Here is a 144,179-nt window from a genome sequence, read left to right as displayed (position 1 = left end):
CTTCTACTTCCCTTCAGCTTCCTACCGCACTCCTGAAGGGGTTTTCCCTTTAGGTGTGCAATTTATAGCTCCAGACAAGGTGCATGCAAAAGCGAGGAAGAAGGCAGAAGCGGTCGGTGTGAAGAGGCAATGCCACAGCCAGAGGTGGCTGGGCGCTGGAGCGAGCTGCCCGCAGAGCCCTGCCAGGCGGCAGGGTGCAGTTGAGCCACCCAGTGCCCCCCCAGTACAGCGCTGGGCTTCTCTAGGTCATGTGACCAATTAGGACTGCTCCTGTGATGGGGAGGTGACCTGCCTGAAACCAGAAAATAGGACCAGTCTTGGTTTTCTGAGGCTTTCAGCTGTATAAAAGGTTTAGATCAGCTTTGGACAAGTTTCTGAGCGTAAGCTTTTGTGAGGCATGAATCTTTTTTCTACTCACGTCAATGTGTTTTGGATCAGGCCCCTTGTTGGGATTGGCTGACTCCTTTGATATATTAGCCTGTTGCTGATTAAAAGTATACTTCACTTTTTAATTTTCACTTTTTGGGGTAGCCATTGCTCTAATGGAGACCCATTTAGCCCCATTGCTATAGATCAAAAAAGCCAAGCTTCCTCTGCACCGCTATGGATTTTCCATGGAGCTGCCCATAAGAGCCTTGAAGTTATTAAATCCTTTTGTTTTGCTGTCAATTAAAGACGAGTAAACATCAGTCAAGGAAGGGTGGGTTGGTTTTTTTTGGCTTGGTAATTAATCAGTGAGCCCCTTCTCTCTTTCCTCTCTGCTTTCCCTCTCCTTTCTGTGCTTTATTTTATGTCTGTCCTGGTTTCTTTCTAATAGTAGCAGGCAGCTGTACAGCGTGGACTTCAGTGCTTTAGTAGCAGAACTCTGTGCCTGGATCAGTCACAGCCTTACAAATTAGAACAATCCCTGGTACGCATGTTGAAATATGAAAGAGAATGGTCCCTATTTCATTTCATTTTATTTTATTTTACAGTGCTGGTTTGCACACAGCACACACAATGTCCTTTTACATTAAGAAATAAGTTACATTTCCTTGATGGCTCACTTTCTTATTAGGTCACATTTGGCATAACTGTTCGGGGCTACTTCTAATTATTCATATAATATCATCTTACGTATGAGGATGGCCCATTTTCCACTAATTTCTCAACCCTGTTTTTCTTTCTCTAATGGCATATGACCAGCTCCTAACGTAAAAGAAAAGAAAGGAGGGTGAATAAAAGGATAGGAAAAGAAAAAGAACTCTGCTGTACAACTGAAACGGGTAATTATGCTCCTCTAAGCACATCGCTAGAGCCCAGCTGGCACAATTAAAGAAATAGCTGATCAGTTCCAGTTATTGATTCTGCTAACATGTTTGTTCACGGTTGCTTCTTGTCTAATTAGTTTTTTCTGCTTTCTTAGTCTGAAAGCATAGCTTTTCAGTCAAATCTGTTTTCAGGCATCAGATAGCAATGCTTTATTTAGACCACTTGCTAGCCATTTATTTTAATGCAACAGTACTTCTGTTCACTTTTTTTTTAACCCAATGTGGGGCTGATTCTTTGGAATGCTGTTGAATTTCCTAGAGCTTTTTGACATAGTCTGAAATTTAAGATGATGCTTCGTAACAGTGAAATGAACAGGTCTGAAAGTCGAGGTTAGGCGGTCTCTTGGGAGCACCTAAAAACATGGAGATAACTCTTGCAGGTTGTAAGAAGTTACTGGCCGTACTTGGCAATTAGGGAAGAGTGAACGTTAAGGCCCTGTGCTTGCATTTTAATTGTGCGGATAGACGATTTTAACTGTTCAGAGACTCTTCTGTTTACCTGAATCTCGTCTCTTTTTTTCTCTTTTGAAAAAACAGCTCCTATGTAGAAAATATTAGTTTGACAAAATGGCCCTTCTTCACAAAATGGGAACTGGACAAAGAAAAAGGGAGTGGGAACTTAGTGGGAATCCAAGTGTACTGGGTTTTGTCATTTCTGAAGTGCAAATGTATAGCTATAAAATGCTTTTGGTTTCAAATGTGCATTTTACATAAAAATGAAGAGGATTGATATATCAAACTAAAAATAATTTCCCTCCTGTAGAATTGCACCACATGAAAACATTTAGAAATGTAGCTTTTTGCCCTGATTCAGAACAGCAACAACAAAGAAGAAGAAATCTTGGACTGTTTTGCAGGACAGAAAATCTGTTTTCTAACCAGCTCTAGTTCTGGTGTTCCTTTGTGCTGCTGAGCAGCTCTCTCACTGCACCTCAAACACAAATGCATTTCAGTGCTGGATAAAGCTTTATATATTTCAATAAAGAACAAATAGATCATTGCAGTCCGAATAACTTTTATATTTAAAAACACCAAACAGGAAAGAACGTGCTGCAGTCTCCATGACACAATGTGTGTCTGCACACATGAATGAACACAGTAAGTCTAAAATGGATAGTAGTAGTCTGACAGATTTAAAGGTGCAGAACATATAAAAGACATCATCATTCTCTAACTTAAAAATGTTGTTCAGGCAATGATTTCTTCAGAAAAGAGAATTGCTTATTGCTTTGTGCAAAGAGATTTGAAGGAGTGCATTATCTGGACTGAGAGAATAAAAATGACTTTTATGTCTGTTCGAATCATGCTGTTCTTAAGATTTCTTTTTGGATTATTAGAGCTGTATAAATACAAGTTGCTATCAACTGTTTTCAGCACCCAAAGATGTATACATATTTTAGATATTGCAGTAGTCCTTGTCTTCGTGATTGACATCACTCTTTCCTGATTTCCCATTTTCCACTGAGGGGAGGAAGCCAAGAAGTATTTCAGCTGTTAGCAGATGAAACCTGTACCCTACAACCTGGTTATCATTCCAGGAGCATCCAGCACAAACATCCAAATGTTTTTGACACATCTGGACTCCATCACTTCTTCCCTGGCCAGAATATTCAGTGCAGCTTAATCCCAGGTCTTGTCCCAGACTCCCTCCCTCTGCTCCCTGGGACACTGTGTCCCTTCTGCTACCCAAAGCTACCTTCTGCAGGTACACCCCTGCAGCTACACTGCTCTCCAAATGTGGAGGAGGTGTGGGGAAGGAAGGAAGAGGTGTTAAATGTACCTGGGATAGGTGCTGGAAAAGTCTAGGGAGCTGCTGCTGCATACCGGGGATGTGCTGGTAAGGGACCCTGGGGGATGTGGGGACCTGCAGAAGGTGGCTGAGCTGGGTACAGCATGTAGGACAGCATTACCCACTGCTGGGGCATTTCCGATGTTTGGCCTGCCCGGGGGCGCAGGTGAGATGCTGGGGCAGGCTGGCAGAGAGGCCAGGAATGCCCCCCCCCAGTTAAACAAGGGATTTGGGAAGCTGAGGTTCCGCTCCCAGCCCTGTTATAGACTGCCTGGGGGATTTTGAACCGGTAATCTCATTTCACTCTGCCTCAGGTTGCTGCCTGTAAAGTACAGAAAGTAGAGCAAACGTGCTTCCCTCTGCCCGAGGGCGTTTGTGAGGATAAAAGCGGTAGGGGTGCGGTGGTGTGCTGGGCAGCGCAGCTCGAGGAGGCGAGGAAGAAGAGGCTGCCTTTGGTAGAGGGCTCTGGCGCTGCCGTGGCTGCGACTGTGTGGCAGCGCACAGCCAGACGTGGGGGCTGTCTGATCTGTCTTTATTGAAGCTACAGCTCATTGTGGTGAAGCTTTCTCCTCTTCCTACCATAAAAAAAGATGTAAATTGGAAGGGTACAGCACTTCTCATAAAAACTCTGTGCATTTATATTTAAACAGTGAAGTCACACCACTCCCTATTGAAAAGCCCTCAGCTCTATTGTTGCACAAGACTAGCACAGAAAGAGACCATTATACTCGGCAAAAATGTATTTTCCTTGCTCGTTTTCCTGGAAACAAAACCTTCTGAGCCCTGGTGGCACAAACGTCACCAAATGGTTTTGATAAAGAGGGAGAAATTGCACATGGCACCAAATCACCCGCTCCATCCGAGAGGGAAGGAATAAAGCTCCAAAATATGGCAACAGATGCCTGTGTGAAATGGCGAGATTGCCTTTGTGGCAACGCAGAACAGTTTACCAATAAAGCTCTCTCTGGCTGTTATAGCTGTGTTCAATAGCAATGACAGCTGTCAAGGAGCTCGGGGACTTGCTGTGATGCCTTCAACATTTTAATCACTCCAGCAAAGGCACGGAAAAACTGTTTGTGTTTGGAGCACTGCTATTGCCGTATAATATTTAAAAGGAATCGGTAGTTGTTATTTACCTAAAAATTAGAAGGAACTTTTGATTGTTGTGATACAGCTCTCATTTCTGTAAACGGAAAGGACAGGTCCTCTCACATTTTAATTTTGAGCAGTTAATTGGTGATTTACATAGCACCTTTTACCATCACGCTCTCAATCCTCAGACGATGAACTATTTTTCCCTGAGAAGCTCAACTGACAGATTTTAATATTCCATTAACTTTACAGTTTTACTATAACATTGCATCTTGAGACGCTGGGGCACTTTGATTCAAACTACAGGAAATTAATTTTCTCTCTTTTATTATACCACCAGTAACTACCTTAAAAAAAGAAACTTTAAAACTCCTGGTGACATGAGTATAATATGTAAAAATGACAGGAAGAATTATGAATTTTATTTCCATAAGAGAAGGAAAGGGGGGGTAATTATAGTGCTGAACCTTTGTATTCAATCTGAAATTAAGATACTTTTCTAAGAAATTCGCACAGTGAAGAAATGATCGTGATGTAAATCTTTGCAGTTGAAAGGCATTAACAGTTGTTAACCCCTTTTGTTGCAGCCAAAATGTTTTGACTGAATATTTCTGCAAAAGAGAAAAAATCACAGAATTTGGTAGTGAGAAGACTAAACTTTTTAATCTTGTCTAAAATGACCACAACTCTTCCTGGGGAGAAAAAAAAAAAATAGCTGCTTCACTTAAATTTTCTCTCTCATTTGAATGAGTTTAGTTTCTTGGTAATATTCTATTATGGCAAAGGTCTAAGTTTATGTTGATATACTTGCAAGTTATGGCAGTGTATTAACCTAAATTTTATAGGTGAATGTAGAATATATAGATGAATATAGAATATAGATTCATCTATATTATGCAAACATATTTCAATATATAGAAGTATCTATATATTCCCTGAGCACAGGCAGACAATGATTAAAAGTTAAAATACGTTCAACTGGAAGAGCATGTTGCTCTTCACATACAAAAAAAAAGCAAAAGTAAAAATAAAAATTGTGTTTTATGTGATTTCCCCAAACGGCAGAAATGCTATGAAGTCAAGAGAGTTCCTGGCAGTTTTCCACACTCCCAGCCACTCTTATCTCTGTTGCCACACTCCGACCCCCGTACCCTCCCGAAGCCGCCCACCATTCCCTGCCTCTGGCGCCGGGAATTCCCGTTGGCATCGCTTCTCCCTCGGTGTGACCCAGGCACGGATGCAGTGGTGCGTTATTTCCACTACTAGACACAAACCGCCTCATTTTTCACATCGAATGCTACTGACTGCAGGAAATGTTATAGCTGGGAGTTTTATGGCCTGATTGTATTGTCTAAGCCCTCTCTCTAACTGTAATTATTGAAACTGCCAAAGGCAGATTAAAAGAGGGGTTTAGGCTCAGCACCCCCGGCTAAAGGGGGTTGCTGGTGCTGGCAGCCCCCTGCCCCACTCAGCCTACAGGGAGCCAGGGGCACCCCGCACAGCTGTACCCCGGGGACCGGGCACCCTGAGTGGGGATGCTGCTGCTCAGGTTATCTCTGGTTACCATCAAAGCCCCAGTAAATGAGCGGGGTCTGCAGAAACGCACGGAAAGCTTGTGTGGAGCTGGGAGGTGTTTTGCCCCAGCTGCTCAGGAGAGGAGATGTGGGACAGAGGCCAGGTGGAGAACAGGAACCCACACGCGATGGGCAGGTGTCAGTACTGAGGGGAGAGGAAATGGCACTGGTATTAAAACAGCACTTCACCGGGCTGCTGCAGATCTTCTTGAGGAAAGGTTAGCAGATGCCTGTCTGGAATAGTATCCTGCTTTGGGACAGGGGTCTCCATTTAGACCTCTTGAGATCCCATTTGTCCTATTTATTTTTAACGATTCACTGATTAAAATGGGGCAAGAGGGATGGATTTAGGGAAACCTCTGTGAACAACCAATGACTGAGAATATGGAATAGTTTTGGAAATGCGGTAGTGTAACCCATATTACTGGGATCGTGGAAGAACATGTATGGGAGGATTTAAAACATCTTTGTTCTACTTGTTTTTTAATTTCAAATCAAACCAAGATTTACAGGCTCCCATGCCATAGAATTGTTTTTTAAATGGGATTACACACATGGAGGTTTCTTTCCATTTATCTTAAATTTAAACAGAAAGGATTTTCCCATGGAGTATTGTGTTGGGTTGCAAAAGACCTGGGATGTCTGCACATCATCAAAGACAGCAAATGATATAGTTGCTGCACAATTTGCAGCTCAGGTTGAGAAGGCACATCAATTGCAGGGGGAGGGATCCTGCCAGCAGAAAGGTGTTGGTTGCAAAGTATTCACTGGTTCTGCTTTAAAAAAAGATGAGAGTAGCCTGGGAAATGCTCATTCACAATAAGAAAGTGAGATTTCTGGTACACTTTTGGAAGGCAGGAGAAAATATGAGCACTGATTCCGAGGAGGTCAGGAAGAATTCCAGTGCAAAGCAAACAAGCACTTGCTCTGTTGTCCTGGTTTCAGCTGGGATACAGTTAATTTTCTTCCTAGTAGCTGGTACAGGGCTGGGTTTTGGATTTAGTGTGAGAATAATGTTGATAACACTCTGATGTTTTAGTTGTTGCTAAATAGCGTTTATCCGAAGTTAAGGATTTTCAGGTTCCCATGCTCTGCCAGCAAGCAGGTGTGCAAGAAGCTGGGAGGGAGCAGAGCCGGGGCTGCTGACCCGAACTAGCCAAAGCGATATTCCATACCATAGGACAGCGTGCCCAGTATATAAACAGGGGGGAGTTGGCCGGGAGGCACGGATCGCCGCTTGGGCATCGGTCAGCGGGTGGTGAGCAATTGCATTGTGCATCACTTGTCTTGGGTTTTATTTCTCTCTTTTTTCTGTTATATTCCTTTTCATTACTATTATTATTTTTATTATTATTAGTTAGTATTACATTTTATTTTACTTCAGTTATTAAACTGCTCTTACCTCAACCCATGAGTTTTACTTTTTTTTCCTGATCCTCCTCCCCATCCCACTGGGAGCGGGGAGGAGTGAGCGAGCAGCTGCATGGTGCTTAGTTGCTGGCTGGGGTTAAACCACAACATGTGTGTCGCTGGAATTAAGGCAATCAAATAAAGACTGAAATTACTCGAAGATTCTGTCTTCTCTTTTTCAAAATAGTAATATTCTAATAACATTGTATCTTCTTAGCTCTCTCCTTATGAAATTTTTGTCCACTGTCTTAATCTTTTAATGAATTCCTGTTTATGCATAATTAAAAAAGCTGAAGAACGGGTTTTACTCATACTTTTTGTGACACCTCTAATGGATTAGGGATGACCTGGGAGTTACAGTTTCTGCCTGCTGTTTTCACAGGGCTTTTAGCAATCAAAACCTGCACCTTTATATCCATGGGTGAAGGATTAGTCACATGGAGAGGAACCTGTGCAAAGTAAGCAATGTGACACTATATTCCCTGCTGAGATAATAACTCCGCTTTCACGACAGGATGAGTAGAGAAGTAATTGAGATCTCAGAGAAATTAATTACATGTACATTGCAAGCAGAGACTATGGCACTAGTAGCTTTATGTTACCATAACATAGTAGCTTTACTATAACTTTCGTGTGCTTCAGAGGAAGCCAAACAGGGATTTTTGAGCTTTTCAGTGCTAGAACATAGTATGAACATATGTGGCTGCTTGAGAATTGCACTGAGATTTGGTAAATAAACGTTGGCATTTAGAAACAACTTTCCCGATGAACTCTTCTGCCCCTCATCCACGTTTCCCATAGCTTGAGAAATCTTAGTGCTAAAGTGTTGATTAATCTATATAAATTCTCAGATGGAAACTGTCATTCATCCTTAACCAACCCTGTAGCCTCCTGTGACGACTCTGTATTTATTATCAATATAAGATTTTGTCTGTGAGGCAATAAAGAAGAGCAGAGGATACTCGCCATGGTTGTGTTGCGTAGATCTGCTGTCAGCCCTCTGCAGTTTTAGCCAAGCCAGCACAGTGGAGGGGAATGATAAATGCCAGTTGTTTCACAGTAAAGAAGTGTTTGTGAGTTTTAACTGAATTTGGGGTTTGAGACAGTTGTTTTATGTAGCTCTTACCTATCCATGCTTTTTCTCTCATAATTGGAGATCCATCTAGTCTTTCAGCTTAACTCCCGTGAAACACTGTAGTAAATTTAGGTCATCTTACTATAGTGATTCTGAGCCCTGGAAATTTTACTCCTCTGTTCTGCTTTGATACCTCGTGAAGAACCAGCTTTAGCAAAACAGTATTGCATTTTTACTCTCAACCATAAATCCAAATCCCGTTGATTTCAAGTGCTAGAGCTGGCACATGCTTATGGACCCACAGAGATGCTCCTTGCTAAGCACCAGAGCTAGCACAGCGTGGGATGCTGGCAGGGCAACTGTGATGCATTTAGTATTTTAATATTAATAATACAAGCACCAGAGAAGTCACAAATATTTATTGCTTCCTTTGATTTATTTGTAAATGCCTGTTGTGGGGCAAGTCTACTGTAAAGGTGCTTTGGAGGCTGAAGCTTTCCACCTCCGACACAGCTGCGAAGCCTGGCTGGGGCAGTGGGGAGAGCTGCGGGACGGCGTGCCCCCGCTCGGCACAGGGCTCCTGCCGCGCTCCCCCCCTGCCACTTGCCTGTTGCCATGGAGAGCAGATTTTGTCATGCACACTAGTGGGTCCCGTGCGTCTCCTCTCTGCCAAGGTAATCTGCTGTCACTGCGGTCATCACAATAACCGGGCTTTTTTTTTTTTTTTTAATATACTCTTCTCTACCACATATCGTTTTCAGCTGCCTAGGTGCATTCTTGGCATCAGCAGCATGATCTGCTACTGCTCGTTTAAACTGGGAGACAAAACCCAGATGCACTCTGCTCAAAAAATTGCTTGATACTACTGTATATTCTGCAAGGTTACTCAGGATACATGCACCAGTGTTTCACCTTTTGTCTTTAAAGTGATGTAGGATTAATGTCTTTCAAATTAAAAGACAGGCGACTGGAAAAAAAAGGGGGAAAAACAAGTAACAAGATCAAAGACATAAATAGAACAAAATATGCACAAGAGATCTCATCTGAGATCAAAGATGTGAGTGTAATTACCATGAATAAGACGTGCAGAGCTCACCAGAACAGAATGGTTTGTGTGCCTGAAGAATTCTGCAGAAATAAACCATTCTGTGGGAAATCGAGCGCTCCACAGAGTGAGGAAAGGACATTTGTTCTGCATTGGAGGGGGAACAGCGGAAAGCCCACCATTACGGTAGGGTTGCTTACTGCTGGCTGACCCCGTGCAGGGCTGCAGCCATCGAAGTAGCTCAAAGAAAATCTCCGAACCTTTTATGTTAAAAAGATTCTGACCTGGGGGAAAAAAACCCCAAACCCAGCTCTTTAACCCTGGGAGATGTGTAGTTTTCAGGCAGACGTTTTCAAGGGTAAATGTAGTGATTGTTACAGGTGCACTTGGAAGAAAAACAATTGCTTCTGTTAAAGTAGCTTAACACATAGAGGAATTGTACAGAACATGAAGAATTTCTTTTTGCTAACTCTGTTCAGTCAGGGATTGAGAATGTATTTGTGATTTTTATGGCTGTTATGTACATGTGTCCGCAGGCCCTAACAGAACATCCTTGTAAATGGAATAAATAAGTTGTCTAGAAGAGTATGTAAGGAAAGTTACAGTGACTGAGCTGAAATTGCAAAATGCTGATTCTTCCCAGGGAAAGATTTTATAAACTATATGCCAGTCATATATACCAGAATATTGTTTGATTTTTAGTGGAGTTACTCCAGATTTATTCTTCTTTTCCTGAGAACACGCTCTGGACACTAATCAATCCTTGCTGTGCTTCCAGATAAGATGTGCCTTCTCCATGAACATCTCAAACATGGTGGGAGCATGGAAACCCAGGAAGTTTTAGGAGTGATTTTTATTTTAATACCTCTCTCTCTCTCTCTGTCGGCATGAACCAGAAATTCAGGCACAGGTCCACATGTCAGGCTTATTTCCACTTGGGAGGGGGGACAAAAAGGAAAGCATGTATGTTGAGCCTACTGTCAAGGCTTATTTTCACAGAAACATTAATGGAACTGTGTTTAGTATGTAGATGATTTTTTTTTTTTTTAAACAGTAGCTTACTCCATCTTGGTATAGAAACACCTACTGTAGGGAACTTGGAAAGCATGTGCAGTCTAGAAATGAACATTTCTACTCCCTTCGTTCTTCTGACTGCTTCATTTTTGGGAAGAGCCCACCCCTGCCCATAGGTTCTGCTGACCTTGACTGAGTCAAACACTGAAAGTACAGGCGCTGTCTGTGTCAGAACTCATATTGATCTGCGAACTGTTCAACCTGTGGTGGCAATCCTGCTTTCCATGACAATAGACTGTCTCCATTGCAAAATCCGTATCAACAGTCATAGTGCAGTACTATGCTGGATAATACCTTCAAAGGGTCATTTCTGGATAAAGCACATTTCCTCTTTCCATGATAAAGATGTGGACTGATTCTGCTGCATACAAGCATTTTGCAGGTACTGTAGAATTTTTATGGTATAATAATAAATTTAAAAATGTATAATTTTCAGCAGGCAAAAAATTAGTTTACTTAGAAAAAAATGTTGCACAGCTTCTTCTATTCTCTTCAGAAGAGTAGACCCAATTCTATCTTCCATCACGTCTCCATGATCTTTCTGAAACAGAGGTATACAGATTAAATTGAGAGAAGATTTTGTCCTTTTGCGGGAGATATTACTTCACAAAAAGAGCTCTGTCAAGTCTTTAGGCCAAGGTGATTTATGATTTATCATCTTAAGATCATCAGATGCTGTCAGATTAGAGACTGGGGAGAGTTTATTCTGTGATGTCCACTACTATTTCTGTTCTCCTGCAAGCCTTTGCTTTGACTTCAGTGCTATCAGGAATCTGTAAACTCACTCATAAAATGAATAATATCTTTTTTTTTTTTTAGCTTGAAGGTGTTGCTAGTATTCACAGATGCTTTCAAAATAACAAGTATGCCCATGGTCCTGGGCAGCCTGCTGTAGGTGGCTCTGCTTGAATAGGGTGGTTGGATAAGATGACCTCCAGAGGTTCCTGCCAACCTCAGCCAGTCTGTGACTCTGTATTTGTAACTCCTCAGTCTCTTCATTTTGATTCAGATGATATAACAATAGAAACTTCTGTCCTGTTTTATTCTATAAATGGGATCCATTCTACAAAACGGGCTCCACAGGAATGGTGATCACAAATTTTGTGTGTGTCTAATACATCTAGTTGTTTTCATTAGATAATGCTATGGGCTTTGGTTCAACTAAGTGCTTAAACGCCAAAAGCAGGCACAGGAATAATCCTGAGGAAGTCAAGAGAGGTGCTTTTCTAGTGAATACTTCAGCTTAAGTGCTTGGCTGAATAAGAGCCATACTCATGATTTTCATTAAAACAGTACTGAGAAGAGCATGTAGTTTGTGCAGTAGAGAGAAGGGCACACATTGCATACGAGTCTCTACCTTTTACGTAGTCTTTGAAATTTTAGCTTAGCCGTAAGCATTGGTGAAAGGTACAGAGTTGTCTCTGAAAACACAATTCATTGCTTAGCAATGAAGTAAACTGGATTTTGGGCAAACATCGTCTTGCCCAATAACCAAATGGTTATTTGGTTTTTTTGCTGGTAAGAGTGAGCTGTCAAACCTATTTTCTGGGCCAATAGCAACTGAAGAGAGGCTCTCTTCCCCATTGCCTCATCTCACTATGCAAGTATTCAGTCAGTTCAAATAATTTATTATTACCTGAGAGTTGCTGTAGCTCATGGCAACTGTGAACAGCCGCAAGGGAATCAGAAGGCAGCTAAAAGGCAGTATGGCAAAAGAAAGCCATAGATATATTCTCTAAATGTATCTCCTTTTTTTCTTGTATTATTTAACCCAGGTTATATTGAATTTATCTAAATTGTAAGATTAAGATTATTGTGCCCAAGAGCTGGGTCACTACAGCATGTCATGGGACACTGCGGACACCCTGCAAAAGGGTGGCCAGAACTGTGACTACTCACCATGGCAGGGTGCATGGGCTCATCTGCTTTCTTTCGGAAACACTTTCTCTGTCTTTACTTGCATCTAAGAAGTTCTACACATCCGTAGCATTTAAGTAAAGTAAACCAATCAGAGCTGGGTTTTGGTACAGTAGGGTCAATACAGGGCTTCGATACAAGTTAGGGTCAAGCTTTTCATTTTGTGGGTGGCAGTGCTCTCTCTGCAGCGTGGTACCTCCCGTTTGAATTGGCAATGTCAAATATGTTCCTCCCCTCTCAAAATATTTTGGTCTGCCTTCTCCCTTTGACTAAAGCCTTCCTTGCGATTCCAGCAGTGAAAACAGCTTTACAGTGGGTGTAAAGATAATGCAAACCTTAGTTTAAGTGGGAATCAGGCCCACAGTGTGTGTATCAAAGACTATTTGAATTACATTGAGCACTGTTTACAGTTTCTGAGGAGTTATAGAGCCTGTTAAAAATGAAATACTGCTTACGGAAAGGGGCTTATGTTTTCTATTCAGCTGAAAAAAGAAATAAGGAGGAAAACATATTTGTGCCTGTTCAAAGGCTGCCCAAGGACAGCTTTCATTCTTTGTGACCCACTTACATTAAATGCTTTTACAGGAACTCCTCAGATACTTATTAAAAAAAAAGGGGGAGGAGGAAGAAAAACACAGATCAGTGCTTCTAATCTTCACACTGAGGACACATCCAGGCTTGGAGCCATTGATAGATATCTTGCATCCCTGGTTACCTGTACAAAAATTAAACAAAGCAAGAGATGAGCAGCACTGGAACTGAGAAATTAACTCTGTCCATGTAAATATTAAATAGCATAGTTTAAGATAATTTTGTTTTTAAGAAATACGACAATCAATTGTAACTTCAGCCAGCACAAGCTGACCTATCGCTCTTGTCCTCTTTCTCCAGTTAATTTTTTTTTTTGTTGTTCTTTTGGTACAATGTGAATACTTTGGGTATTTTGTCTGGTATTACCAGACCTCCTTGAGTCTAGCTGGAAGTTTTAACTGGCTTTTGACAGTAGGTAGACACCACCACAGTGCACATACAGTGAAAGTGGTGCTTACTGGACTCAGACAGGAACCCAATAGCTTTGAAACCTCTTTGTGTGGCAGGTGAACAGCACTGATGGGCCTCAGCATGTCCTACATCTTGAATCCTTACTAGATTTACACAGGAGCTGATCCCTCTACCTATTTGACTCAGAACAGATATTGTTGATAAATGAAACATGTTATAGACTTTGTTACATCCTACCTAAAAAACCAAATCAGTATGTGCTTTGAGGGAAGATAAACAAAGCTTTTTCTGATATCTCTTAATATTGTGTCTGAGTAATGGTGTTTGACACTACTTGAGGAATGTGCAACTGGAAGGATTTCTTGGGGGTTGTGGTATATCCCTTTGCACCTCCCAGAGCTTCCAGAAAGGAAAGAGAGAGTGCACAGAGCTCCAGAGAGCACTAGGCAGCAGTACTGCATGTACGCTGTGACAGGAAAAGCCTTTTGTGGAAACTTAGAGAATCAAAGGGATAGGTGTAGTAGAATGCATCCACTTGGAGTCCTTTTGGATATCTTGTTGTCAGTGACTAAAGTAGTAGCAAATACGTTCTTCTTGGTGTTGTTGCTTCCTAATGAAGAAGAAAATAGCAACTAATGAAGTCTGTTGTAGTTGCATGTTGTGATTTGAAGAAGTTAAGATATTCGTTATCCACTATACTAAATCCCCTGATACCGTGCCATGTTAGGTCCGCCAAAATAAAAAAGATACTAAAAAATTCAGGGTTTTCTTGATATGAGCCCTGAATTTTTGTTTTTCCCATCACACGAATATTGAGTCATTGATATTTTGTGTGTCACACAGAATGGTTGAGATATCAGAGAAAACTGATGATTTGCATAAGCATCCCGGAGGCATTTTTGGCTTCCCAGCATGCAGAAGCTTTAGCCTGTTGCCTTTACACGGAGTCTGCTGTAATTGCTGCATGCCAGAGATGACAATTCATTTTGTGAAACATGATCAGAAGAATCTTTATGGAGGTGCAACAGATGCAGCTGTAGCCATCACTTGAAGCTCTTTCCCATAACATGAAAAACGTATCTCCTTCTGATTTTCTTTCTTGATGACTTTTTTAAGCATTGTTGAGTTGCAACTGTTGCATGCAATGAAATTCCTAAAAGAGCAAGGGGATAAAAAGGTTAAAGTGCCTGCAGCCACAGTTTCAGGACTTAATTGGGCGCTAGCTACTCAACTATGAGCATTCCCCCAAAGAATGGTGGAGTTCTTGTAGGCTTCAAACAATGGAGATGCGTGGGTTGATGCCATCTGCAGCCTAGGGCTTGTGGAACAAAAAGATGTTTGAAGGAGAGGGAAATTCTCAGAGATATGGTAGAATGGGAATGATCTGAAAGTAATCAATCATTACGGTGACATAAATCACAACACACAACAGCCCACAGCCAGAAGATGTCAAATACCGCCCACAGCGCGTCAGTCTCTCTGGCATCATCACTTTTGTGTGTTGTGCCACTGCTCTTTTGTGGGCCATCAATTTTGTTGGGCGATGAAACTCAAGAATGCCGCTATTCCTCCTTCCTCACTAATGCAAGCTTTATGATTGCGCACCCTAACGTGCACTTGAGGCGCATTCATCCTTTGACCCGAACTGACAATTGATTGTGAGCTGGGTGCCAAATCCGCCAGATGTTGCTTGATCTCATAATTACGTTAGTGCTATTGCTCCAGCGCAACAGCATCAAAACAATACCAGCCAATCTGGGGCACAAAGAGAGTCTGCAGCTCTCATGTGGTCATCTGGTCCACGCCTGACATTTTTGCCTAAAGCTCTCAGATGTTAAACTTAATTTCCCTTCCTTGATTATAAGCAAAATGATCTGTGCACAATATTAAAAAAACATTTATCAGCTGGAAAACAGTAAAAGGCATGGCATAAACTCATATAAATGTTAATGAAAGGCAGACAAAATTAAGCAATAGTATTGTGTTCCTCAGGCTCTTACACACTTTTACTTGAAAGAGGATCTAGTAGAGGAGGTCAGAACAAGGTTGGAGGATAAGCACAAAAAACATTGTTTTGAAATTTACTCCAGTTCTTCTTGTGGTTCAAAACACTGGTCTGGAAGTCCTGTTAAATGGAGCAAGCATAGTCCTCCTTTAACTTATTCCAATATTGATCATCAGATCAATACAAATCATAAATCCCTTCGTTTCAATACAAAGGCTCCATCTTTCTGCTGTTGCCTATAAAATGAAGCATGAACTACTGGCTGCATAGCTGCTACCAAGAAACTGTACAAAGTAGTAAAGCAATGACTGTGGCCGTTGTCTAATGGGGTCTATTCCTCTGAGTCAGAGCAATGCCATAGGGATGGTCTATAGGGCAGTCTGAGCACAAAGCTCCAAATCCCAGTACAAAAATACCTGCATGCAAATGACTCAAGCTATGTTATCCTTCATCTTGTCATATTGAGCTGCAATTTGCTAACCTAGAGCTGAAATATAGCAAGGACATTTTCATCCCATTTTTTTCAGCCCTCACACCCCCCAGATTGCCAATGGGCATAGTGCCCCTCTCTCCTTCACCTGCCTTCCAGTCTACAGAGCTCCGAGACATGCGCTCGAGTTCCTCAGCACTGGTGGTGTACGTGGGAGCAGAGGTTCAGGGTGCACTAAGGCACTGCATAACCCGCTGTAATATTTGGCTTTTTAAAAAAAATGTGGGTGAGTTCTCATCAGCAACAACTGTGAAATTACATCATTTTCTTCCCTCTTGATTGTGAGCTACAACACATATCTCAAACTAGGCACATGGAAAATTGTAGCACAGGACAGTAACTATCAGCTAAAAAGAATTTCTAAACAATACACGTTGGCTTCAGTGTGCCCTACTAATATTCTCCATCTTACAGTATTTTCATTTCAAATAAGAATATAAAGTCATACCACATATAAGAGAAATTTTATTTCCTGTACTACTACAGTTTTTAAGCATAATGGCCCATGTAGACCAGTGGGCAAATACTATATCTGAAAGTTTCAAATAATTGCCATCTTTATGCTTCATATCTGATCTTTAATAAATGTTATTTTATACAGTGCAATTAGACTTCAGGATGTAAAACTCTGAGAGTAGTCGTGAACCTTTCAGCAGAGCTGGATATTTTCAGGGTGCACTGACATCTAGATTCGGATCTAACTAATGGCACAAATCTGAAGCAATTTCCTTGAAATCAGTACAATTACATCAGCACAAACCCCATAAAAGTGGGATGAGAGTCAGACCTTTATTTCTTTTCCAGTCAGCTCTAGAGATATAGTATTTTCCATTTAGTCAACTGAAAAGAACTGTAAAGGGATAGAAAGAAATGATAGAAACAAAATTTTATTATTTAACATATGGGAAACTTGGTTATTATTTTACCATAAGCATACGCAGGAAAAAGAGCCTGCTGAAGTAAAATGGAAAAAATTCACCTCAGGTGTTGTATCATGAAATCCAAGGAAGTGACATCAAAGATTAAACCTGGTCCATTTATTTTTAAGCTATTTTGTTTAAGTATCAGATTTTATGTCTGGAGTTTTTCTCTACTCTGTGAATTTTAAAATCTTTTTTTTTTTTTGTAAGCATAAAACTGAATAAGGATCAAAAAACATTTGTTGCCTCAGTACTGACATAAGACCCTCATATTGGGCACTCAAATTCTTGTGACAGTTTTGGGTGTTGTGCATGGAAAAGCTGCAAACTGGGGTCAACGTACACACCAGATGTGATGCACTGGTGGTTTTAGCCAAGCAGAAGGCAGTCATTTGCCCATGGAGAAGCCATGGCTAGTCTACTGCCAGAGAAGCCTTTTTATTCAAAGGACAATCTTCTGGACTACTCGGTCACACTGAGACAATCTTAATTTTGTGTTAGATAACACTACCTCTTGGTCATTCCTCTTTCTTGAAAGGGGAAGTGGGAGTGCCAGCATTGGCTGGGCAGTCGGAGTTGCTGTCGTGTCTCCTCTTACCCCATGAAGCCTCAGCCTGTTGCACCGGCTGGGGAAGAGGCGTGATGGCCAGGGCTGCTGTGTTCTCCAGGCTGCTAGTCGTTTCATCTGATTCATTTCACTAGTTCAGAAACGTGAGAGAAGACGACTTGGGAAACCACAGGAAAACTTCCAAACTCTTATGGAAAAAAGAATTAAATGGACACAAAAGGCCTTGTTTTGGTTAATGGGACTCAACAGGGAAAACATATGAGGGAGAGGCGAAGCGGGGACAGTGGGAGAGACGGCTTCAGGCTGACCCATTCCCTGCAGGCAGCAAGGTGCCCTGGAAGTCCTCGGCACATGGAGGTCTCCTTTGGGGCTCTCCGGCATGGGCCAGCCCTCACCCCTGGGCTGGTGTGCTCTGGAGTATTTACCTGGACTTTCCGGAGCTGGGGAAGTTCAGAGAAGTATGGAAAGCTCGGTATGGATAAGATGTGTATCCCTCATGGTAAATTTTGTTCCAAGTCCAAAACTGAAAACCTTTTCGTGGGAAGAAGTTAACTGGAACTGCTGAAGTTTCTTTTCAAGGATTATTTAAGCAGTACAAGATGTTATTAATTCTGAGTTTCTTCCACGTTATTCAGGAAAGTATGTCTGATTATGTAAATTAAAAGTTGCTGCTTAAAAATATTTTGCTTGAGAGATTGCAAAGGCAACACAGTAAATGAATTAAGATCAGAGAGTCTTGCTCAAGTGAGAAGATTGCATAAGTAACCGCATGCGTTATTGAAAAATACATATTGTTTACAACGTATTCTTGCAGGATCTTTAAATATTTCACTTTGAGGTTTGCTTGATATAAAATATTGCATTTGTTCAAGCTGTCACACAGGCTGGGCTCTAAGCTGATTTGCAGCTATGTGCAGATTAAAACCACTATGCTGTCCCACTGCAATTTTGGATTTAATTTGGTTACTTTCCGTCTTTTTAAGAGAAACAAGAGAGTTTTCAACCCAAAAGGCATTGACTGCTTACCTAATTAAAAATGTATCCATCTGCTGGTTTGGTGGCTGACTTGTTATTCAAAGCATGCAGATCTAAGTAGGTTGATTTATTTATGAAGACCTTATGACACTGAGAGATATGCACTCAAAAACATGTAAAAATAAATGTGGCTGCAGATGGGTAGACACACACAGATCTTTATGGGGTTCTGAATAGCAGATAGAATTTGGAAAATGCGCTTTACAGGGAAGATCCTTTTATGTTGCTTCCACGTGTTTAACGTTTAGAGCTCAAATAACAAAGCAGCCAGCTAACATGTTGTGCAATAACTCTAGTCTAAATATCCTATAGTGCCTTTTAAGTTGCAACGATTGTTTCTGAAAGGTTTGTGTGAGTGATAGACTGTTAAGGAGATGCTACATTTTAAGCAATGTTTTATTTAGAGAACACTTTAAAGTTAATTTTAATTAAAGGAGAAAAAAATCATTACCACTCACAAACATCATGCGTCGAAATCAGGGTAAATGTTGTCTTCTTATATCTAATTTCATTGATGTATTGGTAAATTTCTCCCAAATTAAGTTTCATAGTTAGTAACTATGCTCAGGCTTTGGAAACATCAAGTTCTAATGGATTTGTTCTCAATGCTATAAATATTATTGCAATCCTCAGGTAAAGCTTATTCATCAGTTTATGGGCTCTAGGAAATTCCCAGTGTAATGAAACCATCATGGTATTTCCACGTGGGGTGGGGAGCTGCTGGTGTTAAACCTCACATCATTACTGGTGCAATTCCACTGGTGTGAGCTGGCTTCTTAAACTAATACAAATGCAATAATACCCGTGTCTTGTATATAATGTTCTCCGTGAGGCTGAGTTTGTAGGTGGTCTGCATAGGCCACCTGAGAGGTATGAGGAAAATGGAGAATGGCGTAGCTGGGGACAACTTTGGAGTAGCTTTATGGCCTCTGTTTCTGTTTACAGCATGGTTTCTAGTGGGTCCTTCTTGGTTTTTCTTCCATCCATGTGCCTGGCAGCATGTTTATTCAGGTTTTGTACATGTTTGCATGTGTGTTCGCGTTCATAGGTAAAACAAGCCATTTTATCCAAAACAGACAGAAATTATTCCTTTATAGACCACCTGATCATGCTGGTATCCTCTTAAATGGAAACTGTCTTGCACCAAATGATAAAGTTGCTTTCATTAGAAACGTATTTTTTACTGAACCATGCATTGACAATTGTGCTCAGCTTCACAAAAAGATATTTCTCTAATCCCAAGGTCAGTTTAAACTGGTTTCCGAGTATATACATTTTCAGATTCCCTCTAAGTCTCTTTTTATTTCCACGTCAAGACAAGCGTGTGGGATTCTTAGTGCCAACAAAATATAGAAACACGGTTTGTATCTAGATTTAGCCAAGGAGGATATTAGACTGAGCTGCCTTTTGGTAGGAAGCCATCCTGGCATTTCTTTGGAAAACTCTAGAGATGTTTGAATAATCTTTATACTAACAGATGTCACCACTGGGAATCTGTTTTACTTTTACAGCTCTTTATTTGAGTATATATTTGATATTTTGGAATGGTGGGGAAAACTCAAACAAATCTACATTGTCTTTTACTTTGATCTCTCCCAAAGATATATTTTGATGAAAGTTTCAGATAGTAATCAAGGGAAGAAAAACCATAAGTTTTACTACACATGTTCCTTTTGTGCAGAAGGGAGTGGACAAAAAAAATGACCAGTAATCCTTTCCTTTTGTTTCCAACACACTGCAAATGGCTGTTTTCTGTTTTCCTGGTGCTGTGCAAGCCCTTGAAATGGGGGACAAGGGATCGCAATGGGTCGAGGCAAATAGTCACGCTCTTCCTTAGAATTGAACCCATTGTTCAAGTAGGGTAAGCAAGTTTTACACTACTAATTTTAGTCTGTGTTAGAAACTGTGGCCAGTGTGGTAATGTGAATAAGGATTAGTAATGGTGAATGGGCAGGGGAGATAGCTGAGGGGAAGGGTGGCATTTTTGTGCCCGTAAAAGCTGTAGCGGTTGCACATTTCTCCCCGAACACAATATTTTTGCTGTTTACCTCAGGATACTGCAAGAAGAAATGTTTGGGTGAAAAATATTGTTGGAAATATCAGCTGTGTACATGTTAGGAAAGTCTTACAATTGACTGTCTCAGTAAAGCAATACCAATGAGTCATTTCTAATGGAAACCTTACCTTAAGGTAGAATTCAGAGAGATGTGTTCCTGCTCTTTACTGTCGTTATGGACCTGTGTAGAAGAAAATACACTCAGGGTTTGGGGCTGACTTCCAGTAAAGAAATGAGATGGTTACTGCTGAAGGAAAACTCAGAGGGGAATGGGACTTGATAAAGACTGGTTGCAACCAAAGAAAAATTGTTTGGTGGTACCATCAGTGTATGAAATAAGAGGAACTAATGTGTATGTCATAAATTAAAAAAATCCTTAAAATGAGGTTCACGCCCGTGTAACGCAGGATGCAGGTACAGACCTGTGCACATCTTTTGTTCTAATGCTACAGTGATGCTCAGATCCGTGAGAGTGGATTTGAGATCTGGTTGTGCTAGAAGCTATACAAGAATATCTCAGTATATGACAAGACCCAGCAGATTGGTATAAATAAAAAGAGAACAAGGAAATACAGTGGCAGTGTTGCCCAGCACAACAAACTACCTTATTCTCTGAACTCTTCCAAGATCAGTGATGGTACTGAGGAAAATAACGGCTGCCGCTTTTCTAACATAAAAGCAAGGGGTGGTTTTTTTCCATTGTCCTTCTTGCAGGTTTTCATTTCTGTGCCTACTGTTTTGCTTATATGAAGTTAATCCAGAATTTGCAATATTCTGCTATAAAATCAGTGCAAATACTGAGCTAGAACACACACATATGCATATACTTACTTTACCCAGTTAGTGGTTCCCCTAAAATAGGACAAATAATTTTTTAGGTAATAAACAACCATTCTTTGGTATCTATAGCTTCTCTGAAATCAGGACAGAGAAACACAGGCAATGCTTCAGATTCTGAGGTAAGCTCATCATTATTGCTTTAAGGCTGGCCAACCTATAGACCACAAGTCCCACGCTGCCTTATAGATGTTACCAAATGAAACTGTACATCTCCGTATTCTTTGCAAGAACGGAGCAATAGGCACTGGATGCCTTCAGATCTCTCTGACTTGATATTTATTTAGTGTCACTGTTTTAAGGTGGGCATTTGAGGTAATCACCTACATCCAACTTCAAAAGTTTTGCCGCAGTGGCTGTTTAAGGTCCCTAAGGAAGTCTGTGCAGAACTCAGAGCAGATCCCTTCTCCCAGATGTAAATTCCCAATCTCAAGCTTTCTCCTGTCCTGTGAATGTATCCGTCATGCGTGCATGCACAGAAAAAAATGCACAAATGCTTTCCACTTTTTAGAACAAAAAGCAAGGACTTTATGTTTAATTCTAAAGAAAGACAAAGAGTCTGCCTCTGCCCTACTATTAAAAAAAAGGCACACATTAAAAAAGGAGGGGTTGGTTTTGTTTCTTTCTTTAAACACAAACAGTTTCCTTCTATATGGTTGCAAACATTTTGTTCATAGTAATGGGTGGACTATCTCAGATAGGATGGTTTAATCTGAGTTAATTAGGATTTACACTCTATTAGAAGTGCCAGAAATCTTCAGTGCTCTGTAGGGAACCTGTCTCTGGTGCAGTTTGATTGGTACCATCATTGCATAAATAATCTCTGAAAAGATCACTGTCGCTGAAAACACAGAATAAAAATGAATTAGAGCTCTGACACTCTGTTCTTTCGATTATTTTACCAAAAAGACAATTCAGAGACTTTGCACAAAAATTATCTTTATTTATACAGAACATTTAGTGGTGCAATAAAAGTAATCCTGTATTCTTTTTTTTTTTTTTAAATAATACCTGCAGTAAATTATGGCAGAAAACCTAAAATTCTATTATGAAAACAAATCTGGGAAACATTTTTTTTTTCATTTATATTAATTTTAGATTTATTCTGTTTCACATGAAGGGCCCAATTCTGCCTACCTATTAAAGTTTAGTAGCTAAGCGGCTACTAAAATTCAACTTTACCTTAGTACAGGCCAGAATCTAGTTCAGAAATCTTAAAGTGTGACCCTGTTCTTGAAAGAGAAAAACTAAGTCTGTCTGACTAAATGTTTTTTCCCACTGCAGAAAAATGGGTGTGTGCTTTTAAAGACGTCTGGATGTAGTTTGCAATCCTCTGCGCTTAGACTTTAGCTTTACCCTTCACTTCAACGAAGGCTCCTCTGAAATTGCTACAAACAGATTCCCCACAATTTTTGGCAGGGGCTATTTCGCTTCCATTTGTTTCGTTATTAACGGAGCACGCTCTCTCGCAGCCGCTCCAAGGAGTAGTTAGGAGGAGCCTGCCTGTGCAGCCTCCCCTCTGGCTGGTGGCCCTGGCCTCTGCCAGCAGCTCTCCTCCCACGAAGGAACGCCGCTTGCCAGCGCGCAAGGCCAGCGCGCGCCAGTCCTACATCTTCATCCCAAGAACTTTTATTTTCTGGAAGCTGACGCTACTCCCAAATGATCATGAATGAGTAAGAAGCACAGCTGCTAAGGACTGGCAGTACAAAGCCAGCGATATTCGAAAGCAGTTTGTAATAATTAAGGTGTCTGTTAACCTCCACAGCTTTAAATAACCTTTCAATGAAACGTAGGCAAGCACATTCCTCCCTGGGTTGCCAAGCAGCTGTGCTAGCACTGCAAACAACCTGCAGCCTTATACAGTTATTTGCACAGGTTTATTGGTCACACTTTCACAGGAAAAAACCTGCAGGTTGCTGCTTGCCCCCTGGTCTTAATGAGGGTGAGAGCTGCAATGAGCTAAGCTGACACCTACATTGCAGAGGTGGGCACTTGTATTTATTACATTTGATCTCTTTGTTAGGTGAAAAGCAGTAGGTAATACCTGGTTTGACATCCTGGTGCGTTTATTTCTCTTTTCTTTGCTCCGTCTGTACTGCTTTTCAGATTTTACCTTTTGCCAGTGCCCTTTAATGTTTATTTTAGGAAGCATAAACTGCATCGTAAACACTCCTGGCTTTGTAAATAGTTTTGGTGATAGGATTTCCTTTCAGGGACCTGATAATGGCATATTGTAAATTTTAGGCTAACTATGAGATTTGAGTTGTGTTGTCAGAGGCAATGTAGTAAGAGCTACTACTTCAATTGTCATTAAAATCCTGTTACATTTCACTTGCGATTATCTAGTTTTCCTTAGCACTGTTGGTTAGAAAAGGCAAAAAATCTATGCATCTGTCTGTCTGTATATTGTCAAGTTGCCACATGTGCCTAGTCCAAATAAATACACTGTCACAGGTTCTGTAATCAACATCAAGGCAGTAATAAATAGGAAACTCTTGTGATGATGATCACGATTAAGAAAAGGAACTGTAAATAATTTGCAGTGCCTAAAGCTCACTTTTTTGCAGAGTGGATTTGCAAATGAGCTATAAACTTGATCCTTTTCTTATTGAGGTCAGCAGCAAAACTCGTGCTAATCCCAGCTGAAACAAAATCATTCTGCCAGCTTGATGTGTATAGAAATGCGTATTACCTTCACGTAGATGTTCCCCCACTAGGGCTTTTTGTATTACCAACTGCAACTTCAGCTAACGTAAACATGACCCGAGGAATGAAATCTTACTCATATCAAATAAAAAGCTGTTATTCTCAAATAGCTAACAATAAATTTTGTCAAGTAATTTATCAGCAAATGTTTAATACTCACAGGTCCATTAAGAATCAGTAAATCCAGGGAGGGAAAGGCTAGGCATATCTGAGCACTTGTACTGGGAAGGAGCCGGCAGTTACCCTCTGGTGCCAAGCCCGATAAAGGTGCACCTTTGGGGCATTATTCCCTTTGTCAAAAAGAGAGAGAGAGAGAGAGAGAGAGTGAGAGAGTGAGAGAGTGAGAGTGAGAGTGTCTGTGTGTGTGTGTGTCTGTGTGTGTGTGTTAAACTTCCTGGGGTTATTCTACACTCTTTTGCAAATAGCCGAGTAGTGTGGAAGCTGTGTGGGAGTGGAGTAACTGGGATTGCATTTTTGTGGGAAAAGGCTTTTCAGAGGAGCCGGGTGAATTTTTTCCTGCAGGCTGTGGAATTGCATACTAAAGGAAGAGCTTGTGCTTCCTCCCCTCCTGCTTTCTTCCCCCCCCCCCCCCCCCCCCCAACCCCCCCCGCCCCCATCTAAATGTAGTGCTGGGCCTCAGGAGGCCCATGAACACATAGAGCTTCCTACTGAGGTTGTCACTTGACTGACAGCAAAAAGCTTCTGGGGAGATGGACGAGCATGAGTAGGTGGACATAGAAAAATGGAGAATGAAAAGATAAAGTAAAAATAGAACAGAATGTTCATCCAAAACCACAGCCCTTTCGGGGGCTGTAATGTATTTAACTTATGAATGTTGTGTTTGTGATTGGGAAAAATGTAAAGCAACTATATGTATATAAGCATATGTGTATGTGAGAGACAGTTAATATCCATTCAGAATGCTCTATTAGAAATGGTATTAACTACAGAAATACATCCAAGACAAACCACATGTGTCAGTGCCCAACTATTTGTATACTAGTATATTCCCTTGGTGTTTTAAAATAAGAGGAAAACAAATTGTGAATGAGTAGGAAATACAACAATCTTTCAGTCCTTACATTTCAAGATGATTTCCAGTTTCTCAAAACCTCCGTGTTTGTGTGTTCATGTGCCTGTTTGTCTATACCATTCGAGTCCTATAAACAGTTCCCTAAATAATTCAGCTGGAGTTGACCTCTATGAAGCAGACAGGATCAAACATTTAACACATTGTCATAATTATTACAGTGTGTGCTGCAAGTGAATATAGTTTCACTAAGGAGCTGAGACAAATATAAGATCTGAGACAAATATCAGAGACGCTGGCTGTGCTTTTTTGAGCTGCATTAAATTGACTGTTTAAATGGTGTAAACTTGATTATGGTGCAAACATGATTAGTTCCCATCAAAGCCGAATCACTCCTGGTAGTGAGTTACAATAATATAAGCCGGCAGGTTGGCAGCAGCGCAGGCTGCTCAGTTAATAGGCAGTTAAGAAAAATGTAACAGATCCAACGGCTGTAACAAAATTTTAAGGAATAAATTTTGATGTCAGGTACTTTGTTGTAAGGTGGAGTTACTTGCTGAAGCTGAGAACAGAATTTAGTCCAAGTATCGATGACATCTGTTAAAACCAAACTGGGCTTTTACGATCCGTTGAAATGACACAAAGTAAGGAAATTGTGATTATTTTGGCAAGGCTTCTTAAAAAAAAAACTTTTCTTGAAGCCAAAATGTAGTGGATTTGGTAGAATTGCGAACATTTTAGTTTATGACATTTTCAGGCCCTTTTTACATTGTCTGTGTTTATTTTATGTGACCTTTTTAAACAAAATTGCATTAATATAATAGAAATATTTTTAAGGTTTCAAAGTATTTAAAAGTTTTTAATGACAACTGACTTTTTTGGCATTGCAACAAAAATAACTTCAATTAAAAAAAGAAGACGTTTTGATGCTCCACCATTCCTATGAAATTTATCCTGACTTATAGTAGGCCTGTCAGATGCATCAAAGATGTGAAAACAAGAACACTCAGATTGCTTTAATTGAGGACTGCCTATATTTTTGTGTAAATAATAAAAAAGGAACTAATCCTTTTCTTCCTCCTCATTAGGCCAAGAATTCTTGTAGATAATTAAAGTCAGGAAGTACAAGTTTTAGCAGTTGCATTGACTGTGCTGCACTGTTTTCTAACTCCCGTTATCCAAGCAACCGCTTAAAAGATTTATTTTCTACGGAAAGAGAAAAATACACCAGCTATCTTTGCAGAGTTATCTTTAAGGTTCTGCCAGTGGGTGCTCCAAAATAAATGTTCAGCGCAAAGGAAAACAATCTGAGCCTCTGACTAGAGAAACCTCATTGTAAATACTGTGCTAATAAACCTTTTTAAAGCTGTTTTAAAAAACAGAAAATGCATCCTACCTAGATCTTGACCTAAAATTAAAACAGGTGGAAGATACTCTATATTTTGAGGCGAAAAGAACTAATAAGAGTGTGTTTATAATTATTATGTTTTACAGATATTTGAATTTGGGAAAAAGTAGAGTGATTTAAAGAGAACACAGCTGATTCACGACGGGCATGTTTCCTGTTGCACGAAATCGTGAGTCAAACTTTGAGATCTATTGAAAATATTCTTCTAACTAATCGAGCTTCTGCAGGGGGTCTGTGCTTAAACTAAAGTTAATGGTGGCAATAATTCGTTTTACCCCAGAGAGAAGAAAAATCTTCAGAGAGTCTGGGTGCCATTCCCTGAAGCCGGGTGCTGGGATGCAGGCGGGAAGGGTTCGTGTCCCGCGCGGGGCGGAGGGAGCCCGCTCCGCCTGCGGGGCAGAGCCGCGTTACCGGGGGGGGCTGCCGAGGGGGCGATGCTGCGGCTGCCCGCGCACACGCGCGGCTCCCGGCTTTGCTCCAGCAGGGTCTTGTCCCCACCCGAGGGGACAGCGTGCCCAGGCGCAGAGAGTGAGGGGGCTGCATCCACAGGCGAAGGGGTTTATCCCTGCCTTGCTAATCTGGGGGGAAACTGAGGCAGCGCCATCGCCGAGTACCTGAGGTGAAAACTAAGGGTGGTTTTAGTGCCCGGGAGAAGAAGGCGCTTCACGAACTGCCGTTTGTGAAGCTTTGCGAAGCAACAGCAGCGCAGGCTCTTGCTAGCAGCGTTACCCATCACGGTAGTGCCGAACCGGAGCCCGCAAGCCGCGGTCAGGCAGAGCTTCGGGGGGTCGGGAACCAGGGGCGGCTGCAGCCCGTCCCGCCGGAGCTCGGTCACCCCCCGGTTCCCTCGGTGCTGCTCTGGGAGGCGGCCGCTGACAGACAGGCCGCGGGGCAGCTTTGTAAGTGCGGACTGTTCAAGGACAGTGTTTACTACACTGACGCTGCCTGATACACCCAGGACTTAGCGGACTTTTAAAAATTATGGATTTATTGTAAATACGCATTTAAAGAGTATTTTTAAAAAAGTCTCATTGTCGAAGCGTCCACAGCAAAGCAGGGATGTAGCTACATACCTCTTGTTAAAAGGAATATCCTCTGCATTGCCTTAAAGACATCAGCCAATACAGGTGTTATTTGGTACAGAGATTTGAATCGTGGGGATCTTTATATGTATATATTCCGTATATAGGTGTGGAATAGGGGTGTATGCGTGAGCGTGTGCGTCCTTATGGGCCTCAGCGTTCAGAGGGAGTCGCTCCGAACCCTGGCTTTTTCCGAAGCGCCTCCCCCCTCCCCCCCGGCTGCTGCCCTTGTGCATAAAAGCATTAACGATTTGCATGTTCGCGGTAAACGGGGGGGGTGGGCTCGTCCTCTGCCGCTGTGGCCGGGGAAGCTCCGCCGGGAGTTGCTGCGGGTCCGCCTGAGCTGCCTGCTTCTGCCCCGGCGTTGCTGGGATAACCGTTTCCCGGCGGTGACCGCCGCCGCCCGCCGAGCCCAGCGCCCTTCCACCCCTCCCGCCCCCGGGGCACCGGGCACCGAGGGGCGCGCCGGCCGCGCCGCCCCCGCCAGGTGGCGCTGTTGCTCAACGCTGGCGCCGGGCCGGGGCGGGGCGGCGGGAAGCTCCCGGGACCCGGGGCCGCCCCGGGCTCGGCGCGGGGAAGGTCCGTCTGCGCGGCGCGGCTGCCGCTCCCCTCGCCGCGGCACTGGGGGAGAGCGTGAGGGCTGCTCCTAACTTTTTCTTGCCTTTTTTTTCCTTTTTCTGTCATTTTTTTTGTGTTCGGACACTGTTAATGTTAAGGACCCCCGCGGAGCGCCCTCCTCCCGGCCGGACTGCGGCCGCTCGCTACGCTCTGCCAGCTCGGGGCACCGCTCTCCTCGGCCCCCCGCCGCCGCCCGCGGGGCGCAGCGCCCGGCCCCGCTCCCCGCTCCCTGCTCCGCGCCGCCGAGCGGCGGGGGCGGGGCGGGCGGCGCGGGGCGGGCGGCGATTGGCGGCGGGGTCTGACGGGCAGGCGGCGCCCCGCCCCCTTGGCAATGTCTATCGCCTGCCGCGCGCCCTATGTAGGCAGTTATTCCACTGGGATAGAGCGGCCGGAGCGGCGGCGGCATGGCCGGGGTCCCGTTCTGCGCCCTCCTCCCGCTCCTTGTCGGCGTCTGCGGGGCCGTCACCGGCTCCCGGGTCTATCCCGCCAACGAAGGTGAGGCCCCGCGTGCGTCCCGCGGCCGGGCTCCGCGTTCCCTCGGCGGGGCGCCGGGGGGAAAGTTCGGCGCCCCCCCGGGCGGGCGGCGGGCGACGGTCCCCTCACCGCCTCGCCTCTCCCCTCGCCGCCGGGACCGCGCTGCCCCGGCCGGCTGGGTGTCCGGCAGCCGCTGACCTGCCCGAGCGGCGCTCCGGCGGGCCGCCCGCGGCGGCGGCGGCGCAGGTGTCGCGGGGCGGAGCGGCCCCCGCCTTCCCCGCGCGTCTCCCGGCGCCGCCGCCGGTCCCTTCGGCCGGTCCGGCCCGCAGGGGTGCAGCGCTCCCGCCAGCGGCGCCGCCGCGCCGGGGCGGGAGGGCGGCTTATTAAACTGGTTCTCCCGGGAGCTCTCGGCGGCTCCGCGCCATTCCCCGGGGCCGTGCTGCCTCCTGCGGGACGGTTCGGCGGCGTCCGCGGGGGAAGCCCGCGGCCGTCCCGCGGCGCAGCTGGGCGGGCGGGGGGCGCCGGCCCCGCCGGGGAGCCCCCCGCGAGGTCGCTCGGTGCCCGGCCGCGCTCCCGGCCGGGGCTGGGCGAGCTGCGAGGTCCCAATAAGTAACGATTTTCCACTCGTCGCTAACGTGCAGTTGCGCCTGCAGCAGACGGCGGAAAATGCGGTGTACCCAGCGCTGCGCTGCCGGAGCGCGCCGTTCCCGGCTAGCCGGCACGCTGCCGCTTTTTCCTTTAAAGTAGGAGCGCTCTTATGTGCCTTCCACCAGATGTGTCGGGGGAATTCACTGCTCACTCCGCGCCCTGTGAGCGGCTTTAATGCGCGGAGGAATGAACGTGCGATTCCTCAGATCTAAAACAGAGTTTCAAATTGTTTAAGATATTGGGGCAGTCGGAAATAACATTTCATTTTAAGTTGAAGGTGCATGCGATCGTGCTCCGCACATATGGAAACGCTCAGGTAAACGATTTATTTTAATATTGCCTTTTGGCAGCTGGAATTTAATCTATTTTATTTGTACCTTTTTGCAGTTACCTTGCTGGATTCCAGATCCGTTCAGGGAGAACTGGGGTGGATAGCAAGTCCCCTGGAAGGAGGGGTAAGTTTTAAACCGCTATCTGATCAAAAGGGTAAAGGGGGTGATTAGTAACTTTCAGAGAGTCCTAATGGCTCGATTATTGTTGATTGTGGTGAGGAGGTCAGATTTCTTCCCTGGCTTACCAAGTGAATTACTCTTTGTTGGAGAAACTCTATACTCCCTTTGGATAGTTCTGTCATGGAAGAAGTGGAAACCAAAAGGGCAGAAAAGAGGTTTCAGAATTAGGAGATTGGTTGAGGCATGGGCTTAGATGCCTATTTAAAACTGAAATACCAACAAGAAATGTGATCTGACGACTGAACTGGCATTCTTGACTGTAATTATTATATCTATGGGCCGTCTCGGCTGGGAGATGTTCAGGGCAATTGCTGTTCTATTTCTGGATGAAGGAGTAGGGATCAATATACGAGATAGACCTTTTGGCGTGGCGGGACAGTTGTCCTATTTCAGGGTGTAAACATTATACGTTTTGGTCTCTGAACAGATGAACTGCAGCACCCAGTGCTTGATGGTGATTCCTTGGAGTTTCTTTTTATGTACTTTTCGAAGAGACAATTTTAAGAGAAGATTGCTTGAATTCACTGCCTGATGGTGATGTGATGACATTAAGAGATTCACACATCCATTGCTGGGGCTTAGAGCCCCTTTGCTTAGTGAGCTGCAGGCAATCTCTAGAAATTTAGCTTTATATTAGTGGATGGGTACCTTGCTGCTCCCTCCTCTGTGCCCCATCCTGCAGGGTGCCAGGGCCTCTGTGGGAAACTCCTGAGAACGCTGGTCTTTGGAGTTGGTGGGATCTGGTGGAGACAGTGCTTCATGGGATCTCTTGGGATTTTTTTTTTTTTAATAAGCAATTAGAAAGGTTTTTTCTTTCTTAAAATGAACAATTTAAGAAAAATGCCAGCAACGCACACTAAACATTAATATAAAAAAACCCCAAACACCTCAAATCCTTTTAATATTAAATGAGTAAAGCAGCTTAGTATGCTTAAGCAGAAGTAACTAAGTCAAACTGATTGAAAAACAAAAGTGTTGAAAGATCAGGACCCGTGCGCAACAAAGCACTGGATTCTTCAGGAAACCTACAAATTTACTTTTTTGTGTGCATTCCCACTCGTAATTAGAAGAAGCAGAGCTAAGGAAACAGCAGTGAGTGGAAGGAATCTGAGGTTGCGTTGGCTGGTGATGCATTATGCATAAGCTCTGAAAACCATAACATGGGAGAATGGGGGATTGTTTTGCTCCCCCATTGTTCCGAGTGAACTTGACTACAATCCTGGCTTGTGCTCTGCCTGAGCACGCTGTGCTGTCCCCGACACTCGTTTTTTCAAAGAGCGGGGGAAGTGATTGGCAGGCCCCTGGCAGCGCCGATGGTGCACATTCACTGCTGATTGCAGGCAATTGCCCTCATCTTTTGACAGTGTGGCAAGGTACAGCTCTATCTCGGTGAGAGTCGGGCTTCGTTGTTAATCCTGTACCCGGGAAAGGTCAGTTAATGAGACCGGGTCTTTCATACGGCTGTCCAAGGGATATCTATGCTGTATATTAAAACAGGACGTAAAATACAAGTTTTAATAAGTCGATAGTAGAATTGATGATCAGAGGACAGCTGTATATTATTAATGGCTGCTGGGTTCCCCCTTTTCCTTCATGTTTTCTCTGAAAGCGCCATGCAAGCTTGAGAAGGAAATGTGTGCTCTTATTGTGGACGTGACTCGTTTCACTAAACCTACATACGTGTGTTCTATTTTTAAGCCGGTAGTGAAAAATTTAAGAGTACATGGTCTGTCTCTGAGATGCAGTGCTTGGAAAGCATTTATTTTAACTTCATATGCTGCAGATTTATTTCAAGCAGCAGAAATGAAGTCCTTTATCTTCCTGGGAAGATTTTGTCCTCGGTGCTAGTTTTTCTTTAACTGTGTGTACCTTACCGTCTATTAAAAAAGGTATTTTTCTAGATCTATAGCACGCAGTTCCTGAGGTGTGAGGGTTGTGTTGATAAGAAGGGCTGGAGATAAACATAGTCATTTAGCAGTTACTAGCAGTAACCAAATATATAGTAGCCCTGGAGCAATTAATGAATTGCATTATAAATGTAATTAATGATTTACTCTTGCATTTCACAGTTGAAAAGCAGGTTTTGTGCCCAGAATGTTTTACTCTGCGTCATTAAACCGTGGGAAGAGTTGAATTATAAAAGTTAATTTCAGCTTGACAGCAAAAAGTTACAGCTTTGACCACATACTTAGAGTTACAGATCATTTACAGTGGCTGGAAATTTGGGGCTGTAGTTATTTTCAGCTCTGGCAGTAAGACACACTTAGGTTTGTGTACGTGTGTTTGTGAAATAAGAAACCCAGCTCTATATATTTGTGTTTGTCAGAAGATGGGTGTGTTGAGAACCTGATCCGAAACTTGCTGAATTTAGTTGCAGTCTGTCCGTTGACCTCAGCGGTCTCTTTATTGAATCCTCTAGCAGCATCCTCCATTGTGTAAATGCACTAAAGGAAATCCTATCAACAAGTATTATTTCCCTCTGCTTCTTCCTTTCTCTTGTACCACAGACAATATAGGTAGCATAGACGGTCTGAAGATAAGCAGAATGGAAAGTGATGGATCATAAAGGCAATATTGTAACAGTAAACTAGCTCTGTGGCAGCTGTAAATTGCACAACTCTGTCTTCTTACTAACACCATGTTATACTTTACATTGATAGATGACTTTTTAAGATTTATTTTTTCCTTTTCTCTGAAAAGCAGTGACATGCTGAGTATTGATTTCCCCCTCTCCTTCATTTTAATTTGCAGTTATCTCTAGGCAGCAAATAAAATATTATTCTTTCTGCTCCTAGTGACTCATGGTGCTAACTACTGTCATTCTATAAACGGATTCAGCTAAGCTGGAATCTTTTTAAGTAAAAATCACTTGCATAAGAGCAATCCTTGTGAGAAGAATGCAGGATATTATACAAGAAGCCCCTTAACGTTAAGAAGGCTTCTGTTTATCAAAGCCACGGCTTCAGTAGTTCCGAAAAGCACTTCTGGAAAGTCTCTCTTTAAAGTTACTACTGTTTTCCAAGTATAACTTTATATGCTTCATTGTATCACCTGCAAACCCAGACAGTATATCATTATCTAATATATTATTTTTTTAAGAAGGATTTTTCTGATACTGAAGTGCTATGGGGTTTTTGCTGGAAAGATATCTCTTCCTAATGCCCCTGCTTCCCCCTCTCTCCCTACCAGGAGAGCCCTGTGATAAACTTTCTTCTGTCTATGATAATCCTTAAAACAATTTATTTTGAAACTGTTGATTATGCGTGCTTTCCTTTTCTAAGTTCATCATGCTGAACTACTGAATTGGGGCCCGATCTCTTCTTTCCATACCTTCCTTGGATTGCATGTAGTGGTGTTGTTTCATAATTATGTTGCCTGTTAGTTTGGCACTTCTGAAGGTGCCTGAACTTGATTTGAGGGGTGTAAGAGTTTTGAAGCATGCTGCTACCCTGATCTTTCAGCGTTTACCCTCTCTGCTAACCTTTTTGGGTTTTTGAGAATAAGAATTTAGCTATTTCCTGACATTTCCTCTAGGACAAGATTTGTAATATTCCTTCTTTTCCCACCTTCCCACTAATAAGAAACTTTGTTTGGATAGCAAAGTTATGGCAGTGCTGCTGGTAGATTGATTGATGTTGTCTCCTTACCTGTTGTTCCATCTCTAAGTGCCACCCAAGTCAAGGACCCAGTTCTCTGTAGACAGCTATTTCTGCCCAGCTCCAAAGTAAATATTTGCTGAGTGTGTCTGGGATATTGCTAGCCCAGGAAAGTAGTTGGCGGCTTAGAGAAATAATAAGGGGTGGCTTAAGAGTTTAAAATATGTGGTAGTGATGCCAGAAACATGGCTGTTACTCTCTCTGCCCCATGCTTTTTGTGCGACAAAGTCATGCGATCATGCTGTTCGATATTCCCATGTACAAGGTGGGGTCCATGCATTAGCTGCCTCGTCTGCCACAGGGGAAACACCGTAGTGTCAGTGCTGTACTATGAGTCTGTAAAGTGCCACATGTAGCCCTGATCTAGGCAGGGTCCTGTGGACTGAACTGTAGTGCAAGTGAACATAGTCAGTTGATAGAGCATTCTTGGATTGGTTCAGAGGGCCTTTAAAACACATGCTTGCTCCTTGAGGTGTTACTTGATTTGGAGCTTGTTTCTCCTGAACAGATTCTTCTTTTAATGTCCAAGTAGTTGAGGTCCTGGCTACGGCTTGGTCTGCTGGGTTTTTTTTGTTTGTTTTTCCTGTAATGGAAAAAATACAATCTCCACGTTAGTTGTGGAAGTGCAGATCATGTTTGCTATGAAGCTCTGTTGTTCCTTTTAATACTGATGTATTTTTCTCCCCCTTTCCCTCTTTGCAGTGGGAGGAAGTAAGCATTATGGATGAGAAGAACACTCCGATCCGCACCTATCAAGTCTGCAATGTGATGGAACCCAGTCAGAATAATTGGTTACGAACTGATTGGATTCCCCGTGAGGGGGCTCAAAGGGTATATATTGAAATCAAGTTCACGCTAAGAGACTGCAACAGCCTGCCAGGTGTCATGGGAACTTGCAAAGAGACTTTCAACCTTTATTACTATGAATCAAACAATGATAAGGAGCGTTTTATTCGAGAGAGCCAGTTTGCCAAGATTGACACCATCGCTGCTGATGAGAGCTTCACCCAGGTGGACATTGGTGACAGGATCATGAAGCTGAATACAGAGATACGGGATGTGGGACCACTCAGCAAGAAAGGGTTTTACTTGGCTTTTCAGGACGTCGGTGCCTGCATTGCTTTGGTGTCTGTTCGTGTCTTCTATAAGAAGTGCCCATTGACAGTTCGAAACCTGGCACAGTTTCCAGACACCATTACCGGGGCTGATACGTCCTCTCTGGTGGAGGTTCGTGGCTCCTGCGTCAACAACTCGGAAGAGAAGGATGTGCCCAAAATGTACTGTGGGGCAGATGGCGAATGGCTGGTGCCCATTGGCAACTGTCTGTGCAATGCTGGCTATGAAGAACGTAATGGTGAATGCCAAGGTAGGATGAGCCATATTGTACTCTTCATTAGGGCTTAGTTGAACGCATAATTGAATCGGAGATGAGAGCAAATGGAGTAAGGCCAGTAATTAGCAGCCCCTGTGGGATGTGGTGGGACAGAGGGGTTTAATGAAGAAGTCCAATAGCTCCAGGTGGCAAGGCTAAGAATTATATAATGCAAAACAAATGATACTGCCGTAATAGGCAGAAGGCGAAACACATTTTCTGGCAGGCGCCTGAATTTGAATTGGCTCACGATAGTCACCAAAATGTGAATGACTGCAAAACAGTGCAGTCGAGCTACCGTCATTTAAAGAGACAAATCTTTCAAGTTTTATCTGAAGCAAACTTTGTTAAGCACAGGAAATTCTGGCAAAGTCTCCTTTGGATAATGCAGTGGCGTAAGAACCAGTTGGGGAGGGGGGGAACAGGAATTTTAGCTGGATTACTTTCCCACTTTGGGAAGGGGAAGTCTTTGGTGTTTTACTTGTTGCAAATTTTTAGCACTAAGTACCCTTTGATATTTGACACTGCTGCCTTTGTTAAATATTTTCATTTCTCAGAGGGTCTCTATTGTCAGCTTAATAATAGAGGTGCTAGGATACTCTTAGAAATGCTAAAAGTCTCCACCCCACCCTCCCACACACACCATCCTGTGTGCTGCAGAATTACGGATTAAAGTTTGTATAAAAGACAGATTATCCTAAAAAGAAAAAACCTCAATACCTATGTTCTCTTCACCTCCCCTTTCTGGAAAAAGAAGTTGTAAAAGGTTAGGGAAGGAGAGAAGGGAGTTTATAAATAAAATATCTTTAGCCTCAGCTTCTAAACTCTTGCTCATGTAAGCATAAATTAAGATCAAACTTAAATGGATTCTTGCACAGGTCAGTGGGCTTAATTTTGCTGGGTGCTGAATTGAAGGTGCTCAACTCCTTAGTGGATTTGGAACCATATTTTTGGAAAAGGTTCTTTGGAGCCAGATGACTTTGCTTCACATCTTCTTGGTGTGTTTTTCGCTAGGTCATTTTTTTCATCTTGAGACTGAGAACAAGATAGCAGAGCAAGTAACTGACTGCTTTTGTGCTAGACTCCTAAGAGAACAATGTCTTTTGAATGTCCTACTTGATTTCTTTTAAATGATAATTTACAGTCAATATGAAGTTCATTATTATGCATTGAAATTAAGCTCTGGCAGGAAAGAAGCGCTAAGTATAAACTTCGGCCTTAATTTCTAGTGTTTCTGCTGTATGGAAAAAGCCTAAGTGTGCCATATTGGCACCAAAATTACATGAGCTGTAGAGAGAACTGAAAGATGAGCAGCACAATGACAGGAGCATCCTGTCTGGTGTAAACTACTCTGTTTTTTTTGGAATCCTGTGAGATGGAAGCTTGAAAACCTGTGTATCGTTAAACATGTGAACCTGTGTCTGTGATACAGACTGGATGCTGCTGGGGAGAGCTGCTGGTGGCTGGGGAGATGCTGTTACTTTCTAATAGCTCGATAACTTCTGGGCAAAGCTTCCTGACACCTTTACAGCCTGGGTTGTGAGAAGAGGAAGTGAATGGGGGGAAAAGCATCTTGGTTTATTGCACGGAGATTATTCTGCTTTCTCCTAAAGGCCTGTTAGGTCAGTGCTGGGTCACTCTGATTGACACAGATCTACCATTTTTTGGCGTCAGTGGCCCAGACGTGATGAGCTAATTGCCTAAAAAATCCTGTGTTGCTCAAGAGAAATCTCCTGAGGTTTTGCTGGTGGGCAGTGGTGATAGTGGGATGCTTTTTTAATTTATTTTTGTGGTGTTGGACTAGACCTTGGGGATGAATGTCAGCTTACCTACTGGCTCTCAGCTGCACCCGGGGAAGCTTGGGCTCAGGAAACCCAATTCTCTGTTTCCCAAGTAAAAGGAAGATCAGGGCATTGCCTGACTTACATCTCCATATTTACAAAGGAGATAGAAACATTCTGTCTCTTGGGCTCTCCAGAGTGAAGTTGGCCTGTACTAGTCATTTTGAGAGGACTTGAGCCAGCATGTAATTTGAAAGCGCTAAACCCATTTCATCAGCGGTTATTTGTGGTTTCCTTCTCTCACATTTGCTATTCTCCAGCCAGAGCAATTTACCTGGAAGCTCCTCTTCATGAATTCATGAAGTTTACCAGAACTATGCAGCTTGCTCTCTGGTTTCCAGCGAGGCTGTTAAAGCAGTTCGGCCTTTGACGCTGCTGAATGAGGCTTCCCCTTTTCTTACCCCACTTAACTTCATAGTTCAGCAAATGTTTTGCTCCGGCAAGTTTTTGGAGGGGAGGAGGAGGATGAAGTGAGGAGGATTCCTGTGGTTTTGGTACAGAGGATTGGGGGCAGGGGGAGAGACTTTGCATTTAGGAAAGGCTGTAAAAGGGTGCAGGGCTGGGACTGGAGCTGGTGAGCAGGTTCCACCTCAATTGTTTTTCAGTAGGTTGACTGTGGCGGGACAAATACAAGGAAAGGTCAGAGGTTGTCTGTTTCCTCATCCATCTTCCCCTGTGATCCTAGAGTCAGAGTTAGGATTGATTAAGATCTTAAATGTTTGACAAAAGCTCAGTGGGCAGAAATAGTTTAGGCCAGTGGATTGGGGCTTTGCACTTGTTGGGACATCCATGGGAGACGTTGGAGCTCCCTATCCTCTCCTGGGACCTGCTCCCTGCCGCACTGCACTGGGATGGACCAGCTGGCGCTTGGGTTGCCCTAAAAGCTGCTTCAAGTTCACTCAACCTTCTGATTTTTAAATAATACGTTTTCCTTGAGCTGCTTTTGCTTAGTTTCTGATGTGTGTGTGGGAAGCGTAATGGGAAGCCACTTCATATCTAAGTGGTTCCTGTAGTGGGAGTTAATGACTCTCTGACCTTCAACAGGTTTTTTAAAAAAATTGTGTCGGTGGTATGGAGGTGTTTGAATATGATGACAAAAACCTGTCCTTCCTCTGACTGCTATTTTTTTTTCCAGCTGACTTTATTGATGATAATTGTATTACTGAGTGTGTGTGTGTGTATATGCAAAAACCCAGGGCAGGAAGGGAAAGGAGCCAAGTATTTAATCCATACTTATTTGGGAAGCTTCACAGGTGTGTCACAGGAGTGGTTCCACAAAATAGGTCCTGATCAGTAGAAATATTAAGTGAGCACTGATTCTTTGCTTACAGCTGAATTTGTAGCTGTGAACTTGATGCTAAAAAAAAAAAAAACAACTTGCTGTTGTGGTGGTTTTTTTTTCTTATTGCTATTTATTTTCCCCCAAACTTCCTGCGTTCATGGCTATCCAGTTAGGAGAGCATATATGTGGAGTATTGTTGATGGAACATGACTATCCCAACTAGTGGCACAACTCAAGGCTAAGCTAATTAGTGCTTTAGGGCAAAGTTGAGACATAAAGTAATTTTAAGCTTCGCTTGTATGCATCATTGTTATGTAAATTGTTTTGTTACACATTAATATAATGTGGTTTGGATTTAGTTACGATTTCCTTATGATAAAATGCATAACTTTTTAACTCAAAGGAGGAGGGGGGGAAAACAAGCAGGAAGGGAGAAAAGACAGATTAAAGAAGCAATAGACTGTAGCCATCTGTGATGATTTTGATGCTGTGAAATTACAAATCTCAATTTTAGACCTGCCATTTAGTATAAATATGTGAGACAGTTGAGATTTTTTTACTGTGATATTGTAAAGGTTATGAGAGCCAACAGCTTTGTCTTCATCTACACTTGCTTTTTTGAGTTGTGAATTGGCCAATTGGCAGAAAATCCAGTGTCATTTAAAATATGGCTCAGTCCTGGTTTCATATCCCTGCTGTTTTTAGAATTTTCCTTCGAACTTTGATAAGAGCATCCCTAAGAAGTAGTAATTTGAATGATAAGATTCTTTTTATCTCGGAGGCTTTGAAGAGTGGCTGTGATCATTGAGAGCAGCAGTTCAGTTTACATCAGAAGGATACAGTCTAATTATATTTTTTCTATGATAAGATTTTTGGATGGTGGGTTCTGTAGGGGCGGGGAAGTGAAGTAATTTGTGTGTACTTTCCCATTTTAGTCATAGACAACTTTTTTTGTCAGAGTAACGCTGATGAACAGTCTGGCTGCACAAAAGGGTAATCAGAAGGGTGACTAAGACACTGCAGATTTGAGATTTCAGAAGGATTTTTTTCAGGTTGATTATTTTTGGCAGGGGAAAAAAAAAATGCACAGACTCAACATGTTACGTTTTAAAAGGAGCTGAGAAGATGGAAGCTACCAGGAGGGGCATGGGAGCGATACTGAAACACAGACTGTCTGAACCAAATTTAGTTGGTTCTCTTCTCTGCTTAAGGAGTGATTTGGTTATGTTATGTTCTCATGTAACTCAATAGATCTTCCAAGGGTTGCTCTCTCTGATTTTTGTACCACCTGGTACATTTCAAAATCTCCATTTAAACGTCATTGCAGGCTCTGTATTGCTTTTCTCCTCCCTGGCCCCCTCAGAAGTCAAGCTACAGTTGTCAAGCAATTGTCCCTTCATGTATCCCTCGGAGAAAGGCTGGGATTGCTTCCTTCTGAATTCCTGACAAAATTTCTGCTGGTACCCAGGGGAGCAATATCTGGTTCTTATTCTGTGTGTTACTAGTAAAAAGCATGGTCCTCAGAATTAAAGCCAGATGAGCTGTTGTGGTGTTACGAATTTCATGGCAGGTCTGGGTAGTCTTTTGTGGGGCATATAGACTATCTTCTGTGTTTTGTGTGTTCTGTTTTTTTTAACAAAAAAAAGGCAAAACAAAACTTTCCAGATAACTTATCTTGTGTGTGATGACTTTTGTATTTAGATCTTGGCTGGGTAAGGGTTGTTATCTCTCTAATACTATGCTCTGCTGAGCTTGGTCTTTATTGTGCTTGTGAGAAGTGATTAAAGACATGCTCAGCAGTACACTTCAGTCTTTTGAGACTGCATCAAAAAGCCCCCCAAACTTGTGAGATAAATGTCTTACCTGGTTTTGTTCCATTATGCCACATGCTTTTGATATGTTGTGGGGAGCAGGTGAAGTCACAGAGTTTTGTGAATCAGAGACAATTAACACTCCCATGACGAAATGGCCATTTTATGAATATTCAGAGCCTGCTTCACCTCCCTGGGAAGCAAACACGTTGGTTCCCTTCTCTTTCCTCCTGCTGGAGACTAAGGAAGCTCTCCCTGTGAATGGGGATTGGCAGCTGTCCGCTGCTTTGCCTTTTGCATGCAGCAAATTCCTCATTTACATCTTTTGTATACACCCTCATGCAAAGTAGCACACCCATTTCCCCATTTCACAAAGGAGATAAGAGCTTCCTTTGGAAACGCCAGCCAAAATCTCCTTCTGTTTATGCAGAGCTCAAAGATTTGGATTTTATGCAAATGGATTCTGTTTTGATTTTTTTGATCTCTTTGTTTAAGAGATAGTGTAATATTTGCACAGTGTGCTCCTTGTGTCTCGAGGTCTCCTCTTGACTATGACTGATTGTCACTGTTTCCCCAATGTCTGCAGCCCGCTTGCTCACTTCAAGCAGGCGTGTGGGAAAGTGCTACGCTCTGAAACCCTGGCCTTGTTTGTAAAACGATGGCTGGAGGTGCAGGGACTACCATTTCTCATGCCTGGTGGGGCTGCAGGCCCTTGGATATCATCTCCTCTAGACATTCACCGAGGACCACAAAGCCCTTCTGTAGCTACAACCTCAACTGGGGGAATGACCATCTTTGGGAGGTGGGATCCCCTCACGCTCTAAGTGTGCGCACACACGTGCATGAAAAAGTGCTAAGTTTTATGACATTTTCTGTGTGTTGAGTTGACCTGCTCAGCCCTGGTGTAGTGCCTGTTACTTCGCTGGCCTGGTGGCAGAAATGGGCTTGGCCTACGGTTGTAGTTTGGTGCGAAGGGGAAAAGGGGCTGGTAGCACTTGGGTAAACATGCACAAATGAACTGCTGTCTTTATTTATCGAAAGAAAATAATCTGTGAGAAAAGTTCTGCTTTCTTAAGTCTCATGATTACACAAGAACCCATATTTTATTTTATTTTGGGTTTTAGTGGCTTTCTTTTCTTTTTAACTTTTCTTTATTTCAACTTTACTTAAAATTGCCTTTGGCTTGAAATAAAGCTGAGGCTCATTAAATGCTCCCAAAACACAGGCTTGTTCAGAACGGATTTGTTGAAAGGTTTATTGATATAAGTTAGAACACATGCTGCACAAATGTACTGTATTTCTTTAAAGTACTGTTTTTCATTTTGTGTCTTTATAAATCAGTGGTATGAAATTAGGACCCTGATCATGTTGGGGCTACATCCTATAAGAAACCAGAAGGAAAAACAAGGTTGTGGGGGGTTTTCGTTTTTGTTGGATGTCCAATTAGTGTTTAACTTGAAGGTAATTTCACAGGGGTAGTAAACTGTGCAGTGTGAAACCTGGTGGTGTAATTAAACGGAGGAAAGGCTCTTTAAAACAACAAAGGAACGTGCAAAAACTTTGCTTTTGTCCTAATAGTCACCCAGAAGGGGAGGTCATGCTGTTTAAAGTACAATATGGATGGGCTATTAAGGTTTAAAAAAAAAAAAAAGCTATACTGTACAGTTGGTATTTGCTTTGGCTCATTTAGTCATGAATGCCTAGAGAACTCCGTTTGCTGGTCTACCTTTTTTTTTTTTTTTTTTTTTTTTTTTTTAGATGGGTGGGTTTAAATCTCACTGAAGGAATCCATAAAACTAGGTTCATCTATACAAACCACCGAAAGAGGTGTGCTCAGAAACAGGCCTTGTACTTACTGGGGGCCTGGTGCAGCGCAGCACAGGCTGCAGAGAGGCTGTGGTTTCAGCAGGCTGGGCAAAGGTGGGGTGCCTGGGCAGGAGGAGGAGGGATGCTCTGCTGCTGCAGCGGCTGGAGGACGGAGGGAGGAAGACTAGGTAACCTTCCCAGAGGCACACAGGATGTCTGTGGCTGAGATGAGACCAGAGTGAAGGCTCAGTCTGGTGTCCTAGCTGCAAGATAGCTTCTCCCCCCTCCACACTCGTCAAAAGGTATCGGTCAACTTTCTTTAATGACTTACCCATCTTGCACGCTGGAACTCCTTAAAACACCGTTTGAACTAAAGCAATCGATAACTATTGCTTCTGCTTGTATATGTGAATACTTTGTACAGCCACAGTACAAAGCTGCAGTACAGTATCTTAATTACCCAGATAATCCTGTTTGCTTGTATTTTTAAACTATAGAGCGCTGGGTAATTATTCAATTCTTAATAGAAGGCAAATGGCAATGTAAACAATAATTAAGATGTTAGACTAATGCGCTTCAAAGCAAATTGGATTTTTTTCATACTGTTCAGCATGAAGTCCCATAAAGCTAACAATTTAGTGGCAAGGAAACAAGTTCCATTTTGTTCATATTTTCTGGTGTTATCTCTTCATGCCTTGTTTCTGTGAGTAAGTTTGCTCCGATGATGCTGCCTGCTCCAGAGCCAACATCAGGTTGACAGTCAGCTCCCCGCCGTTTGCCTACGCTCTCCCATGGCTTCCGATGGGCTTTTTGACCCCTGTGGCCAGGGCTTGGAGGTCAGCGGCATCCCGAATTCCCTCCCACCATGCGGGCAGGTGAGCGTGGAGGGGGGCGGCTGGTACTGAAGGTGCAGCCGGGGCTCAGCTCAGTGGGTCACGGCTGCCCTGGGCTGGGGTCCAGAGGAGCAGGCTGAGCTCGGTGGCTGAGGATCTTCCTTCATCTGGGTTCAGCTCTTCTTGCTTGCTGACCAAGGCTGACTTTAGCCTTGCAAATAGAGACATACTCGAAGGGAAATTCAAGTTTTTGGCTCTTTAATCTTTGAAAGCAGGGTAATATGCTGTGGGTCAGAGCTACAACTCATTATCTCCCTTAGCTTGGAAAGCACTCCTGGTTTTCACAGCTCATCTCCGGTTTTACTAGAAGCATGATGTGAGCCACAAACATGGATGCAAAACACTCAATTGATTTCTGTTCTGTCTGCAAATCTTGTGTATGTAACATATTTCAGTACTTCCACAGACCATTAATTAAATCCTGTCATTGTATCCGTTCCTCACATTGTATTTAGCCAGTGATTGAAGACCGTGTGTTGGTAGCAAAGGCGTTCGTCAATACCGCTGCTGCTTTCCGAAATATTTTAATAATGCCTCTGTCACACCGAGGGTTTTGTCTGGCCTTTGTCGTGCATTCTCAGCGGTCTGAAGGGATTGAACAATTGGCTTTATTTTCCCCATTATCAATGCTAAGAAAGGCCAGAATGTTCTCCAGTGTTGATGCTGAATTACAGAAATTGAATTACAGAAATTTAATTTTAACTACATTTTACTTCTGAGAAGTGGTGGTGAGGGAAATCAGTGGAACACTTTAAGAGGTTATGGCTGAATTTTTTTGATACTAATACAGGCTATCTTTATATTAAAGGGTGTGGATTTTCTTATTTTAAATCCCAGAGGCTTTTTGCCAGGCCGCATTTTAATAGCATTAATTAACAAGTCTGTCTTTCCATACATCAAACATCTCTGTCTAGGGAGCTGAAGAATACCGACCAGGCTTCTGTGAACTTGGTGCTTGAATTCATTTGTTTTCAGTTTTAAGTGTTTTCAGCAGTTGAAAAAGACATCGCTGCTTTGAAAACAGTTTCCTTTTGAAGTGTCCAGCCTGGCAATGACTGAAGCAGCCACCGGGCAAATTAGCATCTTAAAAGGACCAGATCAATACCTTCCCCTCGCCTGCTCTCCTCCGGTGCTGGATCTGGGCAACCCTTGCTCAGGGTCTGGCCAGCTGCACCCATGCGTTTCAGAGGAGCCATCAATAGCGGCATGGGTTGCATCAAGCTGAGACAGCTTGATCCAGTGCCCAGGCTCTTTCAAGGATGGCAATTTGAAAATGGGTTTGGGGGAACTGATAGCTTTGGGAAGATCAGGCAGCTTGTGTAATTGTGCAGAGGATTAGAAGAAAAGTATAGGGAGAAATAGGAGATCAATCATAGGGCACGAGTTGCCTGAACTCCTCTTCAGATGCTGGGGTATTCAGTTTTGTTGTACTTGGCTGCTGTGTGTAAAAGATTTCTTTGGGCTTTTTCAAGAGATGAGTAAACACAAATTAAAAAGAGGGTGTGTGGGTAGACCCTACTGTTTCACAGAAACGCTCGGGGGCAGTGGCTGCTGGATAAGTATAGCAGGAGATGCTTAGATACAACTGTGTTTGCTGACAAACCGAAGAAGATGGTTCTGGTTTCCCCAGTGCATGGTCTGCAGCCCCAGCCTGTGCGACTTCAAACCTGCAGCAGCACCCTCCAGGAGCTCCAGGTGGGATTCTCTCCCCTGCCTTTGGCTTTCTGGTTGCCAAACTTGTGCACTCTGACAAAGGCCTCCCTGGGGCCTTTGGGCAGTGCTCAATGTCTGTGCCCTGGTGGGAGAGACAGCCCCTCTGCTCCTCCTTGGGAGTGGGGTGAGCATTGAAGGTTCCTCCTATGTCCATTGATGTTAAAACAACAAATAAACGATTGCAGTAGTCAAAACGGCACTGAAGCCATTCTGAAATAGAGACTATTTCTTGAGAGGCTTCCTGTGGTCTTGCGCAGCAGAGATGCTAGAAGATAGCTGAATTCTGTTGCTGTTTCTTTTTAGTGGCTTCGGTGTTTGCATCTTGCACATCTGCCAGCCTCCCCTTAATCTCTGAAGTACCCTAACACAGTTATTAGGTTGACACATTTTGTCCACTCATAATTAGTTCTTGGATTTCCTCATTTATTTTTGTGGTGATCAGAAGTGTCCAGGGTAGAGCTAATAAGACAGCTGAAATAGGACCAGGTCCCTGTACGCACTCCACCTGCTCATTAATCAAGGACTCTGCAGTTAATGAGAGTGCTTTCCAGGTAATATTTAATCTCAGAGTAGCAATAGTTACGCTTAATGTGAAAGAACTTTTTTTGCAGTTTGTCGCTGAAGTCATTCCCATGGCACATTAGAAACTGTCCTCCGGTGCTAATCCCAGACACAGTTCTGTCAGGCTGACCCAAATTTGGACTACTTCCAAAAATCCATACAAGATTAAAATACTGGATCCAATACTTTAGGCTGGACATGATACTTCAGTGGGTGCTGGGTATACATGCATACGTATAGACATAGCTGATAATGTACACTGTTTTGTAATGCTTTGAGGTTCAAAGGCCTGTCTATGTGGGGAGGAAAGTTGAAAGGAATCAACTAAAGAGGCGAAGTCAGTGTGTATAACTTAAGGTGCATCACTAATCACCCGCGAGACTATTTCCATCCTTTTTGGCTGAATCTACCCATGTGCAGATCACTTATCCATTTAGTTGATTCACCTTAAAGTTCTCGGTGGCTCTTTGAAGACATGCACTCGGTACCCAGTTTTAATGTACCCAGAATTAATGTACTTGGTAACCTTGAATTCAACACACCCAATAGCTTGGGAAGGTGAGCTCAAAGGGTTGTGGGCACTATGAAAGCACCCTTTTATAGCTTTAGGATAGATAGAGCACTTTAATTTGTGAGAGAAAGGAGAACAAAATCCACCTACAGTCACTTGTGGTGGAGCGTGGAGCGGCAGCAGAAGGGAAAGGAGCATGGCCACAGCACTGCCAAGGAGGGCAGCTGGCTGGCTCCAGAAAGGGGCAGGAGACCTTGTCCACTGTGAAAGAGCAGCGCTGGCTCTGATGGAGGCTGAAGGAGATGCATCATGGGTCTGATCCATCACTACAGGGAACTACCCTTGTCTTAACAGGAATGGTGCAGTCCCAAGAGCAGTATGTGGCCTTATTAGGTATCGCATCTCCTTCCCGTCAGGCTGCACTGGAACAGTGACTGTGCAGAGCTGGTCCTTTTAGTTCAAGATGAACTGTAATCGGGGTATGAAAGTGTGCGAAAGGAGGTCTCCTCTGGCTTTCCTGTTTGGTTGGACATTGGTTTGTCCTACCATGCAATCAGAGAATCCCTGTAGCTCTAACTTGCACTGAGTTTTAGCAGCTGCCAGCTCACTGTGGGGATACTGGGGGGAAGGTGCTCTGCCCACCATATTGCTCTGCTTCTTTAAAGGTCACTATTAACTCCTCTTTCTTGTGATTGTGCGTTTAGTTAGCCTTCTGCAGGAATCATGGTAATTTAACCTCTCTGTACACCTGTATTAAAGTTTGAGTTGAAAATGTCCTGTAGCAGAGCAAAGGAGAGACATTTTTCTGTGGGATTGTTGAGCTCTTTGAGAATGCCGAATGGCTAAGTTAACTCTTGTGCAAACACTGCCTTTTATTTGACTTTGTAGTTTGCCCTTTGAAATACAAACATATTTGTGTCAATCAGCAAGTCTCCCTTCCGGAGTTCTGGTTGACCCTGTGCAAAGAAATGTGACTGTGCAATTATTAAAGGTGAGGCCTTCGTTCTAACAAATGCTGAGTAATTGCTGTTCACTTGTGTCTGCGCCTCTGTCATAAATGATGGTGAACTGCCCTTCGGCCTAGCTAAATAACAAGGAAGATACTTGTTTGGAAGGAATAACTCTTCAGAAATTTGCAATATGTCAGAAGTATTGTGTCACGGGGACTTGTGAGTAGGGCAAAGAAAGAAGTTGCCGGCCTCAGCTTAGAGTGCAAGAACCTTGTTTGGGCTTTAAAATGCAATTAGGTCAAATATTATACCTGTGTCACTTGGACAGAGTTAGTAGGGGTTGTTGAAGTATAGTGGAGGGCAGAATTTGCCCATTATAAAATAATTTGAAGCGAATATGGAAATGTGATACTCTGGCAACTTACCTAGCACTTCTTATGATGAAAAAGATGAAAGCTCTTCCTCTCCCCTGCCATAGTGTTGGCAGGTATCAGAAAAAGGCTCTTAATGTTTCCCAGGAGTTCTTCTACAGTCTGGAGACTTGGACCTGGTTGGTGCCACTGCTGTGATTGATTCTGTACGGGGAAGTTGTCAGCCATGGTGGTGAGGCTATGGATGAGTTGTGCCAAAGAAACAGAAAATCAGACCTCACAACTGTTTTTGGAGAATAACCCCTGTCCTCTTCCAGATACTTTTTTTTGGTTGTTGTTGTTTTTCAGTAAAAAACCTCTGAAGAACCAGAAGCCTGGTACAAAATTAATTTTACTAAGCATGACTGATGCTCTATAGAGATACTACCAAGATAGCCCAGTGCTGATTTGACCTGCCTCTTCTTTCTGTATTAGCTTGTAATTCCTGTATCGTCACTCAGTCTGTATGTGATTCTCAAAATTAATTGTTTATTGCCCTGAGCTCAGCATCGTGAATCTTGGAAGCAGACCTTTGATAACAAATAAGTACACGTGATAAGGGGAAATAAATTTTCTTTGAGAGCACTTTTCAATTTGTTCCTCAAGGAGATTTTTCAGAAAGTACTGGATTCTGTTTTGCCTATTCACATCAACTAGTGTATTTTGGCCTTGTTCCAGAAGGAAATAATTGAAATACTAGGCGGTGTCTTTTTAGCTAGTCCAGACCTTGATTGATGGATTCATAGCCCTCATGCAGGCGTAACAGACTAAGGCATCCCTTCTGTCTATGTTAGCACTTACTGTCCAGCTCACTTTAAGGAGTTCAAAGTTTGGACTTGCTTAGAGTTGAAGATATCTTGAAATGTCTCTCACCTTTCTTCTTTAACCAGAGGCGCGTAGAAGTTGGCTGTAAAGATGGAGCTGGTAACAGGGCAGGAAATAATGGGCTTAAATTGCAAAAAGAGAAGGTTAGGCTAGGCCCGAGGGGAAAAAAGAAAAAAAATTCATAATCACAGAGATCTGTAGTGCCAGTGCAGATTGCCTGGGGATGGGAAGGAATCTCTGCATTGGAGGATTTTCAGAATAAGTTAGTTAGACATCTAGTAGCATGGTTTAAGTACAGGTTATCCTCCTATGGGGCAGAGGAGTAGACTAACTGGTGTCGTCTCCAGCCTCATCTCTTGTGGTAAATGCTTTTGCACAGTTGCTATGGGATCACCATCCTCTTACAGCTGAAAGGTAGCTCTCGAGGTCTGACCTAGAAATAGAGACTTGATCTTGCTGTCTCCTGACTTCTTTTTCCCCAGGAGGTCTCTTGGCTGCTAGAGCTCTTTCCCTGCATTTCAGTTTTGCAGTTAACTAACCAGCTAATTTCAGCTAACCAGAACCCTCTTTAGGCATCTTGGATACCTCTCTCTCAGTTTGTTCCAGTCACCCGCAGAGCCAGAGTGACACTGAAGAGGCCCTGGCTTTTCCAAAGGATCATGGCTCTACATATGAGGTTCATAGCTTCATTTTACTGGCCTTAGTGTCCCCTCCTTATCTGAGCCTGTGGGAGTGATCTGGTATGGCAGGGATGCTGCGGAGCAGCCACAAGGAGCTCTGCCTGTTACTGGCTCACCCAGAAAGACAAGCAGAAGTGCTGCTTCCGTCTGGGTCCTTCCTCCGCCCCCGTTTGCAGCAGTACTGCTTTCATCGCTCCGAAACAACATGCCATCTCTAACACTTCAAGAAGCCCAGAGTAGATGTGTGTAGCAGATGCAGCGCTGTGCGCCTTGCTTTGTGAGTCTGTGCTGTGTTTTGGCTTAACTTCGCATTCCCTCCCACGCACCTCAGATATTTGGCAAATTTATCTCGGCTTGTTGAAAGATGGCCTCCCTCACACAGACAGAAACCTTCTCTTTGCATCCAGGTTGGTTTTGATGTGCAGCACATGTGCTCACTTACAGGTTGAACAAACAGGTACGTACTGAGGAGATATTGGCTGCTCAGGTGCAGTCCTCTATCTGTTGGGATGCGGAGAACAGATATTAAAATTGTTTATGAGGTGAGAGCTATAGCAAGCCTTGCACCACCTTTGAGTTACGATATCATTACCTGAGCTGCAGGAACCACAAAATAAAACCTTTTACTGTGAAATATGAGGAGTGCTTATGACTTTGAAGTACAGAGAGGAAGAAAAATGTGCACTACGTCCTAGTACTTTTTTTTTTTTTTGTTCCATTGCAGTGGGTTTGATTTTGCTTACTGGTGACACATATAGAATAGATATGGCATTTGTTAATAATGTTTGTGCTAGAGAAATGCTCCTTTTACTAGTTCATTTCTTTTTGGGTCAACCCAGGAAAAATGTTCCTTTCTAAAAGGAATAAATTATTCAAGCTTATTTAAATAAACTTGCTATTACTTCTCTACCTGGTACCTGCACAGTTGCAAGTCCAGTTGCTTGTTTTCTTTTACCACATTGTGCTTCCCATCCTTTATGTGAATAATTTTTTTCTGCTCTGATGTAGAAGGCATTATTATGTTTAGGCCAAATGAAAAGTTGCACTAAAACTTTGATGGCGTAGAACAGAGATTGCTGAAGCAATATTGATTAAGCTGATTATTCTCAAATAGATGAGAGCAGCTAGCAGTTTACTTCTGTTATGAGAACCACTTGCAGTTTTTCAAAGACTGAAAGCGGTTGATATCTGTACGCTCTATAGGTAGTGATCTATCAAAACATATTTTGGCAGTTCTTATATTGTCCTTTATAGGTACTTGTCTCATAAGTCACCTTCGTGGAATTAAATAACACTATTACAAAGTTAAGAATCTGCAGAGTAAGAAAGAATTTAAAAGCTGTCAACAAGAGAGAAGAAATGTGTAGATGTAAAAACTGGAATGAATGTGGGGTATTGGAACAGAAAGATGTGCTGCAGACAGTGGGAGAGGCAGCAAAGACTGTCCCAGGAGAAGCTGAGAAACAACTGCCATGATGAAAAGCAGTAAGTCAGTATTTAGCAAAGGTAACTTTTTGTTTCTTCAGAATGTGGATTTTGTGGTCTTGCTGGTCTACTGTTATGTCAATAACTTGCATCAAAACTTCCTCGAGTCAGAACATCTGTTGCAGCCAATGGAAAGACTCCCCTTGACTTTAATGTGCTTTGGATCAGGCCCAAAATGCAAATAATTTTTCTCTCATCCTTTGAAGTCTTTAACATTTCATGGGCTCCCTTATGTTATTGGTAATTTGCACCAGGGGTATTTTGCATGCAAATGAAATTTCAGCAGTAACAACGACTGCATTTGTGAATATGCATGCAAGTGCACACACACAAGTATCAGTAAAGCAAATTTTACTTTTCAGTATACCAAACTATAGAAATTTCTTTGTAATAGTGCGTTGTTCATAGTAACTAGAACCGCAATCAAATGTACTGACAAATATGTGTAAAAGACCGTATAAAACTGCCAAAGTATGTTTTAATACATCTGTATAGAGCCAATTGATTTTTCTTTTGTAGCTTGTGCATGTTAATGCATGTTTCCTATATGAAACTGGCATTTGTCACTGACTTGTTACAGCACTGTAGATGTCATAAATTTAAATACTGTAATTGAACCTGAATTCACTATGGATTTATTTACCAGATCAAAGAGTAACTTCGACCTACAACACTCATTTTGTTTGCTAGTGTAAACTCGTGAGCTTAGTGAAGTGCCAGAGAAGGATTATTCGTTTGAATTAGTGAGTGCTAGCAAATCACAGGGTTTTAGTTTTTAATAAACTGGAAGTGTATTTTTTTTATCTGAGATCCTACTAATTTTAGTATTAACATTTTAAAGTTTCTTAACTCATAAAGACTATTGTAGTGCTCTCACGGGAGTCTGAATGTGTTATTCTGCAATACCAGAGCAATAAAATATGACAATAAAATACGACAAGTTTACAGTGACCCTGTTTACCTGATATTAGGACCTCACTCTGTCATCTGAGGGGGGGTGAAGGTGCTTTGCCCCCTAGTACCTGTCCAGTTAACCCTGTCTGAAAAACACCAAACACTTATGGGGGCAGCATATTGACATCACATCTCAAGTTGTCACCTGCCCTGAGCACTGGGATGCTCTTCCCCATTTAAAAGTCAGTCTTTCTTGCTTATCTGTTTAGTTTCATCCCAGCCATTTCTGCCTGAGCTCTCATTTGCAGGGCAATCCTACTGAATCCCAGCAGGTTCGGCAGAAGTTGCACTCCCTGGGGACTCGTGCCGAGGTCCTTAGCCTTTCCTGCTTCCTTGCTCCCTGGGGCAGCTGGCCCTACCTGTCCTGCTGCATGGTGGCTGGGTTGGCTTTACTTCAAGGGCACAGCCATCCAGTGACTGGGAGGAGAAAGGGAAAAATAATTTGGGTTTCTGACTGCCCTAGGATATGATTAGGAACACCTTTCTACAGAAAAACGTCTGCTAAATAGAGTATTGCAGGAAGGGCTTGTTAGTGCCTTTGCCTGTTAGGAGATCGCCACATATGACTGGAAACGTAAAGAATTAGTCACTCTTTTCATACCCCAGGCTGTTATTTAAAGCTCTTGCTGGGAATGTCATTGCAACAGGGAAGGAGTAACAGGAAATAAGGGCTGGGGTCAACAGTGACAGTGCCAAGTGGTGAGAAAGGATGTGTCAGCGGAGCAGAGGTGCCAGTGCCGAAAGCCCTCACCTGAGCTGTGGCAGCAGTGGTCGCCTGCTGGGTGAGTGCCAGGCAAGCGGGGAGCTCGTGCCCCAAAAGGTGTCGGCTTTGATCGAGTGGGAGCTTCTGCCTGAATTTCTGTGCATCTATTTGTGTGTGTGAGAAAGAAGCACATAAATAATCAAAAACTGAAAGTGGTCTTTTGTAGACTGACATGCGATTGCTCATGTCACCAAAATGTGTCACCAAAAATATTTGTCTGTTGTCAGTGGAAAGCGTTCAAAGGAAAGAAGTGTCTTTCTGGTTCTCTGCATTTATTTTGTGGTGATTTAACAAAGTTCCATGTTGAGAAAGAGGAAAGACAACGTAAGGGTGAATATATGACGGGAGGTAAAGTTGCAAGCCATATTACGTAGCTGCTGGCTGTACTGGGACAAGGTAAGTTGGGCAAATTGAGGCACTTAAACTGTTCAAGGTAGCAAAGGTATTTGACTAACACTGGTCCTGGTCTGGAAAATACTGAAGGGAAGGAAAGGAGTGGGGCTATGGGGCAGGCTTTGCTAAAAGGTGGATTTGGAAGCGCTATAAAAACCTGCCTCTTCCCATGAGGCTGTCCTTAGCCTGAAGTGCCCCGAGCCTTGCTGAGTCAACGCTTGCAATCCAAAGAGTAATGAAGGAGGCAGAGGGCCTTGGTAGGTTTTGTGGTCCTGAGAAGCCAGTGCCAATGAGCACGCATCAGAAGAAGCCTGAGGCTGCCTTGTTTAATCCTGGAGCCGTGGGCTCCTTGAGCAACCTCTGACTTCAGAGGGGTACTGCTCTGCTTCCTTCAGTTGCTTGTATTGCAGGGTGGAGCTTGAGCCATGCTCGACTTTCCCTCCTCAGCCGTTCTCCAGGCGTTGCTCAGGGCACAGCCTCGGGGAGGGCTTCAGTGAGTGGGAGGGGAAGGGTGCAGTGGCATTCATGCAAATCCTCAGCTGCTTTGAGCTCCTCTGTTCAAACCCAAACTGTGGAGGCTTCTGATTCATGGGCTGTTCCATTTGCTTAAACATCCTGCTTGCATTTTCTGAAGGCAGGTGGTGTCCCAAATTACTATGTAGCATGGACTCTTTAATATCATGAGTTTGAGGGCTAACTTTGATATGAGCTGCATAAGTAATGAATAATAGCTGCTTCATTCCTGGCAGAGGCTTGGTGACGGATATTGGCAGGGAGTATCCAGTTAATTTTTGAACTCTGTTCCTCTATCCAAAGTTAAAAGCTGATCCCAAACTATTGATGACATCTGGCACATAAACTAGGTTGTTAATTCTCAAACCCATTAGATTTTGTGGTTCGGGGGCACTGCTCAAGCCATACTGTGACACCCGAGCGTGCTTGAAATTCACCTCGCAAATGTGCTGTTGCGTTCCTAATTCACTGCCACCCCTCTAGAGAGTCAGCAAGTGACCAGTCAGTGCAGCGAGAGCAGCTATCCAAATTAGCATTCCAAAATAAGTGTGAGGTATTGCCCAATTAATATACTCTGCATTACCGAAGACCATGAACAGCCTCTTTTGTGAGGGCCAAAGTTGTCTTTATAAAGAAACAATACAAAGATGTCTTTAAATATGCATGGAATGCATATTAATTATTTTCAACACTAAAAAAGCCTTGCTTGTTATCTGGGAGACCAAGGACAGTTGTTTTATTGTATTGAGTCTTACAACATCTTTGAAACTTTTCAGCTGGATACAAGTCTAGAATGAGAATGATCTTCTAAGTCTGAATCACATACAAGTTGCAAGCAGTATTACTATTGCCAATGCAGAAGGGGGGATGGAGGGAGGAAGGCTGTCCTCCCAGTAATGAGACAGGTTTAAAATGCAGAAATTTGGAGTTTAGATGCTATTCTTTCCCTTCTCTGGTTTGGGGGGAGGGTGGATGGAGTTGGTGGGTTGGTTGTTTTTTTTTTTTTTTTAAACCCACTGGAGAATATTTAGGCCATTATTCCAGTTTTTTTTTTCACTGCCAGGAAGGATGTGCTTTGACTCTGAGATGAGAGTGACAGTGCCCACTTAATTGTGTTTAGAGAGTAAGATTTTGATGAAACAACACATACTGCACAGACCGTGCAGCACACTGCTGATAGCTGGCTTCTGGCCCATAAAGTGACACCTAACGTAACCACACTGAGATTTAGTGCAGTGCACAAATCTGGTTTCTTGTGAGTCTTCTCAGTGCACAGCCCTTTGGTCTGCTTCTCCTGCCTTACAACTTTTATATCGGTGCAACTCCACTAATGATGAGAATTTCAATTTACTACTTAAATTTATGTTGATGTCAATGCGAGGAGACTCAGACCATGTGTTATTAGGCTGGTTTTATGAGAGTAGTGATCAGGCTGTTGAGTCATTACATCTACTTTACACTTTGGATTTTAATTGCTTTATGGAGCTTGTTAATTTTTGTTTAGTTCACTGGTAGCTTATGAATGATAGTTGTCTCTCTCAAAAACCGCCACCAGCTCTTTCGTTGCTGCTTCCATATAGTAAGTACCACAGTTCTTAGAAACATGCAGGCAGGATTTTATCCTAGGTAACTATTACATTGTAGCTTCAAAAATACCATTATATTTTTTTTTGGCTTGTTTTCTTCTCTCTGTTACTAGGAGCAGATATAACGCTCAGAACAATGTCAGCAATAATCAGAACTTCTTAAAGATCAACTTATGTGGGAGATAAAACTACCCTGGTGATGTATTTATAAGTGCAAGCAGTAATAAAGCCATATGAAAAGTCATTATCTCCACATGTTTAAATCATTTGTTGAGAAGTACATTACTGTTTATTGAAAATATCCTTAGTATAAAGCTCCTGGGAATACACAGGTAGAACGTGGTATGCAAGTCCCTCTGTGTGGGGTTTTCCATAGGCAGCTGTTCTTTGACCTTGCCCTACATGAGGAGTTTTAGACTTTCATTTCTGGATTACCAACTGCCCTCTCTCAGTATCACACATTCACCTTAGCTTTCTAAAAATGCAGTGGCAAATCAGATTGCATTAATGGAAAATGCTGTGGCCTAGAAAACAGCTTTCAGCGCTGACAGAATGGGCTGATGAAATCTGGACTGGTAAGGTATGCTATTTTTGGCTGTGAAAAGTAGCATTTTCTGAAGGTTTGCTGAATGCAGTAATGCAATTTCATGTTCTTTGTTAGTCATCTCTAGCTGCTGGTGATGGTAATGGGTGTTGTTAATGTTAAACATTTAATCAGCTAAAGTATATGTCTGTCTGCTTTTCTTTCTCAAAATTTGCAAGGATTGTTATCAGTTCCATGTATTTTCTAAAAAGTCAAAAGCAGCTCAGAGAAGGTGAACAGAGATCTGCTAAATCCATTTTAGAAGTCTGTAAGTGCAAATGAATGATTATGTGAAAAGTATTCAGCCTTCTCACCGGCTAAAGAGGTGCTTGCAGTAACCATTGGCTTGTACTGTCTTTCTCCAGCCTTGCTGTGACCATTTAATGAGTTCTGATTCAGACTAATTCCCACAATCTGTAGGTTTTATTCCCTGCTGAGGCTGGAATCTTTGGATGTCTGTTCAGACATATAGTTTTCTTTGTAATTAGCACATCTGATTTTTTTTTTTTTCTGAAGGCCACAACCTCTGTCCCAATCCAGGCAGGTGAAATTTCACAAGCACTTTATCATGGCTCATACCTCAAGCATCCGGACACACCTTTCTAATTGTCATTTATATCCGCCTGTCATTGCCTCTGGCATTTGCTGAGTTCACATTTCCGTGTGATTTACTGCAAAACATTTTGTTTAACAAGTTGCTAACACACACTGACAGGGAAGTCCCCCTCAAGAAGCTGAAATAACGATTGCCTTCATCTTTGCTTTCTTGAGGTAGATGCTAAAAAATCAATCTGTTGGTATCAGTGCTTTAGACTTTGCTCATATGAAGAATTCTTGAAACTGGAAAACTCTGACCTTGAATCTGTGAGGGCTTTGAATTGCAAATGCTTCTTGTCATGGGCTCTGTGTGTGTAACAAGGCAGATGAGCTCTGAGGCAGCGTGTTTAATCCCCAGTTGCAGAATTTCGAGTGCAGTTGGCTTATGAATCAGCGGCAGCTCTGTAAGTGTTCAGGTAACTATTAAAGTATTTGGATGCCGAGGCTGCTCCTTAACAGCAGTTCTGGGAAACTTTTTAATATACCAGGGCAGCTTCTCTGTCTTCTGGACTCGGCTCCTTTGGTCCCTGTCCGAGGGTCCCGTGCGCAGCGGGGAAGGAGCCCTGCTGGGTGCCCCCTGCCCGTGGCCTCTCGCTGGGGCACGCCGCAGCGGCAGCCCGGTGTGGGGCACAGCCCGGGCAGGGAGGCTCCTGTTTCACCTGCACGGACCCGGGAGGCCTTCAGCCAGGGGTCCTGGTGAGCTAGTTTTTCAGGCCATGGATGAGTCCAGTGTAACTGTTCCCATGTGGGAGTGACTTTCCTTCTTTCCTTGTTGCTTTAAGGCAATCTGGGTAGGGGACATCTAATTTAGACCTAGGATTTGCTCTCCTTTAGTTAAATATTCAAACCCTGTATTCCGCTGAAGCCCTAAAATTACTGCGCAGATGAACAGTTCTGTTTGTGTATTTCAGAGTAAAGTCACTAAGCATTTGCAATGTCAAAACCCACTTAATGTTGACAAAGGTGATTCATGCGCGTCTTTCAAAAGATTGCTTATGTCCCATGATGAGTTGGGCACAACGTAAAAAAAGAACTCCAAGTGGCACATTCACAAAATGTAAGCAAATGCATAAGAATAAAATATAGCAAGATAACCATCTCCCCTCCTCCCCCAGTTGGTTCTCATGTATTCGGGGCTCTGCCTGGCACAGTGCAAATTTACTGACCCATTAGTGGCTGCCATTCGGCTGCACCTTCACAAAGGAAAAATATGTCTAGAAAATAAACTTGATACATCTGATGCGCCATAACTAATTCATTGCAGCCAGCACTTTTCCTCCTGCTCTGCTTAACTGCCTCAAGTTTTGATTATGTACAGATTTCGTGTTTTGGTTCTGTTAGAAAATCCTGGGTTTGTTTATTTGAGTGTATATTTCTTAATGAATGAATGCAGGCAAGAAAAAGTGTTAAGTAATTGCAAGTAAGGAACGTGGAAAACTAATACGCTGATCTGAGCATTAGTTTTGAAAAGAACAGGTTCTCCTATATTTTTTTGATAGGCTAATAAAGATTTTGGTAATATAGTGATGAAGCGCTTGAAAATTCAAGCAAATGGTGGTCCTCAAAGGACTTCTGGCCGGGGCAACCTAACAAATTCACAGTGAACTCTGTTTTGGTGGTCAAAGGCAGAGTGCAAGTAACCCCTCTGTGGGGCGGGCGCAGGGGAGAAGTCTGTGGTGGCCATAGATGGCTGCTGGGGCTGCTCTTGAGGATCATCCGTCTGTAGTTGCATGGTGCCTTACTGTATGAAACTTGACAGTCACAGGAACACCAGGAAGGCAGTGAAGTTTTGCAGGGTGATTTTCTCTAATTTGGGATGAATCCACTGATAGTTGACAAAGGCAGAGAGAAAAAGGAGAACATTTCTGCCTCAGGTCTGTTTGGCTGAAGTTTGGAAGTGGATGTTACTCTGTGTGAATTTGGGATCTCTTGAAAAGTGAAGGGTATGTGCTGAAAATAGATGGTCTTGCATACCCAAGTATATTTGTTTAACTGGTGTAAGATCACCTTGTTGACAATATTTTAAAACCTCAGTCTCCTAAGCTATCTTAGATGCAATTTGGATGCTGCTAATAGCATTTTGTTAATTGTTGAGGCAAAATTAAGTCTTGATATGGTTTAGTGAGAGTAGATAAAAGTAGGGCTCATAAGAACTATGAACTGATAACTTATCGTATCAGGAAGAGGGCGGGGTGATCACGGCGGACGTGAGTCACACGCCAGCTCCAGAATGTGTGAAGCCTTGGTGAGACTTACCGCCAGATTTCTTTGCTAGAGTAAATTTTTGTGGCCTGGACTGAAGTCAGTGGTGCTTTTGGCCATTTCTAAATAGCTCCATGGTTACCACAATTAATTTCTTTGTTTATTATCTTGCACTGATTTACGTATCATGTCGATATTTGAATAAATAGCTCTATCATATCAGCCATGAGGGCCTCTGAGCCAAAATGGGATGTTATTGTTAGGTTTATTTGCCAATAGTTTTGTCGGAGACGGATGCTTTTCCAGATTAGAAGCAAAATTCTGTTTGTTTTGTCACTTTCTCCTAATTAGCAGCTGTGCGACATCCAGCAGGAATTTGAAAGGAAGCTTTTTTCCTTGTGCGTCACCATTGCCAGGATAAAGGCTCTGCAAGTTGGGCTGTGTCCTGACCTGTATCCCAGCCCGTGGGCTGTGCCCTCCGGGTACCTGCTCTGGTGGCCAGGGGCGCAGGAGGCTCAGGGTGATGTGGCAAAGCCCCACTGGGGATGGCTTATCAGCTGCCCCCGCCGGGGATGAGACTGGCCTGCAGTGATCTGCATGGAGAGAGGAAAGAAACCCATCATTTGTTCATCAGCGCTGGCTACCATTAACCCAGCCACCTGAGAAGTCTTAATTTGCTTTAGCGATTGGGTCAGCTGTGGGCTCATTCCTCCTGATGGAGCTAGTCTTGTCTTGAAACTGCATTATCATGCCTCGGTTTGTGTGCTTCGTGCAGCGCCCAGAGTGTGAGCTCCATCTCCCACAGGAGCAATAGGCACCTCCATCGCGTAAGCTTTCAGCCACTATGGTTTTGCTCCAGTGCAGATGGATTCATGCTCTGGATGCTTCACCTGGAGTGAGCCAGAGGGCCCGTGCCACCCCTCTCCTAATTCATCATTTCCACTGGCTCACTGGTGTGTCTGCTGAGAGCCAGGGAGGAGTTGCCTGGCAAAGGCTAAGCTGGGGGAGAAGAGACCTATCACAACTATTTTTGTTCATGTCTAACATCAGTTTCTGCAATTCTTTTCCCCAGGATTTTATTTAATCTCATATATTTTTTTATGTACCTTTTCATACAAAGAGAGACTTTCTGCAGAACTCTTGAAGAAAAGCTTGGCTTAAAGCATTCATCAAATGGCTGCCTCTGTAAACAAACCTACTTTCAAATTTTACCGGGTGATATGCCCATTGCACAACTGGGCCAAATCCTGTACTCCTTAGAGCAGCAGCTGTGTTGTAAATCTGTGGGTTATCTGGACCTCGAAGATGAACGGGCAGACCTGTGATACAAAGATACCATACATCAGCTAAAAGGAATTAGTGTATGATGTGTCTTGTGAATTCAGGATAGGAGAGGATTTAAAAGCTAAGTCCGGCTCAAATTGTAATTCTTCTTATCCAGAACTTGCAGCAGCCACTCATAAAACTGGTATCTCTCTGGTCATTCTTTTTCTGAACCACTTGCTTGCTGGGGCTGGTAGAACAGGTCCCCCAAACCAGCCTCTGTACATCCAGTGCCTTTCCTTCACTCTGCAGGGAGGTGTGTTGATGAGAACAGGCACTGAGTGCAGTTGGGGGAGACATCTGCTCTCTGCAGAGCAAGCGCTGATGCACCAGCGTGGTGGAAACCATTCTGAGTGCGCTTGAACAGGGTCAGCAGTGCAGCCTGGACAGCGAGTGTGCTGCTTTCCTACTCCTTCTAGATTGGCGCAGTGCCACTGCTGGCATCTCCTTCAGGATGTCGTGATGTGCAACTTAACAGGGGTTCTGCTGCACCGGTGTTTCCGTTCGTGACCTAACAGATTGTGCTTCAGTGCTACGAGTGATATGCTTCTCCCCAGATAATTCCCTCTCTTCCTTTTATTTATTGGTGATAAAAGACTGTCACAGATAAATAAGCATGTTCTCACTTGACTTGATAATTTACATGGCATTGCTGAAGGTGATTTATAATTTATACATGGAAAGGATTTGCTGATCTCATTAATAACTTTCCAAACATCTAGATAAACATGCTATCGCTCTGAATCAAGCGAGCTTGAAACAGCCAAGGTATTCACCTGCAAGGGCTTCTGGCACTCCACTCTTTCCCAGACAACAGAAATTTGACAAAAGAATGTGGGAACTGCCAAAACGCATTTCTCCTCACAGCCACCCAGATCACCCTAAGGTGGGAGATTTCATCTATTCTTGCTAAATTATTCTTCTCTATTGAAAGGCGTGTTGACAGGAGGAGATTCTCAGCTCTTTGATTTTTAAATAGGGACTGTATTTCACAGCTCTGAGCGCTCAGCCCATGCAGGCATTTCTCTGCATCCTCTCGAACATCCTGCCAAAGCCTGTGATGCAAAAGAGCAGGTAAACAATCTCCGCAAGCTTCCTCTACTGAGGCCGTAAAAGGAGAGTTGAGACAGGCCTGGATATTCCCTGCTGAGTACGCCAGGTTGTTACCATGAGATTTTGTTTCATCAGAAGTAATCACCTCCTCTCTTGTACGGGCACCTTGTTATCTGGAGATCTCCAAGTGCTCTATACGCACTTATTGCTTAATTACACCTCACAACAGCTTTTAGATATATCTTTTGTGAATTTTATTGCCACTTTGTAAGTGGATAAACTGAGGCAGGGATGTTGAAGTTTATGCTCTGGGTGTCTGTGTAGTTACGCTCTTCAAATTAGGGGGCCCAAAGGAACAGCCCTGCTCTCTCTTTCCACTGCTCCCTGCTTCTTTCTGGCCATTAACTCCGTGAGAAAGGGTTATCCATGCCCGGGAACTTCCTGTGATCTGCAGGTAGATGAGCTGGAAGTTAATGAGCAGAAGGTGAGGCCAGACCAGCTGGGAAGGAAATAAATGATTTTTCCTCTTAACACTGTGATACCCACTGCGTCCATGAATGCCAGAGGAAGGTCAGGCAAGCTGTCTTCAGCCTCTGTGACAGAGCCAGGAATTAGACCTGGGTGGCTGTCTCCGTCTCCCCTGTAGCCATGAGATCACACCTCGTTGTGAGGCATCCGGACGTAAGTGAGAACAAATGTAGAAGGATGGCTTCCAGATGCCTCCCTGCATGTTTGGGGTTTTGTAAGTTAGCCCAATGAGGAGCAAATCTTCAGCCTGATTTTCACATCTAGGACAGAATCAGGAAAAGAGGTATCTAGAGAAATCCTGGGTGGTTTGAGTCTTCCTCTTCCACTTTCAGAATGTCTTTGGTAGCGAATGCCATGTTTAAACAAGGGTGCACCTGCACATACCCCATGTCTGACGCTTCTTCTGAAGAGGCGTGATCTGTGTAGAATAAAGAGACATAGAGCTTGAGCAAATCTGGAGAAAAGGATGAACAATTGAGCTGCTGTTTTCCTCTTGTTGAAATTAAGCTTCGTACTAAACTTTGCATTGGTAATGAACTGAAAGTGGTCATGCACTCCAAATAGCAAAGGGCAAAGAAGAGAGAAGCAACTCATCAATGTATGACCCTCTCTAAAATGTCATGGGTAATCAAGTGTGAAGTACTTAATGGATCATGATTTGCACGCCACTATTTTGATTGATGTACTACTTAGTAGAGGATTGATAGTTTTTTACAGTGATGTTGATGGGAATCTCTCAGAAGCACCTCCGTCTATTTTCTGTAGTGCTGGGGAGAGCCAAAGCAGTGTTTGTTTGAAGCCATTGTGTTCCCAGCATCTTTGTTAAATGGTCAAAAATAGTGCAGCGTTGTTATCTTGCATAGACCCGGATCTCACCAGAACTGTCTATATTTAGGCATCTTCCAAAACCTTTGTGTCAAGCAATTCTCTGGGGAGACCAAAATAGCTTTCTTTTTTTTTTTTTTTAAATAATGTCATACAGCCATTTAGAGAGGATGTGATGATTAAACCATATTAAGGCATCTTGCTATAGCTCCAGAGATATGAGCTTGAACTCTGTTCTGGGCTGTTCACAGTTAACCCAAGAATAAAAAAGCCCAGAAAAACACTGTGGTTTTTAGTTTGCTGGCATGACGTGGCTCCATCACAGTCATGATACAAGTTCAAACAGTAGCAGAAAACATTGCAGCTATGCCTAGTTCTGCTGCGGAGTGACATTCCACTTGCACAAAGGAGAGAGCATTAAAGGATTTATGCGCAGGATCAATCCACAAATTCTTGGCAATAGACAATTCGTTAAAGGGTATTAATGTAATAATTATTTCAGCCAACTTGCAGTGTCTCATTAGCATGTATAAAATACAAGCACTTTTAAAATAACTGAAAATAACATGTTAGATGCTCTTTAGTACCTTACAAGTACACTCTTTTTTCTAAGTCCAAGACCCTCAGCTGATGCCAGATGATGCTTGTGCTAGGAGCAAACAGATATTTTAAACAATAATGTTGGAGCTACATGTTAGGCCTTTCCATGTCAAACTGCTCAAGCTGCTACTGTGCTCTATCACAGACTTCATCTAACTTTGGAAGTTTAATTACCTTTCTGCAGAGCTGTTAAGATTTAGGAGATGAGAGAGAATCCCAGGCTGGCTGGACAGTGCTTTGAGATACAGATCTCTGTTCCCATCAGTGCTTTTACACGACTGGGGACAGAAGCTTGTAAGCAGTCTCCTGACAAGAGGATTAGGGCTTGTTAATGTGGAGATTCAGGCCAATTAATCAGCTTTCACTGGAGTATATTGTAAAACTTTAGTAGTGATTTTTTTTTCTGTAAAATGTAGTTGCTTAAAGAACAAAAATCACAATTTTCTATGTTTGATTTTTTTAAAATTTTATTTAAAAAACCCCTTAACTTCTTGGGTTTGCTTAAAAATCTGTTAGTTTTGTGATTCTCCTCATGCTGCTTCTGTTCAAGGGAAACCATCAACTTGTTTTTCTAATTGAGTAATTATTTGAAACTGATTAGTTGACTCATCTCTTAAATCTCACAGCTTGTATAAAGGTGATTAAACTTTCAAAGTTAGATGAATTCTGTGATAGAGCACAGTGACAGCTTGAACACTCTGAAATGGAGAACACCGAACACTTGACTCAGGCAGTAATATTTTAAAGATCCTCTTAGCACTTGCACGAGTGTGCTAGCAGTGTTAGTATTCTCTGCACCGAAAAAGGACACAGCCGCTCAATTGCTGTTTCTGAGAAGAGGGGTCTTTATCATATCAGGGCATCTGTTTATTGTTTAAATATTTAAAAAAATAAAAATAAAACCGCAAACCATTGAGGTGCTGAGTCCCCAGTTCAGCAGTACATCTGTCTTCGTTAAAGCACTTAAATGTGAAGTTATGCGTGCTTTTAATACTCTGCTGAATTGGATCTTACAGCTGCCTGGAAAGGAAGAGACACCTCCTGGAGACATTGCAAGGACAAACAGTCCTTTCTGGTTCCCGCTGGTGGAGTGCTGGCCGCTTCACTTGCGATTGCCAGTCCTAGCAAATATCTTCCTGTAGAGAGCAGAGCAGGTTGGGATTTTCATTCCTTGTGGAAAGTGCTGACTTCTCACTGAGAAATGGTTTTTGGTGGGGTTTTTTTTTCAGTTGGGAATTGTTTCACACAGACCCTGAATTTTTAGCTTTCTAATTTTTAATTTCAGACCAAAACCCAATGCAGCAAATAGTCTGTCTGGGGGCTGGTTTTCCTTTTACGATGTCTTGATGAGACTTTTCAGCTGACCCTCGTAGCACAGGGCTGGAAGAAGCATATGCAGGCCGTGTTGACAGTGCTAAAGCAAGACCAGGGCACTGTCAAAAATCAGTAGCAATCATGATGTGGAAAATGTCAAGCTTACCCCCAACTGTTTCTCCCCCAATACCACAGCTATAGCAAAGATGGATGTTGCATATATAAGCTATTATTATTAATTCACAGAAATATGAGATTTTCAAGTTTGTCTATTTTTTGAGAGTTTTTTTTAGCAGTTGTGATCTATCAGCAGTGTAGCAAAGTTCATGTAATTCTTAATAGTTTTTAAGAATAAAAGCTAATTTTTCATTTTTGAGCTTTTTCATGTATGTGCCTATTGATCTTATTTAACATATGAATTGTATATTTATTTAATTTTTTCTTTTATGCTTTTGACTGCCTAGTTTCCTTAGAAAAGGGTGACTGATAAAGTAGGTTTCCGCTTTTAAAATGATTGGGTTATCACCGTAATTATATTTCTTTTGTATGAGATACAAGTTGGTTTGAAAAGTTTCGGTAGAAGACAAGCATAGCATTTCTCTATGTAAAACCCAGAAGAACTGATACTGCTTAGGAGTTGCACTCCAAAAATACAAACTCTGTCCCTACAGAGAGGATTTGGAAGTGTAATGATGCCAGTGGTGCCGTGGGTCTGTGCCCGCAGTATGTGGTGTCCAAGTGCAGGGCTGCACGGTAAAAACGTCTGGCAATTGACTCTGAAAGCTGTATCAAGAAAATGATACCCGGGCGAACAAGACCTCCTTGGCTGGGATTAATAGGCCATTCTAGTTCTTGTATCATACACCTGGCAGTTTTGTTTGTGCCTGTAGCGCTCTCTTGAACAGATTGCCATATCAGATGTCCTGTCCTGTTGTACTTGTGCCCTTTGCTGAGCTAGCAACTTCTTCATTTCTCCTGTTTATTTCACTGGACTTCACGTATATTAAAAAAAAATTAAAGCCCTGGACTTCAGGAGAGCAGATTTTGGCTTGTTCAGGAATTTGATTGTCAGGAGGGCAGTGAAGAAGCCCACGTGAGCTGGTGGGTTGTAAAGGACAAGCTGCTGAAAGCACACGAACAGCCCATTGCAGCTGCAGAAGGCAAAGCAGGTGTAGCAGAAGGCCAGGGTGGATGGGCAGGGAGCCCCTGGCACAGCTCAGACACACAAGAGAAGTGCCCAGGAGGATTGTATTATCTAGCCATTGCCTGAGGATGCAGGGGAGGAGTTACGAAAGGCAAAACTTGGCTGGAGTTGGACCTAGTGAGGGTTATGAAGGGCACCAAGGACACCTGCTCCTGCAGGCACCAAAACGAACGCTGAGGAGAATACAGTCCCACCACTCAGTGGGGGAGGAGACCTAGTGACCAAGGACATGGAAAAGGCTGAGGTACTGAACGCTTTTTTGCCTTGGTTTTCACTGGTAGGGTTGGCTGCCTGGCCTTTCAGGTCCAGCAGAGTCTGTGGAAGTGAAGTGTTACAGGAGAGGACTGAGTTAAGGGGCATTTAAGTGAAGTGGACATACATGAGTCTGTGGGACCTGATGGGATGCGTCTGAGGGTGCAGAGGGATTTGGCTGATGTCAGTGCACAGCTGCTCCCTGCTGTCTTTGACAGGCTGTGGCAATCAGTGCCTTGCAGTTAGCAGTGAGCACCTCATCCCTTTCCCTCCTGAGGATTCAAGAAGAGACCTTGGATGGTGATCGTGATTCATTTCCACACCAAAGATTTCTCTAGCTCCTTGCTCCTCACTTCTCTTAACTTTTGCAACTGAAGTAGACAGTTGAATTTCTTGTCTCCTAGGAGGCAAAAAAAAAACCCAACAAAACCTAGCCACCTATCAGTGAGGTGATCATCACCTCACCATGGATGCACACCAGGCAGTGCACCATTGGATTGCCAAAGGTTTCTGAGTACTGCTGTGACTACCTACAGCCACTGCCTTGTCCTGCTGTCCTCCTCTTCCTCGTCCTGCTGGCTGCAGCTGAGCCTTTCCTGATGGCCAAAAGGGCTGCAACAGTCATCCGCAGCAGAGCCACCATCGTTTGGTCCGGCATGGCTGAGTACTCCAGCAGTGGCTGCTGTAGGCGCTTGGGCGGGTGCAAGTGGCTGATGGAGAGTTGCCTCTGCGGTGCTGTGCAGCTGGAGACCACGTGCCTGGTGTCTGTCTTCTAACATTTAGAATTATTGCATTGGGAAAAACCCAGCCAGATAAGGTCTCCTTTGGAGGATGTGGATTTTGGCCTTGGAAGGGTCACGCTCAGCGTGGGTTGGAAGGGAGCAGCCCAGTGCATGACTGCGCAGCTGCCACCTCCGGCAGTGCTAGCCCAGCCTGGGGTGGCCTTGTCTCTGGGCAGCCCCCAGGGGATCCTGTGCTCTCCCCGGGGCTGGGTGCCTGCTGCCCCTCTCCTCTCACCGCGTTGGGTGCCTGGGGGCCGGAGGAAGGTGAGCCTCTTGGCAGCTGAGTGGAAGCTGCCGGGCGCACAGGCTAGGCAGCGGGGGAAAGGGGCTGCACTCTGGTTGCAGCTTGCTCTGGGAGGGACATGGGTGCGAGGTGAGCAGCAGCAGCAGGGTCACATCACCCACAGCGACTGGCTGCCAGCCCTCTGGTCCCCACTGTAGGAACCATCAGAGGAAGCCCGGTACAGCCCAGCAGAGGAGCGCGCCTGTGGGCTGTCCGGGGTGGCTGTGCTTTCCTCTGCTCCTGCCAGGGCTGCAGCTCTTCTGTCATCATGGGGTCAGTCCCCAGCGTTTAAAAAAAAAATCACAGCACAAGCTGCAGACTTGTAGCCAAGGTTGCTACACTGGGGAAAAAATAACCAAAGGTGTTCTTTTTTTAAGGATGTTCAGATTGGCTGTGTGAAAACCTTATCCACTCAGTTTATGCTGTGGCTTTGCACAGGAGGTCTGCATGCATACCTGCAAGTGTACCTGCGTGCACAGTTTCAGTGGCTTAAACAGAGTTTGGATTTCACACCATAGTACGTTTGTGCTCCAAGGTCCCTTTATTTCTGTTTTGAACTTCCCAGGTTTGTACCCAATCATGGAGTAAAAGTGCTCTGAAATCAGATGGTCTAGGCTCTTTCCCTAGTCGGATTGTGTTTGTTTCTCCTTGTGTCATTCATGCAAAAGAAGTATATGCTTAGTGTGTAGAAATACTGTTTTTCTCATCAGAGATACGAGTTAAAGATGGGGAACTCCTCTTAATTTGTAGCAATCATACAGTCATTATTAACAGGAGGCAAAGATCTTACAATGTGAACATCAAAGGAATCTGACGTTATTTGGAAACAGCATTTGGTACATTGCATCAAATTCTACAACTTGACTTTTAAGAAAGGCTCAAGAGAAACCTTTTTCTTTCTTTTTTCCTGGCTTCTAAGGATCTTTATTTATCACCCTCAGGGGCATTACAGTGAGTAATTAGATTGGACCAGGAGAACGACTTAATTTTACAAGAAACTCATTAATTCATCCTATTTAAAATCTTCTCATTTCACCCAAAACCCAATTATGCTTGTAGTGGCAATGATCTGGAAAGGCATTGTCTCGTAGGTATTAGGGGGGCCACTGGGACTCCTGCGGTATTCATGTCGGGGAGACAAGGGTGACTCCCTTTCTTTGACTTTTAGGTCAAAAGAACTAGTCGCTGGGACAGCTTGACAATTAGAAAACCCTGATGAGCATTTGGAAGTAAAACAGCTGTACAATAACGGAGGGGTTCATGGTGCGGGGCAGAAAGCTCATCAAAAGAGACTATCCAAACAATTGAGTTCTATAATTAACACACCAAAATCTGTTCAGAAATGGTAATAACAGTAAAAGAGAGCTAAGAAGATGCTGCCTACTTATGTGGCAGATGTGGTTTTGTTACAATCCGAGAGAGAGAATCCATCCTCTTAAAGAATAAGAACAACATTAGAGGGGAAAAATAAAAGTAACTTTTTATTCCTAAGGGTGCAGTTAAAACATGAACTTAAAATATTTCCAGACAGGGAAGGGCTGTAGAAAAAGTAACCAGTGATGAAAAACATGAAATATGCTATCAAAGTATTTTTTCAAGTCTTTAAACACAAATTTCTTTTCTCACTGAAATTTATAAACCTGACACTGAAATATCTTTTCTTAAATTATTTGCTTTGTCTTTCATTTCACCAACAGTACTATTTTAGGGTTTTTCATTGAAGTTGGCTACAGTCATTGACTTCAAAAAAGTTTCACCTCTTCTGTTGTGTGTGGAGGGAGGTTTGATTCAAAATTGCATCTCAAGGAATTTTGAAATTTTCATGAGTATGTAGCGGATATATTTTTCTGCTTCAAAATATGGAAACTATAAAATGCATAGTTTCTGAAATTTCAACTAACTCCACAGATTTTTAGCTGTATTATTCACTTGCCTGTGATAATAAATGTTGTCAGTGGTGCGCTGGTCCCTTTTGGGAAGGAGGGGTGCAGCAGGAGCGTCGTTTGTGTTCGGTTGCTGAGCCTGTCCTGGTTGAGGGCCCTTTCCGTGCAGAACTCATTTGGAGATTGCAGCCTTTAGCATAGTGATCTATAGGGTGATGGCTCTGCAGCTCAGTGTTCCTGTGCCTGTTCTGTACCTCCCCCTGTACAGGACTGCCATCCCACTAGTCTTTTTTGCTGCTGCTGCAAAGAAGCACTTTAGAACATCTATGTCAAGTTTTCTTCTAATATAAGTTCATTGACTTAACTAGATTTACTTGAGCAAAACCATGTTTCTGTGTTTTTTTATTCACCCCATTCTCTTTCTTAGCTCCTAATCTGGAAATCAGTATTCTTCTCGGTTTTGAGTTCTCATCTTCAGCAGAGGCTGAGGCAGCAGGTAGAAACTGTTTCTTCTGGCCTTGGTCCCTGGTTGCCAGGGCTGCCGCAGGAGCTGCTGCCCAGCGGCTGTCAGCTCAGGGCTGGCTCGCTTGGACCTTCCCCGTCCCGTCTTCTGCTCAGAGCTCAGCCAGCCCTGCCTGGCTCCAGGGTCTCTTCCCTCCCCTGTTCAGAGTCCCGCTTAGCCTTCTTGTGGGTGAAGAGCGGAGCGCTGCCTCCATGGCACTTACCAAAGCCTCGACTTGGAGCTCGCTGAGATTTTTTTAAGATACGCACTGCATTTTTAACGATTTAGGAAGTTGTCAACAAAGAGGTTGGGATGGTTTCTTTATCCAAGCCTTTGCAAGACATTACGTTTTGGTTTTTTTTTTTTTTTAAGAACTATTAAGCGTGTCAAGCCTTTTCCAAACTATGGTGGAAAGATTCATTGCCATTTCAACAAGGACAAAGGAACAATTTAAAAGCAAGCACTGGGGGATTTTTTTTAACAACTTTAAATTTGCAAGAGTAATTTTTTTAAAGATTTCCCCCCCCAAATCAGAAAAAAGATAGCTTATTTAAAAATAGTTAAAAACAATTTAATGCATGTATTTTATTGTAGCTGTGACTAGAACCCCATCCACTATGAGATGAGTTTTTAAATTCTGAAATTGCTGGCTGAAATTTTCTAATAGAAAATTCAGCATTTCGAGAGACCAAGCAAGCAGACTTTCCAGCCCACACATGCATTCTTCTTTTTTTTTTCTTTTGAGAAAGCCATGAGTCTGAAAATCAGGTTTTAATGAGAAAATGGAGTTTGAAAAACAGCTTGAGAAAATTTACATCCAGATTTGACTGAAGTTCCATAATTCTTCAGAGCAGTTTTTGCAGTTTTAACATGTATCACTCTGGTAAATTTAAAAAAAAAAAAAAAAAAAAAAGGCATATAATAATGACCAGCAATGTTTGACAAATCTTGTCTCACTTTAAGAGACATAGAAATGAAGTAAATTTTAACATTAGAACTCAAAGATATCAGCATGATTATTTCAAGCTGATGTCCATTTAAAATCAATGTGATTTATTCTGAGGAAAAACTGAGCTTTTTCGTGCTGAAAATATTTTTGTTTGAGAATTTTCCTTGGATCTAATGCAGATGATTGTAACCTTTTTATGCTTGTGGGTGATCTGAATGCGAGAAAAGATTTTCCTCTCTCTTTAAAAAAAAAAAACCTAACAGAAAAAACTAATTAAAGCAAAGCTAAAGAATTGTATTTAAAGTTTGCATTGCACATGTGAACTAATCTTTTTACAATGGTATCTTTCGAAAGCTGTGTAAGAACCCCATTCATGCCAGGTCTCACCCAGCAAATCCTTCCTAGAAAAGCAGCCACATGAAGATTGTCATGAGCAAGCAATGAAGACGTTCAGGGAACAGGTTCTCTACAGGCTTCTTGTTTGCCTACTAAATCATTAACCTTCAAAAAACGCCCATCCGTAGCCTTAACAGGCGCTGGTTGTAATAGGTGTGTCAGCAGTAGTTCATGCTAAGAACAGCTTTTACAGGATTAGATTCGAGTTTTTAAGTGGCGGTACCAGGGAGCACTTAGGGGCGAAGAACTACTGGTTTAATGCAACACATTCTCTAATGTCCTTTTATGCCACGTGCTGAAATGTGGTGAATCTCTGAGCACACTAAAATGAAGAGAACTAAGTGTTCAGGAGTAGGTGATTTTTGAAGCAAAATGGCTGTGTATGCTTTAGGAGCAGCCACTGCGTTTGGAGAGCTTTCTTCAAGTCTTGAAATATTAATGATCTTGGCTTAATACAGTAGAAAACAAAATACAGTGCATGAAATGAGGTGAAAAAAAAAATCCTTGAATTACAGACTGTTGACCTTGCAGTACCCACTGAATCCATCTATTCCCTTTTAAACCACTGAGTCTGAAAAGACAGTGAGGAGGAGGAACAGTTGCAAAAATCTTTACCTGTGACATTTTCCTACCTTTCCAACAGCAAGTTATAGCCTGAGCAGGATCTTCAGCCTTGTACTAGATTGTTTATCGTCTAAATATTTTAATACTAGGAAGATGCTAAAGACAGCTCTTTGTTTAATAATTTCTGTGAACTATGATGTTCATATTAACAGTAATGTTAGAGTTTACATGTTTTATTTTAAAAACCTTGAATAATAGACAGAATTTTGTGGATAAGAGCAGTCAGCCTGGTCTCCTCTTGTATTCTGTTCTTCCATGCCTTGTCTTTATATATGGCCGCAAGATCCTGCCTGTCGGTGTCTGTCCTGGTCATATATATGCTTAGATGTATTTATGATCTGAGCTGTGACAGTGAAAACTGGGAATAATATCTCAGATCAGCATCTGCCACTTGACTGCTGCTGTTGTTAAACCAGGCACAAGAGGACATGCAGTGATAGTACAACTCACCAGATATTGCAAATCATATTAAAAAAAAAGATAATTTAGGTAATTTTCCTTTTTTTTTTTTTTTTTTTTCTGGGCAATTCACATCACAAGCAGAATGAGCTATTTTACATGAGTTGCTTTTGTGTACTGTGACTGCCTGGCTGGTAGGCTGTACCCAGTGGGTTTGTATTTGTGTTCAGGGACTAATTGTCTCTGATGTGGGGAGGCTGGGTTTGACCCCCGTGATTCTTCCTGCCAAAGCTGTGGTTTCTGATTTTAATTGAAACCCCAAGGCCGTTTGAAGCAAGGCCAAAAAGCACCTTGCAAGTTGAACCTTATCTAATAACATGATGCCTGTAAACTCTGGAAGCATAAATCTTAGTCACTTGAGCAATGTGTTTTTATAAGATCCTCTAGTCCAGTGACAGCCACAGCAAGAGAAAGCGGACTGATCTCCCAGTGCTCTTACAGATGGCGCACGGCACATCATAAAGTTAGGACTTGTTAAGGAAATTCCATAAATGGCTTTGGTTAATAAGAGTGAAGTAACGTGCTGTTTTATAAATGTGTTACTAAAATCCCTCTCCGTTTCCCATCGGAGGGCTTCATAAGAGAAGGAGGGAAAGGAAGAGGGGGACTAAGGGAAGGGTAAAACAGAAAGAGCGAGCCCCGGCTGTGTGGGGGCCTGCGCCCCACATACTGGAGCCTGTGCATAGCAGAGGAACCCTAAAGGTAGCGTAGGTGATAAATGAGGAGATGTGAGAGTGAGTCACATGGTAAATACTGGGAACAACCTTTCCTTTTTATACGTTTGCATGCCTGGGTAGTTTCTCTGTTCTCCGTAGCGCTGAAAGCCAGTGGTGATGGTGGGCTTTTATCTCTAGCCAAGGGAGAAATTTCTAGGATGACATACCTGTTAGCCACTATTAAAATGTGTTATTAATGATGCTAATGAGTTTTTTCCAAGTGATGTAAAAGTAGCCATTCGTGTAAGCATTGCATTTATGAAGATGATGTCACCGAAAGCTTGCCAACTGCACGTGGGACCTGGTGGCATTGGTGCAGTTACTGCTATGCCCTGGCTTCGAGGAGGGGAGAGCATTGCTGATTTCCTCCCTTGGGGAGAAAGAGCCAAATGAATTCTGCCTTGCCAGGAGGGAGACGTGCCATTTCCGGGCATGTTAGGCTGGGGACCTCGCTGCCAATCCCAGTGGGTTCCTGTCCCACTCCCTCTTGAAAATTGGCAGTGTCTGGCTGTCAGCTGCCATTCCTTAAGTGGTCATAGAATAAACCGACTGCACCCCTTTTGTCATGCTCTGTGTGTGTGTGAATGCAGGTGGACATGGGTTAAGCAACATGCAACTCCACACTAAGTACAAAGAGGCAGCTGATTTTCTGGCAGTGTCAATAGAAGAGTAGAATTTTTTTTTTTTTTTACCATTTCCAAGCCAGCTTTTGAAATGGCTCTTGTTGGGATTAGAAATCAGTATCCCCTGACATAGGATTACTCATTAAGAGTGTGATGATTGTTAATTCTTCACCTGGGGCTAAGAGGACATCATTAGATCTCTTTGAAATGTCTCCTGCCTTGATTTTGAATAAGTAAGCTAGCAATTTATGATCACAGCCTGGGCAAGTAACACTCTCCCTTCCTGTTCCTCCATCTAGCTTGCAAAATCGGATACTACAAGGCTCTCTCGACAGATGTTGCTTGTGCCAAATGCCCGCCTCACAGCTACTCCATCTGGGAAGGCTCTACCTCCTGCACCTGCGATCGGGGCTTTTTCCGAGCTGAAAATGATGCTGCCTCCATGCCTTGCACTCGTAAGTTGGTCTTTGAACAATCTCTTCCCCTTTTATCATCCATTTCTTCTCCTGTCTTTCTTTCACTGTGTATGTAGGAAATATTGCCCAGAGATCTGTGTCTCTAAGAAGTGTCCTGCTTCTGAGAGCAGCGTTCAGTAGCTCTTGCAGCCCTTTGCAGATGCAGTTTGCATTTTGGCTCACACTTCTGGGAGAGAAAGCGTTAGTTCTCAGCCCTGAATTCCTAACAGTGACATGGTTGCACTGTCCCTTGAGAGCTTACAGTCTAAATAAATCGGGAGACTGGGAGGAGACAAAGCTGCAAGAGAGGAGTGACTCACATACCTCAGTAACAGAGTGGGAAATAAAATACAGGTCTAAGTTCCAGTCTGAGGACCTGTCCAGTAGATCACATCACCTTTCATCTCTTTAAATACTGGTGTTTGTAGAAATTGTGAAAGCTTTTCTCGTAGTTGTATGACCTAGGGTAAATAGGTAATATTTATAATCTCGTTATATATCTAATTTGCTCAAAATGTAGCTGGTGACCCTGAGGAACATAAAAGTGTTTCTCTGAAAGGAGTGGTAATAATAAATCTTAAACCTTAATGAAACAAACACCCAAAGTAGGGTTTATTTTATCCTTTGTAGATAAATACATCATGCACAGCAAATGGAATTTGCTTTAGTTCCACCAAAATGCCTTCAGCAGGGGGAACAAGAGGCATAATGCACTGAGCACACCCATGGGGTTGCTGGAACAACTCCTTGTCTTCGTTAACGGCTCATGCAGCTGAAGACCTGGGATTCCAGGCATGCCCCGGTGTTAAATCGTGATCATCTAGTTCTTCGGTTTTCAATTCTATAGGAGCAGAGCAGTTTGAAACAATGAGTGAAAGGGCTGTATTTTACCAGGGGATATCCATGTGTGGCTTTCCCTGAAAGCTATTGGAAATGCTTCCAGATTTTTGGAGTTCAGCTGTATATTTATGTAGAGAGTGTGTGTATGTCTGTGAGTGAGGGAAGGCTGAGATATTTCTTTTGTAACATTTTAATATATTCCAAATTCATTTTGGAGAGATGACTCACATTTATTTAAATCTTAATTTCTCCCTTACAAGGCAGAAACAAAGTGTGTCCATAACTAAGCCAGCGCTCATCCCTTCCCCACACCCCATTGATTCCAGCTCTTCTTCAGTGATCTCCTTTTCGGCTGTGAGTTTTGCTGGGTGGTGGTTAAGCATGTCTGGGCATAGCCAGGAGCAGCTGCTTTTGCTTAGTAGGAAAGCAGAGGTCCGTATATCCCTTGCCAAACGTTGACTGGGGATGGAGGCCTAACTGTATTGTGAAACCTTGCTGAAGTGGGTAGGAACATGCTTTTTATAATATAATTTACACTAGGAGATATAAAGCCTGACCATTTTGATAGGAAAAATGTCTTTTTGCAACAAAAAAACCTGTTGTTCGGAAGGTACACCCTAAATATCGTTATACCAGCAAAAGTTTCTCATAAAGCCCTGGTCCTAGTGAGTGATATCCTGACCAAATTGAAATCAAATTAGTAATCAACTGGTTGAATTTAAATAGGCATGTGCAGCGAGTGAAGTATGAAGAGAGAGCAAAACACTTCCCGATGGGGGAATTGTGAGCAAATGATAAGTATGTTTGCTTGTATTGCAAAATGTACCCCTGCAAGCTTAGCCCTTTTTTGTCAAGTCTTGGGCCTACTTCTGGCACCCTTCCCCATTCCTGTCTTTGGAGGTCAGTCAAAGTTGAAGTCCCTGATCTTGGTCTTCTACCCTGAAAATATGAAGAGGGAAGAAGAGAAAGCAAGAGCCATGGTGCTAGCCTCAGTCTTCATCTCTGCAGCAGTCTAGGAGGACTTGGCATGCAGAGGCAAGCCAACGCCACAATCCCACGGACACCTGGCCTTGGAAAACAGGCCTGTCTCTGGAGGTCCCATCTCATAGCTTTGAATTTTCCTGTAGTTTAAGGGCTTCTTTTTCTGGATCCAAGGTGAAGGAAGACATAGAGGTTATTTCTGAGCTGGCTTGTGGGGCAGCTTTGCTCCCTCGCTCACTGCTGTGCTTGCTAATATCCCCTCTTTGAGGTCTGCCTTAGCAGTGTTTGAACGTTGCTAGGTTGGTGACTCCTGCACAGGCACAAAATGCAGCCCTGCGTGCGTGGTGCACCTCTGCGTTGCGCAAGGAACGGGGTGCAAGGGGCTCCTGGCGGGGCCGTTCGTTTGCCGTGCTCCCCACACTGAGTAGCCTTCTGCCCACGCACTTGAGGCAAGTGACAGAAAGCGCTTAGAGGGCCTCTGCTGAAGGAAGCCCCTCCGGAAGAAGCTCCCCGTTTGTCTGCCTTTCCTGACAAGATGTGGAGACAGAAGGGAACGTAAACATCAAAGGTTCTTTCAGATGGGTTCAGACTCTAATCAGTTCTTACCAGTTGGTTAAACCAGGTGACAAACCCAATTCCCTTGTGCTGACAGCCATAATAATCAGGCACCTTCTTTGTTCATTATGCTCTCTTTAACCCTGGTATTCTCATTCAGCTCTGCATTTAGTAATCGCTCAGTGTGACGGCACACTAATGAAGAAATAAAACACAGTATCTGAGATCCATTCTTCTAGCAAAAAGATAGAGTCTGCTCCACTGGCTTGTAAAATCAGGTTTCTGTTCACCTGGAGAACTATTAGACCAGGTGAATAAAAGTAACATTGGGTAATTTGGAGAGAACACCTGGAATGGACTGTGGATTGATCCTTTCTTTATTATTTCTAACCACTTTTTAAGATGGAGAACTTCAGCCTTCTTAGGATGTATTTTTGTAAAGCTTTGACCCTTGGCTATTGATTTCCTTTAGTAATCAACTGGCTGGCCTCGTCACTTATCTTCGCCTTCTAGGTTGGGGGAGGAAGACCGTTATGGCTTTCCATTAGCCTGATTGTGCTAGTGGATGAAAGGGAATTGGAGAATTCCCCTTCCTTTTCCTTTCTTGCAATTCCCATGATAAGTGATAAAAGCAACACCTACTTCCTGGTGCGCTGGTCAGGAGAGGTGCTCCAGAGTTTTCTCATTCCGTAACACCACTCTCTGACATCTCCATCCATTGCTGAGTTGTAAAAACTGTGCCTAACCTTACGGTAAGCCAGGTATCCAATGTAAACAAATAACTCAAACTCTGGTTTTAGTATTTTGCTCTCTTTTAGCTCTGCTAGAGTGAGTAGCTATGTCTGGTTTAAAGCTTGTACAAGTAAGAGCAGAATGTGGCGGGACATGAGCGTAGGAGACGGTGGAGCGGGCTGTGTCAGAAGGCCAGGCGTAGACACCCTGCCACACATATGTTTACTGATGCATCTTTTCCCTCAAGCTTGCCTCATGGGGATAATCATCAATGTGTCTGTCGCCACTGAGGAGCAGAGCCGCCCTGGCTCTGCTGCTTTGACCTAACTGAGGAATTTAGACTTTCAACTCTGAAGCACAGTGGGCTTGTCAGCTGTGTGCTTGGGCATGGAGATGGTATGATTGACCTGTAATACGCTTGAGCAGAAACTGTGGAAAACACGGACGCCTTTCCCTTTTGGAAGCATCTCAAAAATAATGTTAAGGCGGCTATTCAGACCTTCATTATATTTCAGTACTTGCTGAGAGACTGGGTCTTTCATAAGGTTAGCAATCTAATGGAGAATAAATTGCTTTAGCAACACAGAAATCCATGAGGCTGGAAAACAATCAGTCTCAATCATGGTCCTCATCCCTGAATTTCCTTCTCCGTAAGGAGATATTCTGTGAATTGCAGCCTGGTGCAGGCAGGTGCAGTTCCCACCCAAGTTAATGGGCGTTGGTCCTGCGTCCCCACTGTTAATGAGTCGGGTTCTCTAACTGTTTCTTAACAAACAATGCTCACATTATGAGTGAGAATGGGACGGTTTTGTGTTGTTTATATTGTCTGTTCGATTCAGATTATTAATGATTTTTAATTGGGAGCCCTTTACAAAAGAGAGATTACCAGCATAGACTGTCCAGCTTAAAATCTGTCTCAGTAAATGACCCTGAATAATTTAGTCCATTGTGCCACCCAAGCAGTGACTGATTGATTTATATTTTGGCGTGGCCTGAAATATTTCTAAAACGGTTGCATTTAAGACAGTTTATACCGGAGAACCTTAGAGATAATGAGAGCAGATTTAGTGAGATGCAAAAGAAAAGTGCCTGCTTTAAAAGGGCTTTCTCCAGTTTAGGTTATCAGGAAATCGAAGAGCCTGACTTCAAACAGCAAACATCACTTACTTGTCTTTACATTCGCCTCTTCTAATTGAATTTAGTGCACTGCTGTATTTCCTCCAGAAAGTATATTGTTTTTAAATTACCATTTCAGTGCTATTACTCAAGGCTCCTGCTTCTAATGCTTTCTGACAGTTATCAGCATAATGAACCATAATGAAATGATGAGCAATCTACAGTGGAAACTCAATGTGGATTCCACTAGAGCTGTGTGACTGTGTTGTTAAAATTTGAATGCACATTAAAATAACACTGTCCTTATTTGTTTCCAAGGTCAAGGCTTTAAGAAAGGTCTGAAAGGTCTAAACACTTCAATTTTGTAAATGTTGCAGTCTAATATACGCCCTTAGCGCAATCTTGTGTTGCATTTAATATGTCTCAGAGATAAATATTTGACCTGCATTTTCAAAAAAGAGTGAATTTACCTACCTAATAACTGTGCTTGCAAATGAGTAATTACACAGGAGCTGATTATTTGAGCATATGTTTATTATGATTGCTTAGACTTCTAAATAAACAAATGTGCTCTTTTTCCTTCAACTTAACTTGTGCCTCTTCTAAATTTCCAGACAGACGCCGATTATCACTGTTCTAGCTTTTGGAAGAATAAGAAAGTAGAGTACAACACATGGTCATGCTGGCTAGTATGTTGTAGGTAGCTTTGCTCTGGCTTTGCCATGCTTCCTTTCCAGGGTTTGCACGCTTGTTCTGGCACTGCTTCAGTCTAACCTCTGCTGTTAGAGCCCGTTCTCTATAATATGAAGTATATGCCAGTACAGCCTCTGATCTTCAGAAGTTGAATTTGCGACATAATAATTCTTCCACGTCGTTATATATGTGCGTACCTTAAGTAAATTATTTTGTTCTTAAAACCTCATATAAGGTTGTTCATTATGTAAACAGTACGTCAAAATGCCTTTTAAGGTGCAGTATGGCAGTTGCAAGAGCAGAGGGAACAGTGGGTAGGCAGTATGGAGAGAATGATTTTTTCTTCTCTACATGGGCTGGGAAAATAGACCATCCATTGCTGTCTTGCTGCCAGACCAAGAGAAAGGGATTGTGAGTGATGGGAATCTCAAAGGAGAAGGCTGTCTCCCCTCGTCTGTGGTGACGGGCTGAAGGAATTGACAAAACATTGAATAAGAAGGGGAGTGATTATGGCTTGAAGAGAAGAGACGGGAGTAATTTGACAATGTGTGTTTATAATCAGTAGACTTAAAATCATCACTCCTTTAAACACAGCAACTGTTTATTAGCTGTCTTCTGATTTTCTGGCCAGAGCCTTAAATTAACGGAGACATTTACTCAATTAAGTGGGGGCTTTGATTTGGTTAGTCAGGACCCAGTTCTGTAGAGTCATTGAAGTAGATTAGAGGGCTAACAGAATAAGAAATTCAGCAGTTGGGCCAATGACAGAACAACTTATTTTTCTGGTTGGATTTCTTTCCTGTCAGACTGTCAGATAACTTTCTGGTGTCCGCAGTGGAATTCTTCTTTTTATCTCGAAAAACTGAGTGAACATAGGTGGTATTGTCTGCAGCACAGTGTATTAGAGTAGATGCGATAACGTGTCTTAGCATACATGGCAATGCAAAATGTTCTTAAATGGCGGTTTTTGGAAAAGAAACCCAGAGCCCACAGGGGTGGCACCTGCAAGCATCAGTTTTCCCACACCTCTGCCAGTGGTAACTGGACCTCTTTACTTAACTCCCTTAGCCTGGAGAGAAGAGGAAATATCAATTGGATTGTTCTGCAGGTGAAAGGAACAAAGCCTGTTGTGAAGCTGGTAACCAGGGTTCTTTTGGCAAGTAAGTAGGAAATCGTACATGCCAGTAAAATGGGCATTTTATCATTGGCGCTGGTCCAAGATCCCTAGCTTGGCAGAACTCCCACTGAAGTCAAAAGAGTCTTGCCTGAGTAAATAAATTAAGAATTGTTTACCAAATCAGTTGCCTTATTAAAACCCAGTTCTAATGCTAACCATGCACAGAAAGGAGAAGGGGGTTGGAAATAGAGCAGATGACTGGTATTTCAAGTGGCTGCCGCATCTTGCAGACTGTTGACTTTGGTCTCACCAGTTGTAAAAACACATAATCTATAATGATAAATGGTCAGGAATAGCCAGCCAGACAAGAAGCGAGAGTTGTCCGAACTGTCAGTGCTTGTGTAAATTAGCCCAAAGCCAACAGGAGACCTGTCCACAACTGCTGAAAGAAGCAATTAGTGGCAGCAACATATACAACTGTCACAGGAAAGTGTGGGCTTTATTTCTAAGCCTAAACTTACACAGCCCAGGTGTTTACTCTGCGTTATAACTTGTCTTTCAGATGGTTAAAGAACAACGAAGGCTTATCTGAAGGGCTTCACAGCTCACATGCTGAAACATTATTGACAGCTCCACAGTTGTACAGGTTTAATGAAGCTTTATGAGACGGAAAGAGAAGGCCAAAGTGCTTTCTCTTAAAGGCTGTGCCTGGCACCACTTTGCCAGACATTTTAGTCAGGGAACTTAAAAGAGTTTAAAGACATTGATTATTTAGTAATTACTTTCTTTGCATCCACTCTGAAAATAGTAAACTCTCTATTTCACACTCAGCCGTGCCTTTGGGGAGATGAGTTTTAGGATCATGATCAAGTTAGAGTATTGATTAGAATTGTTAAAGGCTATCCGTACAATAACGGCATCATGAGGCCTTGTTGAGAGAGTAGCAGTATGGTCACATTGGTGAGGCTGGCAACACGACTAAAAGCCTTAGCAGAGTCGTACTGACTCTTAGTGCCTGAGCTAGCCCTTTCAAACGTACTTGATATACTTCCAGTAACATTTCATTGCTCTCTGTAGAAATGCTCCAAAGATCTTTGGAGTTGTTCATTGTATGGATCTTTCCTTTTTTACACCTTTTTATTTGTTCTCTTTATTCTTGCTGTTGTACACAAAAGCTGACTTTCAGATCTTGTATAGCAGAAAACGTGCTAAACTTTTCACCGCTTCTGATAATGCATTTCTAGTTAGGTTTTCTTGCTATTAGACAGTTGGATGCTTACTCCCAGGTGCCTGCTGCTCCAGTAACTTATCAAAGACTTAACTGTTCCTCTGTAGTATAGCCAAGGCCAAGTTGCCGATTCAAAACAGGCCAGTTCATACTAGGCTCCTTTTAAACAACGGTGAGTCATAGCAACCTTCCCTGTTGTATGAATCTTGTTTATTATGTAGCAAATTAGCTCAAGATTTCTGAATACCCTGAGTTCCCTTTGAAATCACTGGAGATGAAGAGGGTCAGCATCTCTGGAGCAGGCTCATAAAGAGGATCCTTTTGTCAGTCCCGGTCCAAAGCCCATTGAAGCCTGCTGGTCTGCCTGATTGACTTTGTTTAACAAATACCCGTAGTTGGCACTTTGCTGCATTTAACAGTGTGTTTATAGGGTTTTCTCAGTTTGAGGGTGAAGTTAGAAAGCTTCGAACTGCAGCAGGTTATTGTATTATTTTTACTGTTTGTTAGAATACTTTTTAATCCTTATCAAGCTAAGGTCTACTTTTTCTGCCTCAAAAAAGAGAGGTGATATTTTCCTCAAGGAGAGTGCTGGAATGGTTAAAGAAGATTAAAGTATTTTCTACATGCTTGAGGTTTTCTGATGTCTGGTGGGAATTGCCAATGAAGCTTCCTTCCGATTTCACGCTGTCAGGTGAACGCAGACCGAATGCAGGGTGACAACCCACTTGAAAATAATTATCCATTGCCCTGGCTGCAGAGACATCCGTTACCTGATAGAGAAATATGCTTTTACACACATGCACACACAGACTGAGTAAATTATTTTTTTAATCATTTTCTCCTTCCAGGGCTCAAAAGCTTCATCCTGCTTGTTACTTAGTCACATACATATCTTTTGAAAGCATCTTTCTTTTAAAGGAAGGTACATTTTAAATGCGCTGATCTGGTGACTGACAGGATGCTCATAACGAAGGCTTGCCTTCTTGAGGGTATATATTTGAAATATCTCCATTAGCACTTCTGTGGAGAGTGTGGGTTTCAGCTTGCGTTTTTTTCTCTTCCCACAGACAGATCTTTCAAGGTAATAAATATTAACCATACCATAGGTTAGTAATAAACAGATGTGGTTACAGTCCAAATACTGATAATATCAGTTCAGTCCTTAATGGGTAATGTTGCTGCCAAAATAATCCACTACCACTGTTAATGGCTGAGGACTAAGCTGGCACAAAAAAAAGGAGCTCCTGGTAAGGAGCCCTCTGCCAGGGGACACGCTAAGGCAGAGGAGTGCGGGCAGGCGGCTGTTCGTGGCTAGAGAGAGCTTTGTTTTGCGTGCCATCAGAGTGGGCTTCTCGTAAGTGCTAAATTCACTTTAAAGGCATTAAGTGTCAGAACCCTGTGATGCGGTGCTTTTTGGTTTGTTTTGTGATGTTTTGGTTTTTCAGCCTAAGAAAATAGTATATAATGGCTGCTTGAGTCTGATAAAATTGGCCAAACCGAAGCCCAGAACTTTATATTCAGTGCTTTGTTCATGGGACTGCTGAGAAAAGGAAGAAGATTTTTTTTTTACTCGCCTGTAGCTTTGGTGAACAAAAGCTGTTTGCCCAAAATTTGGAGCTGCTAGTTGTCTAAATTCTGGCATCCTATCAACCTGGGGCAGCAGAGAACCAAGCTGCAAGGTCCGTCTTATTTCTTGTCATTTTATGGGACAACAAAGTCACTTGGGAGCTGTTTTGCTGGGAATCATTTCTTTCTCTTCTCCTTTCACTGTCCTTTAATCCAGGCCTCCTAACCATACACTGTTGCTGAACTAAATTAACTGGTTTGGTGAAGACAGTATTCTTTATGTCAGACAAGTCTATCTGGTCCAGTTGTAGAAAACTGTAATTGAATTGACTGCATACACCCACAGAGACTTTTAAAGAAGCACCTTGCTGGGCAGATCAGTAATAAAAAAGGAAGATGTAAAGCCAGGGATATTAAAACCTTTGTCATAACCATTTAAATACAGTTCCCCAGCACAGTGCACTTAGAGTTCTACCCTCAGATCCCAGGATTAGTTTCCAGAGGTATTTTTCCGTTGCGTAGATCAGTCGGGTTTACAGCTGTAGGGAGAAAGGGTGGGCTGACTTGGTTGGAGTCTATCTGCATGACCGACAAATCATGCCTGTCTGCCTGTCTCGCTGGAGTCTCTCCAGCTCCGGGAGCCCAGCTACAGCATGCCCCTTTGACATGGGTTTGTAGTATACGGAGTTTGTCAAGGGAGAGGCGCTCTGCTTTGGACTCGTGGCTTGGCAGCGGTGCTGAACTTGCGGTCCTGGTGCAGCCTGGTTAGAGCCCGTCCTTGGGCATGCCGAAGGTCCTGGTGTCTGTACCTTCCCTTTGGCATGCATGAAGGGCTTGCAGCAGGAATATTCACTCAGTTGCAGCTGATCGTCTTTGTGCTATTTGCCTTTGAAATTGTTCATTGCGTTCAGGATAGACTTTCTTTTTCCTTGCCGGAACGATTTTGCCAGTTCCACTAGGTTGAATCTCCTACAGTTGTACTGTTATCCTTTGGTGGCAGGAAGAAAGGGGCTTTGGGATAACTTCCTCAGCAGGATGGTATCTGAACAACAGGCAAACTTTGAGCCAACAATCTCTGATGGTCTCCCTCAGTGTGTAGGGCAGCTGATTTAAATGCAAAATATTATTTTCCTTGCAAATAAACAGTTTACTTGATGAAATGTCCTTACTACGCCCAGTGTTAGTCTGCAGCCTGCTTTGCTTCACAGCCGTGGCCCCTTGCCATCTGCACCCCACAGGTGCTAGTTCAGTCCCGGATAGCGAGTTCATTACAGGGTCTTCACTGCGGAAGCTGTATGTGAGTCACTTCAGTGCTCGGACCAGACTTGATCCCTGGTATGAGTCACAGAGGCTCCTTAACTATGCCCACAGAGACCTATAATCTACAGAGAGCTGGCACACAGGTAACGTAGCACACGGAGATGTCCTGTGGTCTGGAAGGTAGGAGGGAGCCTGTCAAATGTTGATACGTGCCCTTGTCATGGTTTTCATCAAGCATCTTATCAGATTAGCAGTGGCGTGTGGGAGGCTTCTGACTGGAGAGGGAATTGAGTATTTTGTAGGAAGGGGGGGAGAGAAATATTGATGGATGAAAAGTTAAAATGCAGCCTGAGATTGCGGTAAGAGTGCTAAAATACATCAGTCCTTTTAGTACAAGTAATGCTCATGCTATTAACCCCTTCAAAGCTCTAGTTTTCCTGAATATTCGTTTGACATAGGATACAACATTGTCCTTAAGACAGACAGATCTGTCTATCTGTGGGTGAAAGAGACAGATAGATATAATGGCTGTAGGTTATTGCAGCAAGAGAAAGCCAAACAATCTGCATTGCCCAATACATTTAAGTAAATCTAATAGGAGGGTTGAGGAAGATAGCAAGATTAGCTTGACAAAGATTATTTGTTGCTAAACAGACTCTTCAGTGTTTCCCTCAGCCCTGACACACACAATGAACTGCTCCACCCAGGGCCTTTCCATTTGCTTCATGGCTCAGTTGATTTTGATGGGTTTATTGTGAAGCAAGATTTATGGAGCCCCAGGAAGGAATAAAATTAAAAACTTCCGTTCCCTGTGTTCCCACAGAGGAGTCCCCTCTGTCCGCTCACGGTGCTGGTAAATGGGCTGCGTGAGGGATATGGCTTTCAGGCCTCATGATCAAACTGTGTCCTCTTTGCAGTCCTCCGACGGGAGACGTGCAAGTGGCCCTGCAGATCCATCTGTCAGGTTCTGTTGTCTTGGGCGAGGAAAGCAAGAGCACTTGGCTTCCTAACATTATAAAATGAACTTTAAAATTAGTTGTTTTACAAAATAAAGATGTCTACATTTTTTTTTTTCTTCTGTAGGGATTGTCACATTTTTAAGCTCTTCTGGGCTATGTGGCACTATTAGCTCCATGCTTCCAGAGTGCTGAAGGGCTCATGCAATAGCATACTTCCATCAGCAGGAGTTTTAAGAAAAATGCTGTAAATCATGGGGTTCAGGACAAAATCACAGACATTGGCACCAGTTTCAGTGGCGCAGCTCCTTGTCTCCCCTCTCATCTGCCCCGTAGCTAGATTTTTCTGCAGGAGAACAGAGGGTTTATGTGAACGTGGTGGTCTGGCCAGCAGGACACTGTTCCTGTGGGATCCTGCTGGCTGGGTTCATCTTGAAACAGCGCTGGCATTTCCAGCCTGCCACGGCCCTGAAAGTGTTTTCATCTCGTCTATCGGTAGCGGCTCTGTTGTCAGAAACAAAGCAAATCCTGATCACCATTGAAGGAGCAGATACGCCCTGTGTTTCAACATCTGAAACCAGGCCCATCAATCTGAAACTATTCCCCACTCCCAGTGCCAACAGCTCCATTGATGCCTATGCTCCAGAAAGAAAAGAAATTGCTTTTCCCCTCACTGTAATGTCAGCCCACCATTTGGAGACTCCCCCGCATCTTCCTTTTCATGCTGGAGGTGGTGCACTCATCTCTGTGACCTGCAAGCATCTGCTTCCCTGGTTTTCCGCTTCATTGCGTCTCTGTTTAGACACTGCAATGCCCTGTCCCACATACTAATTACTGACTTTTTGCTTCTGAGGAGCTTGATTCATTCTGGCACATTTTCCCATGTGAAACTGGACCTAGAGCCTTGGAAAATATCTTAATGGACATGAGAGTAAGTCTCAGTTTAACCCCAAGCTGGCTGCTGTATCTGAGCTAAAAGGCACCTCTTTCAGTCCATAACTGTGGCAGTATGAACCTTCCTCACGTGGAGTACTTTGCTTCATGAATATCCCCCTGAAATGAGGGCAGCCCTGGCAGAGCCAGGCGTTACTCAGGGAGGGGAGGTGTTTGCACTGGCACCACCTTATCTCAGCTCTCCTGGCCGTGCTCCGAGTCGATGGTCTCGCTTGTTTGATTGCAGTAAGTGAGTGCTCTGTCAGAAAGTGCCTTTTGCTTTTTCTCACTGTAAAGCTCTTGCCACTTCCCACAGGAGCAGTTTCTGTTCAGGGCTTGCTGCTGCCAGGTACTGAACGGCCTCTGGGAGGATGGACGTCCTCAGCTCCCACCGGCTCCGGCAGCCGCTCTGGCGAGCTCAGACCTTCGCTGCACAGTGTGGACTGGGGCTGCAGTCTATTGAGGCTGCTGGTTTCCTCCAGAGGCTTTTGTTTGTTCTCCTGCCTCCTTGACAGTGCGGAGGGACAAACGTTGTCACCTTGTCCTGAAGAGAGAGCCCTGGTGTGAGGCAGTTTGGGGAGTTTTGGGGTAGATGGGGTTTAGATCAGTTCCTACTCAGCAGTGCCTGCGCTGCTGCTCGAGTTCATGATTTCAGGAGTGTCTTCCACCTCATTGCACTCAGAGTGTATTTTTGAAAAGGAGGCTCATGTATTTGCAGGCTAAGCAGAGACCGCTTTCTCCTGCCCAGGGGAGCTGGCAAACCCCGCTTTTGGGGGAAGGAGAGGTGGTTACGGGGCAGAGGCACTGGGCTGAGACTTGGGAGAGTTGTGACCAATGCCCAGATGTGCAAGGCACGTCTTGTGTGCCCTTGTCGTCTCACCACATCTCTCTCTACCTCAGTTTCCATGTGATGAACAGAGATTAAAAACAGTTTCTTTCCCTTTTCTTTCTCTGCTAGTTTCTAAGCATTTTTGGAGCAGGAAACTTCTCTTACAGTGTTTGGTAACTGATTTTTGAGTAAAAGGGTTTTGTTCTTAGGAGTCCTAAATGTTGCCAGTGTATAAATAAAAGTCATGAATGGCAGCGCGGTGGTGCAGCAGGCGGGAGGGTTCCCCGTCGCAGGGGCTGGCCTGGGCTCTCTCTTCTCCTCGCAGTAATTCTACCTGTCAGCCCCAATTAACTCAGAGACTGTTTCAAAGGTTTGGCAGGAAGGGGGGATTTCCCTCTTTTCGAAATGAATATATTAATTTTGTATTTCTGAAGTGAGCACAGAGAAACAATCCTTGCTCAGCTACTCTTGCAGCAGAGGCCTTTCCTTTAGGTACTGAATATAAGTAGCTACATTTGACCTTGTGGTGGTTTAACCCCAGCCAGCAACTAAGCACCACCCAGCTGCTCCCCCCTCCCAGTGGGGTGAAAAAAAGTAAAATTCATGGGTTAAGAACAGTTTAATAAGTAAAGTAAAATAAAATATGCTACTAACTAATAATAATAAAAATATAATAATAGTAATGAAAAGGAATATAACAAAAAAAGAGAGAAATAACACCCAAGAAAAGACAAGTGATGGACAGTGCAGTTGCTCACCACCCGCTGACCGATGCCTGAGCAGCGATCTGCCCCTCCTGGCCAACTCCCCCCAGTTTATATACTGGGCATGACGTTCCATCGTATGGAATAGCCCTTTGGCTAGTTTGGGTCAGCAGCCCCGGCTCCGCTCCCTCCCAGCTTCTTGCACACCCCCTTGCTGGCAGAGCATGGCAAACTGAAAATCCTTAACTTAGGATAAAAGCTACTTAGCAACAACTAAAACATCAGTGTGTTATCAACATTATTCTCACACTAAATCCAAAACCCAGCCCTGTACCAGCTACTAGGAAGAAAATTAACTGTATCTCAGCCGAAACCAGGACAGACCTCTATGTAATTTAAGACTCTTTTTTAACCTACCTGCGTCTCCTAAAATAAAAGTCTGGTCTCTTCTTGAACCTGTGTTATATCCTGGTGGCTTCAAGCACAGACCCAAGGATGTGATGCAGCCCTCAAAACCTTGTCCTCCGCAGAGTGGTCAGATCTCAGGCTTCCTTTTAGATGCATCTGATGAATCGAGGCAGCCAGAATTAATCTTCACTGTAGTCACCTCTTAACGGCCTAACCTCTTTGCTGCTACACTTGAGTCACTTTGTAATTTCAGCAGATTTTCACCATAATGTATTCGGTTCCCATCTTAGTCTGATGGCTGTTTTTGTACCTTTGGCATATGAGAGATTATGATTTATTTATTTATACACTTAATGAAACTATTGGTGCTGGCTGAATTTTTTTCCAATTTCATAACATTTTACAAGTAACAGGAATGGAAAACCTGGAATGAAACTTGCTAGAACTTTCTCTTTCCCTTCCTTTTCTGCCAGGAGATCTGGTTGAACTTTTTTTGAATTCCAACTATCAAATGTATTTTGATAAAATTTAAGAAGCTTTCACAAGCTCTCCTGTGTCTTGAATAAATATTGAATTTGTGACTTTCTACAAAATTATTTCCAGTATTTTTCTGCTAATAATATTTGTATTTAAAGCTCTAACTAGGAGTAATTACTAAGGACTGCTATTTTTACTGTATTCCGGTTTGGATCATTAAATTTTGCAAGCTTCATTCTCACTCTCTGTTTCATTTCTGTTCGATACAGTATTTACCTTATGGCCTGTCCCAAAGTATTGCGTGCATAGTCAGAGCGCCCTCGTGCTCTACCTTAGAACAGGCTGCCTTTTGATGATCAGTGAAGCTTTTTGTGATGTATAAAATACCCATCTGTTTCATGGGGTTGTTCTGAATCATCCTTTTTAAATTTAAGGATACAAAAAGTGTGTCTCACCTCAACTGTATTGAAATTAGATTAAGAGTCACAGGATTAGCTCTTCTGCATTTTCAATGTGCTTATTGGTTTTGGGCCTGTGGGGATTTAAGCATATAAATAAGATTTCTGCCTGTGCGTTGGTTACAGAGCGAGGCAGGGCACTGCTGGAGGCAGTTTGCCCGGTTGGGCAGAACCAACCATTACAGTCCCAGCAGGTTGCTGAAGGTGCCGGGAGGAGCTGCCTCCTGCGGGCTCTGCTCTGCTCCTTTCACCCCTTCCCTGCACCCAGCTCTGCCCCTCTCCTGCCCAGGGAGGTCCCCCCCAGCTTGCCTTCTGCTCTGTCCCCAAATCCCGCAGTCCCCATGCTGGAACCAGCTGGGAACTGTTTGGCAGCATGTTTATGAGTCTTGAAGTCTCCTGTCCCTGTGGTGCAAGAGTTGACCTTGTGTCTCTGATTCAGTCTTATTTCTAAGCTTTCTGTATGGTCTCTTGTTCCTGACCAGTTTTCTTCTATCAACTCTTCTTTCAGCTGCTCACTGTATTTTCCTCCCCAATTCTTTCACGTTCTCCAGCACTCCCCTATTGTTACCTTTATTCTTCTTCCTTCAAAGCCCTAGTTCTGTGTCCAGCTTTCTACTCAAATCTCCTTCCTGCATCCCAAAGTGTTATGTCCAGCATCCTGCTTGATGGGCTTCAGTGTTCACTGAATGCAACCGGACATCAACTTGTCCAGAAAATACTGCACTTCTATTCTTAAGAAAAAAATATTGGGAGATCAACAATTTCAATGAGAGTCTGCCTGTAGGTAATGGGGGACCTTAAAAGGCTCAAGTGAAGCAGGAGTTTGTGCATTTGATGCTTTGCTCGGGAGATCATTGAAAAATGAATGCAAAATATATAAATTTTAAGGTTTTCATAACAAATATAAATAGTGAAAGTGAAAAAAACCCCACTCTTGTTTAATTGCAATACTGGGCTTTCAGGCTCATTTAGAACTGGAGAATACTGTTAATTCATCAGATGAAGAGATCAGAGTTTGACTTACCAGTTGATTTTTCACTTTCATTAAGAGCACAGAGTTCTGTGTGGTCTCCGCTGTCCTTGACTTAAGTGGCAGTTGCACATGCTCAGTATCACCCAGGACCCTAAGTCTGAAGATACTATGTAAGTTTTTTCCAGTTACTAAAAACGTGCGGACTTTTTTTTTCTAGGCCCTCCGTCTGCTCCCCAGAACCTGATTTCCAATGTCAATGAGACATCGGTGAACTTGGAGTGGAGCCCCCCCAGAACAAAGGTGGTCGGGAAGACATCTCCTACAATGTGGTGTGCAAGAGGTGCGGTGCCGGTGACCTCAGCCGCTGCCGGTCCTGTGGCAGCGGTGTGCATTTCAGCCCCCAGCAGAACGGCTTGAAAACCACCAAAGTCTCCATTACTGACCTCCTGGCACACACTAACTACACCTTTGAAGTCTGGGCGGTGAATGGAGTGTCCAGGCAAAATCCCAGTCAGGACCAAGCTGTGTCAGTCACTGTGACAACTAACCAAGCAGGTAGGAACCTAAATACAAGTTCTCTTCCTCCCTCTTCTGCCTGTTTTCTAGGAAAGCTGTGATTTCCATTACATTTAGCATTAGCAAATGAATGCAAGGAGCCCTAAGATGCGTAACTGGGTCAAACCCTTATTTTCTGCTTATTTATATGGATAGTTTAAATTCCTTAGAGCTAGAAAAACAGAGGAGGGTTTGACTCCTGTAGCTGAGAGCAGAGCTGTGCTGCAGCACGCGGTGAGGACGCTGGGAGGCATTCTGCAGAAGCAGAACAGCACAGCTGCCCTGGGCCACACGAGGGGACAGAGCCAGGGCCACCAGCGGCTCGGCCCTTTGTAGGGGACACCCAGCACATGGACATGAATATGTCCTTGGTGTTTACAGAGGGCAAAATACGCACTCGGGGAGCACAGGATTGTGCTTCTGCCCCCTTCCAAAAAGGGCTGCCTAAGATTCAAAAAGTGGAATGAGTTGGTGCTCACTTGCCTGCCTGCTCTCTCTCCTCTCCTGCAAAGTCAATTAGATTCTGTCCCATTGTTAAATAAATACCTCCTTAACGCGCTGCTAACAACGTTTCAATTGATCAGAGCTGGCATTATGTTAGAAATCCTATATGAGCTTTCATCTTCATGCTGGCTGATTTTTGCATTTCACTCATCTGGGAGAGTGAAACACTATTTCTGTTTATACCTGATTATTTCAGATACCCTAGGCAGTCCTACTTTTTTCAGTCCCCTATGCTTGACCTAGTGAAGGCTGCTGCAGCAGATTGCAGTTTAGTTTTGATGATCATTTGTATGATTTTTTTTCTTTAATTACATGAAAACATTTCTTGTTTGCAGCTAGCTAGGGTTTCAAGTACAGGGTTCCAGTTGAATTTTTAATGTAATGCACAAAATTATATACATTTGAATATGGCACTCTTCTGTATGCAAATTAGATATCCAGACTGTCAGACTGGCTACAAGACTGTCAAACCTGTTATCTAATGGCTCACAGCGCTGATTGCCTTCAAGTCCCACAGATGTTGCAGGCATTCAGCACCTTAGAGCGTAGCTTACAGGGTTATCATTTATCGTTAGACTTCTGGTGTATGGGACAATATTCATATTGTATGTTTTGATAGTACTGGACTATATAAATATTTTGAATTCTGTTTCCTAGTAGATGCGCATGAAAAATAGGTATGCATAGTCCAAATCTACAAATTTTAGCTGTAGTCCAGAAAACTTCAGTATTAACAGTGAGAGAGACATTCAGTTTGGCAGTGACAGTTAAAGCAAAATTGTCAAGTCCACGCTGAAGCTCCTTTGAAAATCTGGTCCAGTGTTTTTTGTTCTTTACGCATACAATTGACAGCATCCCTTTTAAATTATGATGCAAAAATTCAAACTATCGCTTTGCCTAGTGAAGAGAAGACTAATAGAGAAAATAGAGAATAAGGGCTATTACAGAGTCTTGGGAGAAAGCTGCGGGAGGATGCTGTCATACGCTATATGAAAAGAGAAGGTTGAGTACCGCAGCAGGGACAGTGTTTTTGTGCTATGAATGCCTAGCAAAGCGAGTATTTCTGACTGATTTTGGCATGTGTAAGGATTAGTGGATGCATATATGCATGAATAAGTGAGTGGGATCCATCTACCGTGTGAAAATTCTACCATCTTATGCTTTAATATGCAAACCGAAATCTGATTGAATATGCAAATAAGAATTGATTTTGTTTATTATCCATGAGTAGCAGTTCTTCACATCAGGAAATTTGTATTTTTGCCAACATTTCCAATTTTGAAACATGCCCAGTCTATCAAAATGCTTCAGAGGGCTGGAGAAAACTGTACGGGTACAAATGAAAATGAACTCCAAGGTGCCGGGCGTTCGTTCTCCCGTTCTTCAGATGACTTTGTGTATTCTGCTACATAGAAAATCTAAATAGAAATGTGTGGCCTAAACCTACAGATCTCAGCTGAGATAAATAGTCCTTACATATGCAAATAATCCCATTGATTTCAGTGAAACTGCTTGCTTGAGTAAAGGTTTGTAAAGTTGGACCCTTGGGTTTTACAAGTACTGATCTGTTTAATAATTGCAAATGTGTGTCTGGGGTGCATTAAAATTCTTGTGCCACTCATTTTCTTTCACTATGTTTCATTATAAAGAAATCATGTCATGATAGAGCACTGCCACAGGCTTGGTTTTGATCTTGCACCTTTCTTACACTAATGTAAAGCTACCTTGGTTTCTTTGCAGCAATTTCTAAATTCACATTAGAGCCAAGGTCCTCCTTTAATAACACTCTTTCCCTGTTTTGCTAATAAAAATGAAACCACCAACACTGCAAATCTGTAAACGACTTTATTGGTTTTGCTATCTATGCTTGTGCTTTCCAACTTTTGATAGAAAAAAAAATGTTGTTAATGTGATTCTTTAGTTCTTTAGAGATGAGCAGTGTTTTTGGGTCGTATTCTGGGGAATTTGCTGGAATTGTTTGCAAGAGGTGCATCTTTGAGTTAAATTCAGTAGGGATGGTAAATTTGCAAGGGAGCAGGAAATCCTTCCTCTTAACACCAGTCTCAAATTGACCTTCCAAATGTGCAACCATATAATCTGAAGAAAATATACAGAAATTTTAGAATGCGATTTTTGATGTCAGAATCAGAAATCCAAATATTTGTATGTTTGTTTGCATTGGTGCCAGCCCCTATAGAAGGTATGCATTTGGAGACGGACAGAGAGCAATGAGAAATCAGCTACTGGTATGTTCAGCACAAAATTGAAGAAATGTGTTGCAATGACATAAAAGGTGCAGGTGGTTTTTTTGTTTGCTTTTGCCATTTTACTCGTGGAGATAATGAAATGAGGCAGTTTACTTTCCCCCTTTGTTTAGACACTCTTTTCAGTTTCCAATACTGTAGAAAAATGTTTAAATGAAAATAAGCTTTTGCCATTCAAAGTAGGATCAAAAAGCATTTTTGAAAAACTATTTTTCCTGCTTCCTTTGAAAAGGTCCTGGTTTTTATAGCTTTTTTTTTTATTAAAGAGAGAAGTTAAATTTCAGGCTTTGAACCAAGTAAAAATTTCTATCTCCTAGTGAAATTCTTCAATGTTGTGACGTTTTAAGAATTTTGAATGGTGAATTCAGCTCGCTATTCTACATGTTGAGTATAATAATTTTTTTGAGTTTTTTGAGATGGGAACCACCACTCTCTTCCTATATAAGATTAAAAAGAAAGTAAAAAAGCAAAGGACGGAACACTGAGCTGTTGAAATTTGGAGCCAGGGCCCTTAGCACAATGAGTACTGGGAAAGGCTGATATTAAGGGTCTCCACCAGTAGTGGTGACTTTTGTGGCTTTCTGGTTTTGATCAAATGAAATCAGCACTTCATCCGTCTTTTAAAAATGTGAAATGACTTGTGGAAGAGATACAAACCAGCAGTTCTCATGTGATGCTGCTAGGAGAAGCTAATTTCAATGAGACACTCTACCAGGCAGTTGACTGAATAGCTCAAAAATCTCCAGGCTCTTTTTTTTTTTCTGCTAAGGATAATGCTGCAAAGCTGTTCAAAATTAAAAGTAAATCTCTCAATAAAGAGACCTTGTTCACAGCAAGCAGGAAGCTTTTGGTTTTTTGAAGAGGTGCTGAACAGTTTATATTTTTATTGAAGATTACAGCCGAGCTGTTTAGGTCTCCAACCTGACGGCCGCATTCACTGCTAAGTTGGTCTGTGTGCACGTCTGAGGGGGCAGCACCGCAAGCACAAGGTTTTGCACGGATGCAACATGCGTTCATAAGGCAGGACAGTGGGGGGGGGGGGGGCAGGTAGAGCCTACACAAGCTCTAAATGAGATTTAAAATCCAAACTCATTATTCTGCTTGCTTTGCTCCCTTCTGTTTGTTTGCATTTTATGAGGGATGGGTGTCCTGCTTGCTCCTTTGCTTGTTGGAGTTAAACCGGTTGATATTTCTGAATAAACAGACTGCCTGGTGATTCGTTACCTTGTTAGGTTACCTTGGGCTCAGTGTTTCCGTAAGTGGACCAGCACAGCTAGATGGAGGCAGGATGTGCCAATTAGGATGAAAATAGTGTATAAATAAACAAACTTACTCTTTCTCCCATTGCATGAGACTGGATGTTTTCAAGCTGCCTGTGCTCAGGATCAAGAACTGATCTTTCTTATGAATATCTCAGGCTCTCTGTCCCATTTTTTCCTCTTTCTGTTCTCGCTCCTCTCCCTGGCTCCTTTGTCTCTGCGATCTCCCACACCTTGCCTGTCTAGCTGTCTGTTTGCCTGTCTCAAAGCTGCTTCATCTCTGAGGCAGAGCAGTGTGGCTGGCTGTGCTGCAGTCCTTCCCTGCCTCTTTTGTATGCTCCCCCGGTCCCTCACCGTCACTCAGAGCCCTGCGGTTGTTCAGTATCCATTTCCAGGCAGGAACTAAAATGGGTCACAGTGCCGCCAGGACTTGAGCACTGCCGAGAAGACCCGCGTGAATTGAGTATTCTTCTGGGACAGGCTGCAGTTGTGGTGACCAAACTGTGACGAACCCAAAATATTGACATTCAGTGCAGAGAAGGAAAATGTCAACTGCTACTCAGTTTTATTTAGCGTTTAGGTTTGTTTGTTGTTTATGTTCTTAATTCCATTACTAAAAGGAAAAAAAAAAATCTGAAAGATCCTGATCCTTTGAGGATGATTGTGTTTTAAGTTAGAAATGGCAGAGGGGGAAAGAAGTGGGAATTATTTGCTTCCAGATGACTCACAAGTTCTACTGGACTTTTTGGTAGGGGAATATATATTTCCATTTTGCATGTTGGTGGGTCTTCTTTGAAAGCCCACGTTTCCTTTCAAATACTGATTAGCATTCCTCACGTGTTGTACAGAACAGCACAGAAAATGCATATAAGGTCTTACATTCTGCCAGTGTGGTTTAGCCTGTGCAGAGCTAAATTTGCAGTCACTAAAAATTCATGGACAAACATTGCCCTTGGTCAGTGTGCACTCCTCATATCGACAAAGTAATAGTTGCTCAGGCAGATCAAAAGCAACACATGCCAAGGCCAGGAAACCTAAGGTTTTCAGTATTTTCTTTGTAATGTGCTACTTTCCTGGATATTTATAACTTATCTATAAAGAATTGCTCTGTAGTGAAACATCAAAAGACATTGTTAAGTAGATTTCAGTCACACAGCTTTCTTTAGATGACTGCATGAATACCCTTAAACTACTACTGGAAAATAAAATTAACAGATACTCTGAAGATCGATCGATCCGTCTGATTCTCTAAACTCCATCATGTTCTTTGAGTATAGTCCTGGTTTCAGTATAAATAACAGTAAATCATTTCTGTTTACTGAGAGTGAACGTAACATTTTTTGATTTTGTATGTGGTGATTTTTACGTGCATATTGAGAATCTTAGTGATAGAGAGGTGGTAAAAGAAGTTAACTTTGCTTTCAAAAGGAGCAAGATCTGTAGTTGTTCAGACTGCTATAGTTTTATGCTCAGCTCTTGCAAAAATTTTCCTTTTTTTTAATGCAGTCCTGGTGATGAGCTGTTTATTGTTGTGTTGAAACATAATGTTGAAAGGCTGTATAACCTCAAGGAAGACGTCATCTCCAAATAGCTGGGGAAGGAGCTCTGTGAACTTGAAGACAGGGTTCATCGTACAGTTGTGTCACAGTTTCACAGATCCTCTAAAATAGTGTAAGCTGGCAAAATAAGTAATTTTCTGTTCTGACATCACCCTTTCCTAGTGCCTGCTGAGGATATCGGGAGGCTCATGCAGCTCGGCTCCCCTTTCACGGCTGGTGGGTTTTCCAGTCCAGCTCCCCGCCTGGCTCCCTTGGGTGGTGGGAGGACAGGGTAGTGCTGGTGAGGTTTAGGGCGTTGTGGAGGGCAGGATTAAGGTGCTGGGACAGGCTGTTAGTAGGCAAGTGTTTTGGACCAGTTGGGAAGTGTTGAGGTTTGCAGCAAGTTGGATGGCCCAACCTGCAGGCTGTGAAGGTGAGCGAGTTCGTGTCTCTGCCCAAACAGAGGAGCGAGTGGCACTCCAGATGCTGGGCACAGCAGTAGCCTTACCAGATATCCAGGAATCAATTCAATTTTTTATTTTTATTTTTTTCAAAGTACTTGCTACCAGCATGGTCCCACCCTTTCCAGTTACTTGTTCCCTGCAGCCAAAGGATACAAATAGCCTGTTCCAGGAGTCCTTTTACAGGCACACAAACCCAGGAGGAAACTCGTGCACGTAGCTGGGTGTGTATAAACAGTCACAGCACCCTGGCCACCCAGTTCCGCACAAGCCTGATTTAAAATAATCTCTTGGCAAACATCTGGATACGTGCCAGATATCCAGAGCATGGGATGTGTGTGTGATACTTCTAGCTGCTGCATTCTTTTTCCTGCAAAATGTCAGGGTAATGGAAAAGGGGAGTTGCAAAGGGCTGTTTTTATTTTGCTTTAAAGGTGTTTGTACTAAAGATGATGGATTAGCAGTCTCCTTGTTCCTCAAATGGAGCTGTGTCAAGCGTGAATTCAGTAGGGAAAGAGATTCAAAACTAGTAAGCAGGGACTTGAAAAAGGGGTGATCCGTGAGCGTGACACTCTGAGTGATTTGTTGCAGCATCTTGCAGAATTCCAGGCTAATTGTATGCAGCTTTCTCAGTTTGAATCTAAACCAGTGTGGTTTCTAAGGCTTCACATTTATCTGCTAGACATAAGCAGCAGTCCCCCCCGTACACACATTTTCAAGCAGAAGGGTTGGGACAAGTTGCCAGCTGTTGTAGGGTTTCACCTGCCGTAATTGGTGAGGTGACCTGCCAGGTTGTGCAGGACAACGACCTGCCTCGTTCTTCCCTCGCTTTGTTTCACCAAGGGAGTTGTGTTTTGGTTTTTGCTGTCTGCAGATTTACGTGGAAGGGAGTTACAGCGAGGACTTCTGAAGCAAACTAAATAGTGTATTTGGGGAAACCACAGACCTTTCAAGTATAAACGTGGTGGGAGATCCAGAAAGAAGATAAGCGATCCTAGCACAAGAAATTTGGGAATTGCACGGAAGCAAACAGTTAGGAATACTTTTGAACGGGCAAATTTCAGTGTTGAGTGCGAGATTTCTCAGAGCCTCAGAGATGTCATGTGTTCACCACTTCAGATTTCTTCTACTGCATGTTTAATTACGTGTGTAATCTAATGTGTCTGAGTAAGGAGCTTCTCCAAGCTGGCAGATGCAAGTGGGAGTTTCTTATTAACAACTTTGTGTTCTTGCACAGGTTTTAACTGATGGTCTATAATAAATGCGTAGTTATAAGCATACGTGCTCCTGTCTTAAAAACAAAACTGGGAAAACTATTGTTGGGAGGGATTAAATTATTATTTTAAGGTAACTAGAGCTTTCCACAAAGAAATAATAATTAAAATAACAACTGCCTGCTTGCTGGCAAAGCTGTCTGCACCACCCATTTCCATGAATTTGTATTCAAGGTGGGGGATACAAGTCTTGGTCGGAAGGAAAAAAAAAAAGTGGTTTCTAAAGATCCTTAGTAAATAACCAGCTTCAGGGTTCAGTGAACAGCTTAGACAAGTTGCATGTCAGATAGAGCCAAGAAGTAATTGCAGCATTTAAATAAAAGTTTGGTCACATTTTTAAAAAGATCTCATGGTTTGCTATGGAAAATGGAGATTAGTTACATATCCTCCTGGGGAAAAAGGCGTTTAATTTCAGGACTGGGTAGCGTTGACCATATTTAAATTACATAAATTTACTTTTAGGAGGCATCAAATCGGATCAAATTCTGGTCTCAGTGATGTTGGTACAGATGAATAGTTACCAAACTGACAGAGATGAAGATACGGTCCTGCAGCTTTTATTTGCTCTGGACTATTTAACTGTGTGTTTCCTTTCGCTGGCAGCGCACTGACATTTCACATTCATGAAGCTTGGCGTCCAGTCTGAGCGCTTCCCTTAAACAACTGGCAAGGAGATACTTTCATGTGGAAGGAGATTTTGCCCAAGAATGTTTGTGGCTACCAAATGTTTAGGTGGGCTTCTAAATTTTCTAGTTGTTTTTGCAGCTGACTAAATTAATTGGAAAGCAGCCAGAGAGACAGCAGAGTCCGGTCTGTAGTTGAGCAACAATAAAAGGCTTCGGAGAACTTTATCAAAGCTTCCATTAACCCCCTGCTGATGTCCTCAAACAGGATTTTTTTGAGAGAGTGGAAACACAAAAGCTAGGCTGCACAACTGCCCCTGTGTGTCCATTCAAAGGTTTTAAATCCGCACAGTTACTAATTAAAATGCCATGCAGAGTAGCACAAATAAACATCGCTAGTCCCTGAAGCCTGAGGTTTCTGCACTGGTTCATAGTTTGGAGGGCGGGATGCTGAACTGACCCTGTAAAGGTGGGTAAAGCAGCCCCCTTTGGTTCAGATATTCTGTCCTTGTATGAGGAGTTGCAAAACGTGTGTCGAGTCCATCCATATGCATGAAATCATACTCCCAGAATGCCATCCCAAGGCAGCCTGGTATTTTTTATTTATTTTTTGCATAGCATTGCGTTAAACCGTGAGGACTAAATAGAGCTGTGGCATGCCTGCTGGATCTCTATAATCATGTTTGCCAGATTTTGACGGACATCAAAATGCTGAGCACACGAGTGAATACTGCTCCTTTCATTGAGACATGTCACTTCAGATTTAGCCCCACGTGTGAACTGGTGTGCAGGGAGCGCTTTATTATTATGGCAGGGCTCCAGTGGGCTTCCCCTCCCAAACAAAGCAGGCAAATGCGTAGCCTCTGTCTGCATCTGCTTGAAGGATTTCATGGCGTCTCCTTAGATTAAGGTAATCTGCCTTCATTACTAAATTCAAGAACCAGAGTCCCAGAACTCTTAGTAGTACACTCTGAGAATGGATTCGGGGTCTCTGAAAGTTGTCATTTGTAAACTGATAATAACAAAAGTTGATCGTGGTTTTGGATTTATTTTTTTAAATACAGTCTAGAGAGATATAGGGACGTCAGGCATTTGTATTTTATTCCTCTGGTCATTTGTATTGCAAAACATCCCTTACGGAAAAGTCCTAACTGTTAATTTAAAAGGAAGTGATAATTTTTGTCTCAGCCTTCTGAACTGTTCCTGCAGAATTTATTAGGATTTATATCCCTGCTATCGAATTCTATCACCTAGTCTTAAAAAGACGATTGACTGATTCTGATTTTTTATTAAATACTTCTACTGTTCCATAAAATCTCTTTGGTTTTGTCTGTATTAAAATCCACTGAAAGTATCCATGGGTTATTACAGACAGAAAAACCCTTAAACTGTAATGTGCTTTGGATATAACTGTCTTCCAGTTTCATAGATTAGTGAAGACAAAAAGGAAAGTACTGAAGTTTTTAATTAGCTTTTTATTATTTTTAATTTTCTATGTGCCATTAAGTGGTCCCATCAATAAATAACAGAATAAGACAGTTTTGGCTAAGCAAAATAGGAAGGTATAGTGGGTTGGAAGAGATGTCTCTTATATGAATTGAGTTTTGTATGGTGTCCATTTATTTTAGCAAACAAATAAAGGCATGATCTCAAGACAACCCACTACAACAGCTCCCTGGGAAGATTGCGCTTGTCTCGATAACATACTGCGTTCTTTAAATCTGTCCTCTGAATCAGCCTCAATTTATCTTTCTTAGCATAAAAGGGAATGCAGATGGAATGGCTGCAGCCTCCCCTCTAGTTTATCAGGATATTGTGCATGCACATAAATAAGACCGAAAGTGATTGGAATATGTAAGTGGCTGAGTGTTAAGTCCCGTGTTTTTCAAGCTCCTCGGGCACTCTGGGACAGAGCTCCTGTAGGAGCTGCAGAGATTTGTGGGCTCTCCACCGTACTTCAGACATGATGTGCAGGCCCAGCGGTGCCTTTCCACAAGTGTTTCAGCCGTTTGCTTTCACTGCTGCCTATGCTGAAGGTTAGAACTGCAATTATACAAGTACTGGGAAGAACTGATTTGAAGAGAGTGGACTGGGCTCAAAGGGAGGCTTCTTTAGCACTGCTTGCAGATGTGGCATTTTTCTTTAACCAGAGAATATTTTTATTTATATTTGTTACACTGATAAGCTGCAAACATCACAGGTTAGAGGGGCTCTGTAGCACAGGAGTTTCCTAGCTTATTTTCAGCCTGACTCATCCTTAAATGGAAGTTACCAGCTTCCTCTGGATCAAACAAGAAGATAAGTTTTTGGACCTGTTGATGACAAAACTGAACTAAAAACAAAACCATGAACCTTACAGGAAGGAGAGACATAACACTGAAAAGTGCTTTGCATGCTGTTGGAAGAAGAAATGATTTTGAATTGCAGGTTTTGAATGAAGATTATATTTTTCCTTGCAGTCCCCATCCTGTGCACTTCTCGTGTCCACTCTGTAAGTACCCTTTGGGCCGCTGGCCTCGGAGGGGAGGAGAGACCTGCCACAGAGATCTTCTCATCAGGAGTCGGGGTGGGCTCTCAGTGTCGTCCTATCTGCTGCGATTCTGGGACTGAAAATGAAGGTCCAGCCTCGGAACACAGACCCATCTGTGTGATTGCTGAGCTAATTTGGGATTATTGTTTTCACGGGCTTTTATTTGCCCACTGTAGCTCAGTACTCCTCCAGGAAATAAACATGGCTGATTTCTTTGTACAACTCAAAATCTTCATAACCTCATGAGGTTGATTTTTAATTTTTTTTTTTATTTATTTTTTTAGGATTGAAATTGTTCAGACTTTGTAATGGCACTTGCATTGCAGAGGAAACTTTACCAATTATCTTTCTGACTGTTTTCCACTGAGGCAACCACCTTTAATATTTAATTGCTTATTCCATTTAGGGTTTTTCTAATTGACACAATTTTTAAGTGAATAATGCACTAGTTTTCAGTGTCCGGCATAAAACCAAAATAATCAAACCCCTTTATAAGTTTAATTATGTGCCACCTTTGATGTAATTGGTTACTGACATCATGAACTAACATTTTCATTTTAAGGTTTATGTGTTCCAGGAAGCTTAAGACTCTTCCCCAGTTTGTCCCTCATCGCTTTTTTTTCTTTTTTTCTTTTTTTAACTGAACAGCAAACTTCAGGTAGCTTTGCTTTTTGCAGCAACACTGTGTGCAGAATATAGTTTTCTCTCTCATCAGATCTATTAATGATTTTTAATTTCCTGAAGAAATCTGCCCGTTGCGGATGAAGGAAAAGGGACTTAATTCAGTTCCAGTGAAAGGACCTGGTAGAAGAGCTCCAAGTGTGAGAGTTAGGTGTGCTGCAGTCCAGTTCTCTGTGGTACTTTTCCAAAAGCACAGAGTATCTCTTCCCCTGAAGAAGAGGAACTTTGATGGGAGTATGGCAGGGTGTCTTGCAGCATCCTGGAAGAACTGAGGATCTCCAAGTGCTGTCAGACCAGTGTCCTTCACAAAGTGCTACTTATGTGAGCCCAGAAAACCTACACCTTGATTCAATCTCAAGAGTTTCTCAACAGCCCAGAGGCAGAGATCGTATCATGTTGAATCCCTCTAACCTTTGTATAGAAGGTACTTTACCAGAGTTCCAGCTGAACGCTCTGAATATCAACCATAACTAAAATTTATAGGTCTTTCAGCTGAAATGTAAATATGTAAATGCAAACATTCTGCACCAGCCTCTTCTGTGTGGTGGAGCTTAAAGTAAATAATGGTGAAGTTCCTTAACTTTGGTGACTTCGAAACAATTTATTACTCTCAAGTGTTAAGAAAGGAAATGTGATTTTTATTGTCAAATGAGTCCTGGGTTTTGATTCTTCTGTGTTTTGCAGGCTCAGGAGGGCATGTTTGAGACCCAGCCTGCAGTTGCTGTTGGAGCTGTGTATCACAGTTAAAGTAAAATGTTTATAATTTTATTATCTTTTCTTCCTCCAAGATTCTTGCCATTTCTGACTTTGGGTGATTGATCTGAGAAACCCAAATGGCAAAGTCTAACTCTCTGCTATTACTGTAGCACTTCAGAAGCCAGGATGAGACAATGTGGCCAAATCTATTTATTAAAATAGTGAATGCTGCTTTAGCAAAATGAGTCATAACATTTATTTATGTATTTTGTCTAGAAGATACTTCAGTATTTCCAAAGCATCTAAGTGGCATATAGGGCAGAGGCTTTTATTTGTCTGGATTTCAAAAAGGCTTTTAAGCAGCTCTTTTTACAAAATCTAATATTCTTAATGCTGAAAGTAAGTGGCAAAGGAAGTTACTTAGCACATATAAATATATATATATCATCTAGACATCCATGTTTCAAGTAAATAAAAAGTAACTGTGCGAGAACCAAGGAGAACAGCATTAGGAGATGTGTTGCCTTGGGTACCAAGTCACACATTTGCCCCATAGTGGGTTAAGCTTTATGCCATAACTGTTGGGGTAACCACATGCTCAGGAGGCTTGGTGGTAAGTATAAGAAGAGACCAAGGAGCAGAAATGACGCTTTCTATTAATAGATATAGGCATCAGGTGAGAGCTGTCCTTTGCAATGTGAGACAAAGGGTTGCCCCTTTGGGATATTAATAGAGCAGGGTCAATACTTTTGGTATTGTTTTATGGATTGTTGATAACGCTGTTGTACGTGGTTTGAAAGCTGCACACAAGAAGTGGTTTGCAGGGCACAGATACAGTGAGTTATTTCATTGGTCCTGTACAATTTAAGAACAGCTCTACCCCCCCCTCGTCTGTTGACTCACGAAGTGTATGCAGACATGTCTTAACTCCTCTGACTGTGGGCAGGAGGATGGGAAAATGGGAGGAGGAGTAGCTGGATGGTTGCTTGGCTTGAGGAAGGGCTTAGAGAATGGGACAGGGGTTTCATTTCGGGGCATCTGACGTGTCTTTGAGGGTAGCTTTGATTTCCTTGTGGAAGGGGCTGGAGGGGGAGTGGAGGAGTTTGTTTTCAAAAGGCAGCTCAGCAGATCCTCCTCCTGTGCAGCAATACAAAGGTGAAGGACAGGGTATTTCTGCAGAGGAATTAGCTCTGGTGGCTACCTCGGGTTTCCCGGGAGGAACAGCAGGGTGTGCGGGTGAGGCAGAGTTGCCCTGAGGGGGTGGTGGTAAGTGGGTCAGATTGCTCCAGACTACTTATTTTGAGCAGTTGGGGAATGCTCTGTTTCCAACATTATTATCTGTTTTAATAACTTGAGATTACGGTCTCTCATTTCTCATTCTGGCTCCCCCAGAGCCACTGTACCCTGGGGTGCTATACATTGTGTCCCAGCATCAGTAGTTTCTGGCGGTCTGTGCTTGCTGGACCGGTGTCTGAGAAGTAAGAGAATGATTACAGCATGTGCTTCCCAGAAGTGTTCAACCCAAATTTGGGTCGTGGGATCCTACCTCTAAGTGTGAGTGGTCCGGGCCCTAAAGGAGGACTCTGTGAGTTACGGCAATCTCTCTCTGTCCGGACTGCGTGGCCCATTTTCTCTGCTTCTCTCAATCTGGTATAATGCAGTGGAGCATCAGTGTTGGCTTCTTTAGGCTACAAAATTTATTGTTGTTTATATTGGGTCAGATTCTAACCTCAACTAGAGGGAAGAGTAACTGCAACGTGACCTGCTTTGTGACCAGCGGCTCCAAACCTGCTCAGGTCAGACAGCTGCTGACTAATTCCCCATCTTAACAAATTGCTTATAGCTCTAGAGTTTCTTAGAGCAATTCACAGCGCTAAGTACATTCGCCCTTCTTGTGTTAATCATTCTAGTTTAAGCATTTAGAAATGTTTCGGTGCTGGGTTTTTTAAGTGGTTGTAATGTTCAGACAGATTTTTATAAATTGCCTTCCAACTGAACGACTTGTTTTCCTGTTTGTTTTAAACTGGCATTCATACATACAGGAAATACACAGTATTCTGCCATGTTTCTGTTGGCAACTATTAAGTTATCCTTGTCAGAACATGCCAACAGGATTTCTTAGCAAGCTAGCAGAAAGAAAACAAGCAGTTCTCAGACTAAACAGACCCCATGCTGGAGTTGTAATACAGATCTCTTGCTAAATGCTATGTAGATTCTTTTGGTTTAAGGCAATCTTTGGGACTGCAGGTTGCAGATTCAAATCTTTGGAGTTACTCCAGACCTGCATTGCATTAGCTGACATCATTATTTGGCCTTCAGAATTGGAGGGCCAGTACCTGAAAATAACGTATTGCTGTCAAGAGCTGGTCCTCAGAAATTAATACCCAAAACGAGCTGTCTCCTGGGTGTGCAAAATCTTCTTCGTCACCCCTGTCTCATTGCAGTTCCTGATGTAAACCACAGGGAACTGTGGTCAGACCTCAGCTCCTATAATTGGTTTGATCTAAATTAGAGCAGTTCTGGTATGCTGAAGTAGTCTGTGCTAAAACTGACACAGAACTGGATGTGCAACCCAGAAAATACACAGGCTCTTTGTGGATCCTCAGCAGCTACTGCATGTCTCCAAGAACTGAATCTGGAGTAGGGTGGTAAAAATACAGCACTCTAATAATCCTCAACTGCTACTATTTGTTGCTGCTAACAGCCTGGGTTTTCCTTCAAGCTTTTGATTTGATGCAAGTCAGAGCCAGCTTTTGTGGTTTGGCAAGATTTGCAGCACAGGTTCTTTTGGGAGAGGCAAGAAATGAAAACTTTAAAACGGAGGAAATGTTTAAAACATAATAATGCTGTGTTAACAGTCTTCAAAATCTCATTTTCTAGCCCCTTTCTTTATGAACACATCATTACAAACATAACTGAGGTGAGCTGGTCCCTAGGTTTGAGAGCTTGTCACTTGTTTTTCTCGGAGCTCTTTGGCAGTGACTGGGTTGCGGAGCTTGGAAAGAAAGGGAAGATCACTTGTGCCTGTCATTTTGGCATGAAGGTGTCCTACAAGAGTATCCTGTGGCCAAGCTAGTGCTTGTCCTGAGCAGTGTAATTTCTAGTAATAAGGAGGGAAATTTTAGTTCAGAAGTATTACGGCTGTTTGAAGGGATTGAGAGAAAGAGGCCAAGCTCAGCTGTCATACTGCTTCACGTTACGTTGGCCAGGATTTTCAAGTGTGGGTGGATAACCTTGGGCGCTTTACTCTAGTGGCGTGGATTTAAAGTCTTTGCTTTAAATGCTAAAGCTTGAAAATGCTGGCCTGAATCTTGGCATGTCTCGGTTTCCAAGCTGGGAGGTGTTCCTCGCCAGTCGTCATTCCTGGGGGAGGGAGAGGCAGACGATGGGAAGACAGAGGACTTGGGAATCTCTTGGGAGGCTTCCAGTGGCTCGGTTGAGCAATCAGGCCTCTAGATCCTTGTCCAAGTCCTAACCTGGCCCAATCATCACTAGTACAAATGTTTGCTCCACTTATACAGAGGGAATAATGAAAAAAAAAAAAAAAATGCATATGGTTAGTTTTTAAAGTGCACATCCAGCCCGCAGACTCTTGCTGGTCCCTAGGAGAAAGGCATAGCTGTCATACCGACAGCGAAGAATGGGAATGTCAAAATTTAGCTTAGTTCTTCAGATGTGCACAAACATCTAATCTGTGTGTGCACACAGGTTCACATGTGCAAAAGCCTTTCATGTGCTTATCCTTACGTACATACATGGCTTATACACATGTTATGCATATGTTTGGAAATTTGGTCATGCTAAAATGCATTCTCCTTTGTTTGCAAAGCCATTTGCCAGGAGTACTCGGAGCACAAGGGTGGTGTTACTCAGAAACAGGAGCATTTCTGCCTGGATAAGAGAGAGGAGCGGGTAAAAGGCCCAAGGGACCAACGGGAAGCAGAACTGAACACCAACATTTTAGGAAAGAGCAGAACTGCTTTCTTTTTAATTTATTCTGGTACATGTAACTAAATAGGGCTGGATATTTCTCCCTTCGCTTGATTTGAAGTCAGCACGACAGCTAGTAGAGTAGGTTGCTCTTCTACATGAATAAAATTGCCAGAATCTGGCCCAGAGAATGTTGCCTTTAGAAATGATTAAAAACATATTTGATTCTCTGTGTTGCATATCCTTTTCCTGCAGTGAGATTATTTGATAATATAATTTACAAAATCCCATGTAAAAACCCACATTATTGCAAGGTAAATATTCAAAGAGAAAACCTGAAATGTGCCAGGTTCGCTTTAATGTGTTCTGTCCCAATTAAGAGAAGATCTTTTATTGTCTTGTTTTGATTTCTAAGAGGACTTTTCTTCAGTGTTAGATTCTCAGAAATTTTTTTTTTTTTTTTTTAAAGTAATTAATAATGGAGCAGGCTTTTACTATCTACCCTGGAAGGTAAAAACCCTTAATCACAGTAACATCATTAGTGCTTTCAAGCATTTAATTTTGATGCTTGACAAAGCGCATAGCCATTGATAAGAACAAATAAGTGGTGTTGTGTGCAATTGAGGGAAAAAAGAAAAGCATGAAAACCCCTAAGCTTCAAGTAATTAAATTTAAATATGTTATTTGAATTTAGCTGAGATAATGTACAAACTGTGGGTATATTTTTCAATCAGTGAAAGACCCCTTGAGTAAACATGATCCATTTAAATTCAAATCATGGGGAGTGGAAAGTAAACCCTGCTGTGGTTAAGAAGGCATCTTCACTAAAACACTGGGCATTGTGTATCTTTGATATCTGAGTACTCATGTGTTGTAGTTTTATAAAGGGCTGTTTTCACTCATGGATGCCTACATGCCAGAGACTTTATTGCATCTATTTATTTCCTGTTTTTTTTCCTCTCCCCTCCTCTCCTAATTTGAACCAGTAATGAAAAACTGACACTCTGCTTCTGCCATCCTTTAAAGTGCCTCAAAACTGTTACAATTCAGCACTTATTAGCCTTGGGATATGGCTTTATGGCATTTGGGTGAAGTTTTTGTAGTACATCTGTGCTCTTTCTCTCTCTGTAGGCCGCAAGCTCAGAACTGCAGTAATAAAACCACTAGTAGGTGTTTAATGGCAGGTTATTGAGGAAGTAGATAAAAGAAAATTGCAACATTCACATCAGTAGGAAGTGGGGTTTTTAAGGGAGGGAACTGCTGAGCTTTGAACTAGGGAAAGTTACACTTGGTGCTTTTGTTCAAGGGGACCTCTTTTTAGACACCAAAATACCTCGTCATTCTTCCCTGTGAAATGGGCTGTTCTGATAGAATTGGTGCTTGGTATGTACAGTCTGTGCACATGCGGCAGAAAAACTTGCTGTTGTAAGCAATGATGATTGAGAAACAAGTTTTTGCTTAGTGTTCCCTTCAAAATATCAGGGAGTAGGGAGGAGGAAAGTGCAAAAAGTGAAAGAAAAAGTGATCTCCCGCTGTCTTCCAAAAGTATACGATCTTATCGCGAACATCTTAATTGTGCACATTATTCTATTTGGTCAAGCTGTCCTCAGTATGTTTTGAGTAGGAGTGTGTGTATATAATGAACAGTTAGCCCACGCACATATAAGAGAAAATTCTGTCTTTTATTCTGCTCGTGATCAAAGCATCATTTTACAACCTGTTACATGTGTTTATCTTCACATCATCCCTAAGAGTCTGTTTAAAGGCAAAAGGGAGAAGAACAAAGAATGTAAATATTTTGCAGAAGCTCACCCAGAAGGCTGTGACTGCTGCCTGGATTGCCGTGATGAGCTGGCAGTGGTGATGTCCTCTTTGTCCCGGACTCTACTGACAGATCTCTTATGCCCTTTTGGTAATATATGTCCAAGGAGACCCAGACCTGTTGTTCTTCCAGAAGCCCAGTCTTTCAACTGCTCAGGTCAGCTGGTGGATCCTGGAAAACAAGGAAACAGATAAACCAGATTTGTAGGGCTACTTGCAGAAATAAGAGAGAATTGGTAATGGAGGATTTTATCCATGCAGTGGGATAACTGTAGTACTCCCTGCAGTAACTGAGCCCAGTTCCTGAAGGTCCACAGAGTTGCAGATCACCATCCTACTGCACAGACCATTATAGGTCTGTGCTGCAGAGATGTCAAAGAGCTCCTGGACAGCCTCTTGCAATTCTGGTACTTCATCCTGTAGCTGGACTTCAGCACTCTTAGGATTTCTGTATAGCATGTGGAGAGGCAGGATGTACAGTCAAAAAACCTGAGAAACAAATTGCTCATCTGCAGAATACAGGACAAAAGAAGAGATTAAAAGTTAAGTAGGATGAATTTGCATATAAAGGACAGGAAGGAAAAAATAGGGCCATTACTACAATTGTAATAGTAAGGAGTAACAAAGGAATTGATGTACAAGTCCTCTTTGTGTGCTGGAGGCCAGGAGCAGGCTGTTTATTCCAGTATGGTGTAGTGCCTCAGATCAGCTGTCCATTTTTGAGAGACATGAGAAAGCACTTGTTAAACTATATAAAGCTAAGCATCTTTCACGAGCAGGGGTAGTTAATATATATTCTTCTGCGGCAAATAGCCATTTTACAACAGAGCAGAAATGTGTTTTCATACAGCACTTACCAGCCCAATATTGAAGGAGTCACTAAATTCCAATATAAATGCCTGCAGAAATGAAATGGGAAACCAAGGAGGTTAAAAAGAGAATAAAAGAAAGAAAGTGAACTTTCTCTCTACAATTCTTGAGGTCAGACCAGCATAAGTGACAGATTCTCAGTAAAAAGAATTGCCTGTCTGCCCTGCATGAAGCACCGATTAACTAAGCAGATTTCTCTCCGGTTGGTTTATCAGTAATGTTGCGCATGTGTGTGTTTTAGGGTAACAAATCTGGTTTCTAATTTATTAGCTGAGCAGTATTCTTACTGCAAAGGGGAAGAAAAAAAAGTCTGTTTCTCTATTGAGGAACTGGGAGGTTATTAAGCAGGTTCTCAGTCATGCCACAGATATAACTTGATGGAGCACACCTGGATCCCTCCTGTTGGCTGTGTTTATAGTCTCCTCTGTCATCCAGTATTTGCCTTTGCATGCGAGAGACAGACAAGGAAAAAGAGAGGAAGGTTCTGGAGGCATTTCTAACAGAGATGCCAAACTGTCAAATAGTAAATCGGGAAGCAGCTCCCTGATGGTTTCACGTCAAGAGGAGACACCCTTTTGTGACTGTGTGGCATCTACTGGTTATTTTCACTTCCATCAGAACTGTCTGATATGGTCAAGTAGGTTTGAGGCTTTCAACATTCAATTTTCCTTTCATTTATTGTGACTTTTATTTATTTGTCGTTCTTGGTAGGTTTCAAGGATACATGTTTCAAGGATACTTTTTACTCTAATGTTTTCGTGGATCATCATCCCAAAGTTAAGGGTAGAAAAAGAAACAGAAAGAAAGGGAAAGGGGGGAAAAAAAGAGCAACATGGCTACAGCTTCAGGGGACAAAAGAAGAAATATATTCAATTTAGGAAGACCTCTAATCTCTGGTTATACAGGACAGCTTTGTTAGATAAGATTAAAAATTTCATGAATGTCCCTTTTTACCCCTGGAGACTCCGCCATTTATACCAGCTATTGTTAGCATCAAAAGAGTTTGATAACAGCTGGCTAGAGACGTGACCACACAGCAACACAACAGCAAGAAAGGGGCAGCCGGGTTCATAAATCTTCAGAAAACCCGTTCCCCCAGCGCAGCCCTGAATCTGCTGCTATCACAGTCAAAGGGAGAATGCATTGTCCTCCAGCCAGTCAAAAACCTGAACTTCAGCATTAGCAGGGGCTCTATTGAAAGTGTAGGGTGCACAATGAGATGTTTTCCATTATCTTCTTCATTGCAGCCCTTATTACGGCACACAGATACAGTTTAAAGGATCTTTGAGTTTAGCTTGTTGCTAGGTGGAGTTTTCAAAAAATCGCGCAGGCCTTACCCTTGGCAGTGTAATCCTGCTTTTTCTATTCATCGCGTCAATATAGTGCACATGGGACAGGGTCAGATGATGCCAGTTTGGTATACAGTGGACCAATCTCTGATATCTTCTGACTGGGAAGGAGCTATCAAAGCCAGAATCTGGTCCTTGGGCACTGAGCTTCCCCATTCTCCAGGGACCGCTCACAGACTCGGGCGTAAGCAGGACAAGTTAGGAAGCACAAATTGGCTCAGACTCTTGCAATACAAGTTTCCTGGTTTTCATGGGAGGGTCCAAATTCATATGTATTCAGCTTTATTCTGGTCTTACTTAATTCAGTGGCAATATTTTCTCAGCTTTACAGAAAACCAGATTGGTCCCTCAGGAATGTCATAGTTCCTGTAAAGCAAATAGCTAATGAAGTAACATCAGTTAATTTTAGGAGATGGAAGAAGAGAATCACTGTGGACCAAAACAAAAGTACAAGTCTATGCACTGTGCCTAACAAAGGAGAAAAATAAGGTAGAATCTTTTAGTACCTTAGCCTCTTATGGGGGTTTGTACCTGGGCATCATGAACATTGTAGTGCTTAGACAACTGTATTGTTACTTCAAAACCCACCTATCTAGTATTGCCCAGAATCCAAGAACAAGCTTTATTAGAGAGGATTAAATGCAATTTTGTTAGAGAAAACAGGAAAAATACTTAATGCTTCCAACCTCCCCCCCGCAAGAAAAACACAATTTCTGAAAGTGGTCATGTTGTGAAAGCTATGATTAAAAATGTATGTTCCTCATTAAAACTAAATTATTGCTTATATATATATTTTTTTTCTTCTGGCAGCTCCGTCCCCAATTGCTTTGATCCAGGCTAAAGAGATAACAAGGCACAGCATTGCCTTGGCTTGGCTGGAACCTGACAGGCCAAATGGAGTCATCCTGGAGTACGAAGTCAAATACTATGAAAAGGTACTGTTCAAAAATGGACAAGCAAGGTGTTTGTTTGGGTTTGGGGAGAGCTTTTTACTTCATTCCATTACGGTTTATTTCCAGATAGGATTCCATCATTTGAAACCAAATAGATTCAGTTTAATAAAATCCAATTAAGGATTTCATGCACTTGAATGATTGCTTGAAAGAATAAGACTCATAGGCTGTTCCAGCTGTATGGTACGAGTTTATTTTGTTATTTTTTCCTACCTAGGAACTGAGGTTTTGTAGCAAGCATATTTATAATGAGAATCAATAATGTTGGGCAGAAGTGAGACATTAGCTTTACTTCATAGACAGAAGTATAATAATGAAGTATATAACACAGTAATAATAATAAGATCTATTCGCCGATAGCTTCTGCTTAGAGTGATAGTGTGGGCTGGATGGCTTTTAATAGAGAATAAGGAAAGAAAATTACATTCTTCATACTTTCCAGGTTAGAGGGAGATGTTACTCCTACAAATAAATTCTCAGGTATGGAACTATGAAAAGAGCTATTTTCTTTGAAGGTTCTCTGCAAAAATGAACAATTACCTGCTCTTGCTTGTGTGCGCTCTCTCTCACACGCACATGCATACTCCTCAATTTTTTTTATAAAGATAATCACTTATTTGCTTCCCTAAAACATACAGAAAAAGGCATCTGTTTTGCAGGGAAGCTAGATTATTACATTTTCTGATGGATTTTCCAGCCAAAAATAGAACAGTTTTTAAGATTGGACTTTCTGGAAGACATTTTCTAAGTCTTTTCTTAAAATATTTTTATCTTTTTTTTTTTATATGGCTCCTGGCTGGTAGGAGGAAAAAGAAAGTGCCAGCATGTGTGAGTAAAATGTTGCTTGTTCATCAAGAGGATCCTATTTGAAGGCTTGGCTATTTTCCAAAGGATTTCGTTGTGTGATTTCTTAAATAATCAGTGATACATGAGCATCATACCTACTGCCTCATCATCCTTTTTTGGCTTGCTCAGAGCTCCATGCAGCACGCAGTGGTAGGTGTATGGAGCAAGGCCGACAGCAGGAGCCCTCGGGACGTATTTTGAGAATTCCATCATTGTTACTCATCTTCTTTCATCACGACAGTTTTGGCAAGGAAGTGGGGTTCCACGGTTCACGGTGCAGCAAGGCATTTTTACTTGATCGCCACTGTATTCTTTTGTTGTTAGGACCAAAACGAGCGCAGCTATCGTATTGTGAAGACAGCCTCCAGGAATACTGACATCAAAGGCTTGAACCCCCTGACTTCATATGTATTTCACGTGCGGGCCAGGACAGCAGCAGGATATGGAGACTTCAGTGGACCATTTGAGTTCACAACTAACACAGGTAATGACATGCTCACTGATTTCTTTTGCTTTTCCGTGAGCAAAGAGTGCAAATGTAACTGAGCTCTGTGTTGGGAGTTTCCTGTTGGTTGCTTGGACTGTGGTGTGTCTGTTCTGGGAAAACATTCTTCCATGGCCACACGACTGTTAGTGATGCCATAAATCTGACCTGAGACATCTATTTGGATATGCTATATTCTAGATTCTAGCAATGAAAATACTTCAGTGTAGCATAAGGAGACACACACCCTATAAACACTTGGAAGCCGTTGATGCTTGAGGGATTTATGTACCTGTTTTGTTTGCTGTAAATGTAGATGTTTGCACGTGTTTTTGGAATATCTGATTTGCAGGAGACTAGAGCCCCATTACTCCCCTTTGCAAGCTACTGACATAGATCAGTTAGGTGTCCTACGTCAGCTCACATATTTGCACTTTTCCTTAGACAGTCACATAAAGATAGTATGTCTGAGTTACGTTGTCAGTAGAGCTTTTCACTTTGCTCAAGGAAACATGCAAATTTAGCCCCCAAAATGTTTGCTTTTCTGTGGCAGGAAGGCAATGTGACCAAGCCTATTTTATTTTGGACATACAGGTCTGCTTAAATCAATTTAAGGTCATGCTAGTTAGTGGCAACATCCTTCAGGATGTTAACAGCTGAAAATAATCAATCCACCAGGAAGAGGGTAGATATTTTAAAATAACTTATTCTTTTTGTGTCAGCTGGGGAGTGAGCATCTGGCCCCACTGAGAGAAAAAGGAGGAGGAAAGAAGAGTGGAAAGCAATTAGAAAGGCCAAAAAAATAGCCATTATACCCTCTGAGCAACACTGAAGGGGAGAAGGAGAGGGAGTCCTTGTTCCCAGTGAACTGGAGTTCCCCAAATCATTATCAAACATCATGTCTTCAGCTAATTAGGGCCCTGTTGGAAAATTGTGTCAAATGACTATATAATAAAGGCCTGAAAGTAGATTTGAGTGCTACTCTAAACTGCCTTCACAAGCCAGAAAGCCTCATTGAGTGCTACCTAGGTTGATTTTTTGAGGGTGTCTGACACTAATGCCCCCTTTTCTGTTTCCAGTTCCTTCCCCCATCATTGGCGATGGTACCAATCCCACAGTGCTTCTTGTTTCAGTGGCTGGCAGTGTTGTTCTTGTGGTCATTCTCATTGCAGCCTTTGTCATCAGCAGGAGGTAAGAACTTAAGCTTCTCTCTCCCCCTCTCTCTTTCATGAGGGAGCTTTTTGTCTCCTCCAAACAAAGCTAAATTCTTTGATTAGCATCATAAACAGTACATTTGCATTACAAGCCTTCTCCCATGTAGCTTTGATCTTCTCAACATTAGTACCAAGCAGCATGTGATGTAATGGCAATAGTTCCAGCTCTATTTGCCCTTCAAATGCAAAGCTGGTTCCAATAACTGGCATTGAGAAGCGAGCCAGCTAGAGATTTGTGGTTAGTGTAATTTGAAGTTAAGTTTAATGGGTATGGGTACAGTAGATTTTCTTGGACTGACTCCTGATAGACAGGGAATAAACAACTGTACTGTTGTGAACTAAGCCATCAGACTGCTTTGCTTGTGATTTTTGTGTTAAGTCTATAGGAGTCTGCATTAGTCTTTTGGGTTAGTCCTTTTAGCGTGAGTGGATATGGCTGTAAAACAAACCGCAGTCATTCAGCATCATATGCAGTAACACAGCAGACTGGATCGATGGTTATTTCATCAGAGCAGGACCATAATCTTCTACCAAGTACTTGTTCATTCTCCCAAATTCAACCCAGGCATCAGGAACAATCCTGCGAATGGGAGGACAGTGTAGCAGAAACACAGTGTGAGTGTTTCTGTCTTCATCTTTGTGTTCAGTCTCATTTAAAAATATCAGCATGATATTGCTTCAGTGTAATTCTGAGATAAAACTGGACATATCATTACTGCATCTGAAGCCTGGGATCTGAGGGATGCACGTTTTGTCAGTCTCTGTTGATCAGTTTAATGGTATCAGCCATAAACGTGCACAAATTCCTCTTGATTTGCTCTCTTACTTTAAATTGTCTTAAAGAGCAGTTAAGTCACTATGACTGTAATATCTGGAAAGTAGACATGCATTGTTATAGCTTTCTGTGGGTGTTCGACTCAAAGCCTCCATGCTGACAAGAAGAAAGAAGAGCAGAACATATGAAAATGTAATGCAGAGAGACAGGTTTATTAAAAGCCATTGCAACAGAAAATAGCATCACTGAGCTTGATGACTTAATCTCCTCTCCGCTTTTATTGATCACTTTATTATTTAAGGCAGGATTGATAGCAGGATACATTGGATTTCTAATTATGAGTCGCCACCTTGGAGAATTGAGCCTGTCGGGCTGCTTTGAGATGATTCCTTCCCCTCCTCCCCCTATAAAAAAATGTCGCTTCCCAAGGCTGATAAACACTGCTTGGTGATTGGCCCTCAATGGATCACTTTTTAGAAAATGAAATGTCAACCCCTTGCCCTCATATTGATTCTCTTTAGTATCGGCCATAAAGCTGTCAAAGGAAAAGCTGCCTGGAGCCAGGTAGCTGACAGACTCGCTGATGCGGGTGCGCACTCAGCCAGGTCTTCTCACCGCTCAGGCTGTCTGTTCAGTTATCTCTGCCCACAAGTGTTCAACTTGGACAAAGACAAGACAAAGAGCAGGCGGGCAGTAGGGACAAAAGGCTGATCCAAGCACTGGTGGGAATGGAGATAAAAGTATCCTGGTGGCCATGGGTTCAGAGATGTCCCATAGCTCTGCACTGGTAGGTGGCCATGGGTTCAGAGACGTCCCATAGCTCTGTGCTGGTAGGTGGCCATGGATTCAGAGATGTCCCATAGCTCTGCACTGGTAGGTCTCAGAGAGGCTGTGGAAGGGGAAAGACATAGCAAGATGAATGAAATACTAGGACAGTGAAACTGCTCTGTGCATACTAATGCATGGTGCCTTGCTAATTAATAGCCTTCCTCAATACACAGCTCTCCAGTAGCTGGAAGTAGCTCTCAATAAACAGAATCTACTTTAATATTCACTATTACTCTAATGATTTTAACCACTTTACCGATGGCATTTAGAGGTGGGGGCTTTGGGGATATTTCATGATGTTCCTACAGCAGCAGAAGTTAATAGCAAAATAATTATGCTTTCTTCCAAAATGACTTCAGATGAGAAGAAGCTTTTCTGTCCATACAGTCCCCATGAGGAGGTTTTGTAATCTAGCCATGACCTAAAAGTCGTATTTGTACAATCAAACCTATGCTTTGGCCTGCAGACATGGCCTCTCTGCATCCGTTAGCCAAATGTGGGAACTGGGCATATGCTGTAGGTGCCCACTTTTGAACCCTGGGTTATTACTACTAATTTGGCTTTACGTTTTTTCAAGTCATTGCTCAAATCCCAAAATTCTTCTTTTACAACAGAAGTTGTCAAAGGACTTTGCCTTCAGGCAGCTCAGGCTGTTTGGTTCTGTCCTGCGACCATGGCGTTTGCGTTAACATGAAAACTAATCTGCCTAAATGTTAGTTTAAACTTACTGAGGTTAAGATGAGCATGTCTGTAGAGCAGAGTGCAGGAGGCGGCGTGAGTGTTTCTAAACCCTGCGCTGCAGGAATGCTGAGTGAAATTACAGTATCTCAGACAGAGTTGTAAAGGGTTTGGGAAAGCATAAAACAGAAAGAGCCACTTTCTAAAAGGGTTTAGGTGGAGTAAGGTGGCCCTACAGAATCCTCTGGTCATCTAAAAGTTTCTGTCAGAAATTCTTCCAATAGGTAGATTGATTTATCTTCTTCTCTGTCAACAGCTAAACGCATTTGCCCACCTTTTGCTGATGGTGTTGGATCAGGTGCTCCACCAGCCTGATGCCTGAGCGCTGCAGCACCCCCAGCCCCTCTTTTGTTTGGGGAGGAGGAGGTGGGAGCAGCAGTGCGGTGCCGGGTCTGTGCTGTTTCACCTCAGTGCATGCTAATACACTCCGTTGTTACCTCCTCTTCGTTGCCAGCCCCCACCTGTAGATCTGCCTGTGTCTCTGACCCCCGCAGTTTCTGAAAGCTTCTGTGTTCTGTTCCTGAATGCCGGCTGTTTAATCACCACTGCCAAAATCCCTGTAATTATGGGGTTCAAATCTGCGACAAAGGCTCCCTTCTGCCACTCAGGTGAGCTGCCCTGAGAGGCAGCTCCGGCCGTGCGAGCCCCGTGGTGTGGGGCCCCGGGCTGCTCTCGGGGACAATGGCAGACAGGAGTGTCCTGCCCCCAGGCGAGCAGGAGAGGTCAACGGGTGACAGAGGGAGAAGTGGAAGTACGTAGTTAGTTTGGAAGGTATTATTTAAACTTAATAAGCTACAATTATATTGCTTGAACAGTAATCCCTTTGTTTCTCTTTGCTTTCTGCATGTCTTTGGGTCTTAGTGGGGGAAGATTATATTTTAGCTGTTGTTAGGGTGCTTGTACTTTTAAAAATAAGATACAGAGCATTTTTTCATACTTAAAATGCTTTCATGCAAAGCCTGTTTGTGTTTCGTATTTCCCATCTGTGCCTGAACGTTAATAAAATGAATTTGAAGGGGTCCTGCTTAAAATGCAGAATCTTTTTTTTTTCTTTTTTCCTTTTTTTCTTTCCTCTGAGAGAAGTTATATAATACCTGAAACCCTCTCTTCAATCCCCTTAGCTGACTTGGTCCCATATGGCACTGGGTGAGATTTGTGCCGCCTCTTCCTTCTTACTCAGTTCAGTAACTGGGAGCAGAACATAGTCCTTTTATTTAACTCAGCTTTGTTATACCAGTGCTGTAAGTCCTCAGGCAAATAAATAGTTTAAATTGATGTTTGGATCCAGTGTGGTTTTTAATAATGCTCTTCTTGTGATTTGGAGCCATTTGCGTTTAATTGACTTTCATAAAGAAAAGAAGCTCCCAACTGTTTATAGTTGGATGTGTACCTGGTTTTTATGTCTGAACACAAGTCCTGTTGATGTTGTTGGGAGCTGTGAGGCTTGGTTCAAAGATCAGGTAGTCTTCACATGTCAAACAGGATTTTTTTTTTCCTTCTGTTTCATGGTTAATTTATAGTTTTTATTATTGGCATAGTGTGTTCAACACCCAGCACTAAAAGACTGCAAAGACAAAGACAGGGTAATGGCCTTTCAGCTGACAGCGATGGGAAGCTACCATTCCCTGCAGGCCAGGCGCAGAGTGGGAAGTGAGATGCTTTTTGCTAATAGGCAGAAGGGTTTTGCTGACGGGAGGGGAATGGTGAGACTCAGGAAGATTTGCTGCAAGCGAGGCTTTCAGTCACGTGTTTTCTTCCTGTTATCTGCGAGTTCTTGACCCCTTTTAATTCACATCTCCCAATAGGTCTTTCTGTCACCCACTCCTGTTTTATTCCTCTACCCATTCACCGCTTTCAGACTTTTATCCCAGTCTCGCCCCAGTGTCCCTGGCAGGCCTGGTCGTCTCCTGCCCCACTCCGGGCAGCGGATTGCATGTTGCAGGCAGTGCCAGTCTTGCCTCCTGTTCTCCAGGCTTGGTTTCTCATTCTGCCTTCCCTCTTCACTCCAGCCCAGGCTCTTGCCAGTTAGCTAACCTGGGTCTGACATGCTGGGAGACTTGGACTTCCATAGCAACAGGCAAACTGAGGAGTAAGCAACAATAAGCCCTTCTCTTTGGCAATGTCTGTTCTTATGCGTGGTTCTGAACTTTCAATGAATGATGGGTAAAAGCCCAAATCAAATCTCTACATCTACATACCATTAGATGCTGCGGAACTTCAAATCCCAGTATACATTTGGCTGAGCTGACTCCTCAGTATCTTCCCTAACAGACTAAACTCTTGTATTAATTTTTCTTAATGCCACTTATCCATCGAAGTTTAAAGCTGAACTAATTAAATACAGAACTGGGTACAGTATCGTGCGTGTAGGTGTAGAAACAGTAATCTATGGAATTAACATACTACACTACATTATTGTCTTCAACTCAGAGGGTTAGTAGAGGAGCTCTGCCATCAGGAGTTCTTTGCCCCCTTCAATTATACAGTGATTAAAAGAATAAACAAAATCCTTGGGATCTGCATTTTTGATGGTCAGGGGTTTTTTTTGCTGCCATCCTGATTTCTGTGTTAATAGACTGTTTCCAATTTTAAATTTGCAGTTAAATAAGTGTGTTGGTATTGGTATTTGCCTAATTACGTTTGAAAATCAATCTACCAAACCACTGCTGTTGTAGCCTTTAAACCCATATATGATAGGGCTAAAAAGCAATTCGGCCGCTTTATGCACGGAATTGCAAATATACGTTTGAAGAAAAAGTAGCCAAAACGCAAGCTTTCTTTTCTTTCTTTAAATGCCGAGATGCAAATAGATTTGTGTTTCCCTTGATGCTTTGTTGATGCCAATAACACTTAGAGCAGTTTGAGGAGAGGAGTCTCCTGCCCCGCTGGTAAGTGTATGTTGTGTCATGGGCTGTTGTAGGGGAGCTGCCAAGCACAGGTCATGGCAGGTGCAAACAGCTCAAGTCTCAGCAGGTCAAGACGACTGAGCTTGTCTCAAAGATACTTATTTAGAACTGTAATGCTCTTTTTTGTTCTGACAGGCGCAGTAAGTACAGTAAGGCTAAGCAAGAGGCAGATGAGGAGAAACATCTGAACCAAGGTAAAAGGCAGTGGTGCTTGCGTTTTTTGATTTGGTTTGTAAAACATGTCCCATGTTCTGATGCTTGGGAAATAAGGGATGACATTCCTCTTGAAATGAATATGTTTCTGTTTTACTCTCTTGCAAACATTCTTCTTCAAAGCTATGTACTTTAGTAACAGGGAAAATAGAAGTATCTGGGTAAAAATTTTTGAGGGGACAGACAGGAGAAAGGTTCATAAAATTTTTCCACTGTTCCTTTCCACTGAAAGACATCTGTTCTTGGCCAGTGATATCTAGGCATGATTTTTCCCCACAATACTCTGCTAAAGCAGTTTCGGGATGGGCCAGAGGCAATCCTGCAGGAAAGGGAATGTGAACTTTGCTGCCTTTTTTCCGGGACTGAATCCTGCTGTTACTTCCATCTCAGTCATCCAGGTACCAAACCTAGGACCTGAGCTCAGAATTTCTTAGCTCCCAAAAGGGAAATGGGATGTGTTTTAGTCTCACAGGTCCATAGACAGGCTATTGGCCTGTTAGTGATGGCAGTGATTTGTGAAGCTCATTTATTGGCAAAAGCCTGATTCCTTACATCAATATTGGGAAATATTAAATGTTTACATTTAAAAAAATCGCATCAAGGGAAAAATACATTAAGTCCTTCCTTCCTTCATCAGTCATTCCTGGCTTACAGTACATTTTTATTGTACACTCTCTTTGCTGTTGTATATCATTAAGGCTTCAGTCTCATATGTTCTGTGTTCAGCAGCATGTAGATCAGTGACTTCAAATAAAACATTTCTGCCTTGCAGGTGTTAGAACATATGTGGATCCTTTTACATATGAGGATCCAAACCAAGCTGTGAGGGAATTTGCCAAAGAAATTGATGCCTCCTGCATAAAGATTGAAAAAGTTATTGGTGTGGGTAAGTGCCAGAACTTTTGCATTTTTTTCTGTAAATACAGTTTTAAATTTGCTTTTAGGAAACATGGGATCCTATGATTTTTGTATGACAGTTCCCCCAGATGAACTGATATAACAGTTCGACAACACAAGTGCGTGCTTCATGTTCATGACCATGGATTCTTGTGCCTTTTTCCTTAAGGGGAATTTGGTGAAGTATGCAGTGGACGTCTCAAAGTACCAGGAAAAAGAGAGATCTGTGTTGCTATCAAGACTCTAAAAGCTGGTTACACTGATAAACAAAGGAGAGACTTCCTGAGTGAGGCCAGCATCATGGGACAGTTTGACCACCCCAATATCATCCACTTGGAAGGTGTAGTTACTAAATGTAAGTAGGTCATTTTCATGACAAGGCCAATTTGGAAGTCACTGAGAAATTAAGTCTGTGGTGGTGTGTGCTGTTTTTTTTTTTTTTTTACCCTCTTTCCTGTGAAATGACAGATGGAACAGATCCACTGATAGCTAATATGAGGAAATCAGTGCAGGACAAGTCATTAATCTTGTTGTCAGCTATAAATGGGTTTATGGTTTCAACTGATACTCTATCTGTAGGCAGCTTGTACAAGGTTTTGTAGGGAGAATTAATACTGCAGGGGTTGGCTTTTTTTCTCCCCTTCTTGCTATGCCAAGCAGGCATCTTTCACATCTTTGCTAGACTGAGCTGATTGTTACAGGATAGGCAAAAGCAGATGGTGAGCAAAGAATTTAAAATGGTTGGGGGAAAAATACCAAAACAAAACTACAGAGTCATATGTTTAAGGTACAAAGCACAGATGTAAGGAGCAAGCCTTTGAAATGAGGTAGGCTATTTTAGTGTGAAACTTGCTTATTTGTTTTCTCTGATTTACAGGTGTGATAATTTCACTCTGCAGAATTTACCTGGCCGATCTTTTTGGTTGGTTGGTTTGGTTTTTTTTTTAAGTCTGTTAGCATTCACTGTGCCATGAACCCTGCCTTAGAAAGAGAATGACAGTGCTCGCTGGATGCTGTTTGTAGGCTAGAACTGAAAATACACCTGTGAGACAGACCTGCTTGGGTCTGACTTGATAAGGTGCCACTGCGATGGTGTAGTTATTGTCCCTACTCTGACTGCCCTAGGTAGCATGTTGGCAAAGCCTGGCACTGATCGCTAATCCTAAAAGACCCTTTGGATGTAGGGGCTCATGCTCAGGGTAGCAAAGAAAGCAGACAGTGATCTTGGGAGCTGCTGTTAAAGGGTGGAATTTGTGAAGCTTGCCTTCTGCAGCTGATGGCGTGCATGATGAACATGAATGCAGAGTATTAATAGTGTAAGGAATTGAAATTAGATATGGATGAAAAGTTAAAAAGTAAAATATTACTAGAAGAACAAAGTATCTCCCATAGAGGGTTGTCAAAGCCATCAATACCACTGAAAAACCCTGTCCCTCCTGAATGTCGGTGGAAGCTGGATACTTACCTTGCCACTTGTGTTTCTGGAAATCTTACCCTTGCTCATATGTGTTTCCCTCTCCTAGTCTGCCTTCTCTCACAGTTGTTGAAAATGGCTCATACAGTGTGTCGCTGTTTGCTTTTCAAGGCAAATTCCGCTAGGGAAAATAGGGGTTTGGACTAATTTTGACCATCGTTTACTGAGGGCCTCCCTCAAAACTGAAATTAAAAGATAATACTCTGTTTAAATTTTGCAGGTCTGAGTCTCTCTTTCTCTTTTTGTTGTTGTTGTAACAAAGAGAGGGAGGGTTGTGGTCAGGCCACAGTGTTTGCTACAGACAGTGATTTTTCTAGCACCTCTGTAAAAGAAAGGCAACAGGGGAATCTTTGTGTTGAAATCCCACCGAGGCTGGAAACCCCTGAGCTATTACAGCTCTAGCAGTTATAAATGACTGTATGCATTTGCATAATGCAGTTGTCACTGAATTAAAATTATTTGAAATTTTCACTGAGGAGGTGGTAGCCTGACCCGAGAACGTTTCATTGCCTTGCTCGCAGTAAGCAATGCTTCCGCAGCAAGCCAGCTTGGTTACCTCCGAGCTGGTGTGTTTGGTAAACAGGGCTACTTAAGAAGACATTTATCTCAATTTCTCCATAGGCTTTCTGAATGCTGTGATAAATGAATGCATTTAATATACTGAAAATTAAAATGTGAGATAAATAGTGGTGTAGATGGGGGTTGAGAGAGGCAGCAAAACCCCATGAATACATTATTGGCTGCTAGTCAAGTACTTTAATAATTGACTCACTGATGGTAACTTCTCCTCTCTCTATCCCCCTCCCCTGCTAACGAAGTGCCTGAGTAATGAAATTACATGTTAATGCACTGAAAGAGTCTCCCTTTTTTCCTTTCTACGTTGACATAGTATCTTTTGATTGAGGAAGGTTAATTAAAACTCATTTAGCTGTATTTGTTCAGTGGAAGGATTCCGGTCACAGTTGCAAAGGATAAATGAAACAGCGACATACGCAGATTTGGTTGCAGTTTTTTTTCTTTCTACCAAAGAATGCTTGCAAAGGTGAATTAGAGGGAGAATGATGTTTTATCACATCCCTTTCCTTAAGGGTGCAAGTACTCAGCAAGGTCACTAAGCCCTTCATCCAGAGCAGTTTGCTTTATGCAATACCATCACTTCTCTGCTGCGTTCATGCAAATCAGAAAGGGTTCAGCTGCCAGACTGGCATTTCACAGGCATGCCAGTTTGTATGGGACCAAAACAGTAAGAGTTTTGATAGCAGTTGGGAAGGGAAGGAGAAGCAGGAATAGTAAAAGGCCTGCAAAGGATAGGTTGGGACTGAAAAGGTGAAATAAGTAATGATGAGTGGAATAAGTGATGTATCGCACATAGATGTTGGCCTAAGTGAAATGATGTAAAATTTTCAGCACAGTCAGTCCTTATAGCATATTGTTTTCTAATCAAAAAAAAGGTTACTTCAAAAACAGAAATCCCTGACAAAGGAAGAGAAAAGCATCTTGGTGAAAAAGGCACTGAGGTAGAAAAGATTAGGGGAACTTTCAATGCTGCAACATTTCATGGTAGGGTAATTTTCATAGCTGGTTGTTCTGGAGCAGATGCTTGCTGGTGACAGAAGCAAGGAAAAGTTGAGTAGTTCTGATATCTCTGATGCCAAGACAGAATTGAGCTATCTACAGTCTAGGTGACGTGTCCATTGAACCCTTCTTTCCCCGTAATGTTCCCTTATTCAGGGCTGCTTCAGGAAGTACAAAAGCAGAGTTTCTCTGGGACACTGTCTTTTATTTAGGAAGAAACTGTATAGTTGTAGCTAAAGCATAACTGGGAGGAAGGTGTGCCATGCCAGCCTGGCGCTGATCATCAGGTGCTCCCTTGACTTCAGGTGGGCTTAACAGTGCTCATCTGGGGAACGGGCTTTTGCCCTTTGACCTTCGATAAGTCACTTCTCTACATCTCCCATTGCTCACTTTTAGAATGGAGATGATATTGGACCTATTTCTGCAAATATATCTAGATGCTAAATATCCAGCATGATTTAACCCTGTGAAATAATTAGTGTTACTTGTATGTACCTAAATGTTTTCAGTTTCAGTGTTGTATGACTTTATAAAGCTCTTAAAGACAACATCAAGCATTATTTATGTATTTGCTGTTGTTTCAGACAGGAGAGTGCCTAGAAAGCGTCCCCATGTCAGTAACATTACATTACATTTCTCTTCAGATTGCCCAGCTTGGCTCTCTGTATTGCAGCATGGAAAGCTGAGTGCTGCTGAAGCACTATGCCCCACAAGTGACATAATTCATTGAATCATTTATCCAGTGGTTGACTTCATGAGGCAAATGGCTTTGGCTCATTTATAAATAACGAGAGATACAGGATACAGATTCAGGACAGAGAAAGTTAAGAGGAACAGCTTGTGTTTTGCATTCTTGAATCCAGTTGTCTTGGAATACCTTGTAGCTGCTGACAGCTTCTAACTCGCCTAAAGCGTTGATCTTTCGAAAGAGGCAGAGAGACCAAAGCATTCACAAATTCCATTTTGAAAGAGGAAGGCTTTCTAGTCTGCAAGCAATTTAATTACACTAAAGATTTTTGACAGGTTGAACAGATCTTTGTTTCGTAGCTCTCAATCATCAATTCATATATTCCGTAGAGAACAGGAGCCACTTTAGTTAAAGACCTTGTCAGTGAGTCAACCAAAGGGTTAACCTTCCAGATGGGGCCCTTTAAATGTTTCTGTCCTATAATATTTCTTCTCTTGCTCCCCACAGGTGAGGCATAAGCTTGGTGCTTTTCAAATTAAATTAGATTGTGTAAGCCAGGTGTCTTGGCAGTAAAACCATGTGCAACCCATTTTTATCCCATTAACATTGGTGTTCATCAAGGAATTGTGTTTTTCTTTCTGCAAACTGTAGGTAAACCGGTAATGATCATAACTGAGTACATGGAGAATGGCTCCTTGGATGCCTTCCTCAGGGTAGGTGATTTCTTCATAATAAGCTAAGGAGATTTTATACTGGGAGATATTTTCTGGTTTTCATTCTGGTTCTTTTTGCAGAAAGATACTGAAAATTCAGCATTTTTAAAGAAATTATGTTTGTGCTTGGGAAATTCTGTTTTCTGGTGTTACTCCTATTGAAAGCCAGAATAAATGTAAAGTGGAAGAATATAGAATAAATGTAATGTTTAAAATAGCAGGGTCTTAAATAATCCATGTTTAATGGCAACGGTTCTGATTTGCTCCATTTTTGAAAGCATTGCAATGCTATAGACTCATTAAAACCAGATTCATTGCAAACTGGATACTGCATCACTGGAAGCTGTGACAGAACCTCTGGGTTTTTACTTTATTGGTGAATTATAGACACTAGTCAGCAGAGTGAGGAAATAACATTGCATTTTATTTGCGAGAAGATGGGAATCCAGAGATACGCTCTTTGCCAATTTCAGCAATGGCAATAATGTAGCTTTTAGCTTAATGCTCTGTGATTTTCTTCCCTTCCCCATATGCAGAAGAATGACGGCAGATTTACAGTCATCCAGTTGGTGGGGATGCTTCGTGGCATTGGCTCAGGAATGAAGTATCTGTCTGACATGAGCTATGTGCATCGGGATCTAGCTGCTCGAAACATACTCGTCAACAGCAACTTGGTCTGCAAAGTGTCTGACTTCGGCATGTCCCGGGTCCTGGAAGACGACCCTGAAGCAGCTTATACCACACGGGTAAGAAGGGAAAGAAAATGTCCAGTGGGTTTTTCTGCCCACATACTGGCTTTGTCTGACTGTGTGGGAGGTGACAGTGGTTTGTTTTAAAATAATCTCAGTCACAAGTGAAAACCTACATCACAACCTAAAAATAAACATTGGCCCAGACTCCATAGCTAGTATAAATTGATGTAGTGTTATTGCTACATCAGTGGCTACATCAGTATTTCTTCTCTGAGGATGTGACCCATGCATTCCTCTGGTTCCTTCAGTGTGCTAGAGTGCGTGACAGGAATCTGATGCAGAAATTAGAGCTTGGGCTTCTATTCCTTCTGGTATCTACAGACATGCATAATGATTTCCAAGTGGCTAGTCCCACTGAGGTTTGGTACAGCAAGTGTAGATATGCCACCACAAAAAAAAAAAAAGATAAATCCACTTTTGCCCATCACAAAGCTAGTCATAAATTTGACCTAAATAATTTGGACTGGGAAAAGTTTGAGGCCTGCATTCCCTTTTTTTGTTTCTTTCCCATTTTACCTATATTTCAGCCTTCCACTGTTAACTAATTTTGCTAAAGCCATTTTAATATGCTGCATGTGGAATAGTACTAATGCAAGTACTTCTGGCCACAAAACAACATCCTGACCGTTACCAGCCTTTGTATCAATACCTCTGTAATTAACATGCATGTGAAGAAAAAAAAGTCAGAGTTTATAAAGTCTCCTTTTTTAATTGCTTATTTTCTTCGTTTTTAAATATCTGCCATTCTCCATCTGTTCTCCCTAGTGCAGAGTTTGTTTGCAGCACTCAGATTTTGCAGTTTAATCCCAACACTCATCCTTTAATGGATTCACAGTTCATTACAGGGAAGGATAGACTCATGTAGTATTAAATGCTGGCCAGCCTTGGTATTTCTCACTCACAAGGGTGGCAAGTGGAAGAAGCAGAAGCAGAGGTCTGAAAAGCTGTATTCAGGGAAATCAAAGTTTAGACAAACACACAAGGGCAAGACAGAAATGATTGAAAAGCTTCCCTTTGAATTTAGTGAGTGGAGATATAGTATTATGTTTGCTCTCAAGAGTGAACTACAGGGAATCAATGACATTTGCTTTACAGTGCATTGTCTTCATTTGGTATCAGTAATGAAGGATCAGTAAAATTTGGATGAACTCCACTGTACTCGAGCAGCTAAATAAAAAGAGCTTATTGACAATTTTTAGAATGATAACCATGTATAAACAATGTCCATGCATCTGTGTCTGAAAGGAGGAGAAGAGCTTTTTCATAATCAGAGACGAAGCAATAGAATGCAATTTTTAAAGCATCCTTTTTTAAAAGAATGGTGTGTTCTGCTCCCCGTTAGTAGTATAACTCATTGAAGTGGGAGCATCCTGTGGCCACACAAGGCACATACTGCTACAACCTGATTCACAAAGGGCCTGATGCTAAGGCCAAAGAAGCCAGGAGAAGGACCCCTTTTGATTTCACATGGCTTTGGAAGAAGTCCATATTAAACACTTGAGAGAGCTATTAGAACAATAAACCATTAAGTATGCACACGCTGCACTCAGTTATGGATAAAAACTATCTAGAAGATTGCTAAGAAAAAACCTACCAAAATAAACTTAATCAAAAAAGCATAAAAGCAAATGAAAAAACCCTAAAACCTTTGTTCAGCTTAAGTTGTTCCCCAGATGGAACTACAGGAAACCAAAAGCTCAATTAAAAACACCTTGCATATTAGCATAAGCAAAAGGAGAAATCTCTGGCCTGGGATCACTCAGCTAAGGCAAAATCAGATAAACAGCATGGAGTGAGTTCCTTTTAAAACAGTGCAGGACCTCAGAGACCCAAATCAGATGCCCAAGTGTTTTTATTTGTTTAAAAAGAAGTATTGTAACAAGAGGCAGCTCTCTCCAACAGGTACCAAAAGTAGCCTTATACCATGGTCTGGTGTTGAACTCCTCCCACAGGGAGTGGGAGAGCCCAGAGGCTTGCTTGCTGTCTCACATCTCTGGTAGGAGTTGGGATATTGCCCATGGGAAACACCACAGTAGTCATAAATCTTCCCAGTTTATCCTCTCTTTATTTTACCTTTTTGAAAAGCAAAACGTTTATAATCCCATTTTTCTGGAACAGGCCAAACAGGTCAGACAGGCAAGCAAGGAAATAGTAATTAACAGCATGTACTTATTTGTTTTGTCAACTAAATCTCTAATATATACTTTGTAAAACCCCTGGCTTGTTCTCATGCTTCAGCATAGCCCTAAGCAGAGATCTCTTAGAGGGCTGATAAAAATACATTTAACAATTTACTGGTTCGCCTCCTTGTGACTAAAGAAAACAGATGGGCAGCATTGCCTCCTGGTTGGATCTGACAGTTTTATGGCAAGAAAAAGAGAAAGCGGATGCCTTTTTAAGAAGGATTCTGGAATTGTGTACAGAAAACCATTTTGTAATTTTAATGGCAGTGTAGAACAGTGTCAGCCATGCACATTACTAGGTCAGTGACTCACTAGCCTGTGGTTTCTTTTGTTTGTGACAGGGTGGCAAGATCCCCATCAGGTGGACAGCACCAGAGGCAATTGCCTACCGTAAATTTACATCAGCTAGTGATGTGTGGAGCTATGGCATCGTCATGTGGGAAGTGATGTCCTACGGAGAAAGACCTTACTGGGATATGTCCAATCAAGATGTGAGTCTCCTGAGCTTTCTCTTCCTTTTCTCTCCCTTTCCCCTTGCACCTTTATCTTTGTCCTTAGCGGTCTGCTGATGTGTTTCTGTGTCAATTGCTATATGGTTATAAGACGTTTACTCCAGGTTTTTAAGAGGATATCATAGGTGGTAGATTCCTGTTTTCGCAGGGAACCTCTCTGGAACTAAGACTTCCTTGAATACTTCAAGCCTGGTCTATGGTCAGGGAATAGGGGATTCTCAAGTTAGGGTCTATAACTTGTGCATGTATCTTTTTTCCTTTCTTTTTTTTCTTCTGAATATTTTTTTTTTTAATTTTAGGAAATATATTATAAGCAATTAAGAAAGAATGGAGGAAAGGGAAATGAATGTATTTAAACTGTCAGATCGTAATACTGTCAAGAGAGGGAAGATTTGAATGTTGATATTAAATCTCAACTTTATTGAAAGTCTTTAAGAAAACACACTTGAATTTAATGGGGCTTCCCATTACTAGTTAATTCTTCCAGCCCCAGTATGCTTGTAATTCTTCCAGATGATTTTATTTCTTGTAGGATATCTAAAACAACACATATGAAATCCAATTCTGATTATCAGTCAGAGCATCCTTGTGACAATTGCATAGCTGCCCCCCGAGGACATTAAAAAGCAGCTTTCCTAAATGACCGTTCTTAAATTATGCATGTCCTGTTTAACCATACCATCTGGACTACTTCAGTGTATTCCAAGAGGGAGCATGCACAATGGCTGCTATTCCAGAAGAGTATTTAATAATAATGCTAATAAGAGCTTTTGCTAATAGAATTTTTATTAAACGAAAAAAAAATCCCAGTGAAAATGGGGCGTCGATTATCTATAATTCTTTTCCCAGGGGATTTACAGATAAAGGAAGAAGAAAATGTTAATCTGAATATATGGTCATGGGAGTGGTTAAGTCATTTTACAAGTCATCTGCTTTCTTATGTAGAGCTGAATATTTTCAAAGAGTGTCTAGATGCGGATGGCATTTAATCTAAATGGGGGATATAATTTTAATTTCCTTCTGATGTGAAACGTCTCTTTTGGCACCCTATCTTGCCTTCCTTTGCTACCAGGAAGTCATCAAGACTTAGCAAGAAAATAAAACACCAGATGTGTCTCAGTTATATCAGGCATGTCTACACAGCACAGTGGAGCTCAATGCAACAAACGCAGAGCTAGCGTATTAGGCTGGTACGCACTGCTAACGTGCAGTGCTACAGCATGTCAAAAAGCTGGCTTGAACAGGACAGTGAAAGCCAATATTACTGTCTTTGCATCTGCTTTTTAGTACGTGGCATACACATACCTTTTTTCTCCTTAACGATGGTGAGAGCAGCACTTTTCACATCAAAGCAGAAGTGGATTTCAAATTGTTCTCAGTGTCTGTTGAATCAAGATAAATCAAAAGGATCTTCATACTTTCTGGAGTAGTGAGAGCCACTTTGTTTGTGGTCACTGCATAGCTGCTAATAGTGCAAGTATATCCCTCGCCCTGTCCTCCCAGTGGATTTTAGCCACTAATTGGACAAGACCAGAACAAGGGAATTTAGTGCAATTCAGTCTCTGTGCACTCCTGGTTTCTAGTCTCATGGTGAATCCTGCCAGCAAAGTCATATCAATTAATTAAAATCTGAAGGCTTCTGGGTCAAGTCCCTGTCATACCAGAACTGAGTCCTGGTCATGTCCCGTTCTCCTGAGAGGGCTAAGAAGCCATCAGAGCACTGAGCTCTGGAGCCCTTTTTGGAGGGTTTGAAATTACTTCAGCTTGTGACTTCTTCTGGTTTCTATTAAATATGGAATGCATACTTAAGCTGCTGTGTTGGACTTCTGTAACTTTCTTGATAAAGCCGCACAAAAGGGTTCCCATCTCTGCATTTCTTCGTTCAGAGCATACCGTGGTGAGAGAACAGGTTCTCTACAAGGCCTGTATTACTGACAGAGATTAGCTAGCCCAGGAGGAGAGGAAGGAGAGCGTGATCTGCTGTACCCTAAAAATGATGGGGAAAATTTCATCTTCAACATATCGCACCCAAAACTGACAGATATTAAAGATTTGCTGTAGAGCTGTTGCTTCTCCAACCTTCTGTCCAACAAGGATAGTTGCTTAATTCTAACCTGGGCTATTTTGTCATCCCTGTATCCCATGTGCTCTTTTGTGATACATTGCTCTGCTGTATCTGATGTTTGCTTTGGATGCTGTGTCCTTTTAGTTTTGAATTGCTGAGGAGAAATGACAGTTCTGAGACCACCAACTGCCTGAATCTGAGTGCAATTTTCCATGTTGTTTCACTTAATTGTGGATTTGTTTCCATACTTTGGATCGCCCTAGGATAAATGATACTCAGCTGGTAGATGTGAGTAGTGTCTGATGTTCTCTAATGTCTTCCTAATTGTGCCATTTATAGGTTATTAAAGCCATTGAAGAAGGGTATCGGCTGCCACCCCCGATGGACTGCCCCATTGCTCTCCATCAGCTGATGTTAGACTGCTGGCAGAAGGAACGCAGTGACAGGCCTAAATTTGGACAGATTGTCAACATGCTGGACAAACTGATCCGCAACCCCAACAGCCTGAAGAGGACAGGCAGCGAGAGCTCCAGGTCAGCTGTGCTTTTGTAATGGTGATGTATGAGGGAGCACAGTGGAGATGACAGGCAAAGCTGCAAGTCACCTAAACCTCTGCGCTGGGATTAGAGCGTGCTCTGTCGCTCTGCAGAGCCAGACCGCACAGCAGACATTGCACCGTGCAAGAGAGTAGAGGGGTCGTGCTGGCACACTGCTGAGCCCCGCTGGGCACCCCAGACTCTCCTAGCTCTGTGAGAAGGAAAATCGAATGAGCAGAGCTGTTGCTGTATCACACCAACACGGAGTAGTTTTATAGCACAGTCTTAAGCACGTCCGGAAGAAGTTCCGATGCAGGCAAGCTCTGTTTGAAGACAAAGTTTGCTGCGTCTTTTCCCTCTCCCCCCTAGTGAAAGGGCTTGAACGGGTAGCCTTAATGCAGTGTAGCTAACAGGAGTGATGTGGTTTTCTGCAGGAAAAGTACATCATCAAGTTTTATAAACCCTAGATTTGTGTAGGATTTGCAAATGAGCGTTACAGCATTACAGCCAACGCCTTGCGGGCATTGGGAAGGTGTGGATTAATTTTTACGTGAATTTGAATTTAATTTTGTGGAAAGCAGTTTCATGTCTCCACCGATCCCGCATTACATTTGTGTTTTGTTTTGTTTGCTAAGCATGGTATACCTGGTACGTGCAAAAGAAGCGCAGTAGGAAGGAAACTCCCAGAGTCGTAGAGTAAAACCAAAATATCTTTGTTGGGACAGATCAGCAGTTTGTTTAAGCTGATGAAACACTGCTGAAGTAATAGGAGCTTTACTAATTTACACCAGGTTTGTTCTATTTTTTCCAAATGTTTTCGCTTTGTCAGGTAGATTTGCTTACAACAAATATGGAAAAAAGCTTAAAAGAAAAGAAACAAGAGGAAGATAATGGGAAAATACTTGTCAGTAGAAGGGAAGGTACAAAAATATCCATTGGGCAATACAAAATTAAGTTTCTTGAATCAGTGAAAGAGTAACAGAGGTTGTGTTTCAGCCTCCAACAGAACAACATCCTGGAAAAAGCTATTTTCGTTTTTAAACTTGTAGGTCCCTTTGTGACTCTTGCTTACAGTGTACATTATCAGAAGAAGGATTATTAACCCCGTGAGGCCACTATCACCACATGTCTTCCGGATTGCCTGAATTGCATTGGTAGCCTGGCAAAAATGTATCCACCCTTGAGGCTTAAATAATTTACATGGTGGGAATCACAATATGATCTGCTGTGATAATTTGATTTGAGAATCACAGTATGAACTCCTCTATTTTGCTTTCTTTCCAATCTACAGGTGCTCTTTGAAAATATATAGATTTTACAAGTTAGTAGCCTGTTCAAGGTCATTTCACGTTCATGGCTATTTGTTTTTCTTCTCTTTGGAATATGAATTTCAAATATGCATATAACATTGTTAATATATTATATGACTTTATATGTGAAACATAATTGTATATAATTAGGCTGCTATCATTGGTCTTGTGTTAGATAGTACAGTAAAAGAGTTGTACCAAGTATTACCAGCATGTACGTGGTGCCTTAGGCAAGACATAACTATGCTATTGCACACCTAATCTTTGATGATGTGCATTTTCAAATAAATTGCTAAATGATGATTGTTTTGGTTAGATAGATAGTAGTAATTTATAATGGATTAATGAAACTGTGATTTACAATATACCTGAAATAATAAATGAGAGATTAATAAGAGAAGCAAATTTTGTAAAAGTAATTATTTGCAAATCTGTGCAAGGGAAAATGAGAAGCACATTCCACAGTGCAAACAAAGATCAAAGCTCGCATGATTCCCGCCACTCCTGGCACACGCGCCGGTCAGGAATGGATTGATTAAAGAGGGGATTAACTCCCTGCTGTCCTGAGTTTGATTGAATGCACTGAGCTTGCCTGCAAACCTGGCTAGCAACAGGATTTATCTGAACCCGCCCTGAGTTTTGCCATCCAAACCAGTCTGGCAGGTTGTGAGCTCCCAGTTCCTTTGCACGTACTTCGGTAGTGTTTCTATAGTTGCTGAGCTGAGGTCTGACACATGCAGCATTGGCAGGGTCTTGCATTGCTGCCTGTGAGATACAGACCCAGTAGGCCGAACGCCTTCCAGCATTGCCATCTTCTTTGTTTTTTGAAATAAAAGCTTTTTCTATGAACTTGGTTGCATCTGAGGTGGAAATTGTAAGCGGCATTGTGGTTCAAATTAGATCTGAAAGCAAAAATAGAAACCTAAGGTCAAATTCATTCTTAGCAAAAATTGGCCTATTACTTTGCATTTTGTTAAGATTCTTGCATTGATCTGCGTTGCTGTGCGGAGAGCCACCAGTTTCGCTGGGCACAACATCTTGCTCTTACTTTCCCTAATCATTGAGCATAGTTGTTGCAGAGACCAAACTTTGGTTTGCGATTCTTGATCCAGCTGACGCCATTTCTCTGTCCTTTCACTGTTTGGCATCCAGACCTAGCACAGCCCTGCTGGATCCCAGCTCCCCTGAGTTCTCGGCGGTTGTTTCTGTCGGTGACTGGCTCCAGGCCATTAAAATGGAGCGATACAAGGATAACTTCACAGCTGCTGGCTATACCACCCTAGAGGCTGTGGTGCATATGAACCAGGAGTAAGTACTCAGCGATATAACAAAAAACCTGGTAAATCTGGATTTAATCGGCCTCTTTTGCTTTGTGCTGCATATCATTACACTCATTAAAGGAATGGAATGCCTTTCATTTGGATGGAGGATAACTTTAAAATGCCTCCACAATGCCTTCACTTATTTAATTAAACATTTCTGTACATCTGCCTTGCTTTTGCTATGTTGCTTGCGGTTGACTCTTAATATTTTTCTCTGCACCAGCATCTGATCCACGGTTCTCAGCCCCCTGCTTCTTCTCTTGCTTTCCACAGTGACCTGGCAAGGATCGGCATCACTGCCATCGCGCACCAGAACAAGATCTTGAGCAGCGTTCAAGCAATGCGCACCCAAATGCAACAGATGCACGGCAGGATGGTTCCCGTCTGAGCCAGTACTGAATAAACTCAAAACTCTTGAAATTAGTTTACCTCATCCATGCACTTTAATTGAAGAACTGCACTTTTTTTACTTCGTCTCCTCGCCCGTCGAAATAAAGATCTGCAGCATTGCTTGATGTACAGATTGCAGAAACCGAGCGTGTGTGTTGGGAGGGGGGCCTCCAGAAATGACAAGCCGTCGTTTTAAACCAGACCTGGAACAAATTGTTTCTTGGAACATACTTCTCTGTTGATCAACGATATGTAAAATACATGTATCTATATAAATATAAAGTCACATTCAAGTTTTGATGCTATGTTTGCTGCCAGATACTGTGCTTAAAAAACAAAAACAAAATTACTTTCCTTCTCCCTATGACCCGTAGGATTACAACCATAGTGTTTTATTTGTGGGTGAAACCACCGTTGTGCATCTTTCACTGGAATGAAGAATCTGCCCTAGGATATTTTTTGCAGACTTGATGCATCACTAATACCTTGCAGAAACCTCAGTGAGAATATCATTTGGCTAATCAGTACCTGCCGATTAGTGTTCTACCCATTTACGGGCTTGAGACATGAAATGACCCACCTCATGGATTACTGGGCAAAACTGGACTTCTGGGGAGATTATTGGCTGGTGGTGTGCCATGCTGAAGCCTACCACTTAAAGACATTTTGTGAGCATCTTGCCAGTAGTCAGCTGTGACAATCGTGGCTGTGGAGCTTTCGGACTTCTTTTCTCTTTCAAGAAGCAGTTCCCTTTGCCACACGGAGAAGGTCAGTGGAAGTACAGTGTCCAACGTGTTCGTGGTGCTTTATTTCTTAAACTGTGCTAGGATTTCATCACTGTTGGGGGGAAGAAAAAAAAAGTGCTGTGGTATGTATTATCTGGGGTTCCCAACTGGTTTGTATGAACCTGTGCTGGTTTCCCAGACTAATTGCTTAGTGTTTCCCATTGTTTGCTCTATTTGGTGATAGTGAAAATTGCACTGTTTCAAAACCTGATCTTGCTCTCAAGCTGTTGCATGTGAGGATGTGCAGACAAGGTGTAGGAGTGCGTCTTGGGATTCACTCAGTTGAGTGTTAAGAGCTTGACCCCACTTTGCACTGAGAGCAGTAGGGATGCCCTTACGTTTTTGGATGGAAAAACCCACACGTATCGTTCCCATAGAAAGTAAGAATAACCTTGTAAAGTACAGATACTCACAAATGCACCAAGAACCACCAAGGACTTTTCCTGCCCTCTCATGACCAACAGTAGAACCAGTATTTGTGTTTTAGAAGGATCAGTCTCAGTTGTTGTGTCAGTGGTTTTATGGGAGGGGGAGCGGAAGGCAATGGGATTGTGCGTGCAGCCTTCCTGGTTTTGCACAGTTTGGGTGTCGGGCACGGCGATAGCTCTATGGTATGCAGCAGAGTTACACTTCAGACACAGTGATCCGGTCTCATCAGCTGTGGGAACCAAATTCACTTTTGAAACCAGCCCCATAGGCTGGATTATCAAGGCAACTGTGGGTGTGAGTGTCAGGTGTAGGCTGCATGGCTAAGGTCTAAGCACCCCTCTGCAAGTATGGCAAACGAGATGGAGCATGACCTGCTTGAAAAGCTGCCCTCCAACTCCTCTGAGAAATAGATGGAAAGTTGAGTGAGTGAAAGCATCCCCTGGGTTGCTAGGTGGAGGTGACTGCTATAGGAATGTGGTTGTCCTCATTCGGTCACACAGGATAAAGCTTTATCCGGTAAAGCTCTGAACACATTTAGGCTTGAATTTTATTTATATTAAAGCTTTTATTACTCTTTTTGAACGGAGTGTATAAATTAGATTCCTTTTAAAGTCCTTTCGAGGACCAAAGTGATGAGATGACCTTAGAAAAGAGACAGGATCAGGCCCACTTATGCTGTGCTGGGTAGGAGGAGGATTTTCATGACACATCATCTAGAATAGATGTTGCATTTCAGCTGTGCCAGGCACAATGTCAGAAAGGTGAGATTTATGTTTTGATGGCGCTAAGACTGGTTCTTTGGTCTATAATATTTTGGTCCCACTCCGCACCTGACAGCAAATTCAGAAATGATTTAGTGGCTTTATATGTCAGATTTTTTTAATAATTGCATTTATTCTAAATCCAAAACAGCTCACTCAATTGGACAAGTCACACTTACTGTATTGTCACTCACATCACTTTTTGTCACTTTTAACAATAACTTGCTGATTTTAACCACTAACTCTCCCTCAGCCCCAGCTTTCTCAGAAAACAACTTGTTCAGAATGTGGGATGCTAAATTTGGATCCTGTCAAGTCATGACAGCTTAGTAAAAACTGTTCTGCAGTATTACTTATAAAAGTGTTTCCATTTAAAAAAATTTAAGATTTCATTTAAAAAACTACTTAAACCAGCACGTTTTAATGTCATTTTGCCAGGCAACATAAGAAGTGGCTACTCATTTTAAAGACCTGACGCTTGTACTTTCAGCAGCAAAAATTCTTTTGCTTCTTAACTGCAGAGATACTTCGAGTTTCCTCTTGCTGTAAATCTGTTGCATTCTGTTGAGATTGTCTTTTGAAGTAAAAACAAAGTACACCCAATTTTCTGGCCAGTTTGTAAAATTGCTTTCTTGGAGTCTAGTAACAGTAATTCAAAACACTCCAGTATTTTCCACACAAGATGAAAAACTGTGTCCCTATAGAAAGAAAACTGTGAAGGCAGCTCAGATGCCAGGTTTTCAGAACTGCTATTGATGGTTTGTTCCCTGTGATAAAATACGGCCAGTGAGGGGGCATCCACTTGAATGTGATTTTAGCTGGAGGAGAGCAGATTAAAAAAACAATAGGTGACACATATAAATATATATAGAGAGATTACATATCTGTTTATAAGAACGGAAGCAAGACTTTGAAGTAGCGTGAGGGAAAGAAAAGAAAGAAAAGGGACAAGGAAGGCAAAGGGTTCTCACCCTTTGAGAACTGCTGGTTGTATTTGTCTCGCTGGCCCAAGATGGCTGAACCAGCCAGCGAGAGCGTGGCAACGCACTGCGGCCTCCTGCATTTCCCGTTCAGCCACCCTTTTGTGAGGGAATTGCATCTCTTCCTGCTTTCTCCTCTGGCCTTTAGGAAATCCTTCTCCCCCCCTCTGGGGAGGGGTTTAATTCCATGAACCTGCTGCCATGTCACCTCTTCACCACGGCAGAGATGAGTTCAGGTCTTTTCCTTTGATGTGAATCAGCCATTGCAGTAGCCAAGGAGGGGCTGGCTACATGCAGCAGTGCTTCTGCTGGGAAATCTAAGAGGAGGCATTCAGGCAGGTGTGCGTGTCTGTCTCGTTGCATGTTGTTTAATATATTTGTGTTTTCTTTTTGTGCAGGGAAATTAGATTTTGCTTTCACGGCCTCATAGCCCGTCCTATTAATCATATTGACCATGGAGGAACATAGACTAGACATGAAGCCTTCTGGATCTGCAGTTGCGTCTTCCGTAGCACTGATTCTGGAAAACACATGCTGAACAGTCATCGGTCCCTGAAGAGAACGTGACTTTTACTTTCTCTTTTTTTTCCCGTGCCTCTCACTCCATTTTTTTTCTTCATTGAGAGATAACTAACTCATTAAGACTCAGCAGCCAGTTGTCACTTGAGGACTGTACTGTGTCAAAGCCCTGCAGACTTCTGGATTTTTTTTTTTTCCTCCCCTTCTGCTTTCTCTTCCTACCTTCGGTTTTATTTATATATTTTGTTATTTTCTCTCCTCATCCCCCTGGCTGTCACTGCTGCGTCTCGGACGAATGCAGATGACGGAGCACTACACATCTTACCATGGACGCCAGGCTAGGTGCCGCAGCAAGGAACCCCATTCCTGTGAGCTGCCTATTTACATTGCTGAAGTGACATTTTACACAAAACGTGCCATTGCAGTGATATAAATATATTTTTTTTCCTTGAATGGATAATGGATTATTATCTCCTCTGAAAGGTGCGTATGTGTGCTTGTGTGCGTGTGTTTGCGTGCGAGTCACCTCGTGTGTAGAACTGCCTGTGAATGTGCTGAAAACATCTCTGGTAGCGCAGGAGTCCCCTGTCATATGAGAGCAGGCCAATAGCTCGTGTCTGCAATGGTAGCAAGAACACACACATTAAAAAATGGTTAAATTTCTGTATCTATAAGTGTATTTTTTAGCTGCCATGCTAACCTTAATGAGTAGTTCCGCAGCCTGAAACAGGGGTGATTTCAAGTTAGTTTTGGAGCTGTGGATTATGGGATCCATAAGGGTGCTAAAGATTTTCCTAAGTGTCGTTTGTTCGTACTAATGCCCTGTTCATGATCAAGACCGACGAGTTTCTCAATGGCAAGGTGATGGAGGCAACAGCTGCATATATCCATCCACTGGTAACCCTGAACTGAATTCTTAACTAGCCTTCTTTATCTGCAAAAACAGGATTTTAAAGACTTGTTGAATGCGAACAAATATATGCAATTCTTCCATTCACAGAAGCACCTTGCTCTGTGTGCAAGCTGTGAAAACTTGTAACGTAATAATCAAAACACTTCATTTGCTCCCAGCACAGTTAAGGAACAAAAATGCAACAAGACCTGTAAGGTTACAGTAGTTAGCAAGAGAGTTGTGAAATGTGTCCTGTTCCTCGTGCGGGTGATGAAGAGCTGGTGAAGTGCAGTAGAAGGCACTCTTTCTTCCGTGGCCCGCGGAACGGTGCTGCAACTTACTGGTACTACCTAGAAAAACTTTCTGTGTTTGGAGAATTCACTGTTAATGTGGCGTAAGCTAGTTTGAGTGGAGCTGTGCGCTAGAGCCCAGGGAACGTATGGCCGCTGGGTATTTGGAGTGGGGCAGGCGATGCTCCCCGCTTGCTTCCTGGCCGCGGGGGGCTGGCGTCTGCCGCGGTACCCACTGCAGCACAGCAGACTGCCACGGGACAGGGCGTCGCGCCAGCGGACGTGGGGGAGGCTGGATGCGCTGCGCTAAAAGAGAGCGCAGCCTTGACCAGAGCCGTAAAGTGGTGTCCCGAAGTTGCTCCTGCTTCCTCCTCTTTTCCCTCCTCACTGACCCTCCGAGTTCATCATTAACCGTAATTCTGCCCGCTCTGGCGGCGGCGGAGCGGCAGGTCCGTGGAAGGGAAGCGAGGGCAGCCGCGCTGTGGGCAGAGGCCGGGCACGGTCAGGGCGCCGGGAGGTGCCAGCTGCGCTGCCGGGCACGGGCTGCCTGCGGTGGCTGCTCCGGACGGAGCTGGGGGCGAAAGGAAAGCCAGTGCCACGGCGCTGCTTCCCATTTCGGAAGAGGTCGTCACCAGGACTGTCTCGCATGATAAGCCTCTGTTTGTTGAGAAATTGTCCTGCTCACACACCACTGGTTGATGTTTGTCCAGGTTTCTTGCTGTACTAATTTTGTGATGGATCTTATGTATTAAAAATATATATGTATAAAATACAAAAGGCTGGTAAGTAACCAGTAAACAGGACTTAAAAAAGCAGTATTTTTCTTTTATGTGACATTTTCATAACCAGAAAAAAAAAAATCTGAAATACTAATCAGACAAATAAAAAGAGAGTGCATTTATTTTTTTGTATCACTGCAAGTATGTTGGAATATGCAAGGACTGTGGTTAAAATTAGAATGTATGAGGCATATTATAATTTAGTTCATACTGAAAAAATCTAACAGCATTTCTTGGTTCGTGCATTTGAACGATCTCTGGGTTAGATATATAGATTTTTCTATTTTGTTTTAATTTGTAATTTTTCCCCCCCTCCATGAATTTTAGGTACACATAACTTATGTCATTTATTTATGGTCTTTTATACCTAGTTTGTAAAATTGTAAAATAGCAAACAGTGCAAACATTTGCATTTGAAAATAATAAAGTAGTTGCTGTACAAACCTGAAATGGACTATTTCTAATTATTGCATGTTTTTTTGATTTAGTGTTTATCCACAACAGTTACGAATACAGAACTCAGAGTAATAATCCTGGTGTTTGCCCCAAAGGGGCGATCTCTTCAGTAGATTTCACAGGAACGCACTCCCGAGGTTCATTTAAACTGTGTAACTCCTGCGTGTGCCTTAAAGCACGTTACTTTTTCTTGTTACTGTCCCGGACTGTGTGGTGTGCTGAATATGTGTAATGCGCGAAGGATGCTGCCGTCAGACTGACCTTGTTAACGATCTCAATGATTTTTCCTTGGAGACCAGGTAGTATCCATGGGTGCCACGCCTGAGAAAAACCTGCAGGATCATAATGTTCTTTCAGTTGCACTCCCGGGATCCGCTGGGAAGAGTCTAGGGAGACCCTGTCTCCCGCTGTCTGGACCTTGCCTGGGGCCAGACGTCAGCTTGGCAGAAATCCTACAGTTTTCGCAGCTTCCTTTGGGCCAGGATTTCGCCTCTAATGTGGGGACTGTGACCTTGCTGCTGAGTTACTGCACTTGTTGCTCTGCTTGTGGGCTACATTTGCGTGGGTCGGTGGGCTTGTGTTGGAGACTCGTGGCCAGAGAGGGAGAAGGTGAAAGGAGCAGGAGAGAGGGGAGGGAGAAGCTGAGGGACAAAATGCAAACTGGAGGCGTGTTGGGAGCAGCAGAAAACGGAGAGGGACGGTTTCTGTGATGAGGGCTCCAAGCCAGAGACTGAGAGAGTGGATAATTGTATAAAGGATATTGCTGTGTAATGGTAGCACACGTATGGGCACGTGCTGCGTAGTCTGAGTGCCAAGGGTGTAATGTCCTTATCCGTCGCTTCTTTACAGTGCTGCTGCTTAGTTTAGGATATACAGGCTTCTGGCACTTTAACTATCTGAATTATATATGTACACAGTTCACAGGTACTGCAGAAAGGATGGTGGCTCTTCTAGAAATTTTCTTAAGCTTTTACCTTGTCTGTTTGAAAAATATTTTGAACCGAGTTCTTCTTGGGGAATATTCCAGTGACACCAGCAGAACCATATCGTACAGCGTTGGTCCCAAGAAAGTCCCACCGATGGCACTGGGTTATCGTATTTTAAAAGCAAGTTCATTGTGTCCTTTTGTACTTGAGAGAGCAAGCCAGCCAACTGGGTGTTTCTCTGGTGCCTGTATTCAGCCAGTCAGTGTATTAAGAGAGAATGTGTCATGGCTGGAAAAACAGATTCCATTTCACGTGCACAAAGAAGTTTTACAAATTACTTAGTTTTATTGTGAAATGAAAGCAAAACCTTTACATCTTTTTAAGAAACAACTGTTTCAAAATGTCCAGTGAGTATTGAACACTTGGGTACTCTCCCTTTTCTTCTGATTCTCTGCTCTTTTTCCCAAATCTGAGAAATCATCCTATCAAAACTTTTTACCCCAATGGTTTCTTTTTATTCCAAGTATATGGATTTTACTGAAGCATTTCCTTACCAAAAAGGCATTTGTTCTCTCTCTGCCCCTCACTCTTTCCACATGTTTATACAGTAGCATGAGGCAAACAAGTCTATTTACATATAAAGCCTATATATTTGCATCTCAGTGACAATGTACGTAGCTGCCCATGGGCTGCCCATGGAGTAGTGTGAAGAACAGACATGGTTTATCTAGAGACATTGGGGCCGTTCTAGACATGTCAAGAAAAACAAAATTATTTTTGACAATTGGGAAGGAAAAAAAAAGCATGTTATGCTCTAAATCAACAACATGATTAAAACTAGAGCTGCGTTTGAGGCCTTGACCTCAGTTATTTTACCCTTTCCCTTGCAAGGAAGTACCCTTGGGCCATTGACTGATTCTCTGTTGAATGGGTTACAGACCTCTGACATATCTTATTTCTGGCAGTGGCCCTGAACATAATTCTTTGTTTACAGGAGGCTCCAAGAAAGTTACATGAATATGTAGACGTTTTCTTTAAAACATAAAATTAAAACCTAAAGCATTCCATTCCAATCAGCTTAGTAAAATGTGTTCTCCATGGGTGGATGGAGAGAGTAGCCACAGGAATATGCTACACTAACTTACATACATACATATATATATAGGGCAATTACATTTCAGTAATCTGCTGTGGATTACTAGCCTGTAACCAGACCAACAAAAGATAATGGAATCCTTGTTTTTACAGTGCTCTTGAACTTACTCGTGATTCTGTTCTATAAAATCTTGTAACGAATTAAATGGGCTGAGGCATTTTGGCATTCATTTTTTGAAGACTGTTTTTAAAATAAAAAAAAAAGCGCTGGTCAGCAGAATAAAACCACCGTCGGGAACCCTGCTCTCCTCCCATTTCTACCAAGGTGACCTGCCTCCCCTGGGGTGAATAACTAAAACCTCAGGGCTGGGCAGTGTAGGGCTGTTAGGCAGTTACAGGTGCAGGTAGGTGCCTACTGCCAACTTTTTATTGATGCTTTGGAGTTGCTTAGTTGAGGGGTGCAGCAACTCCTGCTTGCTAGTTGGATTTTCAGCCTTGCATTAAGCGTCTTGCTCACGAAGCTCCCAAAACGTCTCCATCATAATCACCTGGGGGAGGGATTTTTCAGAAGCTGACCATCACAGCAAGAAGCCATGTAAGCTCAGAGAGGCTGGAAAGCTATGGAGGGACCTGCTGTGCTGCTCTGGTGTCTCTCACGCCTCGGAGTCTGCTGCAAACCCTGCCCTGAGCCAGTCTCTGTGAGAGCTGCCCGAGGCAGGTCCTGCCCTTGCAGGCCCTTCTTCCTTCCTGCCTCTCGTGGCCTTCACCATCAGTCCTCCTCTCACAATAAAAATATTACTGGGATGGTGGCTGTCACGGGAGGTGGTGTCTTGCCGCCTCCTCACCAGCACCGGTGGTCTGACCCGGGCCTCCTGTCACCTGGCCTGAGCAGGGTCAAAGGTATGGGAGGGTCCTTCGGCAAGTGAGGGGACGGGTGAGTGTCCCCTGTCCTGGGAGATGCTCTCTGAGCTCCTGCTCATTTGAAGGCTGGGGGAAGGTCATTAGCTCTGGGACAGCAGCAGCATTTAGGCTGTTCAGCAGCTGTGGCTGGCTAAGTCATACATGCTTTGAAAATGCAAACATCTGCGAGGTGAGTGGACATCAGAGAGAGAGTTTTCAGTAGGTTTAAATCCAAAAGTCCCTTAAAAACTCTGGCCTCAAATTTTCAGAAGTGCTATGGAGCTCGGTGCCATCTCATTGCCATGTGCCAATGGGATCACCTGGAAACTCAAAAATTCAGCACGAGAATCCCCAGGGAAGCAAGGGAGTGCCCGGCTCATCTGCTTACCTCATTAATCTCTGTCTGAGAGCTTACCTGGGACTTTCCAGCCAGCAGATTCGCAATATATGACAAGTATTAAAGAGCATTTACTTTCAACTTTTTGAAAAATTGGTTAAAACTCCCTTGGAAAAAAATGCTTCTGGAAAAAAATGTGAGGTTAAAATTGAATGATGATGTTCTTCCACACTTAAAGAAGCTGCTGGGTTGATTGAAGCAGCATAATGTGAATGGCCTAGGAAAGGTGTCACTGACAATAATAAGAAAATAAGGATAAATGAGTTGATCTGGTCCCGCAGGTGGTATGAACTGATTTCACTGGGACTGCCCTGGCTTGCATCAGCTTAAGGATCTAGTCTTTAGCTACATGCTACATGAAACTTTAGGTAATTTTTATTTATATTTTTCACCAGAAAATATATTTTAAAGTGCGTTTTGGCAACGACTCAAGTAGTGATAGCACATTCAGGTTGGGCTTTTTGTCTATTGTATTTTTTTATGTGGCCATTACTCATGCAAATATTAGAAGTATGTGTTTAACAGTACAAAATAATGGTATCCAACAACAGACAGGAAGGTTTCTGTGGAGTCCCGCAACTCCTCTCTTTGTCAGCTTTGTTTTCAGGTTCATATTATGATGGCAGATGGGTTTTGTTTGGCCAAATGGTTAGGATTGCAACACGGCGTCCTCAGAGACCTTTTTTGTCATTTTTGCAGACTCTCTCAGAGTGCTCCACTATGGTTGTTGAAGAGGCAGGACATCTATGTATCATTCACCAACTTTTGATCTCTAGTATCCACAGATGGAGGAAAGAAATAGAAAACTAAACAGCCTCCTCATGCCATTAAATGAGTTTCAGGCTTGGGCAGGCGCACATGGACACAACATGCTCCCAATCATCCAACAGTCCAAACGGGCAGCAGCGGCTCAGCTTTGCCTGCAGGAGCCGTGGGAATGGCGGAGACAGGATTCAGGGTCTTTTGCTGACTTTGCTGATCCCTCACAGAGGGGAAGCAACCTAATAAGCTGGCTGTTATTTTTCCAGAAGTACCAGCAGTGCAATTTCTGTTGTTTCAAGTTTTGAAGATTCACCCACGATGACGCTGCTCCACACCATGCGCACTTGCGTGGTGGCTTCCTACCGTGCTGGGTGAGGTAGGGAGGAGAGCCCAAGCCAGTGGCAGTTGCTGAGTATTTGCAGGCAGCGTCTCCCCTCTTCCCGTGCCCAAGGATACTGCTTTCCTAAGTGTTACTGGCTTCAAAAACTGATGTCTAGAAACTTTTCTTACATAGGTATTGCTTCCCTTTTCACCTGCTTTTGTCTTCACACCAGGCTGCAGCCTGCTAAGAGCTACTTTTGACTTACCCAGGGTTTTGGAGGTGATAAGTTTTGGAGCTGATTAGTTTTGGAGCCAGTTTATTATCCTGAACAGGTGGAAGAGATCATCAAAAATTTTTAATCAGCTTTGAAAGTGGGTGTAGTTGATCCAAGAACAAAAAGCATTCACGAACTGCTAAATCCAATCAACCGTGGGTGACTGATTACTTTTAGCTTTCTTAATTGATTGACTGTGGCATTTCTATGAAGGAGCTATTCTGAAACCCAAGGAAGTCCACACAACTGTTTCCATTCTGGGAATAACTTGTAAGTTGTGTGTTAAACGTGCGTTTGAATTCAACAGTACTGAGTATTATAAGCAAAATATACAGATGGGTGTGCAAGAGCTGTGCTGGATTAGAGTGGGTGGTTTTTTTCTCTTGCTTAGTAACAAGTTAAAAGGTGGGAGGAATAAGTTTATAGATCCTTTGAAAAGAGTTTGAGGAGTTTTTCCCAGTAAAAAGTTCCTGTAATATTGCCTGGTAGCATCTGACAATGGAGTTTTCAAAAAGAGGCTCCTTTCATCCCAACAAGGTAGTACAAAATCTATCTGTATCTATCTATGTGTATATGAAATTGCCTTGTATACACACATGCATGAAAAGAGCTTTGTTCTGGCCGAGTGTCGTGGTGCGGCGCTGAGCACCGCACCTCTGCTCTCACCTCTGGTCCACCCGTGTCTCTCTGGCAGAACGACTGCTGAAGACAGCTGCTGAAGTTATGTTTGACATTGCACTGACACGCCAAGTGTGCTGGTGTGCGAGAGCTTGCTCTGGAGGATATGACCGTAAGCTCACTGTGTGCATGGGCTTACCTGTCCCAGGACAACCCTTAGGAGACAATTCAGACAGGCTTTGTAATACCAGTGTCACATTTTTACTGGTATTTTTACTTTACTGGCAACTACTTTTACTTGCACAACTGAAAATGAACCTGTCAAGTGCTGAAGTATGATTTCCACAGCAATGCTGCTGCCAGTGTGTGTTCTAGGGCAAATCATTAATGTCATTATTGTTTATTTTCAACTCGATAAGACAACTCCAGCTGGCAATGAAGGTGCGTAATACACAGGGATGCTTTTGGTATGATACAGAGCAACCTGTCAGAAGGTGACTCAGATCCATACAAAGGTACAAGCCCGCATTCAGCAGGACTCACTCATCACTCAGCTTTCAGATGTGTCTGGTGATGGGCTGGGACCAGGGCTCTCATGGGATTGATGAAGAACATTTTAAAAAATGCTTCTGAACCTGTGGGAATTTTTGCCGCAAGTGATTTTTGCCCAAGAGTCCCTGGGAGCAATCACCTTCCCCGTAAATCGCAGGCTTGTTCCTGATTCAGCCTCTTTTCTCTGATAGCAATAAGAAATATCTTGGGAACATTTTAATAAAAAAAATGAACTCTTAATGCTTATAAAAGATCATAAGTAAGTCACACCAATCTGTCCCTGAGCTTGACTTGAAGAGTTTGGGTGGGACTGATGACATATTGAAATGATAGAGATTTGGCTGACAAAATTCTTTCTCTGGGGCCACTTTTTACCTGTGCATAGGGTAGTCTGGTTAAGGAGAAAAGATGGATACACTGCTGACGTTACATCTTTTTGCTACCCTGACTTCAGCTATATTATTTTTGCTTCCACCTGAGGCAAATGCAACTGGCTGTCTTCAACATGACCTTTGCAAGGTGTATAAAACCACCAGTGGTCAATGTGTATCTAGCCTTTGCCAGCTGTGGAAATCATCCAAGGTGTATCCCAGCTGCTGGGCATCTCTTGTAATTGCAGGCCACAATTACAGTGCTCCCATGCTCTTGGCTCCCTAGCTAGCTAGCCAGCAGCTGCTTGGAAGGGGAGAAGGAACCCGCAAGGAGCCAGTTCCCTGAGGGTACAAGGTCATTTTTTCCTCTTTGGGCTGGGTGGCAGGTCTGGGAGCTGTTACGGTATCAGGAGATGCAAATGCTGTCTCTGTGTGAATTAGTTGTGGAAGCGGCACGAGCGCTTCCTGACCACGGCGTGCTTCCAGGCTCAGCCAGGGATGCAGCCGAGCCCTGTGCGTCTTGGGGCGTCCTGAGGGATGGCGTTTCTGGGCTCAGAAGCTGGGGAGCAACAGATCTGATGCCTTGGCTGGTGCTTTTGTGGTGGGTATGTTTTGTATCATACTAAGCCTTTAGCTTGTCATTTGCTTACTAAAGCGGTGGGGAAAGCAGCAAACAATAAA

General features: G+C 42.7%; 1 protein-coding gene across 1 annotated transcript; it reads left to right on the top strand.

The window, feature by feature from the left end:
• The first annotated feature begins 28,447 nt into the window (after positions 1 to 28,447).
• On the top strand, positions 28,448 to 135,512 carry EPHA4 (EPH receptor A4). The gene is given in 19 exon segments (XM_050902890.1): positions 28,448 to 28,538; positions 29,553 to 29,620; positions 34,036 to 34,699; positions 71,680 to 71,835; positions 87,879 to 87,944; positions 87,947 to 88,216; positions 108,827 to 108,951; positions 110,140 to 110,299; positions 111,379 to 111,490; positions 116,896 to 116,954; positions 117,746 to 117,859; positions 118,040 to 118,225; positions 122,259 to 122,320; positions 122,857 to 123,066; positions 125,597 to 125,746; positions 128,172 to 128,365; positions 130,831 to 130,986; positions 131,274 to 132,158; positions 134,744 to 135,512. Coding segments are annotated over 18 exon segments (2,958 nt in total). The 3' UTR covers positions 131,389 to 132,158; positions 134,744 to 135,512.
• The last annotated feature ends 8,667 nt before the right edge of the window (positions 135,513 to 144,179 follow it).

The sequence above is a fragment of the Gymnogyps californianus genome, chromosome 10, assembly GCF_018139145.2.
Source record: "Gymnogyps californianus isolate 813 chromosome 10, ASM1813914v2, whole genome shotgun sequence".
In the NCBI taxonomy this organism is placed as follows: domain Eukaryota; kingdom Metazoa; phylum Chordata; class Aves; order Accipitriformes; family Cathartidae; genus Gymnogyps; species Gymnogyps californianus.
The sequence above is the reverse complement of the archived record's forward strand: the minus strand, read 5'-3'. Positions and strand labels throughout refer to the sequence as shown.